Source organism: Echinococcus granulosus, assembly GCF_000524195.1.
Source record: "Echinococcus granulosus chromosome Unknown EG_S00005, whole genome shotgun sequence".
Lineage (NCBI taxonomy): Eukaryota > Metazoa > Platyhelminthes > Cestoda > Cyclophyllidea > Taeniidae > Echinococcus > Echinococcus granulosus.
In genome coordinates, this window is record NW_020170385.1 from 1,798,204 (window position 1) to 1,941,982 (window position 143,779).

General features: G+C 41.2%; 15 protein-coding genes across 15 annotated transcripts; 10 read left to right on the forward strand and 5 right to left on the reverse strand. All coding sequences in view use genetic code 11, as the record gives it.

Annotated features, from left to right (window-relative positions):
• Positions 1-998: 998 nt before the first annotated feature.
• On the forward strand, positions 999-20,194 carry EGR_01453 (Vinculin; the record flags this gene model as incomplete). Its single annotated transcript, XM_024490702.1, has 16 exons — positions 999-1,055; positions 1,090-1,197; positions 1,229-1,546; positions 1,578-1,746; positions 1,811-2,004; positions 2,356-2,511; positions 8,158-8,506; positions 9,393-9,604; positions 10,183-10,477; positions 10,970-11,167; positions 11,308-11,565; positions 15,738-15,847; positions 16,373-16,488; positions 17,772-17,895; positions 17,979-18,069; positions 20,007-20,194. 16 exons carry the CDS (start codon positions 999-1,001, stop codon positions 20,192-20,194), a joined length of 2,943 nt encoding a protein of 980 aa, XP_024355026.1.
• Positions 20,195-23,795: 3,601 nt separating this feature from the next.
• Positions 23,796-26,053, reverse strand: EGR_01454 (Eukaryotic translation initiation factor 5B; the record flags this gene model as incomplete). The annotated part of the gene is made up of 6 exons (XM_024490703.1): positions 23,796-23,799; positions 24,011-24,105; positions 24,179-24,385; positions 24,702-24,894; positions 24,928-25,214; positions 25,247-26,053. The coding sequence occupies 6 exons, from the start codon at positions 26,051-26,053 to the stop codon at positions 23,796-23,798; spliced, it is 1,593 nt and encodes a 530-aa protein (XP_024355027.1).
• A 484-nt stretch (positions 26,054-26,537) lies between these two features.
• Positions 26,538-28,705, forward strand: EGR_01455 (Post-GPI attachment to proteins factor 2; the record flags this gene model as incomplete). Its single annotated transcript, XM_024490704.1, is given in 8 exon segments — positions 26,538-26,599; positions 26,685-26,800; positions 27,498-27,646; positions 27,721-27,796; positions 27,895-27,970; positions 28,250-28,370; positions 28,384-28,489; positions 28,560-28,705. 8 exon segments carry the CDS (start codon positions 26,538-26,540, stop codon positions 28,703-28,705), a joined length of 852 nt encoding a protein of 283 aa, XP_024355028.1.
• A 710-nt stretch (positions 28,706-29,415) lies between these two features.
• EGR_01456 (Ral GTPase-activating protein subunit alpha-1) lies at positions 29,416-52,271 on the forward strand (the record flags this gene model as incomplete). The annotated part of the gene is given in 38 exon segments (XM_024490705.1): positions 29,416-29,524; positions 29,868-30,050; positions 30,082-30,206; positions 30,476-30,633; positions 30,706-30,897; positions 31,046-31,218; positions 31,524-31,786; positions 32,719-32,862; positions 33,743-33,793; positions 34,931-35,125; positions 35,993-36,186; positions 36,660-36,780; positions 37,684-37,810; positions 38,326-38,427; positions 39,653-39,727; positions 40,084-40,361; positions 40,495-40,752; positions 42,088-42,127; positions 42,218-42,265; positions 42,608-42,927; positions 43,009-43,164; positions 43,562-43,696; positions 44,366-44,491; positions 44,742-45,048; positions 45,689-45,759; positions 45,779-45,943; positions 46,102-46,152; positions 46,344-46,523; positions 46,770-47,019; positions 47,143-47,348; positions 47,599-47,795; positions 48,040-48,243; positions 48,642-48,918; positions 49,116-49,274; positions 49,480-49,607; positions 49,726-49,832; positions 50,239-50,337; positions 51,919-52,271. 38 exon segments carry the CDS (start codon positions 29,416-29,418, stop codon positions 52,269-52,271), a joined length of 6,327 nt encoding a protein of 2,108 aa, XP_024355029.1.
• Positions 52,272-54,983: 2,712 nt separating this feature from the next.
• EGR_01457 (GATA zinc finger domain-containing protein) lies at positions 54,984-56,108 on the forward strand (the record flags this gene model as incomplete). Its single annotated transcript, XM_024490706.1, has 5 exons — positions 54,984-55,029; positions 55,464-55,630; positions 55,668-55,727; positions 55,762-55,942; positions 55,972-56,108. 5 exons carry the CDS (start codon positions 54,984-54,986, stop codon positions 56,106-56,108), a joined length of 591 nt encoding a protein of 196 aa, XP_024355030.1.
• A 729-nt stretch (positions 56,109-56,837) lies between these two features.
• On the reverse strand, positions 56,838-57,162 carry EGR_01458 (hypothetical protein; the record flags this gene model as incomplete). Its single annotated transcript, XM_024490707.1, has 3 exons — positions 56,838-56,968; positions 57,002-57,049; positions 57,084-57,162. The coding sequence occupies 3 exons, from the start codon at positions 57,160-57,162 to the stop codon at positions 56,838-56,840; spliced, it is 258 nt and encodes an 85-aa protein (XP_024355031.1).
• A 1,247-nt stretch (positions 57,163-58,409) lies between these two features.
• Positions 58,410-59,239, forward strand: EGR_01459 (hypothetical protein; the record flags this gene model as incomplete). The annotated part of the gene is given in 3 exon segments (XM_024490708.1): positions 58,410-58,446; positions 58,461-58,528; positions 59,225-59,239. The coding sequence occupies 3 exon segments, from the start codon at positions 58,410-58,412 to the stop codon at positions 59,237-59,239; spliced, it is 120 nt and encodes a 39-aa protein (XP_024355032.1).
• A 4,122-nt stretch (positions 59,240-63,361) lies between these two features.
• On the reverse strand, positions 63,362-65,167 carry EGR_01460 (7SK snRNA methylphosphate capping enzyme; the record flags this gene model as incomplete). The annotated part of the gene is made up of 5 exons (XM_024490709.1): positions 63,362-63,895; positions 63,936-64,389; positions 64,436-64,476; positions 64,560-64,978; positions 65,122-65,167. The coding sequence occupies 5 exons, from the start codon at positions 65,165-65,167 to the stop codon at positions 63,362-63,364; spliced, it is 1,494 nt and encodes a 497-aa protein (XP_024355033.1).
• Positions 65,168-66,615: 1,448 nt separating this feature from the next.
• On the forward strand, positions 66,616-67,840 carry EGR_01461 (Methylmalonic aciduria and homocystinuria type D; the record flags this gene model as incomplete). The annotated part of the gene is made up of 5 exons (XM_024490710.1): positions 66,616-66,730; positions 66,766-66,971; positions 67,238-67,447; positions 67,482-67,568; positions 67,640-67,840. The coding sequence occupies 5 exons, from the start codon at positions 66,616-66,618 to the stop codon at positions 67,838-67,840; spliced, it is 819 nt and encodes a 272-aa protein (XP_024355034.1).
• A 4,021-nt stretch (positions 67,841-71,861) lies between these two features.
• EGR_01462 (hypothetical protein) lies at positions 71,862-78,252 on the reverse strand (the record flags this gene model as incomplete). Its single annotated transcript, XM_024490711.1, has 10 exons — positions 71,862-72,208; positions 73,528-73,810; positions 74,548-74,859; positions 74,931-75,060; positions 75,429-75,850; positions 76,209-76,467; positions 77,130-77,238; positions 77,309-77,532; positions 77,662-77,710; positions 77,901-78,252. 10 exons carry the CDS (start codon positions 78,250-78,252, stop codon positions 71,862-71,864), a joined length of 2,487 nt encoding a protein of 828 aa, XP_024355035.1.
• A 2,816-nt stretch (positions 78,253-81,068) lies between these two features.
• EGR_01463 (hypothetical protein) lies at positions 81,069-103,624 on the forward strand (the record flags this gene model as incomplete). Its single annotated transcript, XM_024490712.1, has 11 exons — positions 81,069-81,098; positions 84,819-85,230; positions 86,683-87,228; positions 91,225-91,605; positions 92,002-92,499; positions 93,310-94,037; positions 95,783-96,286; positions 97,286-97,585; positions 99,110-99,821; positions 100,788-101,451; positions 103,387-103,624. The coding sequence occupies 11 exons, from the start codon at positions 81,069-81,071 to the stop codon at positions 103,622-103,624; spliced, it is 5,013 nt and encodes a 1,670-aa protein (XP_024355036.1).
• Positions 103,625-106,123: 2,499 nt separating this feature from the next.
• On the forward strand, positions 106,124-110,560 carry EGR_01464 (RNA-binding protein Nova-1; the record flags this gene model as incomplete). The annotated part of the gene is made up of 7 exons (XM_024490713.1): positions 106,124-106,217; positions 106,286-106,423; positions 106,454-106,602; positions 106,771-106,924; positions 107,961-108,806; positions 109,607-109,700; positions 110,437-110,560. 7 exons carry the CDS (start codon positions 106,124-106,126, stop codon positions 110,558-110,560), a joined length of 1,599 nt encoding a protein of 532 aa, XP_024355037.1.
• Positions 110,561-113,634: 3,074 nt separating this feature from the next.
• Positions 113,635-124,607, forward strand: EGR_01465 (Magnesium transporter NIPA2; the record flags this gene model as incomplete). The annotated part of the gene is made up of 6 exons (XM_024490714.1): positions 113,635-113,764; positions 115,015-115,323; positions 118,601-118,764; positions 119,753-119,787; positions 121,098-121,455; positions 124,215-124,607. 6 exons carry the CDS (start codon positions 113,635-113,637, stop codon positions 124,605-124,607), a joined length of 1,389 nt encoding a protein of 462 aa, XP_024355038.1.
• Positions 124,608-133,358: 8,751 nt separating this feature from the next.
• On the forward strand, positions 133,359-133,976 carry EGR_01466 (hypothetical protein; the record flags this gene model as incomplete). The annotated part of the gene is made up of 2 exons (XM_024490715.1): positions 133,359-133,467; positions 133,951-133,976. The coding sequence occupies 2 exons, from the start codon at positions 133,359-133,361 to the stop codon at positions 133,974-133,976; spliced, it is 135 nt and encodes a 44-aa protein (XP_024355039.1).
• Positions 133,977-140,000: 6,024 nt separating this feature from the next.
• EGR_01467 (hypothetical protein) lies at positions 140,001-142,984 on the reverse strand (the record flags this gene model as incomplete). Its single annotated transcript, XM_024490716.1, has 4 exons — positions 140,001-140,081; positions 140,926-141,011; positions 141,778-141,894; positions 142,888-142,984. The coding sequence occupies 4 exons, from the start codon at positions 142,982-142,984 to the stop codon at positions 140,001-140,003; spliced, it is 381 nt and encodes a 126-aa protein (XP_024355040.1).
• Positions 142,985-143,779: the final 795 nt, after the last annotated feature.

A 143,779-nucleotide genomic window follows, 5' to 3' on the forward strand; every position in this document is an offset into this window, starting at 1 on the left:
GCCGTGACATGAATTTCTTACGCTATCCGATACGTAACCAACGTAGTTATTTGGCAAGATTGTTTTGAATTTAAATGAGGTTTGGTGACAATTATGTTGAGGTACTGTAATAAGATAGTGGTTTAGCCCCCGCCATTGTTGAGGCGCCAATTTTGTACTTGGAATTAGTCCCCTTGTACCTCGCTGGGTGGGCTGGCCTTATGGTCCATGCCAATAGCCCAGATACCTTCTCTGAGCTAAATATATATATTCTGCCCGAGTATTTTGTCTTCTTTCGTCTTCAGGGAGTCCCGGGATGCCACAGTACGGCTTGTCGAGATTAGTAAACATGCTCCCAAAACTTGCAATAATGCACGTTTGTTATTTCTATGAAAGCAGTATGTTTCGGCGTAATTTACCATACCTGCTAGCACTATGTTTGTTTGACCACACCTAATAGGTAGCGAGCCTCCGATTTCTAAGACCCTTGGTGATGCAGGCATTAACGTCAAAACTCCGAGAGAACGCGGATAAAATGTATTTATAATATTTTTAGCACATGTACAGTACTTACTGGATCAATATATTACGCTTCCCTTGAGTTAATTTTCCCTGTCAAAGGATGTGAAACCGGAGATAAAGGAAAGAAAGAGCATAGTTTCTGCAGCAGAGACATAGGTGTAGAGGAATTGTTCCATGAGACTTAAGGTAGATTGACAATCAGCACCTTATAGAAGTACACCTGTACTTTCACAATACAGAACAACTTAAAGCTAATAAAAAAGCTGGATGTGTGTACATAAAAAGGATTGGATTAGATTGATTTCTGTGAAATCAGCCACACTTAGAATCGTGGTTTATCAACAAAGTTTTAGGGGCTTAATGCATTTTTGAAAGAATTTGCTTGTTGCTGATGCAGGTAATATTTATTAAACTTAAAGGGATGTCAAAGGTCAACTAATTGTATGTTTAAATGGGTATAATAACACCGCTAATTATAACGCCCTTCGGCGACTGAGATGTCTTCATCTCATACCAAAACGATCAGTCGGATCTTGGACCCTGTAGCTCAACAAGTGCGTTTTTTAAGCAAAAATATTACATACAAAGGTTTTGAAACTAATTTTGTTGTTTGAAGATGGAGGTACGGCAGGTGATACACCTGATCTTGCCAATCGTGTTTCTGTCGTAAAAATGGCTGTCGACAATCTCGTTAAAGTAATTTAACATATTCGAATGACACGCTTAGGTGGGTTACGAAACAATTTGTCAGAGTTTGGATCAACTTTTTAAACACGATATGCCACCTGCACTTGTTCGTGTGGAGGAGGCGTCCGTTTTTCTACAGGATGCTGTCAAACTGCTTTCGCGCGATCCATCTTCTACAATTGGCCGAAAGAAACTTATCGATGGTTCTAGGGGGATCCTCCAGGGGACGTGGTCCGTATTAGTTGCGTTTGATATGTCGGAAGTCAGGAAAATCGTCGATTGTTGTAATTCTGTACTCACCATGCTCAATACCGTTCCGAATATCAAGAGCTTTCCAGAGCTTGCTGATTTTGTAAAGGTAAAAACGTGTTTTTTGCAGTGTTTTGCAGAATCTTACTCCTGGAATGTCTCAGATGATTAGGGAAGTCGATGAAAGGCAGGACGAACTTGTTATTAGGTCGCACGCGGAAATCCTCCAACGAGGAATTGCTCAAGTAAAACGTATAACGCCTATTCTCATATCCTCAATCAAACTTTACCTCAACACAACCCAGCAACGTGTGTTATTACATTTTGTTCTTGTATTTGCCCTAGTCAAAATTTTTAACCGGTATTTTTTTAGGTCTGCCTGCAGCTTGTGAAGCACAGTCGAACAGAGATTACTTTTTACGTCAAATGTCCGACGAAATATGCGAAATCATACGTGGTCTTCAGCTTACAAGTTCCGATGACACTGATTATTTGGGTGACTACAATGGCCTTCGGCTACTAGTTCGAAATAGCAAATTTGCAGATGAGTGGTTGTTGAATCCCGCTGTAAGAATACGAAATTTAGCACGTGTTTAGACCATTCACAGTTAGCTGTTTTTTCATTAAATAAAATATGCTCTATTTAGATATGTCCATCATTCGTTTTAACTGTTTCCTAGATGTAATTTTTTAAAAAACATCACTACTGAAAAGTTTTGGTCATTGGCTTGTTTCGGATGGTTGTAATGAGAGCTTAAAATTCCACCTCCAAAATTTACTGTGACTTTTAATACACATGTTTCCATTTTTAATCTGTTTATTACTTAGTTTTGAAGCAACTTTGGCTCAATCAATATAACTTACCTTTTTGATACTTTTTTGTATGAACCGAAATCTCCCCCTTACTTTTCCCCGTAGGTCAACGTAAATGGTGCAGAATTTATTCAGGGTATTCTTGATACAGCACGGCATTTTGAAGCATTCTGTATGTCAGACTCCGAGAGAATGGGTCTCCATGGCCTTATCAGTGGTATTGATTCTTGTTTGCATCAGCTTCTCGATGCGCAGCAGAGGGTATGTTAAAGTTATTCCTCGCTCACCTCTGCTTTATGTCGTTTTATTTGCATTGCCCATTTCCGTATCAAATCAACTTAATTTTAATGGCGTTTCTGATCCAATGGGCCGTATCAACTCAAAATTTTGGCATTAGCAACCATTGTTGATGTTTTGTATTGTAGTTGTTTTGATTTCAATAGTACAATCTATGGACAATTAACATGTTGTTTGATACTTTATCTTAATAGCGATAAAGTTTTGTCTAGATGGATGTTCTGTCCATGATGACTCATTTTAACCGTATAGCAAATCAAGTTCGATGTAGTGATGAACCCGGTTTCTCAACTGACACTTTCACAATTGGCACGGAAGTATCACTCTACCTCTGTCACCTTATAGTCCTATAATTTCTGTTATATTAGTGATTTGGTTGTATATGCAACGTCAATGACATTTTAAACAATTAGTGTAGTATATTTGGTCATCTAATGTATTTCTCTGCCTATTAATCCATTTCTACTCTCAACGTTTAATATGTGGCAGTTTGCTATTATAAGAATTCATATTTTACAAGTTGGCCGCGTAGATAAGTCAATCTCATACTTCGTACTGAAGCTTGGCTTGTGGTTCTTGAAATTGTGTAATTTGGTCTAAATTGCTGTTCTAGATGGTAAAAATTTCAAAGTATTCACTGTATTTACTTGTGCCCTTTCATACCGAATTCCGGAAACGCTGCATGATACTGCAACTTGTGGGTTAACTTTAAAAGAATATTCCGGCCAATACAATTTGAGAACGTAATTTTTTTATCAATAAGCAAATTTTTAGCTTAGTTTCTTCTAGATGAGTCGTGAGGGGACATGAGTAAGTTAAAGTACTCATCGTCGAAAGTTACATTGGTGTACAGTGCCTCCTTATAACACCTAATAAATGGGAGTTACACTTTACTCAAGATGGGAAAAATCTGCTCAGTAGGCAAAGAAAGGAGAATATTGCTGAAGTTTAATTTACGAAACCAAATGGAGAGATTGTTTAATGCTAACTATTCAAATCTGACCAGGCCAAAATCTCACTATCAGATGATATTAATGCATACGAATTGGCTTACGTTGTGTGCTTGAGAGGAAATGAACGTTTAGTAGCGGCTATAAAGCAGAATAGGTTTGCTAAAGTACGTGCGGTCATGTCTGGGTCATGTTCTATCGGATTCTGGCCTCAGCTTAACTTCAACAAACCGCTTAAACGACTTGACTTCTGAGAATTCCGGAGAGTATGAGTTTGGTCGGCTCTGCCAAATTGTTTCTCAAAAATGGATTGGAGTGTAACCTAAAATTTCGGCAAAGGCAAGGAGTCTAGTAATCTTGACGAATAAGAACTACATTACTCAAATTCTTGGAAAAATTACGTATTTAAAAATTAACCCATATATTTAGTGAAACAAAATTTGGAATTGGTAAACAAGTTCTATTCAAGATATTATAGATGGATGAGTGTATTTGAAATCCCCAGTTTTAGTTGATCGTTATGCGGAAAATCCACATTTGTGAAATCGCTTACGTAGGTTTGTTGGCAGGGTGATCTCTGTACTCGTCCCTATTAATTTGATGATTTTGTGCACTTGCAACTTCAAAACCCTACTGTAAATCATTTTATTCCACAAACAGTCTTCGAACTCTTTTCCAGTGTGTGCTGCTCTTTTTTATGTGCGTACTAGACTTTGGCTTTTGATCAATGATCTCCCCGTGTCCACCCGCTATTTATTGTCCGCGTTGTCACCTCCTCCGACCGTGGAATCGTTTTGTGCGCATTTGAGTTTCACTTCCCCCTCCCCCACAAAACCCCACAAAAAAAACACTTCGAGCGGTACCTCTGGAGTGAACTCAGGACTTTTTTTATGCATTCCTAGCGGATAACATTAGCGAATCTTCAGTTATTATAAAAGTGAAACGCTTACATCCAAAATATGTACTTTGTTATCATAAGGTGAGTGATGAAATTATCGTCTTCTTGTTGGTGCACAAAATAAGTTGCCTTGAAGTCCTTTCCAGGTTTCAATGCGGAATCACATCTGTATGCTGCTTAAGTAAGAATTTGTTCCGAACTTACCATCTGTTGGAGAGACTTACTATAATCTGAAAGCACTCTTCAGACCCATCTTTTTCATCAGAAAGGTTGCTTGTCAGTTATCTGTAGTTCTTACTAAATCCACTTAGATGTGATTTTCATAACAAAATAACAGCGGTTTTCTGGGTTAACCTACATATAGTTTGTCCGTATATCTTGTTCTCTTTTCTGAGGTTTCTAGGTTTCCTACTTGATTACGTAGTGTTGAATAAAGTGAATCCAATTCATTTACTGGAGGATCTCATTTACGCCAATCATTTTTAGAAAAAAAATAAAAGCTTCTATTCTAATCTTTGAACTTGGACCATACGGGTGTACTGAGCGCATGTTCCAAAAAAATTTCGGTTACACTGTTCAAGATTTGATACTACAATTTCGCAACTTTGATATGTCAGACGTTTAAGCATATGCTTGTCTTTGTGGTACATGTCATCCAATGCTGATTACTACAGATGTTTACTTGCCTTCTATCGCACAGCTATTTGGCAAGCTCGTCACAGGTGCGAAAAGTCCTACACTTAAGTCATTTAGCCCAGGCAGGTGTTTAGTGTGAGCGCCCAGATTACTGCAAGTTACTTTCGTTTGTGTATGAGCCTTCGGTTCTCTTTGATTCTTTACCCAATTGGTTTGAGCTCCGGTCAGTACTGACTCATGCAGTGCGAACGTCCTAGAATTTGCAGTCTCCATAAATCATCATAAAATTAATTTTTTATTCTTCATGCTGTTACTTGTAAAGGAACGTGGTACAGCGGCAGCAGCTCAGTCTCACTAGGCTGGGCGCACGACGAGGGCAGAACGCGGAACTGGGTGGCAAGCCATTCCAGTAGGGAACCGCGTTTATCCGACTTATCGCGGTTATGCAAGTGAACAGCAATCTGGCAGGGAGACAATAGCAGCAGCCGTTCAGTTACCCAAAGACAGGCTTTGGTGACTCTATGAGTCGCGCATAATAACAAAAACATTGATTTAAACAACAGTAGTGAGGGCTAAAATGGTAAAGGGATGCGAAACAGCACAAAAGTGGACAAGAACTAATGTTAAGGATTTACACATTTACAAAACCAAATCACCGCTAGAAGACTGCGTTTTTTAAGTGCTATTAAGTTAGACATTTAAGGACTTCAGTTGGATCATACTGCATTCAAAACTATGCAATTTTATGATGGCGGTCCTTCACTTATGCTAGATTATTTGCATCGGGTGGGCCTGACGAGGAGTTTGTCAACTCACTACACCAAACATCTCATAAATCTTTTCCCTGAGTGCAGTATGTAGTCCCTCCTTTTGTGTTGATTCTGTATTATGAAGACGTTTACTCGAGCTCAGGAATGGCCGCGAAGTGTGCGTAAGATGCGTCTCCTCAGACTGAACTTTGCGTTGGTGGATTGCATCAACGCCTCATGTGCCTTTTCTTGAAATTCAGTCTGTTGTACTCTTTCAGTAGATACCTTTGGAGCTCTATCTGGCGTCCTGATTAGTTGAGGCTATCGTGTTTCAGCCACTAGTTTCTCGGAATTTCCATTATTGCTTTTTGTTTGCAAAACTGAAGTTAAGGGAAAAACTGTTCTCCCGTGATTCGTCGATATTAGTATAAACAGCTTTCAAATCACCTATTGTTTATTTGCTGGGGTTCTTTGCATTTTTCGGACAGCAGTGATTTTTAAGTTGTCTTAGGAATAAACTATTTACACGTTTTCTTTAATGTGACATCAATTGATCACTAAAAGAAATAGGTTTTGACAGCTCATGGAAGGACACTATGCCTCCACAGAGCTAGCAACGAAAAAGCTATGATTTTACTAAGTTCGGTGTTTTGTTTAATAAGTACCTCCAGCATAAGTTCATGCTCTTTTATGAGCTTACTAGTTTTCTTTCCCTTGATTGTGGCGCCGTTGACATGGCCTTCATATCGTAGACGTAAATCTCCTCAGGGCAACACACTTTTAAACCTCACTTTTCTCTTTTATCGCATCATTGCCAACAGGAGGTGCACACTTGACAATGAACTTTCTACTAGGAATCCATTCTATTTTCATGGGGGAAATATCACCCAAGTATTTTACGTAGCAGCAAGTTACAGTTTAAGTTGAAGTCTGCATCCCGGTATAGTGGAAGACGTAGTGTTGTGCGTAGCAAAAAAATATCACCTGATCTTACGCCTCCATTTCCGTGTTCTTTTTAGGTGTTAGAATTTCATACCTCGTTGGGAAGTCTTTTTTTGTAAACGGCAATCAGATCCTATTAAGGTGTGACCGGTCTTCTTCTATGCAATTCCTCAGTTTTGTTAATCAAATTACGTATAGTAAAAGGTCCGGTAGTGTCTAAGATCGCCATAACTCATAGTCGTCATTCTGATTCCGCGTGCGTCTTAACACAGCCCTGGTTTTCTTCCAGCTCTGCTTGCTTCTGTAGGCTTTTCACATTCGTGATGGCAAATACCTCAGCTGATATTGTTCCACCACGAAGTCAAGCCCGCAGAAAAGTAACTTCCCCAGTACGTGACCTCGAATCTTTTATTTCGTACACAGAGGCGTGACCTCAATATAATTGATTGGTTTCCGTATGCCTGTGATTGCATAGTGGCAAGAGTGAAGCATCAAAATAGGGCTCTGCTTCTGCAAACCCTTTTCTTCTCAACAATTGGTTTTTAAAATGTGATTTGATATTGTTAAAGTGATTCTACTTTCGTCATGTGTGGTATTTTGCTTTATAAAAAATGGCTTTCGTGTGTCTTTGAATTACTACACTCCCGATTTTTCTTCTAATTAATAGCTTTAAACATTTTTCATAAGTTTAGAACACTACTTGGTAGATTCCATGGGCCCATCTTAATGACCTACAAATGGTATCATTTCAGTACTTTGTGCCATGACCTGAACGGGGTTACGCATTGCATGCCCTTTACTAACAAGATCTTGCACCTTGATCATTGCCTGGATTGCCACCATTAACGCGCTCAATTAGTTCCATTTGGATACCCATTCAGGGTCTGTAGTTCTCGCATTCTGAAGTCATTTGTTTCTTCGCTTTGTCCAGTCGACGAAAGGCACCCGAAACGTTTTAAGGCAAGCTCGTATGAAACCTCTGAGATAATATGGAATACCTCAGTGAATTCGTAACTTAAATAGAGTGTAACTTTATGGGTGAAATAGTTTTGGGGTAGGTCTAGTGTCATTTAGCCCTATACCGCAGCGACGCTCGAAATATTCTGCGATTTACCGTTCTTTTGTCATGCAAACTGTTTGCTAATGTTGGAAGCCAAGTTAATACAAAACTATGTACGCTTATGCTCATGAACATGCCTTGTCGCTGAGTTTACTAGCCTAAAATACTGGAAGTCGCTCTTCTTTGGACTACTGATAGAAATACAATTCAATGTTAGATCGTCTCAGTACCCACATTAAGCCAAGAGTAAATAAATGCAAAAATCCGGTTGTCTCATTTGATTTCTTTTGTCCCCTTAAGGGTTTATGCAATGTTAGGGTGTGGTTAGGGTGTGCGATGGACATGCATGTATGTACATGTGGGTTTTTGTAACAGGGCGATGCAGCGACAACACAGAGCGCGGCGGCGTGCCGTGGAGACCTGGCACGTCTGTTAGAACTGTGCCGGGCGCTGTGTGAGCGAATGGAACACCAGAACGCCATCTACCGACTGGCACGCACATTGGAGGGCAAGGCGACGCAAGCGAGGCGCTGGCTTCTCGAGCCCCGCGGGCCCCAGCGACAAGTCGGCTATGAGGCCACCAGGGCTCTCCTCGCTCAGGCCCTCCAAATCATCCAAACAGAGGCCGAAGAGGAAGGCTTCCAGGATCCCGACTTTCAGGAGTCCTGCAACCGTCTTCGCTCCAAAACTGACGAGCTCTATGCTCTGCTCGAGAAGCCACTTGGTTCGTGCCCTGCTACCAAATGAACATTTTTGCAGTTTGAGCATTATCATTTAAGGCTTGACTGTCGATTACTGACCTTTCCATAAGATGCCGCAATTTGCATCTTGCTGTTGCCAAGTAGTTGGTATAGATAACTATAATGTGAGTTTAGCTTTTTATGATATTCGAAACTACCATATTTTCATTTAGCTACATCTCCTTCCTAGCTGCTTCTATTAAAGTTGTGTACGGGAATGCAAAGCGCATGTTTGTTTTAAAAAAATTTGGTCTGATTTATTGAGATCGCGTGGCACACAACTTATTGGAAAAGTAGTGAGCCCTTTAGTTTCGCTTTTATACAATTTATTGGATTGTACACTGGTCAAATGCTATCTTAAACTTTGTGCAACTTCCCAGCACCATTCGGTTAAGACTAAAAATGGCCAACTGAGAACATTGCTCGAATAGGATGCTGTCATCAGTAAACAAAACCGGGTGACAAGTAACGATAAATTGGCCTTTCTTCTTGAACTTCAGGGATCCTTCATGACTATGGCCTTAGTATTAATTTATTTAAAGTCCTCTTTTGAGCTTTTACAGTTGATGGGCATTTGAAGTGTTGATTGTGAAGTAAATGAACTTGATGTCAACGCGTAGAATTTATCACCACCAGTGAAAACATAAAAATATTTCGTCTTATGCAAATCAAGATCCTATAATTTCTGCTATCTGATATTTTATCAACTACCTAATGCCAATCTTTTCTGCGGTCGTTTGATCAGGAATAATTGAAATTGGTTTTTGTTGATAACAATAAATTGGTAAATTGGCGTCTTGCCGGTTCCAGACCTGGCTTCACAAAATCAATCCGTAAATTTTCATAATATAGACCTTGTTCTTTAATCAGTTTCTGAAGTCCAGAGGGTGCGGGAGCAAAAGTTGGCAACGGAAGCCGTTCAAACTTTGGACTTTGTGTGGCACAATATGCAGCACGGGTTGGTTCGACAAGTCGCCAACTTCTTCACAGATCTTATTGGTCCTATCAGGAATCTGCAGGAGGCAACTTCTGCCGTCCCTGCCAATGCAACCGCTTACCAGCAGGCAGCCGATAACTTCCTTGTGAGCTTTTTTGTTTCGTTTAAACCCAAAGAAGGCGAGTGGTTTCCAGTAATTCAATGCGGAAATTTTAAGATCTTGCAAAACTGTGGAATATAATCTTTTGGTTGAACCTCTCTTAAAGCAAGGCAAATAGACAAGTTGGTCAACTGCGCCTATTTTTCCGTATGGATTCGAATCCACTTTCACACACTCCAAATGTTGTCTAGAACCCACTTAGAATTGTTTCCGCATTATTAGAAATTCTATGCAGACGAAAGCCAGTCTTTGACCCTGTTACGTGGTAATATTTTGACCAGGACTGGAGTTTGGAGAATTTTCCCACGAAATCTGCGTGTTCAATTACAAATTCGAAGCCTCCACTGGCCATCTCATGCAATCACTTAGTGCACCAAGAGCTATGGGTGCATAAATTTCCTGGTAATGGTGTGTGTCTAACATTATCTTAAATCTGGTATTTCAGTACTGCCGAAAGGAATGGGCCCATTAACATGATATGACGAGACTTGATGCTGTTGGTGATTCCCATCAGAGTTTTTGTTGATTTTGACGCTAATTTTGTTTGGTATGTATGCGCACAGGAGCACTCGCGAAGGGTGAAGCGGACAGCCAGCCTGGCGGCGAGCAATCTGGTGGATCCTTGGCGGGGCAGCGCGCTTCAGGCCCTTGCCTCCAACCTCGAGAGTGTCGGCAGCCAGGTCAGCATGGCCGGCTGGGCAGTAATGTCGGCGCGCCAGAACGGGGCCAGCGCCCAACTTCAAAACGCCGCCTCGGACCACTTTAACCTCATCAAGAGGCACTGGACCGAGTGTGCCGAGCGCACCAGAAATCTGGTCGACGAGGCCATTGACGCCAAAGCCTTCATTAAGGCCCAAGGTACTTTTAACATCTCCTGTGCCCTTCACCGCTTCCATTGGCACGAAATTCGTTACACCTCGCTTAGCCTAAAGGACTAAGAGCGATCAAGTGACCCTCAGAGAGTAAAAAGTAATCTTATGGAGATAATTACAATTGTATTACATTACATTTCATATTCTCTTGCCCATAGTATTGATTATTTTTATTGACTTCTAGTTGAATTATCAATTGCCTATGACTTAGTCTATTCATTTGTATTTTTGAGTTACTTTTAGGCCTTCCCCCCTTTTGCAATATTCTATCATTAGCTCTTGGTCTTCAAATTAACCTTCGCCATTTTTTAAAACGTTTGACGCATTTAGAGACTTTGCGTGACATAGTTTGCAGCTTATAAAATCTTTGGCACCAATATTTTGGACTGAAGCTGTTGGCCTTGTAAATTAATCGCCATGACTATGTAACGGCTGTGAGCAAGGGAGCCTCATCTTCTTCACTGTTAAATTCTTTTAGAAACCGGAATATTGAGGGACATTGATCAAATCGAGGACAGCGCTGATCAGCACTGCCCCACCTCCGTTGTGAATGGAACCACGAGCATTGCTCTGAGGGCGAATCGCGTGTTGCAAGTAGCTATGCGAGAGACCGAGAACAGCGAGGATGGCGTTTATGTTGATCGTGTTAATGAGGCTGTCCACAAACTACGGGCTAGTGAGTTGCTTAGATTCTCTTCATAATTGGTGTTTTCGTCCAGAAGGTAGCCGAATGGAAAGGATTTTTGTGTTTCCTTACGCGAACAACCACGGCCAGCTACCACATTTCCCTGCGTAAACACTTCCTTTTCCTCTTAGCAATCACAACGATGGTAGCAGATGCGAAGAACATGGTCCTGGCGATGGACGACCTGAGTGTCCGCGAGCGCTGGCGGGCCTCCAGCCGAAATTTGGTCGATGCTGTCTCTGGCGTAGGCCAGGTAGTTGAGCCGACTTACCTCCATCTCGCGGGGGGCAATATAGGTCCGGCCTTCCAAAGAAACAACCTAAGGAATAAGGAAGCTTCGGTTACTGATGTAATCCCCGTTGCTGAGATGCGGCAGCTTTACATCCAAGGTACCATAGCTTTCATTCTTCTTCTCTTAAACTGTTCTCCGGGTACACACATTTTGCACATCTAGACCAAAAATAAAATGAAACTGATCTATGTAACAAAATTGTCATTCACTCTTGTTATTTCAGCATCATGTTTTCAGACAAGAGGACTTCAGCAAAGTCGCTTCCTCAAATTAACTACTTTTCACTAATACGACTTTTTTTGACCGCAACTAAATTATTTAACAAGTATTTTTAATAACCTGTCTAGTTTTCAACATTGGTTTTTGGTTTGACTTTGGGCTTGTGATTTCGGCCAGCTTTTCGTCGTTGCTCTTTTCTTATAGGCAGATCTCCAGGTGTTGAAATGGCCCCCCTTCGGTTGTTGGTGCTCTTTCGCACTACACAACTATCCTACTTTAGCTATAAATTTGCGTAGTAAACTGTTGTGTTTACTTTGACTTGCCATGGACTTCCCATTTACAATTGCTGGAGTTGTGAGTTATTTCCAATTCCAATGTAATTCATTGGAGAACTTTTTTCCGGCATCCCTAGAATGTAGGTTTCCTGTCCTCGGATAGCAAAAATATTTACCATGCTCTCGTAGTACCTGCCTCGCCATTTCTCTGAGCTGTCTCCCAGCCAAATTCCGGGTGAAATGTTTATTTATGTCATACTTTCTCATGAGTTTGGTGAATAAAATAATGTTCCTATCGTAAATTATTGCTAAATTGGTATTTTTCCCTTAAGCAAAAAATAACACTTTCCGTTAATGGTCTTTTGTGGATGTTTTCACTTGGTTGGTAAAATTGACTTGCGCTTATTATTTACGAAAGGGTATTCTTTTGCACTTTTTTATTCTGCTCTAAAACCAGTATTCTCTCGGTCGAATAGTTGTTTGCACGATTCAAAAGAATTTGCCACTTTAAAGTCGAATAAGTCGCCCAAGCTTTACGCGAGTGGATCGAAAAATGCGATTGTTTCACGGAGACCTGTGTGGTCGGTGTAGTTTAGCTATGTGCACCACCAATTCTTCATCTTTACTGTACTAGTGTCGACGAGATCACAACAGAGCAACTTGGTAATGGTTATTAACTAAATGTTTCTGGTTAATGTCAATAGTGATGCAGCTTAGCTGCCTCGGTATCGAATAGGCTATTGATGTTTTTTCGATGGTGTCCCGTGTACACGAAATGCCATTCCTTTCCTTGCCATGCTCATTGTCTCGCAAATTACCATGCGTAGTGTTTTCCTCACTCTTGTGTCCAGAAAGCAGTGTGAATTACTTAGCCGTCGTTATAACCGCTGAGACAATCAAACCCGCGGTCTTTATGCCAACGCCTGCCCCCTCAGTGGTGCGAAAAATTCTTTTCACACAGCCACTTTTTGTTCCGGCATTATACATGCTCTGCTTTCATTTAATTCTTTGCTTTCTGAAGACTGCTTTCAGTGCGGTAGCTCGTGCCGAGTGTTCCCAGCTTTGAACAAGCGTTTTGCTTCTCACTTGGGTGAAATTATGAGCTTCCCAGGATGATCTTTCCACGATGTTACTGCCTGCTTATCAGTTACTTTAAAAACTAGGGATTTCTTTCTCATTTTCGAGTCAATGCGTGAACATTCATGAATGTTACTTTTTTTTCCCTGGATTAGTGCAGTTCTTACTATAACATTTGCGCGCACACGTTATTCCGCGCAGACCTGGTTATATGACAATGTTTTCTTATCCGTTGTGCAGACACTTTATTACCTTCGTGAAATAAACGGAATTTGATCACAAATAATGCCTCAAACCAATCTTGATCAGTTTGCACAATTCGGATGGCAATGGGACTCGCAAATGTTTCATGGATAAAGTATGCACCAAGGCTTAACAATTACTGTCTGTATCAAAGTCTGCTCTTTCAATTCATCACCTCAGCGGTCGCAAGCGGTCTAGCAACAGTTGCTAGCCATGATTCTAACCTACAGAAACAGATTCGCGTGATTTTAGCATGTTATCGTGAGAAGCACTGTTCGCCTCGTAATGTAAATCTACCGGCATCGGAGGTGGGCTCCTCAAGACGCTCGTTTTTTTGTCCAACATTCACAGAGAGAGGCATAAACGCCTTTTTCATCGCTTGTGTATCTAGGGTGTGATTGACTTGACTTTTAAATGTGGCCGATCGCGCTCCCTTTTGCAATTTTATTGAACACCAGTTAGTTAAACGGAACGCCTCGATGACTCACAGAATTCGGTCCGAGTGCGAGAAATTATGCTGAGTGACTAAAACTTTCGAACAAAGTACTGCCCATCGGAGTTTCCATAAATTTAAATTAATAGCTTATTTGCAAGTCAATGGGGTCGAGATTGCGGGATTTAGCGGCTCCTAAATTTGGCAATTATTTCATTCAGTTTATTTTATTCCGACTATTATCTCTTCAATTTGTGTTTATTTTCTCAACATCTGATGCTCAGTAAACGTCTAGCGCTACTGCCTATTGCTCCTCCCTCAAACCTCTTTTCTGACTACTCCTTTCGAAAGTTGTTTAAATTGTGCATTTTTTGGCACATCAATGTTCTGAGTTGTGGAGTCACTAGCTTTCCTGGCCGTAAGGGATAAATCTCACTAAATTGAATTCTCCATATCTCTTAACCTATCTTTTTTATCGTTCCAACTAACTAAATCCAAGTGCCGTTACGGTGCCCTGTTAACAGCCGATCAATTGGTTTTTTATCTTTGTCATCGGCAGTAGACTTTTATGTGATAGTGCATGGAGTTGAGGGTGAACGAACGTCATATCCACCATAGGATATATTTTAGTTCGCAAGATTTTCAGATAAACCACTTGGATTTTTGTGCCCCTTTTTGGAGAGCGTTGATGCACAAACCCGCGTGTTTGTTGTCATTTCGCTTGCACATACGTCGAGTCGTCATCCTCGGAGGGTGGGAGGACGAGATGAAGCGAAATTGTCCTGTTCATTGTGGCGCGGTGACTGTGGCATTGATGAAGTTAGTGCGTCCACGCGGCCGCGTCCGCGATGACTCATGCCCTTGCGCGGCGCTGGCGCCGCACACCAGCGTGCGCGTGTGACCCGTCATCACATCGACATGACTGCTGTCATGCCCAAGATGTTCATGCTGTTCATTGGTTTTTTAAGCTTATTGTTCATTTTGCCTGGAGGTTTACACGGAGTACTTATTATTTGGTGCCCTCTAACAAACTGAGTGAAGCTGAATTCCTACATGCTTTTCGAGGTCAAGGTAATTTGCATTCGGTAGAATCCTCTTTTCACCTTCGATTTCGTAATTGTTAAAATGTGAACTTTCTTCATCCTGTGGGTGATACTATAATTAATAATTTAATAGTTATCCGCCTTGCTTATGGTCCACTCACCAGGTGTCTTCTCTTCCGACTTCACTAATGGTGGTGGAGGTTGCGGTGGTGGCTCGTCAACGACCTCCAGTTCCATCCCTGCAGGCTTCAAAATTTCCGTTCGAAATAAGCACTTTCCTTCATACCCATTGGAGCGTTTCCAAGGTATTGCATGAGAAGTATAATGAGCTTGGAGACGTCAGCAATGGTCATTATCTTCTTCCCTGGGCGTCTTCTGGGAAAGCATGGTCTCTAGCTAACCGTTTCCCCTTTATTCGCACGACATTTCATAGATATGGCTTGAGGAAAGATTCTCTTTTACGTTCGTGTGTTATTTCTGGCAATATAATCCTGTGCATGAACTTTCACCTTCAAGATTGACGACAATCTTTATCAAGCCGTAACTCATCCCCAACTTAGGCAGTTCTGCATCTTGATATACCTGGATGTAGTCATTACATTCCTTTCATTTGAACTCAGCACGCATTATTTCATTTTGAAATAATCCAATCTGCCAGACTTTATGCTTGAACTCTCCATATTTATTGTCCATTCATGTAAACGTAGTTTACTTGGTGCTATAAACCATTTATGCAACCGAAATAGGCGCGCTTTTTAATTGACTATGATTGACTCTACAGCTAGATCACTGCTCTTCCATGTGTCCGCTTCATCACCCCTTCAAGGAATTGGTGTTTCTGTTACTCCAACCCATCCAGTGACTGCTCACTTTATATTCATTCCGGCAAGCAATATGCCATGCACGTATCTTCCTCCTGATGTCGCTGCATAGTTTAGTTTCGATATTTGTGACTATCATTAGCCTTACTGCCCTGCAGGTGGTGCCTCTTCCAGTCTAAGTGATGACAATTCGCGTCCTCTCTCCCCAGAAACCGACCTGGAGGATGAATTTAACTATCCCCTCCCTGAGAAAAATCAGCCAATCATGGTGAGCCGATTTACATAGATTCTCGCCTGCGCTTTCTGATTGTAGTTTACCTCTAAAGGTCAATTTGTTTATTTAATTGCTTGGCGCTTTAAGAGGCGGGTGCTTTGAATGCATGAACTAAACAACAAAAGTGATAACCATTTGCTCACAGACAAATGGAAAGTTGAAATCACTACTATGAGCAAGTCATTTTTGAATAGGGTAGCCAAGTTTCTACCTATCATTACTACTCTGCTTGACTATTCGTAATTGCATGCTTGCATACAAATGCCGCTAAATAGCTTCACACAACTTCCTAGTCTGGCTTGATCCGATTTAACCTTTCCAACTATACTAAGCACCAATTCACTGCCTTGGCGTGGTTGCAAAACAGTTTAGGAACGTCACCATTTGTATATTTAATTATTATTTGAATGTTTCATTATAAATTGATTGCAAGCAAGAAAATTTGCAACTCCGTTTGGGGTATATCCTTTACCGCCTGTTTGACGCGAACATCATTAACTATTATTTTGTGTCCTTTAGGCTGCCGCTCACGCTCTACATCAGGAGGCGCGGCTCTGGTCGAGTCGCGACAACGAACTCATCGCCGCCACCAAGCGTATCGCCGCGCTTATGGCTAAACTCAGCCAGATTGTCCGGTGCGTTTCTCTCATTTCGCTGCAAGTTAGTTACCTTGATCCCTTGCATCGCAGCGACAACATTGCCGTTCGACCAATTCTCTGTCAAAAGTTGCATCATGGAGTGCAGTTGTCCTGGTCAACCATCATCAAGCGATTGACCTGCAAGCAGTTGTAAAGTAGCATTTGTCTGGACTTCCGCTGTATGCGAACGTGTCATCTATAGCAATGATTATATGCCTTCTCTTTGTGATTCCGCTATTGCGTCATTCTGGGAATCTTATAGCTAAAGCACATGTTTCCCATTCGCAAGCGCACCTACGGCTCATAGACACCTTTGTACGCTCTCATTAAACTCGATTACGGTTTCTCATTAAACAGTTTACCTCTTAGGTAAGTGAAGACCATGTCCACCCTAATTTCCAGTCGTCCTTAAGGCTACCCATTCAAACCTGGAGACTGTTTACTTAGTATTCACAAGAATCTAATCCTCAGCACACTTTATCACTATATATAGCTTCTAAATTCTTGACGACACAAACCCATTAGAGTGACATTGTTCTGCCTTATTCACACCATTCGTTTTCAATTTGGCAGCTCTTTCAGTTTTCTGGCGAAAAGTTAAACAAGTTTTCCTGCTTCCACGTCCACTCCAAATTGCTTATGCAACTTGCGTTTGAGGAATGCAATTATCTGAAAGGCAAAAATCCCGCTAAGTAGAAACTTGATCACCAAGTAATCTTGGATCGCAAGAGATTCAGGATTTCATCTTATATTCATCTTTTCCGGTCAGCTTCTTTGGGAATGAATGAATTAGTAAGATTGCAGGTATATAAAAAGGTTGGCAGACATTTTAAAGTTAATTTCAAATCTTATGTCATCCCCTTTAAAGATCATTCATTCTCGTTGTGATGTGATTTTGTCCAAGTGTTTCTCCAGCCTCAAACGTAGCTCTAGTAAGTATCCTTTAGAATATGTATCAATTTTCTTTAATAACTCTGTGGGTCGAAAATGTTTAAATTAGGTGACATTCTCTGCACATATGGAATGTAGCACGTTCCCACTATTTATTAAGGCTTGTACGGCTTTAATCCAAGCTGCATTTGCAAATTTCTTCGTCTGACGCAACATTGATTTCCATTTGAGTCTATTTCTAACGAAAACTGGTCTCTATTTCGCTCTCCTCCCTCCCTGAAAGCTCTCCATCACTCTCCACTTGCGTGTGGCTTCGAGGTTGAGTTCTCGACATTTTGGGAAATATCTTTATAAATATGTCTCTGTTTGTTTCGCTTTTTCGCTCGTAGTGGTGAGCATGGTAACAAGAAGGACCTTATCAGCGTTTCAATGGCGATTGCAGAGGCCTCCGTGGACGTGACGCGTTGTGCTCGAGCTCTCGGAAGGGATTGTACCGACAGACGAATGAAAACCGTAAGTTTGACTACCCTTACCCCAGGCTAAATATAGACCACGGTATTAGCAAATTGGAGTATTTGGTATTATTTAAATTTCAGAGTCTCCTGCAGTTGAGCGAACGCATTCAAATGATTGGCAATCAGCTGAAGATCCTTTCAACAGTGAAGGCTACTATGCTCGGATCAGATGGTATGTATCTTTGTTCATAATCTCACATTCTTTGCATCACTGGTTTTAATGTTTTTTGAATGTCTTGCACTCAAGCAAAAAGCAATCATCCCGTAACATTTCAAAAACTTACTCTCGATCTCATCAAGGACTCGACCTTATTGTCTTATGCTTCCCGTCTTATAGACACAGATGGTCCTTTAAAAGCTAAGTTTTGTATCTCAATTCTCCGCATAGGTCATCCAATAAACCTAGAATTCACTGCCGCAGGTAATGCATCTCACCAATGCTATTAACATTGATGGAAAGCGTTTAATAAGACTCTCTCCAGGCCCGGCCTTTTAATACGCCCACACCCTCCATTCATTTTGCTCTCATAAAAGAAGGTGCACTTTTCACTCCTCGTTCTTCAAAGATTTGCTTTTTTACTACACTTCAACTGGAATTTACATCTCACAGCTTCACTTACACTTCCAATGTTTCTTCCAAGAATGATTTTAACAGAGTAGTTTATAATCGTATTTAATAATTGGCAACTGTTCCTGTTTTCGCTCCGGTAACTAAGCAGATATTTGAAAGTTTAATGAATTTTAAGATATATTTCCGTTCTTTCTTGTTAATCGTTTACATATCGTTTGTGGGACTAAAATCCTGGATTTCCTACTGTTTTACAAGACGACGTTATTAATGTCAAGGTTTCAGTGAATATCCGGTGATCTCAGAACTCGAATGCGGTAAATAAACAGATTGAAAAGATGTGCACGTGCCTGACCCCTGCATGTCTACTACCTTCTGCATTTTGTGCCAATTCAGGTCATGACTTGAGCACGGCTTGCCTGGATCCCAGTAAGCCTTGTTGTTGTATCCCCTCGTCGGTATTTCAATTCAGTCCTCTCGTTGTATCACACGAAGATACCTCATCTTCAGTAGTCACCTCTTGCCTGCTAAATTTCTTCAGAATTTTGTAGATAATTAATGTGTTTGGAAATTTCAAATCGGTATCGCTAATAAATGCATGAATTTAGGGCAAGAGGCCCAGTTATGTCCATTTTAAGGAGTTTGCTGGCTAATGGTGGTGATTCTGCACAGCAAACGTCAAGTAGATAGAGACTTTTCGCACACAAATCAGGCCATATAAGGATTTCGTGAAAAAAAGATGGGTAATAACTGTTCAAACCACTTTCTCTAGTGTCCTTATGCCTAATTTCACATTCAGTCAAATCTGTTATACAACATGAGACCATTGAATTGGAATCTAATTTTGAGTCGAAATTTGTAGCGAGCACATATAAACGTGCTGCTGTTCCACACTTAGGCAAATTCGCCATCGTTGCCTTTTCTATGGAGAATAGGCCCGGGATATCAATTATCAGTAGATGCTGAGAATATAGCATAGATTGGTGATATCGCATCACATTTTGGTCTTGTACACTTCTTCACATTTTTACTCTTCTCACTGGATCAGACTTCAAAAATAATTCAGCTTCACAGACTCAACTTTCTTCATGACATTCACACAAACCCATCCTACATTGCTTTTATGCGTTGAATTGAGCCAAGCAGAAGAATCGCATGGTTTTGTTGGGATTACGACCCTTAAATTTGTTGTACCTCTATCTACCCTATGCGGTCTAAACTTCCGTGGACAAGTTACCCGTATTGCAGGTCAACGGAATGCCACCAAAAGCAGACTGGAAATTTGCAATTACAACCCACTTATTCTGTTTAGAACCAGACTGTCGTCATAACAACCCTTCTGCCTTTGCACATTGTTTTCAAACTGTAATGTTTAGGCCTAGAACGCAATTGTACGCCCCACTTAGTTGCAAAATACATATCCGGCTTGCACTTTTTGACATTCATGCGTCAACAACCAATGCACAAGGGAGCTGCCGTTTAGTAATCCGAACCAATGTCTATTTGATAGGAAATGAGCTTATCTTCGTTACCTAATGTAGACTCCCCGGAGGACCGGGAGAACACGGAAGTCTTGGTGGGCAATGCACAGAACTTGATGCAGGCCGTAATTGAGACTGTGCGGGTAGCGGAGGGAGCTAGTATTAAGATGCGCGTGGACAGCGGCTACAGGATTCGCTGGATGCCACGGCTCACCTCCACAGTCAGTCCCAGTTACATGACCCACTGAAACGCTTGTTGTTGGTGTTGTCGCCGTCACCACTGCCGAGGATTTCACACCCGACAATCAGCCGACTTTGCAAAGCCTCACCATCAGTCCTTCCTTCTCCTACTTCCGTCTTTCCTTGCCCCCCAGCCCTTGATAACTTCCCCTTGCAGTGAATTTGCATGATTATAAGCATTGCTTAACCATTCTCTTCATGAAGTCTTAATCAAATTTTTATTACTGCCTGTCTATGTGAGCTTGACTGACGGAAATGCACTTAGGTGGTTGTTTGGCTAAGAACATCCGCCTTGTAGTCATGCAGTTAATTACGATCCGATCAAGTTCAAATCCACAATCTCAGAACTATGCGATAACCAGGTAACGATTCGTTGTTGTTGTTGTTCTCAAAGACGTGATAAGACACGCAAATCTAAATTACTTTCATTTATGGAAGGGTTGCGATACTATACAGACGAATTAAACAGGGTACTGCAGCACTGAAGTGATAGCAGAATCGCAGGTTTGGGAGGTTGAGGTCGAATGCATGGTTGGGGTAGCTGTCGTGACTTAGAGTCCCAGGGAGTCCGACAAGGTTGCCGCGCTCTGAAATGCCATATGCTAGTTGGGAAAGTTCTCTTTGTGATGGCTCATGCGTGTCCACCAGGTCCCGCCAAATTGATAAGCGTCAAGATAGAAACTGACCTCTGCTGCACGTCAAATTGAGTACACTGCCACACAATATCCCGAAACCGGCATCTTGACCAAAAAATCACCCCACCCCAACTTGAACATTCAACTAGGCGCCATGCTCACCTACGCCAGACAGTTAATTAGTTTGCGATTGGACAGTTCCCTTCAACCTATTTTGCACATACCCGGGCAATTCAGTTGTGCTAAGCGCTTCACACAACCCCGATTTGAGAAATCCTTAAGCACACGAGCGTAGAGATTTGGCAAGGTGCAGGTTCGGCTTCTCAGCAAAATTAAACAACTTGTAATGCGATAATAGAATACATTCTAAAACTTACACCAAACAATCCAGGAAAGCACCACTTACCCGAACAGCATTTTTGTGTTGTAGAAAATTAAAATAGCCAAAAGAAGGACTCAATTTACCCAAGCGAAAGACGTCAAGACTACGTCTTAACAAAATAACGATTAGTAACAATAGCAGGAGTCGAGAGAAGTGAGGACAAAACATCAAAATCGTCGCGATGTGACTCCACGTCGGCCCCACTATCATCACCCCCTCACCTCATATGATGGAGAGCATCTTCTTCAATTCTACCATCAGTTTCCAGTCTTCCTTGTTTAAGTCGTTTCGGTAAAACTCCTTCACAATGTCGATACTGTCGCGAGATATCTACAAAGAACAAGTAATGGTAGTAACGAGGACGTTTAATCAAGGTAACACATTCATTTACACAACAGCATTTAAACGCATTTTAACAAAAGCACAAAACTCCAAAAGGGCACTACTGCCATGGCAATCGCAATTCAATTACAGCTTGTAAAAAGTTCCAGAGATCAGATTCCAGAATATTGTTCCGTGTTACAAATAGTGGATTCACTAGCTTTGCAGAGCATAGATGAAAAATTCTGCGCAGTGATGAGCGATTCAGACAAAAAACTGATAAATAACAAATTAAGAAATCCCCATGACACATATGGACAAAATTTCAATAAACTTTCGCCGCTAATTGCAGTTATTTCTCATCAAACGGGAAGATATAGTTATTTACAAGTAAAAAACGAGGTCAAATATGGTCACCGAATCTACAGCCGTTTACTAATGGCTGTGGATAAATGTAGCCTTTTACCTTTGATATGAGCAGATCTGTGTGGTCAAAGTGCCGGCCGTACAATTTGGGTGTCTCGCCCTCAATGGGGTCGATGCGAACGCACACTTCTTGGCCAGTCCGCGCCTCCTGAATGGCCTTGTGGTTGAACTCAATGGAGAAGACCTTGCCAAGAAACACGTTGTCGCGGGAGGGAACGCAAATCGGTGTGCCCTCCCGCAGCAACCCCGCTTCCACATGCACACCAACAACGATCGGCGCGCGTTTGTTGAACACCATGTCAGGAAGAATGCGCAACTTCACCGGGAACACAGCTTGATTCGCGTGCTTCCTTCGGTTTTCTCTCATCAGAGCCTCCCTGTCATTGAAGGAATATATGCTCGGCTAGCATAAATACAATCTACTTATATCTAAAAAGTCCAGCTTTTTATTCATAGTCCAATCAACCAAATCTAAAACGAATTGATTCCATGGGAAAAAATGATACTGGTATTATTCCCGATGAAAATACGTACACATATTCTTCCATGCGGGTTTGGAGGTGATAGATGATGTTCGCGGTGAATATCTGCACACCGACTTCATTGGCCATTTTTTGTGCGTCCCTGTCCACTTTCACATCAAAGGCGAGAATGACGGCCCACTTCCTGTCTCGTTCCACCATGATAGAAGCCTTCATAACATCCTTTTTATGTACTGTACCGATACTGATTCCCGAGTACTAAATCACCAGTAAGTAAACGAATCATTTAGAAAAGTACATTGTCCCAAAAACGTCTACTGCAATATTATAACTCGTTTCCTTTCCACAACCAATAGTTAAGTGGCAATAATTGCTAAGGTACATGAACGGGCTTTCAATTACAAACCCTTAATGTACTTAGCGAATGTGGCGCCAAACCTGGAGAGCATACAAATACACTACGTTGATGATCACATATTCGTTGGGCGAACCCTTACAAACCTAAAACAGGAAATGAACTTACCGGAATGTTAACAGACTTAAGGTAGGTGAGTAAGGACTCGAGAGATCCGAGAGTGCTTGCCACAACGTAGACACCCACAGGACTAACAGCGATTGCTTTCAGTGCCGCCTTTAAGCCACGGCTCACTTCATCCTGCAGGGAACATTAGTAACACCTTTCGTTCTAGGATAATCTATGCAAGGTTGGCGTGCACTATAAACTCCGAGAGTAGAATTTAGAAAATCGCAACAACTAATTTAATAGTTAGAAGTCTGTCATCAGAAATGGTTGTAGGGTGTTATACCAGCAACTAATGTCTAGTAAAATTTGCTTTCTATTCAAATCTACAAGATAGCAACGACAATCACCATCCAGAAACCACTTCAAACAATATTTTATTGGGAAAACAGCACAGCATAGACCTACAAATTTATAACAGGCCTAACGAAAGTGAGACGAAAGCTATCACTAAACTTGTGAATACACAAGGACGGTAGAAAGTTGGACTTTAAGACTGAGTATTGGTAAGATAATAAGATCCCCTCAAGAAGTGGAGCGTTCAACGCCATACCTTAAAGTAGAGTTCTTCGGCCAAATCCCTAGCGACATATAACGGAAGCCCAGCCAGTGCCTTTTCGAGGTCGCGAGCAATAAGTTTGACGCCTTGTGCACCCACCACCTCTTTTAAATGCTCATAGGTTCCTTTCACACGCAACTCGGACATGGGCGCGGGCATGAGAATGCTGCGCACCGTGGTCACTATGGCACCCTCCTGGCCTGCCAGCACGATGGTGTCGCCCTCACGAATGCGACCATTCACTACAATCACATCTAAACTCGTGCCTAACCCGACAGTCTCCTTCACCTATAAAAGCAAAAAAATAGCAAAAAGGAAGTAAATGTTTGCAAGACCAACTTAGGCACAGTTTATTACTCCTAATAGCCGGTCGATATGCTCGATAGAAAAAAGGACCAATTCTTCCAAATCCAGACTTTTAAGGTGATGCCTAGGCACTCAGACCTTGAATAAGATTGAATGCACTTATTAGATACTTTACTACGTGTTCCAGTCATACTTAAAAAGGTAGCTCAAGATGCCAGCAAGTTTGGGCAGTAAATTGTTTGATTGATTGGTTAAAAAATACTTAGGAGGAAAAGCATATTTAGGATACTATAATATATGATACTCTGCAAAAACTAAACTTTCAAGTATGGGGCCCACATAATGGAATACGTGAAGGTACCTCCATAACCGATGCTTTGAGTTCCTCGGAGAAAGTTAAGCGTTTATACAACCTACGTTGTATTTCTTTGCACATAAAGGCTAAAAGATCACCCATTCCATCACCAGAATGAGCAGATGTGGGTACCATGCTGATGAATTCACTAGGATTTGTATTCTCGTAAAACAGTTTAACATTTAATTCCATCAGCGCAAAATGTTGAACGACCTGAAATGAAAACAAGGTTATAAAGCACTATAGCACGTCAACTTGAATCACCGTAATTCCGACTTAGTGCAATTAAATTTCTCTGGCTTGTCAACATACTACCAGTAATTTTGCTTTTATAGCCTGAGTAACTTTTCGGAAAGGAAAAAAATAAACTGTTGCATTAGTATTAGTAGGCAGAAATACGGAGAGTCCGAAAAGCGTTTCCTGCATTGATAACATTTTAAGGGCAAAAGGGGACTTTAGAATGAATGCAGACCTCTTTGAAACGCAGGTTGAAGTCGTTAATTGTAACATCATCTTGCTTTGCCAATACCTCCTTGACAGGAAGATTCGGGTAACTCCTCCACTGATATAGCCGATCAATTTTGTTAAGTGCTACAACGAAAGGTGTTTTACGGCTCAAGAGAATCCGAATGGATTCTTTCGTTTGCTCTTCTATACCATGCATTATATCGACCACAAGAATTGCAAAATCGCACAATGACGAACCACGAACTCGTAAGTTCCTGAAAGTAGTAGCTCAGACCATAACTACTTACGTGAATGACTCGTGACCTGGAGTATCAATTATCAACAAACCGGGCATTTTTAAATCATCTCCTGTGAAATATTTACACATTTGAGTCGAACGAATAATGTTTTCTCTTGGCACATTTGTGGCACCTATTTGTTGCGTAATGCCCCCAGCTTCCCGATCTTGCACGTTTGTGTTGCGTAATTTATCAAGAATCTTTGTTTTGCCAGTATCGACGTGACCCAAGACACATATAACACCTGATCTGAGTGTTCTTTCAGAACCAGGCTCATCATTTTGTGCATATTGTTGCTAAACGCAATGAGCAAATCTCGGATGGTTACCTGAAGCCTTATCTTCACCTGTTCTATGAGACTACGTTTCTCTTCTTCAGTGAGCTGACTTTCAGATATTTGAAACGCTTCTGACTGGTCGGTTACTTGATTGAGCTCCAAAACGGGAGGGGAGGGAGAATTCCCAACCTCGCCAACTACATCATGAAGTTCATCTTCAGACAAAACGGATGCTTTTTCACATGCACCATTTTCCGAGGCGACAAGATCTGCAGCAAGGTCTTCCCAATCGAGAACACCATCACTGGGTTCTTCAAAAGGTTCGACTTTTACTTCCTCTTCAACATCAGGTCGGTGCGAAGCAGATTGCTCCATTTGAACTGGTGGACGCTTCTTTTTTCTGGAGTAGGTTCGGTTTTTTAAATCATTTTTAGTTGCAGCAAGATCCAAACCCCGAGCTTGAGCAAGTTCCATAACCTTTCTCCTGTTTTCCTTTTCCTTATCTGTCAAAAGCTTCCCCTCATCCTTAAGCCTTTGCTTTCGCTCCTTTTCCTTCTGTTTCCGACGCTCACGCCTCTCGGCCTCTAGACGTCGCTGTTCCTCGAGTTTAAGCTTCTCCTCCCGAAAACGACGCTCCTCTTCCTCGGCCTCCCTTCGGAGCCGCTCTTCCTCTTCTCGCTGTCGTGTTATTTGTTCTTTGATAGCATCTAACCTCTTCGAAACCCTTTCCTTTTTAATTTCTTCTTTTGTCGGCTTTGCCTCCTTCTTAATTGCCCTCTTCTTATTCCTTCTTGATAGAGCGGCTTTTGGCGGGGCTTCACCAGCACTCTTAGTATCACTTGATATGGAGTCAGCCATCATGTAACTTTAGGAAAATTATTGCTTTAAAAGAAAAAAGTAGCGCGCCACAAAGGCAACAGAAGCCAGTGAAATCACATCCACTCGGAATTGGCGCTTAAAAAAACGAGGGCACTAAGTGGCAGCCAAATATAAGGCTTCTTGAAGCAAAGGTTTCTTAAAAGTTTTTTTTCTTTAAATTAATAACAAAAAATTACCTATATAAATGTGCTTCAAAGTGATGAAAACACAGGCAAATAATACCGTATTGGAGCATGGAAGTTAAATTAAAACAATGTCAGGACTTAACAAAAAGAGATTTTGCTCGTTGTGACAGCAGGCAAGTTCAATATGCAATATAAATGCAAGGTCCACTAGAATTTTAACAGGATAAAATAAAGAATAGGCATTTTAATAAAAAGACCGTCATTTAACAACAATAAAAATATGAAAAATATATTTTTATTTTTGGTGAGGTATTTTAAAATAGTGTTCAAACACTTGCATGAAAAAGTGTCTCTTTGCAGCCAGCGGCCTGCTTATCATCCTTAGAAATCCGGATTGCAAGTCCTTCTGCTTTGACATTTTTCTTATAAAAAATTGTAACTATTTAGGCGGTTCTTCTCAAGTCCAACCCTACTTTTTATTTAAGTGCACCATCTGCGCTTTGTGGAGAAAGCCCGGGTAACTCTGTTGCCCAATTAAGGTGTGGTGTTTTTGTGGTGCAGGTTTTGTGGGGTCGACATCGGATTAGTCTCGTGCTTCCAAGTTGAAGTGAGTTTCACTGAGCCGTTTTGAATTTTTCCGTTAATAGATTGCAATAAAGATGAGTTGTATCTGGATCCGACCATGTTGTGTGTCCACTCTTTGTTATTGTTTGATTAATTTTTGTTTTTTTTCAATGGGTATAAATATCAGCGGATTTTACCCTTACCCTAATGTTTAAGATGGGGAATTTGAGTTCGGCTGTATGAAGTGTTTACATACGTGCTCATAAATGGGGCCTCATCCTTAACTTTTACCATGCGGAACTCAGTTGTTATAAATCCACAGTTGTGTTGGCACTCGCTTCCTAGTAGTATAATGTGCTGAACTTTTTAAATGAACGTTTGCTATTTTTCATAGTACGCCAAGCATCCATTACCATATATTGAATGGGGTGAAGTGGTTTCTCAAGTTTGAAGAAATGTGATAAATGTACTTACAATTGACCTCTTTCACATTGTTTGCAGTCGCAAAAGCATAGTTTTTGTTCAAATTTTCATATTTTAGGTGTATTTGAGACCGGTTTATAAAATTGTTTTGTACATCATTCTATGGCGCTATCCCATCTTTCGTTTTTAAATTACACTGTTTTTTGAGCATCATACCTGTCTGAATATGTTACCCCTTTTTATTCCGGTAAATCGCATTTAGGTAAGATTTTTAGTCCATCATTGCGCTTAGTTTGTATTTTTCTCAATAGATGCACGATTTCCGATCCTAATAATGCGGAAGATTATGGTGAGGCGTGTTCTCCCAGCACTGGCAGCACTACCAGTTATGTCACTCATCATATGTGTTACCTGGACTATAGTTGAAGATCCCTCTGGTCTGACACGTACACACTGTGCCGTAAGAAGTGATATCCGCCGAAACTACTATTTTTCTTCATTATAGAGTAGTTACTAATTTCTTTTATCTTGTAGATTCCAAACTATATTCCCTCTTTGAGTGCGTCAGTTGCCTCTGGCCTGAGGAAGCGCATTTGGATAGGCAGTATCGGTTTTTCATGTGCCGTTCGCATTTTCGTCAATTCTACTTACAATTTCACCTTATCACACCTAGTCTATGCACCTAACTGCATGGGTTTTCTCCTTCAGGTCCACTACTGGTTGCATTTAGTAGAGATTTTATGCCTCTTTTCACTGACTATCTTCACTTCAAGGGAAAACTTTCGTAAGTTGACCACCTATTTTGATACATTATCATACCGATTTCGATTAAGTTTTTTGTAAAGAAGTTTTGTCCTTTCCATTTTTAATAGTTCCATTCATTGAAAACACATTCCTGCGCCACTTCTCTTCATATTCTCCCATGCATAGTGAAAAAAAACTGATGTTTATTTCTGCTTTTGGTCTTTCTTCAATTACTCATGCTATCGTGGAGCGCTGTGCATTATATGTCTTACTCCAGAAATAAATGTTTTATGTTTATTTATGTTCTTACTGACAACAGAAATACATCGGAATGCCTTCAGCCTTTTCGTTATATCGTGTGCGCTCTTTGGATTTTTGGATCTACACGTCTTGAGGGGGCTTCGGAGCACGTGCCCTTCTTTGGTATGAAAACGAAATATGTAATTCTTTCAGATCCACTCAATTAAGTGGAAGCACCATTTTTATGCTATCATGACAGTGTCAATAGTGCTTTCTGCCGTCTGCTACCTTCTGCACAATCGTTACTGCATCTCTCACCGTGAGTTAAGTTTCACTTTTATTATAATGCACATGGCAATCGGTGTATCTCTTTCTCAATTTTTTTTCAGTTTACTCCGTGTTCGCGCTTTTTGAACACATCTTCATACTGGCCAACTTAGCCTTTCACTACCATGTCATTGATGTGATTGGAGACTTGCCATTAGTATTCTTTGACCCAGTTACTCACACTCTTTCTCTTGACGTCATATCGTGATATTTCTCTCCTGTTTATAAACATTTGAGTTTTACGCCTCATTGTTTCATGTGGTCTTAGTTGACTTCCATAACTGCCTATTTCCTCAAGCTGAGCAAGGTAAATTTGACTTTGGACGCTTCTATTTCCAGTGTGGAGGGGCACAAAGGGTTGTCACAGCAAATCTTGAGTAGATTAGTCGTTAAGGTGTGCAACCTTCCTTACTCACCGGGCTTAGTCGATCTGTCTCACTTGACAACTTTTGTTAGTTGCGCTCTCCATTTACTCTGATGTTTATTTTGCACCTGATCTGTAACCTAGTGAGTGTGATTGCCAGGCAATTTTAAGCTTGTAAGGAGTCTGATGGGGCAGGGGAGTGGGTACCCAGGTTCCGAGGCGCGCTTCTCCCTCCGCGCGACACCCTGTCACAGAGGATGTGGATAGGGTCCGCGTAACTGTACTAGATTTTTTAGAGGTGTGGGGAGTGTAGTGCTAGCCGAGAAAAGGGGTTACTGCAGGTAGTAGGTTCCGTCCAGGGTCTTAAACTATTGGCGCCGGGGTGGTTCGTGTATGAGATGATATCAACACAAGGCGATGTGCACCACAAAAATCAGCCAATATTAGTTTGAAGTGTTTTTATGTTGAAAAACTTTCGGCATTACTGCTTTTGCATTTAAGTAGTCGAAAATTTGTTTACATTAACTGTGTGGGCGATCAGTTTTTCGAAAGGGATGTTTCGCAGGAATAAAAAAAAGGAGTTCGTTGAAGAAAACTCAAAGAGGAAATTTTTGTACCATAAAGAACTGGCCAAGAAAGTCAAGCATTTAAAGCTCCTAATTGGTAACTTAATTCACCCTTGGAATATTCCTTGCTTAGAGAATTTACCCAACTCCGAAGTTCAGAAACTTTTTGAGGAGCATCATTCCGAAATTTTTCATAGTTTTTTTGATTATTTTGATATTGAGCTTAAACCCAGGCGTAATTTTCGTCTCTAACTCATAGTGTTTAGTTTCAACACTTTCGTTCAAGGATACCGATTGTTCCCTTCTTATTCTTGAGGTAATTTTCGCTATAGCAAGGTTATTTTCTATAGAAACTACTAATTTATCTACCAGAGCGTTTCAACTCGCAATGGCAAATGAAATGCATTTGTAATTTGGACAATTTATTCATTAAAGTTTAGTTGATCTTGTACAGGATTTGTTATCTTCATCGAATCCTGTATCTGTCCAAGTAAATGGGATGCGAATATTTCTACTTTGGTATCAAATACTTGGGGAAAATGCAATTGTGGAGTGCACGGACTTGTTTATCCGCCTTGTGCCAGATTTTGGTAGTGTCCATGATACGTACAAGTCACAAAAAAGTACGCACTACTCATGTACTTGAATCTCTAGATAAATCATCAAGCCCGACATTAGTTAGCTGCGATGGTGATTGTCAAAAAAGCAATCGTAATATGGCATTTTACCCAAGGATGGATTCAATGCCACCTGCTGCTTCTGCTCCGATAAGTGATGAGGTAATTATGTTTCGATTAATTTGGCTTTATAATAAAAGTGTGGTTGTGTGTCTTGTCACTGTTTTTCAAATAAGAAGTATGGAGTAGTTTTTCTGAATGCAGCACTTGGGATTACTCATTCTGAGGTGGATGTTGTTGCAGACGGACTGGTATATTCCCTTTGAAATCATCAACGTCTCCTTTCGTTTGTGTTCTACAATTATAAATCTGAGTGTTCTGAAAATTTTCAATCTGCATCCACCTTAACCATCCCATTTGTTTTTTATAAGCGGAAAAATTACATTCTTCTTCGATACCTTCTTCGATTTGCGGTTACCGAGGTGGATAAAATCCAGTGGAATTCAAGTGCTTTTGATCGGAGGCCAATGTGTTTTTGGTTCATCTTTGAGCAACTCAAACGCTACTATTTTCCTGCTATCTTTCCAAAGTAACTTCAAGAATATGATTATTTTGCAAATTCTCCGCACGCCTGCTGCTGTGATCTTACTATTTTCAATAGGATTTCTGTGAAACACAGTCTCTACTACGGAGGTGTATTACCAGCAATGATAAAAAATCCTCTGGATTACTCTCTTGCTCCTGAAGGGTACACCCTTTCCGCTACCCGTCTTGCTATTTACCAGGAAGAGGTCGTGCGATGGTTGTCTGAATTTTTATATACTGGTCCACGTGCCTTTTTACCGAGTTTGAGGTAAGCAGTTGTTTCTTTGTGTGGGTAATAATCAAGGTGCATTGCTCTGAGCTGGATTTTCTTTCTGTATTTAGAACTTGTAGTATTGGCTAGTTTAGTCTCAATAGACGTGCTGCTATATAACTAGAGCACCTTACCTACATTACAGGCCCAGCTCTAGCACAGGTGACTTGCGCAATCAAACAGCAAGTGATGGAGTTGGGTTGAGGAATCCGCATTCTAGCGAGGGAAGCACCTCAGGAATCGACTTAACCAGCCAATCAGACCAACAGCGCCCTAACATTAACGTGCAAGACCACCGAACTACTACTCCCCCCGCCGGTTGGTTTGTTTGCGTCGTATCATATTTCATTAAGGCTGATTTGTGTTACGCGTTTGCTGAATTTAAGGCTCATTTACCAGTATCTGCACATTCATAGTGCGTATAGCCAATTTATTTTAAATTTTTACTTTTCCGGTGTGTTCTTCACCTTCTTAATTTCAGGTCTTTGCTCCAATTATTGCAGTGCAGTTTGGACTTTTTAAAAATTTTCCTCGTTTTTAAATAGAATTTTCAAATTCACACAAACCTGTACCGTCATCGAGACTGGGGAAGAGCTATCAAATTATTTTGAATTTACGTATAGATGTGCCTTTATCCTGCTCGTGCAGCGAAACGTCGCCCCAGCAACAATCTTCCCAGATTTCGTCTTCACTTGTGCTGTCTGGCCAACGGCAGCAACGTCGCAGCTCTGCCGCTTTCAAAAATCTGCTGTCTATCATGGAGATTCGTCAAACGACTCCTGGCTACTTTGCTGAGCATTCGGTAATGGCGTCACAGCGAACGGTTTTTTTGGAACCCGTTTTACCTATACTTCCGGAATGGAGCTCTGAGTACTCTTCTAAAATGGTGAGTCTGCTGCCTACTTTCCTCTTAAACAGTCCCAGTGATTATTGATGGGCATTTTGGTCTTGCTTTTGTCTGTGGTGCTTTGTATAGTATAGGTTTTATTTATAATTGGATTGTGTCATCTAATGTTGCGTTGAGTGACATTATCAGTATCATCAAGTTATAACAAATGCAACTGATTACCGGCGCTCATTCTTCATTAAATTTCTCTTTTTCTGGTTTCAATTCGTTTGAACTTATTGCTTATCTTGTGTGACACTGGACTGCTACGATCGGCTGCTTGGATTACACTTTGCATTTGCGTATTTTGGTGCTTATGAGCGTATGGAAATGAAGTCTCGCTTAATTTCTCTTGGTACTTTAAATGGTTCCGGGCTCGCTTTGCGCATTTAATGTACTTGTTTTGCTCCACTAAGATAGAGCCATTAGAGAACAATAAGCCGTGGTGGCGTATTTGGTCTATAACGTGTTATCTAAGTATCAATTTTTCGAAGCAGGATGGACTTGCTTATTCTCTAACCGGTTTACGATGACAGCCTAGTCTGGACTCTTGAATCTTTTGCGTTTGTTATAATCACACATCTGACTAATACTTTGGATTGAGTTCAGGAAACAGTATTTTTTCTCTATCTGAAATGTCTTTTTGTATTTTCGACGTGTAGTGAGAATTAAATGTTTGCATAACAGATTTTACCCTCCCTTACCCGCCGCTGTTAAAGTGTAGGGAAGAATCGACCAGGAAATTTTTCAAGCGCTAAATAGCTTAATGAACCTTGCTGTTTGATTATACATATGCTCCTCAATATGTTGTTTGATAACCCAATTGATTTTACGTTCAAGGATATCTATCCTATTAATTGTTCTCCTTGAAACTGTTTGGTCTCACAAATTTCAAACACACGGAGCAGTACTTTTTGCTTTCCTGATTGTAGATCGAACGAGTGCGTGACATCCTCTTTTACTCGCGACAGAATATCAATCTCATCCATGCAGTGTTCTACCATGCTTCTTTACTTCCAATTGATCGATACAAGGCACTCTTTTGCCTCATTCTCGTCTACCGTTCGTGGTTGAAGGTGAGTGATTCTCCAAGCCTAGCTATTTAGCCCTCTTTTTCCAAATTAAGTCAGCTTGGAAAGGGCTTTGTCGAATTAAAAATGCCGACGAAAATTCCTCACATTCTCTTACGTTCACTCTCCTTCGTTTTTGTAGTTCTCTGTATAACTTGGAACTGTTCACCTACTAAGTAATGCCATCCCAAATTAAGATTAAGCTGGTTTCTAAAGGTAGCGTTTAAGGTGGATTTCCTCCTTAGGGTTGTACGGTTGGATGTTCTGAATATTCATATCCTAATTTATTTGGGATCGGCAACCTTCTGCCTCTACTCTGTTATATGAAACAAATGGATCATTCTTTTTTGCGCATACACAAGGGTCACTGTTCGTAATGGCACTTGCATTTCAATGGACTTCGTTTCCTGATTGAATCGGTGCGGAGATACCGAATGTATTCCACACGTGTTACCCAAATAACGTCTCATTTATGATAGTGGAACAATTGGTTTGCGCTCTTTTGTTTCTTCTACCTGCCGTAAATCCAACCTGTTGCGTTAGTACACAATAACTGGGCACTGAATGTGTTAAGGAATAAAACTATAATAAGTGCTTTACTTTCTTGTATTTATGAAATGTGCAATGTGTGGATATATCAAGGGAATAAATTTAAGTGTATTTTCTTGATTGATACATTCTTAACAGTCTAACCGATGTTTTTTATCCTTCCATTGTTGGCCTCATCAGCGAAAAGCTAGTTGTGCTCTCGTTACTACGGTAACGTGGTCTTAGCACATGTGGTGTAAGTAGAGTATATGATTTCCTTCTAGGCGCATGCTTTGAATTTCATTGATTCATTTGAATAAGTAATAGTCTCATGTCATCAAATCTATTTTATGTTTAGGACAAGATAGTGTTTGTGAAGGACGCAGACACCAAACACGTGCCAAGCAAAGTGAGTTTTTTATGTCAAATCGCAAGCTGATTACCTGGTTTTTACTATTATTGTATGCAACCGATGCGAAGATTTTTTAGTCTTACGTTTTCTCGTTACAATTTTGTGCTTAGTTTCGGTTTTGTTTTTTATAAGCCCCAAAAGTAACTTGGAATTGAACAATTGTTTGAGGTTAAACCATGATTATAGAACGACGCCTATTGGAAAACAATCACTGTTTATCGCTCAAGCTATCAGTTTTATAATTTTACCATTGGAACAAAAAAGTTCCGACATTCACTCGAGGACAAATATACTGAGTGGCAAGGCCGATAAGGTGTTATGGACATTCGTTTGCAAATCAATTACTGCAGTCGTTATCTTGTAACCTAGAAATGATCCGAATGCTAGTACCTTGTGACAATTCGCTTGGATGTATCTTCGCGAATAGCTAACTTGTAAAACGAAATTTTGTCATTATTTGCGTTTATTTGTACCTCAAGCCTCTAGATGGGTTTATTTTCTAGGTTTGATGATGTGCTTGTCACTTTCAGCATTCTACCTGATCATTACTTAGGATACTGGTGTGGCTATTCTAGATCGTCCAAATAATAACCGATCTTCACTCTACGTTTGTTTTTCATTACTAGTCCTCTAAGGAATAAAAGTTGTAGGTTGCAATCGAATGATCTACCTTGGAGAGTAATACATAAGTCTGTCGCACAGTGGAATCGTGTATGCCGATTCCTCCGTTCCACAAAAACGCTAAATTCCATTTCTCGCTGTTTTTGAGTGGGTTGTTTTCCGCCATCCACATAAAGCTTGTCACATTTCGATAATAAAGTGCTGTAAATAAATGCATTTATGCTGTGGTCCAACAGGTAAAGGAGAACCAAATGAGATATTGCAGTTGCTTATCTACTTTTCACTTTGGGCTTGTAATGATGTCACAAACTTGTAAATCTATATTTAATTGCGTATTCCTCATGAAAAAAAAAGGATTCTTAAAAGGCTTTCTGTTCTCATTTCATTAAATTTACTCAAATTCATATCCGTGTTGGTAACCTTCATATTTATTTTTTCTAAAAACCGTCTTGCTGCTCTGTTCTACTTCGGCTGGTGTTCCTCTATAAAGTTGCCTATTATTTGTAATGTTAGAGCGCTATACAACCAAATTGTGGACCGGGTTCAAATCTTAAAGACATGAGACGCCGCCGCGAAGTAATTCAGTCGACGGTTCTCTCCAATAGGAGCCTTTCTAAGTTACCTAACAATTCGCCTGCCCCTTCAACACAACATTCACTCCCATTTCCACACAATGATGTCGGTGGATGTTTGCAGACAACTTACCAGGTAGGTCGTTGACTAAATCCTTTGGTCTTGATCACGTGAGACATTTCATGCTTGCATTTCGAAACACGGCTTGAAAACTAGTTTCGACTTATTGATGACAGATTGAATATATTCTTTTTAGATTTTTGGTTCGGTTTGGTTATTACAGTTTGCTTTTGGGTTTTTTATGCAACATTTCATGAAGAATACCACTTTTATCTGGAGCATTCAGGCTACTATTTATTTTACCAATGTCAGCCATTAGCTGCTTTTTACCAATAAATGAGATGTCCCGTCACACGGATATTTGTTTTGTTAAACGCAGCTTTACGATCAAATTCCTATTGCGTCATATCCATCGTCCCATCTGTCCCGTATAATGTTTGTTTTAAACCTTTGGTGGTGCCTATTCAAAGTCGGGCATTACGATTTAGGGTGTGTAGTCACCTCCCCCGCCTGTAAGTGAAAACTGCAAACGCAATGCTTTCCACTGTTTTGAGGTTAAGCAGTTCCTGTGGCTAACATCAATCGCTTAAATATGAAGGCAATGGTTTACAATGAATTGATGAAGTGGTGTAGATGCACGAACTTTGTTTGAAAACGCTCGTATTTGCTTTCGATACGCGCGGTTAAGTAATGCGAACGCCATCTTCAGATTTGCTGCTGAGACGTTTCAACCCATTATTATTCATACAGTGTCTTGGCTACCTTATTGTTCACTCATTGTTCCAATTTCCTCCAATTCTTTTACCCAACTTCTTGGAATTTAGTAAAGTGGGATTGACAAAGAAAGCAAATGATCACTGAAAGGGTATTTCAAATAGCTCTCCGAAGGCATTTTAGTAAGTTTATGGAATATTTCCGAAGTCTGAATCATTTTCTCTTTAGGTGATGTTTACCAATCTGGCACACATTTTCCTCCGCGTCTGTCCCCCGGCCTGTGTGGTGACTCTGGAGCTGACGGATAGGGTGCAGGAGACGCCGGTGGATTTTGTCGTCCAGCAAATTGCATTGTGCACTCTCATTCTCGACACCATCGTCCAACCGCTGACTCAGTCCAACGCCCTCAGCACAGAAAGTTGGTAGGCACACTTCTCCCCTTGCTCCCACAACCGTCTCTTAGTATTATCTCTTATCAGTTTACTTATTGCTGAATATTTTGAATTTCCACGTTCTTTCACGCTTCCACTTGACTTTTGCTGGTACCGGCATGTATGCGGTAGCCACTGTTCTTCGATATTTTGCTAAGGTTTTTCGTTGATATTGCAAATTTTGCCTTTAAGTCACACTTTTTGTAGTATTTCATTGTATTATTGGAAACCTCAACACATAATATTACATCTTAGGCTTTACCATTTCACTCCATACTTTTGATGAAGCCTACTAATGATGGTTTCATTCACGCTTCTATGGATTGATTTCAAATGGCACGTTTAGATCTACTCCAATAAGAGCAATGGAAGTTTCGTTTCTGTTTTAGCTGGGTGGATGCTTTTATACCCCTTTTATAAGGCCTGCAGGATGTCAACAGATTTTCCCAACTATGTCCTTTTAGGGAGAAATTACTCTTCACTTTGATGCATATCATTTCGGAGGTGATGTCGAAAATCTATCAGACGGACCAATTTGATTCTCATTGGGTATCAAATGATAAACTTTTGGGCAAAATGTTTCAGGTAACTTTCTGTAATTTTGCACTTTTTTCAGTGCTCGTAAGCTTTTTCCTCCCTTGCATCACCTAACTAGATTACGCATTTGTTATCGTACTATTAAACCCTTTAATACTTTAGTTTTCTTGAAACATAAATATGGCTCGTGAGGGCATATTTGTTCAACTAGTCCCAGAAATACGTTTTCTTTTTACGGAGTACTTGAGTTTTCTTTGACTCGTAAACAAACTGACATGTTTCCTTTATTATCTCTCCCTTATTGTGCGAGTGTATCCCTTCTACCTAGCTGCACTTTTGGTTTTGAATGCCACACGTTCATAAGTATTTTAAATCATATCAGCTACTACTGAAGGTAATTTATTAAATGAATTGTTATTAGAAATCCAAGTATTTTATATTTTTCAAAATCTTTCCACATATTTAGACAAGGCAACTCCGATTAATCCACGCTCGAGTAAATTCTTCCCACGTGTTTAATTGGTGCCGAATAATCGTTTAGTAGAAGGGGCATGCAGGCATTTGGAAGTTTTTACCATCTTATTTTTGTTTTGTGTTTTAACTCTGGTAAGCATCTTGATCATCATTTGAAACGTGTTTGTATCGCACCTTTCGTACCAAGTTTACAGAATGCGCATTTTTCTCGGGCCTTTCTCCAGATAATCATTGCGCAATAGTAGAGTTAACTCATTTAAATTTTTCCCAATGGGAAAGCACTTCTGGAACCTAATACCTAGTTGCGGATTTCCTTTTTGGGAAAAAATCTGTATCCTCATTGGACGGTTGGCCGAGTGCGGTAAACTGCGGTTTAATGTTCGACATTACTTAATCTGGTGGCAACTCCGTAAATATATGGTGCGCAATATCATTCAGTTTCACTACAACACTTTCTCTATGTTTTAATTTATTTAGACTCTCAATACGGCCTGTATTTATGCAACTCTCGCCGCACCAATATCCTCATCTACCTGGGATACGTGCCTGAGCATTTATTCCAAGCTTCCAGATTGTCCGGCCCTCTTTCGAGAGTGGAAGGCAAGTAATCTGCCTTAAATGTTATCATGAGCTTGATTTCATCGGTGGATTTGTACAGCATAAACTTGTTTTTGTCATTATTTGTACGAATCTAAGTTGGCAACCGTGTATCTTGTTGCACACAACCCTATCGTTTAAACATCCTAGTTTTCGTTTAATGTGATCTTACTTTGAAGCTAAGGGCAGTGTTTATGCTTGGTTTGAATTCGTTTGCAGTATATACGTTTGTTTTTTGATTAGAAAAGTATTACTGCTTAGTCTAATTTTTTTATTCACGGTGCAAAAACACAGGGATTCGTTGCTTACAATCGCGTGGTCTGATACTGTCAAATTACACCTTGCTCTCAGGTAGTACCATTTGTGCGTACTATTTTTATAAGCCATGCCTTTAAAAAGTCATAAGAGAACTGAGTTCACTTAGTGTCTTCAGTTTGCAGCACATACTCAAGTTATACACTGGACTGCTACAAGTCTATAGAAAAATAAGACTTTGGACAATCTCACTTTCTTCACAGAAAGCTATGGATTTTCTGACGCGTCAACTGGGAAAAATAGTTTTTGATGTGGACCTCGCCAATCTTCCCGATGAAACGAAAACCAATCGAGGAAGGCGAGCTTTGGGTGAGATATCTACATATTATTGGTTTACTTTCTGGGATTTTTCCTTCCCATGATTCCCACCTCTCAGGAATTTTCAAATTTTTGCTAAACCATCTTGAGTTTCGTATCTTTAGAAGACTTCTTTATATAAACTTCAAGGCATCGAGTTTGTGTAATGTTTTTTTGCAGCATAATTTGACTGGCAAATAGCTTTACTGCTTTTCCTTGTTACTTAAATTTGTCGGTTTTTACACATTAGATGCTCTAGCTCAAAAGTGGAAGCTACCCTTCTATTGATACTGATAAGCGAGCCCTTTCGTATTGGACTAATCAGTGGTTTAGGGGGTTAACTGTTAGTGCACTTGGCTTAATTAAAGTACCCTCACTCATTATTCTATTTGCGTCAACCAAAATCGCCTATGTCGCATTTCTTGTGGTCACATGATCCCCTTGCGTACCGTAAGTGCTGGGATTTAGTGTTCCCTTTCAAACGTATGCAATTGATCTGTCGTGATTTTTCATTGTCGCTTGTGGCCGTAAACCTCTGATCAATTCCTTCAATTGTGACGACTGAAGTGCGCCCACTTGATTTATGCAGATTTCCTCAGCACAGCTCGTCTAGGGAAGGAACCTAAACCTTGTCATGCATTTGTCGAACTTCTACTCATATCGGAAATACATGGTTGTTCGGAGAATCTCGCAATCTAAAGTGGTTCATTTTCACGAAAATTCGTGCCACACCAATGTCTATTGGCAGTCTTAAGCCATCAAGAGGGCTGAATCTGTGCGCTTCTTGCCCCTTATGATCGCATATTGTTCCTCCATGGGCATATCTGATTAAATCTTGCTAACGCTTCAATCTGCTTATTTCGACAATTTCATCTGCTTGACGAAGAGTTCACCCACTTCAAAAGTTAGATAGAATGTTTGAAAGTATCTCTGTGATAGTATTTTCTAGAATGGGAAATTTCTTTACGGACGCGCCAAATTTTATGCGATTTACTTTCTTAGTAGTCGGTTTAAACTGGTATCATGAATTTACATGTTGTTCAGTTTGTTTAGCTAGACATTCCTTTGATACATATCCCTACTGGATTCTAGTGTCCTAGTTTTTTTAATGTGAAGTTTCGATTTCGATTCCCTTGATAGTTATTTCGTGCCAACGAGTTATTTAGAGGGGAATTTTTTGTATCGGAGCTAATAGTCTAGTAAAATTAACAATTAACCTTAACCATATACCTTGTAGGTAAATTAGGTGCCGCTTCACAATGTATGGGTCCATCTCGTATTGCTCCAAGGGAAAGGCGAAATTCTGCTGATGGTGGGTTCCTCTCATAGCATCATAGTGCTTAGGTTTTTCTTCAAGACAGTTTAACAAGGCTACTTTTACTTTAAACACGTCTCAAAAAGTAATGTGTTGTCGCTGCATGAACGATTGTGAAACTATAAATTTTGTCGCAAATCACCTTAAGAGATGTGGACTAAATAATTTGGTGGTATTTTGAAAATTGCATTTGTAGGCTCCGACCATTCAGAAACTATGCTATTCCACCTTAGCGTATCGAAATTGTGTCGGTTTTTTAAGTTATTAACCATATTCGTAAATGTATCATTCGGTAGAACTAACTGACGGTTGCATTTTTTAAATGTAACATATGGTTTACAATTGTCTTTTAGTTAATGCTGTTGGTAGTGTTATGTCAGGCCTGCCGGACATTAAGTTGCCTTCTAAGGCATTCGATTTGGAAGAATCCGCTTCCAATGAGGTTACCTCGGCTGTCGTGGGACAGGAGACACCGGCAGTGGAGTTCAGTCTGACCAGCAGTTCTGACGATGCCGAAGCGGTTAGCTCCGATAAAGCTGCTGAATGCTTGAGTCCTGCTGAGGGGATAGGCATCGCCTATCATGAATCATCCAACTTCTCGGATGGTGGCAGTAGTGACGTTGATTATTATGTAGGTCTTCATCTGTCTTCTGTATGATCATCCTTTTTGACATTCTCAATATTAACTCCCGGCATATTTTTTAGAAGATCGATGTGTTATTACCTTGAAAATGATATCTTTGGGGTTTTTTTTATTAATCTAGCCCCAAAAGCATCATATTTTTGTGCCCTGGACTGAAACTCAGATGAATGAGGCCGATGTGAAAGACAATGATGGTGTGGCACTGCCATCCTCTGGGACGTCGAACAATGGAAACGGCAAGTTGATGAATCAGACCCAGTTCTACTACATGGAAAATCGCACTCTCGATAACGCCTATGAGTCAGAAAATGTCATTCAAACGGCCTTGACGCGTAGCAATGATCTTCGCACCGTACGACCCCAAACTAAGACTAGAAATGTATGCGTCTCTTAGTTTCTGGCCATATCTTCACTCATCGTACCTTGATGATAACTCTGTTTTACTCAGATAGAAAATCGCATGGGCAGTATGAGAAGTGCCCAGAAAATGCGAAACAAAATTTTGATTTCTCTTCTTCCATATTCTTATACTTTTCTAACGTGGGTAAATCGTCAGCTCAACTGATTTTCTCCTGTTTCTTACTCAAATCGTAGAGCATAATACCTTTCAGTGTTCACAATGCTACTCTAAATGGAAAGATTTTAGTATGTGGTCTTCATGAGGTTTTTCGTTAGATTTTGACTCGTGTGTGGAACGGCATTGTATTTTTGCCGTTGAAGGTTAATAGGTATTCTTCCTCCACTTTTCTGTATTTTGCGATTTTCCTTTCGATATTTTGGTGTTCACTGGAATCAAATCCAAAGGAACACCACCCCTTTCAGCACATTTGTCATAAAAGCAACAGAAATGGTTTCAATTTAAATTGAGCACAGTAAAGTGACCAAGCTTATGGATGCGCCATCTCCTAGTTCTTTTGAGTCTAGATTGGTTGTAATTGAAGATATCGAGGTAACGTAACCTCTTAATTTCACCCTAGCCGATTTCAACTCCTCATGCTTACAGCAGCTTTTATTTATGGTGAAACCATGACATCGTTCGTTTTCTGGAAGCTCCAACTTTTAGAATCAAATTCTCTTCCATAATGCTGCTGAAAGCCTGACTTCTAGCACTCAATCGTGGAATTACCCCATTGTGGCTACACTCACTTCACCTTGTTCAAATGCATTTGAAAATTTCCGTGCATTCATCCTTCGTTTGACTTAGGTGTCATTCCATCTGCTGGTTGCCGCTTTTTTGTTATTAAAGAATTTTTCTAGGAATATATTAGCTGTTAAGGCCAATTTTTATTTATGCTATTCCTACTAATTGCCTTACTTTCCTGTTATGCTTTTCAGCATTCAGTAGATCTGTCAAGAAAATTAAGCAAGAGAAACAAATACAAACGCATGATCTTTTAGTTTTAAAAAATCTATTTATTTGTCTTACAACAGATGCACAAATTAATAATTCATGGTAGATTATTGAAAACATATTCTGCTCTTTTTTGCCACGGTGGGGTATGTTGCATATTTGGTAAACAGGTAAACGCCTATTATACTCACTGCGCTTGCCTCCTAACCTTGAAGTGAACCATCCCATTTCTGCCGCGATTTTCTCAGTGTTTGTATTTATAAGACTGACAAACCGCATTGATGGTGTTCCTAGCTTTGCTAACCGATTAAGTCTCAGTAATGATTGCATATTTGCACTCAACTTTAGGTCTTTTTTTTCTAGGCGCAGTTGGATGATGTATGGCAAGGCCAACACTTCTCAGGTGGGTTCCCTTTTGTCACGCGACTTCATTGACTGTCACCTAATCGCCAACCCACAAACTCGCGAATTTTTTTCTATTTTTTGTCTTTAGAGAACTTGCCATTCACTAAAACACTAACGCGGGTATCCAACTCAGAGAGTAAGTACTTTTAAAGCTTTTATTAACAAATAATGACTAGCGCATGATACTACACAACTCGACACTCAAACACTCTTAATTGGGCCTCTCGAAGGGAGCATGAAATTGTGCCTCAAAAAATAACCTTATTCGTTTGGTGCTTTTAAACATTTTCAAAAGTTTGCTTGTTTGCTCCACAGAGCTGACGTATTCTTTAACACACATTTACTAAGTGCTCTGATTTTCTAGGGACTTCTCTTCCGTTTTGCATTATCGCACTAATAAACTTAACGCCTTTGGTACCTAATTTCACCAGCTTTTAACTAATAATATTATGTTTTAATGGTGCTTTTCAATCTACAGTGTCTTCACGAGCGTCCACGTTGAAGAAACCAACTCCCCAGTGTTTAAAGGGTAATAGCGTTTTGGCCGGTGGGAAGGAGATGGGCTGGAACCCTGACTCCGCTGTGGTCTGTTGGCGCCGCTTTCTCGGTCTGTTGGGCGATTTCAGCCACTTCTCAAGCCCTACTGTAATGGTCGATGTCTTCGCGTACCTCGATTCACTAACTGACTCCCTCCTCGCCATTGATGCCTATCAACCGCTGGAACTTTTGTCAGACGGAACCGTGAAAGCGCCCACTAATCGTCCTCCCATCGACTACCTTGTGCCTGTCTATCTGAAGGTGCTATACATTTTGTTTGCAAGTTAGCATTAAGAAGTGGAAAATAGCGGCTGCTGATGATCTTTCTCTTTCGATTCACAGGTTTTGCAAATGTCCCCCGAATTCATCGAAGGAAAAAAATTGGCTATCGGTATTTTGAAGAAGATTCTAATCGCGCAGCATGATCTCGAACCGAGCGAAGAACTGTTGGCCCAGTTCTACCGTATTCTGCATCATTTACTCACCCAGAAAGAAAGTGTAAGTTTTTTTTTACAAGAAAGGTGTTGGAAACTAAAATACGAAATCGAGTTTTTGGATCCCATTATCTCAGTTTAAGGTTCTCCAATTAAATTAGCATACTCGTGTAGATGAGAACACATTTATTAAAGATTTTCGGGGATTCTGAAACTATTTAACTAAACGATATCAGCTTTTAGCCATTTACCACGATACGTTGAGGTAGGCTTGAAAGGCGAACGCTTTTCAACAGTTTGATTACATATGCTTTATTTGGTTGTTTTTGTTCAATATTTTGTTCATTTTGTTTTTTGTATTCGATTCCTTTCGCGTACTTATTTACCTAAGTTTGTGGCTTCAAGAAGCCGCTCGCGGCATAGTAGGTATGGTTTTCACGACATTTATTTTGTATCTGTAGAACTTTGCTAGTGAAGTTATTCGATCAGACTGTGGAAAGATCTTCAGCTACTCTTTATCTGGTTGTGGTCTGCTGACATTGGACTTTATTCAGGCTGTTGACGAAATCCTCTGTCAGCCTTCTTCAGAGGACGAGGTTCGTCATTGTAAATTTTTTTTTGTATGCTAGTAATTTAATTCTATTTTATACAGTTATTATTTTTTAACCCATAGTTGTGTTGTGATAAGCGGATCTGTTCAAATGCAAAAGTTACATTTAGCAGCAAAAGTTTCCCTTCTTATCGATAATGATATCTCCCTACATCGACAGCCACTGTAACATCTTTGGGTCTTGTGTAATGTTTACCGCACTGTTTGCCGTTTTATTTCTCTTCTTCACTTTTGAACAATCCAAGGTTTATTTCTTTAGCTTCTTTGATGTAATTTTATGCTATATATGTGACCCATCTTGGCGCCTTCATTGTATTGTCCCAAAAATTCCCTGTTAATGTGCTTTTGACATTTCGCTGCTTATTTTTCTGCTATATTTTGACCTAAACCTAACCGTTTATTTTCAACACCTATCGGATTTATTTTCATTATTACCATGCAATGGTCATAAAATAATAATTTCCCACAATGCATGGAATTTTACCATATCAAAGAAGTGGAAAAAATGCAGCGTTTATTGCTCGATATACTACGACTTGACGTGTACATTTCCCTAGTTATACAACCACTTGCATTATTCATAATAGAGCATTTCCTAAAGCAAATAAACAGCTAAATGTGTAGCATTTCTTGCAAGTTTTGGTGCCTATCTCAGACCTTACGCACTCGGGCAATGTCCATTCTCGTCGCTCTGCTTCCGTTTCAACATCACTTTGGACCACTGAAAGTATTCGATCCCGCTCTACGTGAGCTTAAAGTGAAGGAGACTGACGATATCATCGTGAGTTAGCAGCCAAATTTCTTTATACTCACAACAAATCTTAATGCCAGATTAGGCGATCTTTAAACTTCCACTAACCATTTCGCATGCACTTTTTTCTCAGCACGTTATTTTAATATAATCAGTAAAAGCTTGATATAGTATTTGAATTTTGTACGTTGTTTTGAGTTAGATCCGCACTGAAGAGGGTTCAGCATACTTAATCTACTGATGGTTGTTTAATGTATGAGGCACTGTTGTTCCCCCTCAGCCTTTCCTGGCCGCTCAACTGTTTCGTGGAGTCGTGGCGGAGGCAAATGAGGGAGCGCGTCAGGTGGCGATCTGTGGTCTTCTAATGATGTGCTACTCCAATCTCACTAGACAATCGGTTTTGCGCTTCGCCTCGGCCGAGAAGGCTACCTCTCTACGCACTTGTCTCGTCACTCTGCTGCGCTGTACTCGCCTCACCAACCGCGCTGTCGCCCTCACTGCCATGAGTATGCTTCGCACGCTCACCGAGTGCTCGGAGACCATCTTTGACATCAACCCCACCTATCCCATCCTCATCATTCAGGCAAGTGGTCTTCGCTCTTTCCTTTATTGCTTGCAGAGTTTTGTCGCCTCCCTCGCAATGCATCAGAGAATGAAATAAATGTTGACATTTATCTCTCGTATTCGCTTCAAAATCTCGATTATTCACCTATCTTATGTAAATAATGCTCAGTTTTAAATGTACATCTTAGTCTAGACTACTGTATTTCACATTGAGCATCTTTAATAAATCCTTCAATTTTCATTTCAGGCACTCGCATGGAACTTAGCTTTTCTGTGGAGTCAAGCTTATACGGAGGATAAAATATCACCAACATTTAAAATGGTATTAGTTCTAGCATATTTTCCCATTTATTGTTAAATCATATGGTAATGATTCGTTTAACTTCAAATTTATGTTCTCATCCGAATTGAGTAATAATGGTAGCTATAAACCAACACGCATTGCGTCCACCCAATGTTTATCGTTTTATCGCGTCAGGTGTGTTTATTTTTTAAGCTTATTTTGGGCCGATTTGCCTACTTGAATATTGACAGGGATATTAATTGCTTTTACTTCCCCTATTTATCAATGAAGTTATTTGCACAAAATACTGCTTCTGAAAATCTGGGTAGTTTACTTTGTAGAGATCAACAAAAGTACAATCGCTTTATTGCTTGCTTTAGCTCTTGACCACAAACATATCAACCTTGATGGAATGGACAGTGAAAATACCAATGCCGCTTTTGACTTCACCGTTCGTTGACTTAAACAAGGCGGAAGGAGGTGGTCAAGAATGGTCAAAGGAAGTTACCTGCCTCTGGGTGGTCTTCTCGGTTCTCGAATTCATCTGTTCTTCTTCCGCTACGTCCGTTCAGTTGGAACCAGCGGGTCCTGGTTGGGTGCCCGGCTGCCCGATCTCCGATCCTCTTGCCGATGAAGTCGAAAACAAGGCTAGTCTTGCTCTCTTTTCATTTTCAATTTTACTGATGGACGGTTATTAAGCCGCCTATTCATAAATAAGGTTAAAGTTATCATTTGTAAAACCGACGCAGCAACTTTTAGCAGCGCAAAGTCATTTTTAATATTACTGCACCAGGTTACTCCATGGTTTCCCTACCAACTGCTGTCTGTTGAGCAGAAGAAGAAAGTGAGTAAAATTTTCATTTTATACATTGGTGGTGCCTAAACGCGTGTACTTACTGCTTGGTATCTTCAGTTTGGAACGACACATGTCTCCGTCTTCGCACACTCATTTGTCACCGTTTGTTTCAATTCTTGTGTGCTTATTCGCCTCTGAAACTCAGCGATGGTATAATGTCCTCGTACCGATGTTTTCAGTTCACCGATGAGCTACGACCAACCGTGGGTGGTGGTGAACGTCACTCCCACCTCGTAGAGGGGGTTTTTTCCGACCAAAGCTACTTCCTGACACCAGCTCCCCTCACTCCGGAGAGCATTCGGATGGCGGCCCGGTTCGCTCGCTGTCAACTCTTCTGCCAACTCGGTCGATACCCCTTGGTGAGTGCCAATTCTCTCCTAAACTGTCAGCACTGACGCGCGTTTGCAACCGCAGTATTTGAAGGCGCATTCACTGCCGACGAGCACTTTTTACCCTTCATTCACAATCCTCCACAACTTTTATGCCTTCAATATAGCCTAATTCGATGTCCTTTCATTCAAAATGTCAGTAATTATTTCGCACTGGGTGGATGGTTTGATAAATGAGATTTGTCGAATTTTTGCCATAATTTCCTTCTCTTTTAGTCAAGTACCAATGATATACTCGATTCCCGTGTTCAGGAGCATCATGATAGGAAAACGACTGTAAGCAATGCAGATGAGGAGCTGACTTTTGAATCGTTTGATCAGCCTGACGTACAAATATTTGTCGTCAATCGATCCTTCTTGGTGTCAATTTTCACTGTGACTTCATCTCCTGATAAATCCAACAACTGGGCCTCGGGAACCGGACATGCGGTCAATACCGAAGCCTTCAGAGAAGACGTTGCAACAGGTGCAAATTATTTTGAAACCCCTATGATCGTTATTCCATGAGTTCCCTACGTTTTAGATATTGGAGGACTATTGTTTAGTCCAAGGCAATGACCTGAAACTGTTGTTTTTTGCTACAACGTAGACCTTTGTAATGTGCGCGTGATTGTGAGGGACGTCGTGGGCAAGTACGCGTGGGATGCTACCCACATCTATGGCCTAATGCCGAAGACTCAGAAACGGGCACCATCGCCCCCACCCCGTCAGCGAGCCCTTTCAATCAACCTGGAAGCTATCGAACCTAATGGCGATGAGCAGAACACCAAGGCTAAGGTGGACTTCCTCACCAAGGTACATGCGGCTAAGTGATTAATGTTTTATCGAGTACTATTTGCTATGTGGAAGTAACTGAGACTACCTTCCTATGCTACTACTTCTACTTCACGCAGTACACCCATTGACTATATTTACACTGTTCTGTATTGGAAGTTAAATTCCCCCATGGATGGGATCGGATATGAGTATCTTGCGGAGCAGGATTGACGAGTTTTATCATCTTTTCTTTAGCTAATTTGGTATTGCAGTGTATTTTACTCTTTAGCTTCTTGAAGGCTTGATCTTGCAGCACCCTGAGCTTAGATCCCAAATCCCACTTGAAAACACCATTGCGGTTGGTGCAGCTAATACCAGCAGCTGCGTGGCGAACCCAGCGTTCGAAAAATGGGCTTTTCAACGGATTTCCGCTGCGATTAAGAACGAAAAACGGATCCTTGGACGCAACACTGAGAATCTGTCTTTGTGAGTTTTTCTAAATGACCTCCATATTTTACTCATTTTACACCAGGTATTTTTCATACCGGCCTAGTCGCTCATAAATCACTTTTTATCAGGTGATATCAGATGCTCCACTAGTATATTTCTGCCACGGGTATATGGTTCACAACCGTTTTCATCAATTGAATAATTGAACAACTTTTTCCCTACCTCCCATAGTTGAATATTTTCGACCACAACATCCTCTTCTGTTCTATTTATTTTTCAGGCCTTTCTATGGCAATGGTGCTGAGGAAACGATGGAAACGACTGAAATGGAACAGTGGTCTAAGCTTAACCAGAAATACAATGTCATTAAACAACTTCTGTGTCAACTCGGTTTTTTATCGCAAAGTCGTCGACCTTCTATCGAATTGCTGAAGAAGTCTTGGGGATTAGTCCGTGAAATTAAGAACCTTGACAAGCGGCGATCGTGAGTTTCGTATTTTATCACTCTTGACCAGTTAATCATCCGTTTATCATGCCTCCTCTAGATACGTAATAAGTGGATATTTAAAATGGGCAGAAGTCATCTACTCGTTTTTCGACAATTCCCAACTCCCATACTTAATATGGTTTGTTTTACTGCATGGTGTGAATGCTGATGTGACTTACTTGCGATCACTCTTGATGATTGGCACTGATGCTGTATAGGAGCAGTTGTGAAATGCAACAGCTACTGATAAATTTGATGGAATCTCCTTTTCAATGAAGTGATAAAATTGGATAAAGCGTTATCCTTTTTGCATTGTTGAAATGTGGAAATGTATGTCTGGCAATAAATGCATATGGTAAACTTAAACGTTTTGGTGCCCGATCATGTCCCTTTAGGCGTCAGACTCACAAGATAGCACTGGTGTACATTGGACCGGGACAGGAGGAAAAACAAGATATATTGTCGAATCTGCGGGGCTCCATCGAGTTTCAGCGGTTTGTCTCCAACCTCGGTTGGCCCATAAACTTGGCCAATCACCAGGGCTTTACGGGAGGTTTGCAGTACCCCGAGGATGGCGACATCGCCACTTACTTCGCCAGTCCCGCAGTTGAAGTCATCTTTCACGTCTCCACTCATATGCCTTCTGCTACTGATGAGGATCGACATCGAATGGTGAGCCCTGGGACCGCTCCTTCCTCATCACTACTCGTTATTTTTAACCACATCATGTTTCTGCAGTACTATGGCCTACGGTTGTACACCAAAGATAAGTGTAAACTTAAGTTATTGTGCTTTTCTTTTACGAATGACTTAGTGTGGGGTTATTAAGTTTTATTTATATCGGAGTTATTTTTTCACCACCACTTTAGTTTAAACACCTTGGCAATGATGAAGTGATGATCATATGGACTGAGCACTGGCGTTCTTTCCGAAGAAGTAGCCTTCGCACAGAGTTTGGTGATGTACTCATTATTATCTCACCGCTTTCCAGTGGTCTGTTTCGAATTGAAATACGCAAGGAGTCGGAGGTAATTTAATTCCTAACATATCTTTTGTTGGCACTTTCATTCAAGTTAGTCAATTTCTTGAAGAAGAGGCATCTCATTTTTTTCTGATTTCCATGAATAAGAGTCTAGCTGATCTTTTTGCGGACATGTTATTTGCATTTTTTCTTCAATGACTGTCTTCGTTTTAAATTAATATCTAATTGATCTTTCTTTTATTGTGACTAAGATACCATTCTTTGGTCCCCTTATCGATGGTATGCTGGTTTCGGAAGAACATCTGCCGTTCCTAGTTCGTTCAACAGCAATTCAAGCTAGCAACGCCATAAATACCAGAAAACCTAATTTTAAGGAACAGTATCCTTTTGTACATCGCATCAAGCACGACGGCTTCGATTTATCTTGTTACCGATTCCCATGTTCTATGAGTCCCCTTGTATGAGTTCCCTTTACAGACTTAACCTTCTTGTCCTAGCTTTGAGGAGCGATACTTCTATCTCCAATCGATCATCAGTAGTCATATGCAAAACACTACCTTTGAAGATTTCGTTATGCAGGTGGCCTCACCAAGACCTCTTCTTGGTGAGTTTGTTTTCGTTTGTGGCGGCTGCAGCTGTGCTTCTCTTTAATTTACTATCTTCAACTCGTTTCGTATACCGAAAGCATTCGCGTTGCTTTTTATCATTCTAATTGTATACACGTGACCACCCTAGCATACGTTGAGAGGAAATATTGCGATATGCTGGTCATCATCATCACGAGGCTTATTTGTAACCATTTATGATGCTAGAATAAGTCTTCATTGGCTCCAGTTCCTCTCCTACCGTAGCACTACTCTGCTGCAAATTAATTGTGGTGTAGTAATTGCTCCTCGTTCATTAGTGCCAAGACAGTCTGTAAAGTATTGCGAGTTTCACTACCATTCGGGCATCGTTAACTCGGAGCTGATTGACTGTTGCATTCACAGTTATCAAATTTCCCTTCGTAGGTCAGGAGAACTCCGATCGTGGACCTGCAGCTGTAGCACCATGGTTTCCAGTTCATCTTGATGTGGATTCAGTGAGACTCCCGAGTATCCCACAGAAAGGTAGTTTCTCAGATTTATAGTAAAATCCCACCTCTTTGCTTAATTGCTTTTATCGTTACTTTCATTTTCGTTCCCTCTTTTACTTTTTGACTTTCCCAATGATCCTAGTTTTTAAGGTGAGAAATGACTTTATCCTTGATAAGTGGCAGGCAGTAAGCAAAGGAATGTTAGCTGTCGCAAGTGAATTACCTTGTAGCGGGTTTGTTTACTCAGATCATACCTAATTTTTTCCCTCTCATCGGCATTATCTTTGTTATTTTTCCGTTATTATGTGTAGTGTCCTTGGTATTAATTAGTTGTACACACTGTGAACCATTTTACGAGTGGGTTCTAGAAAAAAAAAACAATATTATTTTGCATGAAACCCCTTACCTGACCCCACCAAGCGAGGCTTAAGGTTTGGTTGACTTTTAATTAAGGACCGTTCAGTCTACCAATGACGACATTGATCCCAATATCTTAGTCCTTATTTACTCATTAATTATTGAAGTTAAATTTACCATAGCATATATTCTCCAAGCAGGGGCAGCGATCCTGTCGGAAGGTATCCCATATTCTCTCTGCACCTTACATAGCTCATCTTTAATGCCAACTTATTTGTTAAGACTTAATTTTATGATTTTGCTCCCGTATTCCGATTCGTATATGCGTTAATGCAGCTCCTCCGACTCTACGAAGAAGTAAAAGTCGACTAAAGAAACGGATTTTAAGTTTGCAAGAGGGTTTGTAGTCGTTTGTAGTGATGATTTTTACGGCTTTTTACACATGAGATATCGTTTCATTGCATACATTTTTCATATCTCTTCAATTGTTGTTTTTGCTTCTAACTACTCTCCACACACCATCTTTACAGCACTTCCTCAGCACCTCTGAGCTGCGGTATGCATCCTAATGGAACACTTTGTGTTTGTGTGCAAGTTTCATGTGCTAGTGCCATACCATTATCGCTTTGTCTGTGTTTTGATATCAGCCTCCTTGCTGCGCTTGCCTTCATTCGTTTTAGCGTCTACTTTACGTGAACTGCATGCGAGTTGCTATTATTTTCCATCATTGATTGTCTCAAAATATTGGTTTTAATTGTGCAAAGGCTACTTGGGCATGAAACATTTACTACAGCCTACTAGGACACATCATTGCGGTCAGAACCATATTTTAGAAATGCGTGTCAGCTTACACCGAAAACTTCAAAGAATGGCTTATAGTTTTGGAGTGGAGTCAGTCAGCAATAAAAGCTTTGTTGTTTCATGTAATTTGTTTCATAAAATTATTCTAGCATAGGAGTGATCTGATCGATAGGAAGTTTCATGATAAATCACTTTATTTGTTGTATTGCCGATAATACAGGCCTCGAAAATGCGTGCGTGTTTGATTAAAACATTTAGGGCTTTAAATAAGTTTTAAGCATATAGGCATGTAGGACCGTGATGTTCCACTATTTGGCTTATGCATCTGTTTTGCCAACTCGGGACCCTCCGAGAATTTGCAAAAAAATACCTTTAAATGTGGAATCGCATGCAAATAGTGCTTGAGTTGGTTGAAGACGTAGCTCATTTCTCCTTTTTGAACCTATGCTCTATTTAGATGTTTCACCACTCGTCCGAATGAGGCGGCGTGTGCTCAATTGCAGCGAAAGTGTCTCAGGTGTAGAGGACTTTATTGCTCCGGCTTCAGCCAGCGAAGATTCTTCCAGAATAAATTCTCTCAATTCGCCCAATGAGGGTGAACTGTCCCTAACGGAAGCAGCTCCGTGCACCCTTTCCAATACATCAACTGCACTTACTCCCTCTGACGCACCACAGCAGGTCACCTCCATGAAAGAACAGCCCCGAACAAGCTTCTTTAACCGCATCTCATTGCGACATAAACGGCGCAACGCCGGCGCGCAGGGGCGTAGAGCATCCGCGAGCAGACTTTTTAATACCAACAACCACTAAAGCATGCATACCATACATATCACCCATTGTCTCTGTTCCTGTATTCAAGTGCACCATTCCGTCCAAGCAGATTGTGATGAACTCTACCTTTCACCCACCGCGAATACCACCACCCCCCTCATCCTCGTTGTGGCGTCCTGCCTTCTTGTTTTTACGCAATATGGTGGATTTATTTTGAGCTGAATATGCGTAGAACCACCCAGCGGAAAAATCTTATTCTCTCCCATTTATTTTGAGGTCAGGATCATGACGGTGAACCGCTACGTGGTCACTCGTTCCCATTTATGTTTGCTCACGTCACAGATGCTGTATTTTTAGTACTGTTTGTGACAGTTCCCAGTGCCGAAGCTAAGCATAATCTAGGTGCTCTATGGACTTCATCGAATTTCTCGAGGCTCCTTGCGACTTGGTTACGTTGACCTTTCGGCTGGGATCTTAGACTGGAAATGTCTACTCGGGTTACCGGGACTTTCAGCCTCTGTGATTGCGTCCTAGAGTGTGAAAAAAAAACAGTAACCGGGTTGCCTCTCGAAGTAGTTCAGGTGCCTTTTTTTGAAATCGGACGAATTAAACGCGTATGATTGGAGAGGTTGAGGACGGCTGGGCGGATTCTCGCTAAGCACTTTTGCCAACCCTTAATCAGATTTTACATCATCATACCTTATCGACAGAGCTCAGAAACAAAGCCATTGCATGTTCTTCAAGTAGTTCCTTTTATTTGTTTAAAAATACAAATATGGTGGAAAATAATTACAAAACGGATCACCTGGGAGCGCGCAATAGATTGACGTTCCGTGTTTTGGGGACGTATCTAATTGTGACGGAGATTCTTTTTTGGCGCTGCAATAAGTGGGATGAATCCTCTAAATTAGGGATTTGGAGGAGGTTAAATAACCTTTTCTCGATTTGGTCATCAGATCCCACATACTTCAGTGAATTAGAGCTGCCTTTGATCTGTGGTAAGTAGTCGATTTCTCTTTCCTCAATTCCATGCATAAAGTAGGTGTAGAGACTCTCCGTCACCATATTTAAACTGCGAGGCATCAACAGTGCCGATCCAACATAACGCGCAATTAAAGATGCATTCTTAATAACAAAACCAAAAAGTATTTAAAGGTAATGACATGGACACGTTCAGATCTAAGTCCCGCTGATTAATGATAGCGAATATAAGAAACTGCAACTTAGGGATGTTAAGTAGTGGTAAAGTCCACAATAAAGTGTGCTGTAAGCAAGAGCTTCCTAAGGAACCGTCAACATAATCAAACAGTAGCTGAGCATGATACTACTCGCGCTACTCAGTAAGCAGGATACTCACCAGTGTTTCCGTCGTAATGGGCTTGTAAAAGTCTAAAACACTATGCCCGCCCAAATTCACAGTTGCAACGACTGGATAGTAAAGAGAACCATCGTGATGGGGCTGGATAATTCGTGCAAATAATTAATGTATGGTAACACACCATTATTCCTTGTCCCGGTTTGTATTCATTAATTAGTACATGATTGGCCCGATTAGGGCCAAAAACACCCAAGTCCGAAATACGATCCATTAGTCCGTGAAGCCACTAAGAAAAATACAAAAGTATGTGAGTAGCCCACTTCTGGAATTTTCTCCGCAATCATGCCATTTGGGTGAGGGGTTCCGCCCCAAATCTGAAGACGTCGATGAGAAAGACACTTCCATCTCCCAGCAGCATAGATACTTTTCATTAGTTCCCCTTCAGCGTCAGGATCAAGGAAGTCCGGCATGTAGAAAAACGTCTTTGGTGCACTCGGGACGATGAAGTCTACAACTTCCCTGGACCACACAGTAAGGGGCCCTATAGTTATCCGAGAAGTAAAAAACGAAAGACGAAGGCTAATCTCATGCAGATTATTTAAATTTGGTGACCTTAGATACTGTCTTTCACGCATAAACAGTAGTTTACAGAGCAATAAATAACTTGCACCACAAGTTCATGGACAATGGAGAGCCAAATTTACAAATACTTATAATAGCAAAAAAAGTTTAAGATAAATATTAGCGAACTCGTTAGTCAAAATCCCAGAAGTGCTCTGAAACTTAACAGCATGAAATAACGTCTCAAAAGAGCTATCAGTTGCAGTAAACATATATCCTTTTGGTACAGCATGTTAGTAGCCAACTTGGTTCAAAATTATGAATAAGTACATAACCCGGAAATTTTCTGCATATAGGTACCCAAGTCTTATTGTACATTCATATTTAGTGCAGGAGCCGGAAATACACTAAGAATAAAAGGAAATCAGCCCGTAGTCTCAAAGCTTAAAAACATTAGTTAAAAGGCCACCGAAAATACATAAACAGCACTGAGATGCATCGGTCCAATCAGCGTCACCTAAAGTGAAATGTTTGAGGGACAAACTTATAATACGCAAAATTATTGGAACAAAGGGAATACTAGCCTGAAAGGTTGTAGGTAAGACACTCATCACTTCCGTCAGCCATCAGAACCCGAACGCACACGGACTCGAGAGGCAACCGATAGCAAGATGTCAAGGTCTTTACTAAATGCTTTGAAATCCTTAATGTATTAGGAACATCATGCCTTGTTTACAAACTACAGTGTGTTTAGCCTAATATTTTGTGCAACATATCAAAATATACAACTATCTGCCAATAATTTATTAGTTAAGGTGAGGTGCGCTTCAGTATTTGAAGGCGGTTAATTCAGGATCGTGTTTTGAAATGAAATGAGTTCAGATAGAGCTGTTGCTGCATTCGATGGTCAAGCAAGTGGTAATTTTTGTAGCATGTGTGTGGTTATTTCACGTTAGACGCGTTGCTATTACCGTAATTCAAAAAAACGGCCTCCTTTCACTGCAATTCATCTTGTCCAGTGCCAGTTGTGTCTTTTAATCCAAAGTGATTTCATTTGAAGTCGTGTGCATTTCTTGCTTGTGTCCGTGTTTCGCCACTCTAATAATATAGGATGAATTCGTTGGTTTAATTCTATCGAGCACATCCTTATGTTGATTGAATTAGTTCCGAAACCTCTGTGCCGCAGGTTTTTTGAGAGGTTCAAATTTACCTGACTACCGTTTTACTCGTAGAACCCTAATTACCAGTCAGATTCACCGCCATTTTCACTTTTGTTCTGTTTTATCAAGGTCCTTTTTCCGCTTTGGCGTACCTGGCGTTGATGTCTAGGTAGTTTTATTCTTTCATTATAGAACGTGCCTGTAGGCGTAAACGAACTGTCAAGACAGATTCGGATTTCGACTTCACCGGTCCCATGAAAAAGGCGCTCCGATCTAGAGGTGTAGCTAACAAAGCAAAATCTTCAAATGGCTCATCCAGCTCTAAGTTCAGATCGAGGCGGTCCATTTTTAAAACAAGTGTAGTCTGTTCTTTCCCACTAACTTGATCCCTTTTAGCCCACTAAACTTGCTCCTCCACGAGCCTTTGTTCGCCTCGAATCACGTATTTTACACAAGGTTCGCTCGGTTTACTTTGATCGTGGCCTCTTAGGGTAAATGGCTTCAAATTGGCGATATAGTTTCGGTTATGGATGTCGACGGTGGAGAGTATTACGCTCAAGTGCGGAGTATCATAGTTGATAGCTTCGAAGATGCCTCAGTTGTGCTAACCTGGCTTGTACCAACCTCTGAGGCAACAAGGGGAGAATTTGATCCAACGAAATATGTAATAGGTTTGTTTTTTTTTGAAAACCATTTTCAGGAATGGAAGAAGAACTTCCTCGCAGCATAAACTGTGTGAGTTTCCTATGCCACTGTCCCTCGGATTATTTCAGACCAACAGACTCCCCTTACACATTACAATCGTGGAACCCTCATATTCCCTCTTCCACAAAGTGACTATTCATTGTTGTTTTTGTAAATGCATTAGCCTAGCCTCATTGTATTATTGTCAAGTTGTGGGACGGGTAATTTCACTGAGATTTGTCGCCGACCCACCTTCATTCGTGCCTAGAGAGACGCAGTTTATCATTAACCTTAACATGTACGTAAATTTCTGCCGCTCTGATCTGACCGTGGTGCCGCGCTGAGTCGTCACCATGTTCACTAACATAGGCAAAACCTTCTAAACGTGCCAGGGTTCCAACAGACATCGTTGGCATTTGGATACCCGAAGTCGGCAACCTCATAGGCTACCGGAAGCAACCAGGTTGAAGTGGGTGAAGAGGCGTTCAAACAATGCTCAAAACACCAGTCATAGCGGTCTGGCAAATTCGGTCATTTGAATTATAGAATGCCTTTGGCTTCGTTTGTGGCCATAAAAGAAGCAAATGAGCGCTTGGGGTGCGTTAATTTTGTGTACTCTTAGGGCCTGGATGGATAAAAGTATAGCCAGGGTCCTAGTTTGCAGTACGCGGAGGTGCGGCCCATATCTTTAGTGCGGTTGTTCGATCGTAGTGAAGCAGGTTTGGCGACTAGGCCCAAAGGAAGGTCCCGAGTTTGTGGTCGAATACATTGGTGTGCAACGCAGCAAACGGGATCACGATGCAGTAGATTTATTTACAGAGCACTAGCTTTGAAAAAAAACTAACTAAGGATACTGGTGACTGGTGGGGGTTAAGTGTTCCATCAACCGGATTTCTTCTGGACTTTGATGATGTGGGATTGCAAGGGCAGTGGTTGCTTGAATTCACTATTGCAGTTTGAAACTCCCATACCAAGTCCGAATCCGACGCCGAATATCAGAGGCCAGAGTCGACCTAACACTTAAAATGGAGGTAAGCGTCGCTTACGTCGAGCAAATAAAACAGAGACGATTATACCAACGGAAACACCAGCACCTACTAGAGTTGTTAGCGAAGGAGAACGTATTACCTGTTTTAATTAGCACATCTGAAATGCAGCGATCAACTTTCCTCCCAATAATATCTTCGCTATTTTCATGTGAATTCATCTCAGATTGAACAACGTCGGAGAACTCAAATACTGCGGAGGTCAGGTTTTCGACTGTGGCGGTTGTGTACGGTTAACAATTTTAATAAACATTGTTCAATCTAAATTGAACAAATGGGAAAAACGCACACTCACCTCACTCAGACATTATTATCTGTCTTATCTTGAGTGTTAGCTATTGACAAAACTTAATATTTTATCTGTTGTTGTTTAATGTTGCTTTATTACCACAGATACATTTCATAATGCGACAAAATGTGCACTTCATTCTAGTTTAAGGTTCGGCTCAAGTCCCTTTCATTTTAGGAATATTTAATTCGGTTTTGAGGTTTGAATCACTTAGACCCCAAAGTCATCTTTTATTCGCAGTAAATCTCTGATCCATGATCCAATGAGGCCGATGCGTATCTCTACGGCAAGTGTGCAAACTTGCTGTAATAAACAGACAAATCATGTATGGCATACTTATGTCTTACAGCTGGTGGGAAGACCTCTCACACATTAAGTAGTTCGCAGTACGTTGCCTTTTTGCATCGGTCACCACAGCAGTAGTTAGGTAAATGAAATTCTGAGCAACACAACATTAATCGTGCAGTGATATAACATCACCATGAGGAGTGACGTGAATCTGACGGTGGCAGCGTGTCTTGTCGATCTCGACTTCACTCACTTGCCCCATGCTCTACTAACAGCCTGCTTTGAAACTATTGTGACGGTAAGTGGTGTTCGAGGCTAGATGATGCTTTACAGGCGGGCCCACTTTTAATGACACTAGCTTTTATTGTGACCGTTTGCCTAAAAGCAAAAACCATGCAGGAAAACCAGATCATCTACACTAAATCTTAAGATATTCTCTACTGGTTGCATTCATTTTCTATAATACGTTAGGATTTTAATCCTTCCTAACTATTTTTACTCTTTATTTTGAGCTTTTTGCAACTCCAAATAGTGTGATAATGTATATTTTACGACTTAACGGTGGCTATACAGGCTCATCACAATACCGTAAACATAAGGGAAATTAGAGTATTCCTAGATTTATAATGCATTTATATTTTTCCTTTAGTCATGAGTGGCTTTTCTCTACCACTTTCTGTGTAGTAACAAACTGAGGAATTTTAATGCAAGCCTCCTATGGAATACCAGTAAAGTGGTCACTTTTATTATAAATGACAAAGTGGTAGGCATATTTGGCGGTATCGTCGCCACTGTAATTTGTGAGTAAACCTTGAAGATGCTTCATTAAGAATGTTCGGACAGTTGTGGAACCGGAAGCATGATTTGTGTTATAAGAGTCAGGTACGACCAATGCGGTGGTCGAATCCTATGAGACAGTGAAGAATTGCGCGCCAGAAGCTACAACTAAGGTAAGCAACATCACTCTGTGAAGTACTTTGAATAGACAAGAATAGTATTTGTGTTTTGAAACAAAATCTTGCCTTAATGCTGGTATTAGCTGTCTTCTACTGTTTGTGCCATACTAGTAAAACGTCTGATTCCACAAAAGAAAACTTATTCCACATGGCTGATTTTTTATCAAGACTTTTGACAGATTGAATAATTGGTCTATTAATCATTACATCTTTACTTTAACGAAATACTTGTCCCTCACCTCACATCGTTCTTTCTTGTTTTTCCAAAAATTTGTTATTTCTAAAAAAGGCATTCTAGCTCTTATCAGTACCTGAAAAACGGAAGGAAAATCGCTTGTTTCTAAAACATGGTATCTCACCTTTGCAGATATCCATTTTCGACTCTGACTAATTTTGAAGCGTGGAGTTTTCTTAATTCTGTGTGTTATCTATCTATCCACTAAACCTTAATTCTTTTTATTATAACATTAATTTGACGACCAAAATGGGTAAAATAATAGGTGGATATTGTTTTCGTTGCGATTTTATGTAATTTTTTTCTAAGGGTTGACATTTGCTGACGAAAGACAGCATTTGGGCAAATTTAGTTGCGCCGACCGAGCACGTGCGGACACTTTCATAGCCGTATCTACTTAAACTGATACAGCGCTAACTATTAAAGACCACTATTTTATTTTATTTCAGATTTAGGAACTTGAATGTTAAATGGTAATATGCCATAAAGAAACCTCGCCTAAATCTCTTTGTCACCCAGAAAAGAATTGCTCGTAAGCACTTTACATAATGATCTTGTGCACAAGACAATGCTGTCGAAAGCGTTAACTATATTGTAATACGATAGTGGTTTATCCCTCGGTTCTGGTGAGGCGCCACTTTTGTACTTCGAATTAGCCCCCTTGTACCTCGCTGGGTGGGCTGGCCTTTTGGGCCATGCCAATAGCCCAGACACCTTCTCCGTGCTGAATATATATATTCTGCCCGAGTATTTTGTCTTCTTTTGTCTTCAGGGAGTCTCGGGACGCTACAATATAGTATTATTTCGCAGGTTTGGTTTAGTGTATATCTTGCCCGAAATATGTCTCTACAACTAAATGCTTCGGCCTTTACAGAGCCACCATTATTTTCAAAGATTGATGGGAATTTCAGAAATACATCTGCATGCAAGGAAATATTTAACTATTTTGGCCGATTTTCTCTCATATTGCCTTCAGCATTTTCGTCGGAAAAGTGCACTTCTGTAGATCTAATCGATCAGAGCGCATCCAAAAGAACTTAATGGCATTTTTCTGTTTCATTCATTTAATAAAAAACATTGCCACAATAGTGCGGGAAGCGCCTACATCGAGTTGAGATCTTGCAGGCCATCCGGCCTCCACCTCAAATAAATATCGAATACTAAACAATTTAGTTATTGCTATTGAGGGATTGGCTTTTTAAAATTGACTTTTTTCATTAGTCCTTAATGCTGAATGCACTGTCCTGTCAAGTAATTTTCATTACCTTTTGTATCTTTGATCTGTCAGTTCTTGCGACATTCCTAGGATATTTACTGTTCTGGACGCAACTTTCTACTTTGGCCCTGCGGTTAATTAATGATATCAGTAATTCTATTATGAGTAACTAAAACAAATATTACTAGTGTCATCTCTGCCAAAGATTCAGTCTTCATAAAAAGCGTGCACCTTTTGAATGACCTTCAAAATGTCAAACTTCGTCGTCAATATTGAACAGTGGGTTCTGACAACAGATCACCTCCTATAAATGCCATTGGCTTGGATGACAAACTTTAGGCTAGCATGTTTGACTGTATAGTTGACTCCAGGTGTTATATTGCCAAACGTTTATACTTGAAGTATGATGGCACCGCAAATTATTGCATGCATAAGTGAGATATTCCACTCTAAATAACGGTATGGTGGTGCTTGCGTCAGCCCCAGGAAGCTCTATTTTTAAAGTGAAATAAAGGTGCCACTCATACGTGCATTAGAATAGCTCAGCTAGCATTGTCCTTCAGTAATTCGTCTCCAACTTTTGCCTTCACGGCTACAACTTACAGGGTCCAAACATGTGGCATGACATTTCGGGTTATCATACTGACGCGACATCGCAAAAGCGCGGTAGCGGTACCAGGGTGCAGTGGTGCTAGAGGGGCAAAGGAAATATAAGCTTTCTATGGAAATTTTATTAAACTATTCTGGGAAACAAGGCGAGCTCCCAAATCTTAGTTCATTTAAATGATAGGGGGATTCTTCCTATCAAGCGAATGGGTGTGTTTTCACAAGCGTTTTCGTTTGTTTTCATAGTTGTACATAAACGCCTTCCTAATGTTACTGACTTGTTCATGCTTGTTTTAATCCCAGAATATTTAAAGTGGGCATCCTTACAGCATGTTGATTCGAAAACAAGGTAGTGCCTGAGACGTTGCACTATTTTCACTAGGCACGCAAAACTATCACTTGTAAATGCCGTACGCCACCGTACGCCGTGGCGTAATGCCCAAATGACTCCGGTTGACAGCATGAATAATGGACTTTCAAGACGGGTAGAGGAGTGGATAACTCCGTGACGCCACGTGATGGAGACAGGCGCTCAGGCACAAACTTTATCAGACTCTAGCGCGATTATCTCTAGGCTCAAGGCAAAACCCAGCAAAGGAAAAGTGCTGGAGCATAGATATGATGGTTTATGGTCTTGATGCTTACCCACACCAAGATGGTGCTAATCATTTTGGCACTCATTCGAGCGGTGCGCTCATGCGCAGTGGTTAAATTTCCTCTGATTCCTTGTGAATTAGTCATTTTTACCATATTTTCATACAATCCTCCCGAATGTCATTCAATCACGATGTTGCCTAGCAGGCACCCTAGCTATTGTAGGTTAACCTGCTGTCTGACATGCACAAATGAGATGAGGTGACTAGTGTCGGTTGCAACATCAAATAGTCCTATCGGATGCTTTTTTTGGTTTCTTTTTTTTTGGCAGCTTTTATTAAAATAGAAAACATGGACGTCTCTTCCTTGACATGGGACCATACAATTGTTGAGTCGATTACCAAAACCCTCCTAAAACAGGGCAAATCGTAAAAAATTGGCGCTCTGAATTATGATGCATGCTTTTTCAGCAGTGCGTAGTATGTCAAAAGGAATAAATTCACCAGTGCCATCTCTTCAATTACCTGCCATTACCACCGCATCTTCCCTCCAAATTATACATCAATTTTAAGTTTGGTACTGTTCGGAAGTGAAATTTTACTGTTATGTCTTACGAGTTGATCTTTGCTCTCAACGAAACCCACAAAAACCGCATAATTTCCACTCCTGCGTCGACTAAGTGCGACTAAAATTAGACATGAAGACAACACCTGGACGTCCGAAGGCAGCTGCATTGCAAATCCTCTCGCACATTATGCGCTTTTGAGCAACCGACATCCGTACATGACGACATCATCGCTGTTTAGAATAACTAAACTCAGAGGCAACGTCAACGTTTCGACCACACCGTTTTCTCATTCAAGATTTGTCATTTATGCCAAATAAGACTTGTTATTAAATTACACCGACTATTTCCCATTGATTCTACTACCTTTTTAATTTATTGCACCTATTTTCCTCATGCCTCTCCTCTCCCTCTTAGTACACTTCATTTAAGCAATTGTGGGAGTCTTGGATGTAATCTTGATCTTAAATATCATAACACGAATAGATGATACACTCCCAGAAACTGCTAAGTTCGGTGTGGAGAAAAGGGCAATGACTGCGATAAAACGAATTCCGTGCTCTTGTCTCACTTACAGCCCTGACGTTTAACGATGCGGTTGGTATAGCAATAGCATTACCTCCAGCCTACCAACTAACAGGAAATCTTTCCTTTTTGAGAAAGACCGCGCACTCTGCTATAAAAAAATTAATAAAAAAAGGAGCACACTGATAAAGTAGTACCGTAGTCCCTTACTTTATAGTATGTGCACTTCAATTGAATGTCACCGCATACCTTTTGGAGTTTCTCACGGTTCGGTCCTTACGACAACGGCACAGAAGTCTATTCATGTCTCATTCCTGTGGTCGGCTTTAATTCATATGAGTACTGTTGTGATGTCCGAAACAGAAGATCGCATATAGTGGCGAGAACGACGGTCAAACACAATGGGTGCTTCATGGAATCGACAATTTCCTGAAGAGTAGGTGAGGCCAAATAAAAGTCAGTACTGATAACGGGTACGGTAGGCAACTTTCGAGGATCTACACATCACTTTCAGATATTGAAAGATACTTAGTTGCAATCATAGGTCCCCGAGTCTTCTCCGAAGTTATGACAAGCCAAAGGACTGTGGAAGAACATGTACTACTACCGGCAAAGGAAACAATTCTGTGGCAAAATGAAACCAAAACTGACATCAAGAAGGGTTATTACTGCTGGGAAGCCTGTCTTAACAAGGTTTTCCTTAACGTAAACATTAAGTGTGTGCACATCTACGGGTACTTCACCTTTTTAGCCTTAACGTTCCTCTGGTGAGGTTTGAAAACTGGAATACCTTGCATAAAAACAGCGTGGACAACCGAAAAGTCGTGCAATCGAGACCCCACCTTGGGTAAAGTGATGAGCCAAGACCTTGCGAACGCTGCACGCACACACCCTGCCACATTCAAAGCCCAACACGCCTCCAGCCCCAGTGTTGTGGAAGTTGAGCAACTCACAATTACATGCGTCTTACGTAAATGCCAGCTGCCCACTGTCTAATCAAACAGCTCTAGATAGCCGCATTATTATATACATTGTGTGCCGCCTGGACAGAGGTATGTACAAGAGATGGTGACAAAGTCCAGCCAATCAGTTTTGAGAAGTGGAGTCAGGAGCTGAAATGTTGGAGTAGTTTGCAACCCCTACTTCGCTATCCAGTGGGTGGGGAGGTGTAGCTTCACCCGGAGTTAAATCAGAATTTGTGAAGGGCACAGTGCTAGATATAATCGCAGACTGAAGAACGTCGCCGAGATGGATGGTATTTGGGGTAGTACCAGAGGACTCGAAAGTGGGATATGCATCTAGTACTGCAGGGGAAACTATTGAGGAATAATTTGGGGTCTGAGGGCAGTAGCGTACAGGCGGCGGACCTGCAGGTGCCCCGAATGTGTCAGACAATATTGGAGAACCTCTCCAAAGGTGGGCCGCTTCACGACAGTCGTTACGAATGGAAGAGGGAGTTGCGCCGTAGGACTTTGAGCATAACATAATACACCGCTGAAAGGATTCATTAGGCCGCGGAACCTTGATTTTGTCAAAGTACGAAAAACCAATATCAAGAAGAATAGGCTCCAGGTTGGACGGGTCAATCGTCATTGCCTTGTAGTTCTCTTGTTGTTTAATCTAGAAAGCACATTAATGAGGGAAAAAATTTCACACGTACTGTAAACCTGCTGTTCTTATAGGAAGCCTTCGGTTGAGGCTCCAGCAAAAGATGACCGCCTGGTTTCAGCAGATTGAACACACGACGAAAGAACCGCATTAAACCAGCATCACCGTAGTTTAGGTGTATCCACTTAGTAACACTGAAGGCGAGAATGATGTTGTAAGTAGGATCGTCATCCGTGGATATACAATCACTCCAATCAGCAACTTGAAAGTTAATTTTTTCAAAGTTGGCACTAGTTTGGGCTGCCCAACGAATCTTCTCCCTTTGTAAGCTTTTTGCATTTTCAATCAACTCGGCATCACAATCGAAGGCATCGATTCTGTTTACGTCCGGAAAATGTTCGAGTATTTTGAAAGTGACTGTACCATTGTGACAACCGTAATCTGCAACATCACTGTTTGAGAACCACTCTGGCATGAGAACCTTAATTCGATCATCCGGGTCCCGTCTAGAGTAATAATCGGGATAGTTCCCGGTAAGAGGCATCCGTCTACCTTGCCACCTCGTCCGCCGCGAAGTTCTTAAACACAAACCACTACAACGAAAAGACAAAGAGCTCCTTTTCCCGTTGAGGTTAAGTGAGGGTTGCGAAAGAATTGAGTTCGGGGGGTCACTAACGTTGGGACTAGTTCCATCAGGTTCACCATTGATACTCAGAGCGGGGGTATTAAGACGGGAATCACCGTGCGGGGGCGACAGCCCTTCAATTCTACGACGATCCGTCTCCTTCATTAGATCTTGAAGATTCAGAGGGTCGCTAGGATTGAGGGCAGGTTTCCATGTTTTATGGGAACGACGCCTATTTTTTGCGTAGTATTTACAGGAACGAAATGCAGATGAACGCGATTGGGAGGAAATAGGCCGTCTAACTGGCCGACCAGGGGCCTGATGAGGAACCGGATCGAAGGCATAATTATAAGATCTTGGTGGACCACGCAAAATCCAACCATTTTGAAACAATGGACGGGATAATGCGGGTGTGTGAAAGCGCCAACGATAGGGAGACGGGAATCGGGGCTCTGCCAGCGCGGACACATCTAAAGGCAAACATTTGCGAATCAGATACAGGTTGCTACTTAAACTTCTCATAAGTAGCTCGACCACAAAAAAACAAAAAGTGCAACCGTAATGACTTCCGACGCGTTCACCAGTCAACTACCCTAGCTATACATTTGCTTACGATTGTATCCAGGCCAGAACTGAGGTCTCATTCGGTTTCTTTGCATAGTAGCGCAGGCAAAGTTAGGCGTCTACACGACAGCATAGTAGATCCCAAATACCCTAGAAGAGCTAGCGAACAAGCTTATATAAACACCCGCAAAATAAAAAGTAGGATCAACAGGATCAATTGCAAGAAATTTAAAGGTTTTACACAAGATCCTCGTAAAAAAAATAAAATGAAATGTAAAGGGATATGACTAGGAGAAGATGTAACTTTTTAAGTATTTTGTTAATTTTTGATTTTACAAATGGTCAATAGACCGCACAAAAACATAAAGAAGTTACAAAAGAGAAGCAACACCTTAGGCGCCTTTATCCCTTAGTATTTGTACGACAGGCTATTATGAATGTTTGTTATGTCGTAAAAAACAGCTCAACAACAAGATTTGTAAGCAAACATGTACTACTTTTATTAGTAAATGTTTCTATTCCTACAATTTAGGGAATACTAAATGTAGATGCTAATTATGAACAAAACATTTTAGAGATTGAACCCTACAGCTCTGGTGTATAATTAAGAATGGTGCCAAACTGAAGTTCTGCGATTTTGCCTTCGCCCAAATAAAAACCTGAACCATGACGAAGCAAATTGTACGAATTCACTCAAGTCAATCACGCTAAAGCACACCCTTCTTCCATTATTTATCCTTAAAAACCAATGCTAATCTGCCGCATTTTTAAGCTCTAAAATTTTTGACCCCCTCTAGTTTTACTGTATTTTCAAATTATTTTGAACCCTTGGTAAACCGCTAGCCCGTACAGAAACGCCTTCTTACCAATAAAAAAAACTTAGTGAGCTACGCTGACTGCACCCAGAATGAAACTGCTTATACTAAAAAGCAAACCTATTTTCATGTTCTATTTACTATATCAACTTAGCTGAAGGTCAATATCCTATATAAATATTTAAAATTTTTAACAGCTTGCCGAAAGCGATGAAATCAATATAACATTCTGGCAAAGTTGTTTTCTAAATTTCTGCACAACAAACGCAGATAAACAGCACGACAAATAGAAGTATATTTTTAAACCAACTAAAGAGTTTCCGCACGTGAAGTCAAAATTTGTAGGGAGATGTAGTGAATGCAAACGGTTAATGTACCGATTATCCTCTTAAGCCTCAAGGAAAATCATTTTTATCAAATCTAAGTGTTTTAGAAATTTAATCACACCTCTTAGTTTAAAGGCTGTCACGAGTGCTGCGAGAAACAAAGAAAGTACCAAAAGTAGTAAGAATTTCTCTTTGTAATATTTATCTTAAATCTAATGTAAAGTTCAGATATATTCAATGAATTTGCACCGATTTTACTATAAAAACGTCAAACGCTACAATTTGTTGGCTTTTCCTAGTCAACTTGCGTCTTTTTGGATAATCTTTGAGTTGAAAGGACCTCTTTTTCAGGGCGGGTTATTTACTCCACTGGATGTCGCATTTGCTGGCGTCTCTACGTAAATGAGGTGTGCATTACGTACAGGAGTATCATTCTGCTTAAAAAATTTTGGAAGGAGGTTTAAGACGTCCAATTCGTTGCCTTCTATGACATTTCGTGAATCCTTTCAGCCCTACAGTAGGCATTTATGTTGAATATGTACACTAAAACAGTTATCCTTTGGAGGAAACGTTTGCCCCCCAGGAGGTGGCCTGAAACTCAACTTGGACCTATTGAGGCCGTAAATCCCAGGTGTCCATTACCGGGTCATGTAGGATTGTTGGAAATATCGAAAGAGACCGAGATATCGCTCATTCCCGCAACTCTTATTTTACCCCCTACTTCGACGAATCACTATGTATCGATCATGGTTCAAGCTGTATGCTATCTACAAGTTGGTTGTGCTACAAATATCTTGCTTTTTTGGCGTATTTTTAGGCCTCATTCGTCCTTGTGTTCAGTGGTTTTTGCAGAATTGCTCATTATTCTTTATTTATTTTTTTTTCTTTTACGCGGACGTGACTTGATGCATATTGAAATGCTACTTAATTTGACTCTGTGCTCAGGTTATTCATACCTTAAACTTTGATGTCCTGTCCTATAATGTTGCTGACTTACTTGCAATCCCGCCTTAACTTACTTCAGGACTTCGATGCCAAAACCCAGTCCCTTGTTCCTGATATCGACACCAGCCTTATTGAATATGTTGTGTGTGCATGCCCGCAACTCATTAAACCGGATCTTAGGACTCTTTTCCCTAGTAAGAATTTCTTAGGGGCTCGGATGACGACCATTATATTTCGTTACAAAATGGAGATACAAACAATTGAAAACATCGAACAGGTTTTTGAGATTGTAAGTTGCTTTAAGTTTCTAATATGTGACTTAGTTTATACAATCCGCAATTGACATATGTGCATTACTGCGAAATTTTGGTTATTGGGCTGATTTCATCCATCCAGCATCGGGTATACCGGTGAGTTTACTATTATTTTATCAGGTGTGTTCTGTACAACTTTGATATCACTCTAGTTCTTACGTTATTAGTACCTCGAGTTTCATGCCGAACCGAATATCAGCCGTTTGAACAGACGGTTGACGCCTTTTTTCTTCGTTGTGGGCGACGATGGTTGCTGCAAGATTCTTCGAAGCCGACACTTTGATGGACGCTTGTTTATCGGCGTAATTTTCACAGATGCCCCGAAGAACCACCCCATTCTGACTCAATTTTCCACCATTGAGAGATAATACGCTGACACTCATAGTAACATCACAAACAGTTGTTCTACCAATTGTTTCATGTAATTTTTTTGTACGCAAAGGGCTATTCTACCTCCTGCATTGAAATTAGCATTTATTAACCCAAACATTAGGTACGTAGATGTTTTGCTGGAACGTATTGTTCCGGTGTACCACTTTATAATTCTTAGTGGTGCGTCACATCTCAGCACTTGAGTGTTTATTTCACCCGACGTTCATGAACTTTTTTACCCGTTTCGCGTATTTAAAAATGATGACCGTATTTGTCTGTTCATTGACTTATGCGTGTAATCGGGTTCATTTAACCGGCGGAAATTTGGATAACAAGGGAAATTGATATGCGCCACTTGCATGCATAGGCTTCATTATAGCGCAGCGAAATCGAGACGTGTCGATCAGGTGGGACTCGCGTCATCCATGTTCAGAGGAGGTATGTTTAAATGTTTGCTTAGTTACACAAATCCAAATTGTCTTGTGGCCTGGCTTGCCGCCATGTTTCCGATGTGTCAATCCTTCTAAGCGCCAGCCAGCAGCGAACTGGCTTTTCCCGTTGTCCCTTACTGCTTCTTCAGGACAGATCGTGAGGTGGAAGCTACCGTAGCGGTAGCAGTAAACAGACCAAGCCCGAGTGAACGAGTGTTCAAAGCTGACGTTGGGTCATGTATCTAGGTGTGTTAGAAGTGGTCCCCAGCATGGTAGAATTAGACCTCGGAGACCTACTTTGTGGGATTTATCGTGGCCGAACCCCTTGGATTATCATCTCCTTATTGTGTAGTCCAGGGTGTGGTGACGGAGTTGAAAAGTCTGGAGGTAGCCACCGCAGATACGCAACGTATGTGAGGAGACGTCTCTACTGCGATTGCAGTAACTGAATAAAAACGAGGTTGGCGATTGGGCGGCGTTGAAATGGGAGGAGAAGTGGGAGGTGAGTTTCTGAATTCGGCTACGGCCCTACTAGGTGGTTGTGGCTTGAGTCAATTAATCTTGTAGCGGCATACCCTCTGAGGGCCGCATCTAACCTTGGGAAATACAAGGTCAACGAAACCGTGCTTTTAGCAAAGTCGGCGAAGTACGCAATTGATATTGAGATCAAACGCCACCTCGGATAGCGACATGTACGGACTTTATTCATGGTTTGTGGGTGGGCTACAAAGCCCTGAATGCGCTGATGGCAAAAATACAAAGGATACTGAGTGGGTCTTCGGGCCTACTTTCCAAGGAGTAGATACCAAGTGTTAAAGCAAATCAAGGTTATGGTTTGCACCTCTATGTAGCGTCCCAAGTCTTTAAATCGAAATAAGCCAATGGAAAAAAGTGCATACTAAGAGCACATAGACAAGCTATGTGGCTAATAGAACAGACTGGGAATCACACCGCAAGCTGATAGCACAAACTGTGGAGTCTGAATAGTCAGGGTCATCACCCGTACCGTCGGATGAAATATAAAATCACTGCATTTGCTTTACAAATGTTTATTATATAAGCGCTGCTAGTAAAAAGTATTGGAATATACTTTATAAAAACTGAGGCAAAAGATGCTTTAATTTTGATGGGGTTGAAAAGAGCTTAAGAAGAGTTATTCAGCTTGAATGAACTAGTGTACCAACATCAACTGATTGCATATTAAACACAAGACATAGTTCTGCCCTGTCCACGAAGGTAAAAACTGGCAATTTCTAACACGTAACTTACACCACTACCTCTTGTTTCCTTAAGTTTGCTGGTCCTAGCAATTTGTTTTGTTCGTTTTTTTGTTTTAAGCGACTGTTTGTGCGAAGGCAAAATGTAGTATCTGCTTTCACGGCGCATACATGTGCTAGGTGTCATATTTGTTTACTGCGAGCCTCCCATAGTTTTCAATTAATTCGAAATACTTAATTAGACACAATCCATTTGTTTACTGTTCGCGAACTGTTAGTCCACTGCCCCTAATAAAGAGCTAACTTTCTGGAAAAAAATTACCATATTGCTCTCACTAACCTTTTTGCTCTTCTCTGCAATATATATAAGGCCCTAAATCTAGTCTTTGTTGACCTTAAAGAACCGCTTATTTTATTTAATTTCCGTAGTTTGGTTAGCCTCTTCCATCGAGTTTTTTCGATCATGAACTGGCTCCTAAATTTTGCATACTGCATTGCCAGTGTTCTACTCTTTTATGGTGTTGACAATATCGGCTTGGTCTAATAATCGGAGGAAGTTTTTGTACCAAGGATTACATTTTTTAGAATGGGCTACCTTTTCTATGTATCTAGATGCGGATTCAAGCCCCTGGGACTCTGTCTTCTTCTCCTTTCATTGCCTGCTATGTTATGTACAAGTGCAACCTTTTTACCTTATGTGGACCTTTTCCTTTTTCAATACCCCTCTACGGCCTCAACAGTAACCGTAATGATGTGGCAGGTTGTAGTGACTGAGCTGTGAAATTTCGCTATTATCGCTGGCTCTAGATTTTATATCATTAGGTATCTCTAATACCATATTGGCCACCATTTTAGTTTTAAGCTAATTTATATATTCCAGTTACTTTGCCATGGTCACGTACTATTTAGACCGGTTTCCGTAAGCACAAGCAAAAGTATATTAAACACTTATATTTGTTGCATGACAGTTATGCGCTGGGATATTGTTTGTACGTAAGGTTTTCCGTCTTTCTGTATACACAATGTTTGTTGTCAAAGGTTTTCTTTATTATTAACTCACGTGTATGTCAGTTTATTACTGATACCATCGAAGTAGACTCCTTCTCATTAATGCCACTACCTTAGGAATTGTTAAATTCATTATTTTTCATTTAGGGGTTGCTCATACTTGGGGTAGAAGTGCACATATTTGAAAGGCGAATTGTTGAAGCGTCGACATACGAGACAGAGATTGGCTTTACTCTTTAGAGTTGTATGTGTTTTCAACTTAGAAAGGTAAAAACCTGATCTTGCGCCCTTTAGGGAATCCCTAAGGTGCAAATTACGCTCTTCATTTCAGTTGTCACAGGGATCAAGGGCTCGACCTCAAATGCTTCTCGAAACTGTTCCTCCTAAACGTCTAATTGACTGGGAATCCGATATTTGCAAAAGTGCTTCCGACTTTTTAGCTCCTGAAATAAGGTTATTTTCCCAGTTTTTCTGTGAGTTTCATTTTAAGGAATTGAGTGATTAATTACTTTAATTGATTTATTGGTTACCGGTAAGTGTTGGTAATGCCCTTTCTGTAAAATTGAGGAATCTGCAAGTTAAAGGGGTGCTTAATTGTAACATACTGGTCGCCTAACTCTCGGTTTCGGTAAGGGGGCTGCTTACTGTTTTCACCATTGCACCTTCGCCGGGTAGACTGGCCCTTGGCCCATGCCAGTAACCCCGAGTATCATGCCTCTTTCCGCCTTCAGGGAAGTCTCCGGGCGCTACATAATACATAGGGCTTGGCAAGAGCTTCAAACATCTTCCTGCATTGGCTCAGCTCATTCACTTTGATGACACAAATCACGAGTAGTGTACTGAGCCCTGCCTGGATCTTGAAGTTCAAAGAGTGTGGAGACTAGCGATTTTAAACTGCTTGAAATCCCAGAAACTTATCAGGCTCATACAGAAACGCCGTGATAGTGGACGCGCACCCGGTTCACAACAACTCTGGCTCCGATATACGTGCGCTATAAGTGCCATCTATGTGGCCCAGCACCAGTCACTAAAAACCTCGATTTTATATAGCAATTTCGGTCGAATTTAAACTGGCAACAATAAGTGCTAATTCAGAATGCAAACTACGCTGTCGTGTCATAACGCTGAAAGTACTAATGTTTCTAAAGTCAATGCCAAAATTGGATAAAGCCCGAGATCAATTAACATCCGCAGAACATTGGAGCATTGGGATTTGAGTCGTCGATGAAACGCTGAGAATAACTGCAGTTTTATGCACCCAGTGCAAAAGCACGACACCTGCAAATGGACTTTTTTATCATTTATTTGAGGTATGTGATGGGTGAACTTGACTGATGTTAAAAAGGTGGTCCTGGAGAAAATCAGTCTGGAACTAGGAAATGTTGAAGAATTTCATTGTTCAGACCCTCGATGGCAGTGGTAGCGTGGAGCGCGTCCACTCCCGCCAGATTGGCGAGGCACTTGATGAAGGTGGCTACAGCGTCGTGTTCGGCGGTATCCACTTCATTGCACTGCCGCCACCCCGCCTCCGCCAGTGGATGGCACCGACGTAGCAGCTGCGCGGCTGCGGGCAGCAGATGGCGTGCAATTAGCGGTGACTCCACGTCAAGGTCTGCCGTGATGTCGCACAGTTCGTGAACTAGGCTCGCAGTGCCTGAGGTGCTCAAGTGTATAGCTTGTAGTAGCGGTTTTACCAATGCCCCGGCACCTGCACCACAAGCAATTAATATTAGTGAGGCTGATGGTAATCGCATTGGAGCCATCACTAAGAAGAAGATAAGTCCATATCAACAAATTTTACAACTCCTTTAACTCCGATTTACGACAATTAATTAAAATTTCCTATCTATAAAGCGGCTATCAAGTTAGGCACCAGATTACAATTTTTGATCAAAAGAATTTTCGAAAAAAATTCCCTCCGAAGATGAAATGTGTTGTTCACTAATGTTTTATTAACTACGCAGCTTAGAAGCCATATGAAGCACCTTTCACCATCGCGTCATTCATATAAATGAATTTTAAATAATTTTTTTGGGTAGACTCAAGTCGAGACCATTCATGAAATGTGAAGTTTTAAATAATATGCAATTACACTAGGTTGATTGGGAGCAAAATCGAGTCAGTCATAATTGGTTCGTGATTTTCCAACAAAGTCAGAAATCTCCGAGACAGGATTCCTCTAGTCTCGCAGATCAGTTAAGTCTCCTTGCTATCATACCCGATCACTTATTCATAGCCCGAAAGAGAGTAAAAATTACAATCCCTCTACCATGCGGCACTACACATGTGTGGGCAGCTGTATCTTCAAGAATACACAATGGCATAGTGGGATAACAGTAAGTACTAAAATAAATTGTTCCGACTGAAGTGCTGGGGAATTCTAAGTGATCAAGATTGTTCATAATGAAACATCTCTAACATTAATGCTTGTAATAATTTCCAGAATTCAGTCCGAAAACGATACATCAGACGTTATTACCGGACATTACTCATGGGCAAGTCATATTTACACCGCATCACTGATCCAGCCACAGAGTTAAGTTGAAATTTACGCAAACGATCGACCTTTGGTAATAAATTAATGAAACAGAACAGTTGATCAATCATTCCCCACTCACTCACCCTTAATGATTATTCTCGGGTGAAAAAATTTATTATAAACAACTTGGATGTTAGCTGAAAAGTAATTTTCTTTAATTCACATAAGCATAGATGAATTTTCATTGGCATCATTCTTCAAAAAAATAAATTGTATGTGGACTATGAATCACTCTAAACAGGCCATTTCAATCCCCTTATAGAAGATACCTACTTAAGAAGCCACTAACAATCTAGTTTGGAACAGCTGAAGTGTACATACATTTTAAATCAAACGTCTTTTATGGTATGAATAACTATACATGGTTTAAGAATCCGAGTTCTTGATTCGAATGAAGACTCTAATGAGTTGACGGCTCTAGAGGTTTGACCTTTATAATTTAGCCGTAGTTTTGAAGAGGGTATTGCACGCTACAGGGGCGAAATTACCCAGTATGCGCCGAGTCTCGTCAAGGCATTTGCGTGATAAATTCGACACAGCAATCAATTTGCTATGGAGTTGTCGGTAGATGAGTGCTAAAACACTCGTAAAGCCCTCCGTATCCTCCCTTTCGCAGAGAAGAGAGAGCAGACCCGGACAAAATTTCTCCTCGTAGTGTTTGCAACAGCTGTTTCTCAAATCCAACCGCCTCGCATCCAGACACAGCTTTAATGCTGTGACGACAACTTCTTCGTTTTCATCCCTTAGCATTGGTGATACTAGATCCAATATCTATAAAATCAGGCAAGCAGTGATTAGGAAACCAAAAAACGGGACTATTCAACTTGGTTTTTAGAAGCATTCAAGGTCAATCAAGTCAAACAGTAAAATTGGTCAAATTAAATCCGTTAATTTAAAATAGTCACTGATACCTGAAATATAGCTCATTCCCACTCAGGATTCACGTAAAGATAGGTAATGTAGGCATGTATGTTTATCACCTGAAGCAATCTAGTATACACATCACAATGGATGCTTGTGCCTGAAAATTTCATCTTTCCAATGAAGAGAACATTTAAGGTCAATAAAATAATACTACTAGGTATTTTACATAAATCTAAACCCAATTAAGTATCTACCAATGCCACCTTCGTAAAATCATATGCATTTTGGTACAGTCATTCACTGGTCTGAACGAGACATCACTGCCAGGGGAAATCGAAATATATGTGTGTGTACCTTTAAACCGAGTTACTCCAGCCGATGCACAAAATAACAACATACTAAAGCAATCTTGAAAAAGAATGCAAGATAATAGCGTAATTTCTGAGTCGCACTATTTGAGAAGGCAGCTAAAAATGTGAAGTTGTCCCCTACACAATGAAACAAGTAATTCAGCAGGAGCCACAATTCATAATTTAAGTCAAACAACTGGTTTGAATCTTTTACTAGCCGGAGCCATAACGTATCTTACTAAGTGTAGACTTTTAAACCTGGCGATAATGTGCTAGAGTAAGTAGCATTTTGACCTCTGGGGTTGAAAGCTCGATAGGGACATCAGATTCATTGATCTGTGCTCCGAGTTTGAGAAGGCTAAGGAGGCGCTCCCGCTCTCCCAACCGCAGCATCGTGACTTTGCTGCCGTCAATGTAGTAGTCGCACTGCACGACCTCGTTTGGAAGCGGGGATCGGGGTGTAAGCGGGAGTGGTGCGGGGGGCGGAGACGTCGTGGTGCGTCTGTCAAACAGTCGACTACCTGAGCGTCCGTGCGTAACGCAACGGAAGGTGGGTCTGCGTGGCATTCGCGGAGTCGAGAATGAGCTGTTTATACAGGAGTTACTCTTAATGAAAGATAACGTTTATGTGCGCCAAAAAAGTGTGTTTACTTTTGAGTTTTTACGACGTCCAATACCTTGCGTTTTGATATCTTATCCATTGCTTCTATGAATGTGCTGCGGTCGTGGTCGCTTACTAATGATTTGAGGTGTGTTTCAAAGTCACGATTTGTCATTAACACTTGAAGAATTTTTTCTCCATTGTTCCTGAAAGATTTGAATGTGGATTGGCTTGATTAAAAAGATATAAAGGAAATTTTAGTATATATATAACCAACATCAATTCAGCAGGTCTTATTAAATGGATCAAAAATATCTGGCTTTATAGGCTGAAGTAATAAAAAACTGAAATTAGGCGCTACGAGAGCTTTATGATGCCAACGACCCTGGTTTAGATATTGAGGATATTAATAATATTGAACTCTAATTGTGTGAAGTTGGTCAACCTTTCAACAGAATTTGTGTTAAACTTCCAGCATCCAATATTATAATGGATACTCAAATGTGTGTTTTTGGAAATTCCAAGTCACACAAACTAAATTAGAAGAGTGAAGATTTTGGAAGACGTGAAGAACCTTGTTTCAAAGTCGCCATTGCGGAGGAAAGAGGCGAGGTGAGGAAGCATCCGGTTGAAAGTGTCCTGGTGTTTGCGCGTCGGGAGAGAGTGTTGGTTGCCCTTGGATAGGCATGCACTGGGTGTTAGGAGGCGAGGCAGAACGGCAGCGTAGCAGCGCACGAGACAGCGCCGACCAAGGAGGCTGCGGGATGGGGTGTTGTGGCAGGCGTCGTTGAGACAGACAAGGAGGGCAAGCGCTGGCGCCCGCTCCGCCAGCAGATTGATTGCCTCGCACGCTTCATTGCGCAGGAAGGCTGTGCTCGCGTCGCCACCCACCCGACCCACTAGGCCAAAGAAGAGCGACCGCGTCACCGGTTCCAGCTGCTCCGACGTCAACAACTTCACCGTCGACTTTATACCTTCTATGGCCATTCTTGACACCTTCACACACCGCATATAATAGAACAGGTATTTACTGATTTTTTTTACAACGTGTCCATCATGGATTGCCGACTGAAAAAAAGCTAATTTAGCAGCTGTCTTGAAATAAGCGAACTATAAAAAGTAGCTCAGCTCTAAGAGGATTAGCTCGTCGACAACATGATTTATATCATGAATAAATACACTTTGCCTTTTTTTCTCATGTAGGAAGTGATACAAGTGTTGGATCGAAAAGTGCGATAATACTTCGGAGCTTTTGAAATTCCGCATTTGTAAATTAAATTTTCACATGAATAGCGCAAATATCCATGTTTACGGTAGATGATGGCAGAAATGACATTTGTAATTGTGTGTTAACCTGCGAGCGCAGGCTGGATGCGGCGAAGACAAGACCGCTGCAGAGCTGTTGGATTTGTTCTAGCGACCAGCTGCGAAGTTCGTGGCACTCTGTGTGCAAGTTGGCTCCGAAGAAATAGCTCAAGATTTGCAAGGCATCGTGCTGTTTCTCCCACTCTTCTGAGGTCAAAGTGTCCACAGCACCTCTGACGTCAACACTGGGTCCACACAAAGGCCGACTTGCCCAATGCACTGTCCGAGACCGCTTGAATCGCGCATGTCTGCAGCAGTGGCACGTGTATGAAGTCTTTGTGATAAGTAGTTTCAACTCATCGAAATGTCGAAGACTAAGTAAAAATCTCATTTAATCTAGTTCATTTGAAATTGAGGCCTCTTATTTGACGACATCATATTGTTCCAAATGTCTTAGGAACAGAACGGCACATATCATAGACTAAATCCCAGAATTTAGTTCGAGAACGCATTAAAAATTGCAGTATTTCCTTTTATTATTGGCTTGACGATTTCGTGTTTCGAATTCGTTGCCATGGGCTACGATGTCCCGTTACTTTTATGTTCGTGGAAAACGAGCTCATGCGCACAGCTGTAACCATGTACGTGTGCATGTGCGTATGACACGAAACAATACCAGGTCATTTCTTCCCCGTTGTACGTCCATACAAATTGTGCACAAAAGTCTATAGGAAAAAATTGCAGCGTCATCTGCTGTCTGGCAAGCAAAACAATCACTACAATTTCGTTAACAAGTTGGTTCATTTTAATCTATGGCCAAATGTGTCGATGAAGATGATTTCTTGTAGGGCTGTGACAGGGGTATGGAATAAAAAAATTGAACCAAATCTACATACGCTCTAGGTTACTTCAGTTGGATTCTAATTACTGGAAGTTATTTAGCGCTTAGAAGGCAACCGAATTAACATACAGTGGTTTGCGCAACCGTGGTCGAATTTGCTTCTGTAATGCAGAGACCAGCATTAAAGATGTGGACCTTTGAGGAAACGACTCTCCCCCATTTTCATCCTGATATCTTTCTGGTTAAAAAATGCATTATGCATTGATGCGTAATTGTATCTTCAAATACATCCAGGTCTACAAACATACTCAATACAACTTCAACGTGAGGCTTTGTGCCGGCAACTTGATTAACATCTTCCGAGGCGTAGCCACTGCTCATTCGAGTTAGAGCCTCCCGGTTTTCCTTTGATATAACTGTGGTAACATTGTTAGTAGAAGTTCTAAAAAGATTTTTTTGCGAGAATGGCCCCTGAGTTTCTCGTGTCCACGATCTCGTTTTCTCAGGAGAGTCCATTACTTTCAGTGCTCGCCTGCAGGAGTGATACGATGTAACTATAGAGTTACCTTGCATTGGGTGAGCATTCACAGTTTCTCGACTGTGAAATTCTGCTTCTTAAAGAGTCCAATCGCTTGGAAGCTGAAAACTTAATGCTCATTACCGAATCCGCAATCTGACAGACTTCTTCTTGTCATCAACAATAATGTTACCTGCGAGAAGCTAGTACACCTTTCGCCATCTCTTTCTTCAAGTGATAGGGCTGAATAACAGCGTCTCAGTCCATTTAACTAAATGTGATGAATTTATGTTTATTTAGGAATAATCAGGTAAAAATGTTTTACTAACCAAAATGCAAATGCATCATCAAACACAATATTTTCTAAATGGGTTCAAACATACTTCTGATCTTTTCAAGTACCTTTTTTTCTGAAATCGACCTCAATGCCGAGCTTTCAGGAAACAGCGACCGCTCTCTCGACAGAATCTCGTTATTTTTTAATCGCCTTCTCTCCGCTATGTGTGCGTAGCCGTTCGACTGAGCATCTCTAGCAGGATCGCTGATGCGCGAAAGGTCTTCAAGTGCCAAATTTGACGGACAAATTTTCCTCTTGGTCGAGTTTGTCGCTGCAGCCCTGGAGATGAGATGAGACTGTGTAGCTTTTCCGAATTTCTGGAGAGCTAAAAATGCAACTGAGTCAATATGACTTTCTATTCGTTTTATGAAATCTACCAGTGCCATAGAGTTATGCATCTAAACTTACAAGGTGTACTGAAATAAGGCTTAGGTGTAACTAGCTTCAAATATGTTGCAGTTGTACATTGGAGGAGTTAGTGGTATTAGAAAAAAAGGGCGTATTGACCTATGGTAATACTCCTGTGGCGCAATGACTTTAGTGTTCTGTATTTCGCAAAATCTTTCAAAACGAAAACCAACTGATGCTGAAAAAAAGGTGATTTAATGTGTCTCACTAAGAGTGGGGGGAATTTCTCACCGGAAAAGTGATCAACATAGCCAAAACTTGCTTGACGAGAGTGCTGGACAGCAATTCGCCGAAGAGATGCTCGCTGGGGTGATTTCATTATCTCCTAAAAAAAACTGCAACACTGAGTCACCTAATCACATACAATGCATTCTACTTCAAATCCAACGTTTCCTTCTGGCTATTTTTTCAAATTATTTCATAGAAATATCTGCACTTAAACTAGGAATCTATAAATTGCTACTTAGCATTAACTCTTTTTTAATATTTTTGTCCAAACAAAGTTTGCGCATCTTTTCTTGCTTTTAGGGAGAATTTCATAATTTTTTACAAAGCGTTATGAAGATAGTACTGTCTTTCCTTGATTTAACAGTTCGAAGTTGTTGACACCGTGATTTATAAAACTAGGTCACCAGAAAAGTCCTAACTTTATCACAACGCCTTTAATTGTGCAGCAATATCATAGAGACCTGAGTAAATACGCATCTTCAGCAACATCCCATTCTTCTACATAGTTCTTATTCTTTGATTTTCAGAAGGCAACAGTGAACATAAAAGTATCTGTAAATTGGGCACAGCCAAATGCCCTGACTAAATAACCAATTTGTTACACTATAGGGTACTAAAAGCAGATACTGCATCAGAAAATATTTCATGAATTGAAAATATAGTGTCATCAAAGCCTGCCAGCTTACTTTGCATCTAGAGTGAGCCCCGTCGTTGCATTTATCTCGACCAACAGAGCAGATTGCATTCAAATTACCTAAAAGACAAGTGAATTATGAAGAACGTATCTGTTTCCGTTTTTAGTCAAGTTTAATGTTTTTTATGAAATACAAGTATATAACAACTCGTCAGTTTTGTAAAGAGCCAGAGCTTAACGTCATAATTTAAGTGATTTGGTGCAAAAAGGTGTATCTATGTTTGGGGATATTTACGGTCAACAACTCATTTGTAAAAATACCCAAATGTAGAAAATCGGAAACTCCTGGTTCGTAAACAGGTAAACCATCAGATCCCAACTTCGGTGGATGCGGCATTTTCACACGCATTTCTACACAGTGTAAAATTGCCCCCTTCGTGACCTCATCAAGTGAGAGAGGCATACTAGTAGAGAGACACTTGATGAACTGATTCTCCGACATGTAGTTTAAAGAGAATATTGCCGCGAAACATTCCAATGCAGCTCTTATTACCTAAAATATTTTCATATTGCGTGAAACTTGCATTAAAGAAAGTAATGCAAAAATTGCGCACCTTTGGCTCATCGTCAAACAAAGTTTGGACTAGTTTCCCGCATATTATTTTGATTTCTAATGGCGAAATCGTGTTCGTTAAAATAAGCGTTGTAAGTACATCAATAGAGTTTCTTCTTATATTGGAATTGTGGCAGCGCAATTGAAGTAAGATAAACTCAAATATGAATTGCGTTGGTAAGCGTTTGCAAAGCATCAAAGAGGCTGTGTGAACAAATTTTCTAATATTTTCGGCCTCTTTATCCAGACGATGAAAAATTGCAGCCAGCAAAAAGTCTTTGATGCTGGCAAGTATATGTGTAGGAAGGTCCTCAGTAAGAAGCTTAAAAAAGAAAGGGATTTTCTGATTGTTAAAAAATTACACAATTAAGTTATGCTTAAATAAGAAGTCACTGTATAATAGCCCTAATATACACACGCAATCGACGGATCACGGACCTTTTACCCGACTCTTAAATTGCCGTTTCTCCTAGTTTCAACATGTTATCAACCAGCATCATAGGCAAAATACAGTCACATACTAAAATAACCTACCATTAATAGAGAATAACATTCATCTGCTAGCTGCCCATCCTCAATGTCGAGCAGTTTTTGTAATAATGTGAGGAATGATGACATATGTGCTGTAATTTCCAACGAAACACCATCTCTTGGAGTGAAAGAGCAATCCACACCACTAGGTATACACTTTAAAAACGACCTTAGCAATGCATTTATTCGCGAGAGTGCTGCTTTCTTTTCATTCATTTTATCGTTTCTAACAATAACCAAATATAGTTCGATTGGAATAAATCCAAAAAGCAAAGGAGATACATGTGAAGTCTTGCGCATGTTGCCGCTCATATTGGGTGAAACAGCGTTGTAGGCTGTGCAAAAGGGAGTTTCCTCGTAAACTAGATAGGAGTTTTAGAATAGACAGAACTCCTATTTAAAAGCGATTATCATGCGCATCACACGATTCTATTAGGAAACTGCAGTTACTACAGGAAACTGTAAGAAAATTCCATAATGCACCGGGCTATAAAGTATTGCACAAGTCAGTAACACATATGATTCAAAAATGTTTATTTATCCGTTTGGGATATCAAGGTCAAAGTTTGGTTCAGTAAATAAATGCAAAGTGTTCCATCACTTTAGCTTTAACTAAAAACTTTGACCAAACACACGAAATTTGTATGCCACTGCAATAAAGCACTAAGGCCTCCTACTAGAACGACCATCAACCTAATAATGCCGTGGTACAGCTATAATTTATTGATTTTGATAGTTCTGGTTTAGCGCCTTATTATTTTTTTAATGATTACTATAGGACTTCCCTTGTCTCATGGGAAATGAGACAATTCCGGTTGTTAGGCTTCGCGGTGCGTTTAAAACTTCGTGAAATTTTCTGAAATGTTTGCGGTTTGTTGGTTCTTAGGATAATAATAGGGTATAAATCAAGCCATATAGATACATGTAAAAGTCGACTTGATTAAGGTTAGTATTGAATTTTAAATTTACGGAATTCGGAATTGAAACATCTGTGATACCTTATTTAATCGTTCGTTTTGTTACCCAGCAGCTTGAGTCTCTGCCTCTGCTCTTTAGCGCAAATTCATGGCCTCCTGGTCATGCCATTACCCTTCATCGCTTCTTAACTTTGCCAATTCGTTGTCTGTCATTGTAGTGTAGCTTATGTAATACTTATGTTGTTTTAATGTGCCTTTCAGGGAGGAGGCAATCAGGAAATTCGAACCTTGCAACCGGATTGTCCTCTCCCTTACCCTGTGACTGCGGCTCCCCTCCTTCTTGAATATTGTATTTTCCCTATCCATCTTGTCACCTTCAATAAAGATGTCCAAAGCAGATCAACCGGGCTTGTCTAGGAACGCTAGGAATTGGGAAGCGGAGACCAAGGAGCCTCGCTCCACACTTATTTCGACTTCGAAAAGGCTCTGGGCGGTACAAATGCGTCAGTGAATATTTGAGCCAGAGCCACTTTTAAGCGTTTTTGTTAAATTTTACATTTAGACAAGCTCTGGGAGCGTTTTAGTTGCGCTCTTAGTATCAACTAAGAGACGATGTGGAAGTAAACGGTTAAATCACGCATCGTAGTGAAAAAGACGTCAAAGATTACTGAAGAGGACTCAAGCCTTGATTGTCTGTAAAAATTTGACTATTTGCAAGACCTCATATTATTACAAAATGTCTTCTCTCAACCGGTGTTTCAGATTTGTTGGTATGAAGGCCTGGGTCGAAGGACAAAGCAGTGAATAAGTTGCTATACATTACGGATGCAATTGTCAACAACACTAGTGGCAAAAAAATTTAGTCTATGCAAAAAAAAACCCTTCGTTTACTGGTTTACAAATCTTAAGTTTGCTGAAGGAAGGCATCTGTTGTAGGTGGCAGGGTTTTGTGGTGACTCGATTCAGAAGACGCCTGTTTTCAGTGGTTGCATAGTTTTGAGTTACCAACAGTAACTTCTGACAGAGCAAGATCAGATGTCATTAAATTTCAATTTCTCTTAAAAGAGCTTTACTACAATGTTCTGAACGACACCATTCGTACCTTCGTCACAAAGTGATGTGTTGGATACCTTGCTCAATCATGACTGCAGAAGGCTCATAGCATTCATATCTTGCCCATCGCAAATAATGTTAGGGTTTTAGAGGCACTTTTTTAAATATTTGGTCCTTTATACAGTTTGTTCCATAGATAATTTGATATACGATAACACCGACTGAACCTAATCTCGTATCATCGGTAATGGGTACCACCCGACCTTTCTTTTTGTATAATACCCTACGGTTTATAAGACTTTGCAAAATGCCTTTTACAGTCAAAGTAGAAAAGTAAAATTGATTATTCGGGTTCAAAAGAAGTTTGTTAAGTAGTATACTGGTACATATTTTGAGCTAAATTTTGGCCATGTAGACCTTTTTTTCCTAGGAGCAGGACCCTTAAGGTGTGTCTTCTCCTCCTTAGCCCTTCTAAACGCCAATGACAAAAACCATTTTAAACTGGTTCTCTTTATTCTTCCTGCAGAGTCGACTTGAGATGCTGAATAGTAAAAGCAAAAGGGATTTAGAATTGTGGCATTTGCGTGGGATAGATTTGCCTACCATGATCCGACACCTGTGTGTGTGGATGATATTATAAATTCAATAACTTTATGAGAAGCAATATCATTGACTGGTTGACGACTTCCACTTGAAGTTCGTAACGGCAAAGATTGGGATATGTGAAACCATAGATTTTCCCATCTTCAGCTTTCTGAGGCAAATACGCTTTTGGACTTATTATAATGCACAAAGGCTTGTGATTATTACAATGCGCATTTGTTTGTTCGCACCAGTATTCAAAAATAGACCATTAATATCCTTCTGGTGCTATTACCGGGCATCTGTTGGTGTAACGCTTATTTCTGCTCGTGAGTGCTAAATCTGTTCCCCGACCACTGGCGTGCCTTAAAAATGTATTGTTTTTCGCATCCTCATCTTTCTTAGAAATGACAACTTCTCAGGGCATCACAACGTACATGTGTTTGTTCACTTTTGCTGTCCGTTTTCTCTTCTCTGGCTTTCATGTCTATGATTGCATTGTAATTTTATTATTTTCCAGGTTTCTGTTGGGTCGGATGGTATATTTACCTGCAGCACGTCCAAAGCTTTTGTCCGACAAACATTTGTGAAAAAATGATCCAAGCGCTCCAATTGGATGACCCGATTGTCAGTGTTGAGGACATCAAGAAGTTCAAGTTGGCATTTCTAATGCAGTTTTTTGTCCAGCACAAGCAACGGTTTCGATTCCCTCGTTTGCGACTACAGGCAAGTTTTCCTTATTGATTCGTACATTATTATCTCAAAGCGGTACTTTGATGTGGCCACTTTATTCTTGGCAGACTTCAGTTAGCGTGTTAATTGGTTTTAATAACAACTGCTTTAGGAATGTCTTTTATTTGTCGCTAAGGACCTTTTCATGTGCCATCACTTGTGCAAACTCACTGACCCCATTCGTTTGATATAGGGTTTTAGTTCTTTAACCATCCATTTCCTCTTCATGAGCTCTTTCTTGCATTCGATTTTAGTTTAGCCTTTGTAGTCCATAGTGTGGTTGTGCGAGAACTTTGTCGCTACCACCGCCGTCGGTTTTGGTGAATTCCTGATTCTTGTTGTCACTACCCTTCAAGCCTCATCACCATGGTCACCATTGTTTATCAGCGTTCTTAAACTCTGCTTCCAATTATCGTATTTTATGAAACAAGTCACCAGTTAGGAATTTTGGTGTCTTAGTTCTAGATGTCAGTTAGTTACGGATTTTCGTGTTGGGGACCAACAATAATCTATCTTAGCGTTGTTTGCCGAGACTAGTTGATTGGAGGCCAAGGTTTTGCTCTAACGCCGAAAGCCGGAGAGTGCAGTAGTCGAGCGTGTGCCTCCGCTTTGCGATTTGTCGCGCTCACTCGTGGTTCTGGCCGCCTCGTCGAAAGTAATAGTTGACGATTTTTGTTGCGTTTGTATGCGTAAAGGTACTGGCAGAGGTGGTTACTCCCGATAACTCCTATTATTCGATTTTATCTTGTAAGTTTTTGTTGTTTTCGGTGTTAATTTTATGGGTTTGACGTGCATGTCGATGAGGCGAACGCCTAATCTTCGTCACGTTTGAAATACAACTCTCTTGAGCTCTTTGTGAATGACCGCTTATCAAATATCTGGTGTCCTTTCAACCATGGAAGGCAGTCTAGTCTCTAATATTCTAATCGACAGTCAATGTAAGTAAGGAAATCATTCCCCCTAGAGATTTCGTGTCTGCTCGTTTAGTTTTGCTTTAAAAATTGTTCATGAGTTACCAAATCTTTATTGCAAACAAATTAGTCCTATCAGTTATGGCCAAAATTTTTCCACTTTTGCCTTTTTACCTTCTGATCTTGGTTATTTCAGTGTATGGCTCAAAGTGTAGTGAACGCTTGTGCTCTCTATAATGGTAGTTTCTGACATCCTAGTGACTAGGTCAAGATTTTTTAAAACTAACATCGTTTTCACCCTCGAGATGCTTAGTTTAGTGTTCGCTATCACTATGTGCGTTTGTACTTTACGTAGGATTTGTATCAACACATACTGAAAGGATCGGAGACCGTGCCTCTATGTGACTGTGTGGCTCGGATTCTGCGCTTTCTGCGTCATCGCGACCCGACGGTGTGCATTGCTGGTGTTGACGGGGCCCTGGATGCCTTTGTGGGCGAGAAGCGCACCACTCACCGCCAAGCTTTGCAGGCCGCTCGCGCCGGTCGTTCGGTCTCTGAGCTCGATGCACCCGCTCGTGCTCTCCTCCTCGAGCACTTAATTGAGTGTGTTTATGACGAGCGGCCCGACCTCAGCTTCAACGCTGTTCTAAATGCGCCCAAGGCCAACGCTGAGAGGGACGTCGGCGTTCTTGCTTCTCCTGACGACGAGAGCCTTCTCATCAAAGTTGGTCAAGATGCTTCTGGATCAAGCTACTACTACATGGATGGTAAGCTCCTTTTTTTTGCTTGTCAGTTTCTGCTCTCCTGGCAACAGTTATGGGGGCGTGGTTTGTGTATTCTATTTGTTGCATTAGCACCTATTTGCGCGTGCACTTAGATACTCGATTAGGCTGCAATCCATCTGGCATTCTGTAGAAAGTTAAATATTGCTCTCTGACTTCATAGCACTGCATGTTTGAACACCTATACAGGCCTCTGCTGTCTAGACTGCAGCAGGAGGTTCTTGTTTCTCCAGGGCCTCAAGTTTTGTAAGGCGTTTATTGTTTTTAGTTAAGGGGTTATCTTTTCTCGTGTAAAAATCGATGACTTGACCCTGTCCTTCAGGAATTTCATGTTCCGTCCTATCTCTCACTGGGCAAGTCCCTTACGGACTTTCGTGTACACTCCCAAAGTCGGCCGTCTCTTAAAGCGCTTTAATTGCCATTCAGTATACCCTATCATCGCATGATATGTCGTTCTCCAGGTAAAGCATAGTTTGGGTTACTCGCACTTGTTTTCATTTCGTACTTGGAAGGTCAATCAGAGCACAATTTGTGCTTAATGTCTAGTTATAGTAAACAACCATTTCCCTGTGAATCGTTGTCATCCAATTGAAGCCATTGTTTACGTTTTAACCGCATACACTTCTGCTTTTTATAAGACTTAGTTGCATCGTCGTGAGTGCGTACTAGCCTAGCCATTAAAGCTGTTGTGAATGCCTTCATCACGTTTACGCCTCCTTCATTATGTCGGTGTATCTGTAGTGTTCTTTTAAGAAGGGAAATACGAGCACCTGTTTTTACTTGTTATCTTTACTTTAGGCCACTTGGGTGGTGTCCTCATATAATTTAGATTAAACTTTTTGGTTTTGCTGGTCTCTTGTTTTAATTTTATTAAATGTTTGAATATGGGAAACAGTGTCCTATTTATTGGCCTTTACACTTCAAAATGAAGACTCACTGCCGTACTTTTGTGCTCCTTCCGCTCACGGCTTAGGTGTACTTTAGGCCACAGTCCGCCTCTCAGACCTCGGAGTGTGCGGATCCATTGCAGCAAAATCACAGTTGCTCAGCAATTGAACTTTTCTTTATCAGAAGCGTTACAAAGTGTTCCATCATTATTGCTTGTGGTGGTACGCTCGCAAAACTCCACTTTTTGTGATTTTCTGTGGTGTATTACACTAATCCCGAGTGTTAATAGGCTTCTAATCACTTTGTTGATACCTTGTTTTTGGTTGCACTCGTCTACAAATTACAGCATGAATTCTGGCTTGTCTTACCGTCTTCGTCCCGTCAAAGATTCTTGAATTTGTTTTTGGTGCCATTGACGACCATTGTACGTCAAATCCTTCTTGGTTTTTAACGCTGTTCACTAATTCCCTATCAGACCTTTATGATACCGTGGAATTTCTTCAAGCGGCAAGTGCCTACGTTGTTGAATACTTTCTTATGTTTCACAAGACCTCCGTCTCTATCGCGAAACCCCTCAAGGTGGCTTCTCATCGCACTGGTCCGTGGCTGTTGGTCCAACAATTCAGCAATGGACCTCCTTCATCGCCTCGCTGGGTCGTGCTGGAGAGGAGGCGGAGTTGTGTCACTTTTTGAAAAAGGATCTCTTTTCATACGTACAGGAATGTATTGAAAACCCATATATGAGTGACTTCGCTGATGAGCTCAATTCGGCTCGACTTCTGGACAAGGAGGCGGTTGAATTAGCAGAAATTCGGCAGCAAAGAGGATTGCCTGTGGTTTCTACGTCTCTCCCTTCGGTCAAATCCTCGACTTCCCCATCCTCTCAGGTCGCTGCGCCCCTGGCGACAGAAGGCGTCACTGGCAGTAGTGCGGCAAGTAGCAGTGGCAACTCTACTTCCACTTGTCCTCTCACTCCGCCCAACGAAACACCCTCCGTGCTCCCTGGTGTATCTCAGGCCTCTCAACCCACTGCATCCACGCCGGAGTCATCTGCCGCGCCTATGAAGGCCAGTCTCACTGCTCCCAACACGCCATGTAATCATGTTTTTCGCTCTTGTCTGTTGTTCTGTCCTGTAATTATTCTTCTAACTTTCCACTGTAAACGTATAAAATTTGATTCTACCTGGTGTGAAGTTGTGTTGTGTGTTTGGTGAGTTATTTGACGACATTTTAGTCACTGTTAGTTGCTATACCTCAATTGCATTCGTGTAGTGCAGTTTAAACCAAACCCTTAAAGTTTCCGCCCCTGCAATTCTTGCATCGCATCTTCCATTGGCTTGTTAGCTTATTATTGGCAAATTCCAAGCTTTCTCTCAGCATGTTTGCTGTTTATAATATGTTTTCGACAGGAACGAAGCTTTTAATTAGCAGATGAGTGACTTTTAACCGAGAGTCAATGTGGTACCCAACCCAAGCGTTCTGCTGCAAGAATGCATCCTTAGTTTGCGTGATGGCGCGAAGCGCTTGGTGTGAATGTTGTGTGTGTGACGTTGCATCTTGCTGCCCAGATTTTTCTAAATTAATCTTCCTTCTTTTGATTGGCTTTACCTTTTGTCAGATTTTTTTCTCATTTTATGTATTTTATCTACAAAGTTTCCTTCTATTGCAAGTGTTAAGGTCAGGTCTAGCGTGACAATATCCTAGCCCCCGAGTCTGCCTGCGGTGCACTGTGTTAGTCTTTGGTGTTAAGATTTGGCCTTTGTCTCGATGGTTAGGCCCCAAATAAGCGGCCCAGGCATAGGAGAGGAGCGTATGACGCATGGCTTGGCTGTTCCTGCCTCTATTATCCCACATCAGTGGTCCTCTCACTGGGCCAGGGTAGATGAGGTCCCTTATGGTCCACTGACTTGAATCGGCCGGGCCTTGGGCTCTTTTCCGTGTGTACAGTTTACTTCCTTATAGTCATTAGTGTGGTGTTGTTACATATCGACTCTCGGTGTTTCCCCCATTAACAAGATCTCCATGATTTTTGCAGCAGTTTCAGTCCATTTTACACCTGGCTTACATCTTATGACTTGGGGTGATGATTCATCCGTGCAGTCCCCTTAATTGGTGTGGTGACACGTCAAATTTGTCCCTTTAGTATTGGGTGAACTGCAGTCGACGCTGGGCCCATTTAGCATTAATTCTCACGGTCATTAGGTGAAAACCTCATGCGAATCCCAGGACGACTGTATACGTTGTTTCCTCTTTCCTCACCATTGTTCGGGATGTAATAGTGGACGCGAATTCGCTTGCACTCAGCAGAATGGTGCATCCCTTTCGCACTACGTCAGATTTCTTCACTTCTTGGGCCGACCTGTGGTGGAGAGTAGTAACTTACCCTGCTTGCTACTCTTTCAGATTCACAAACGCGAAATGTGGTGATCGTTACGTTATCTCCTGTAGGCTTTTTGCTCAAGTAAAAATGAGCAGTTGTTGATATGCGGTTTCCCATTTTTTCATGTTATTTTAGATTTAATTAAATAGCAAATTATTTGCAGTGTTCATTCAGGTTTTGGAAGATGGATTTGATAGGTTTTTCGACCGCTTACACTATCATTCTAACACGTCTTCGTGCAGTCGGTTTGTTCTACCATGCTTATTTTTGATTGTCCACTGCTTTCACTTTCGTTGGCTTTGATTACGCAAAACGTGAGCAGAACAGACTCTCTTGACTTTATTTAATGCCTGCCACCGACTATTTGTTAAAAACAAACCTTGTCACTGTGGTTCCTACGAACACGCTTGTGCGTTACAGATTATTCGTGTGGGACTTAATGTAGCATCTCATTTCTTCCTGCATATCCCAGATACACAGACTGAAATGGCAGTTCCGTGCCTTCCTTGTTCGTATGTTTATGATTAGAAAGGTTAAAAATTGGGACTGAAATAAATTCTGGTCCATTTGAGTATGGGAATCAGTATTTGGTGGCCACAATTTTGCAAGCGTAATCTGATTGGAGGGTGCTTTTTCTCGAAGGCGGGTTGTTTATTTCATGTGCGTTGTTCTGCAGCCTCGACTGGTGTTTTTTTGTGGCAGCGTGCATGCGTGCCCGTTGTTCTGTCATGCAGGCACGAGGCTCGTCAAAACAGGGCACAATTCCTCTGTTTGACACGGTTTGGCGACAGTGGCCGTGTTTGCGTGGTGCGCGAGTGCGCGTACACATATGCGTGCACCTCCGCATCATGCGTCTGCGCCAGGCTGGAACGGGCGAGAGAGAAGGGCTGCCACGCATTGATTCGCAAACGCACGCAAGATGCCCGTGGCAGATTGGCCACCTCACAACACTAAAACAGCCTGCTTGGAAATTGCAGTGCGGAAACGTATTCTGGCACCCCACTGCACGCTGGAGAGAGAAAGCGTATCAAGGGAAATGAAACGAGACATGGCGAAGAGATATAAGCATGAAAATTTGACGTTTTTGTGCGTGTTGTGTGCTGGCACCGCATGGACAAATCAATTCGTGCACCATGTGTATGCTTGCGCTCGCATTGGAAGCATTAACTGGCCTAGGCAAAGCTAACATTTAAGTTAATTCGACCACTACAACGTGTACTGTACGAGATGCCTTAGCTGGTGCTTCAGTATAATCGTGTGTACATCGCCCGCCATGTGCGACGGCACGCGCACTTGCAGGTGGGGACCCACGCGAAATCGTTGGATCATGCGACCACATACCTACCGAATCCTCAGCCCAGTACTCCGTCCTGCCGTGCGCTGTTTCCTCTCTCAATTCCTGATTCTTTATGTGTTTGCGTACCACGGATATTCACGTGGGTGCTTCTGGATATTGTTCTTGCTCTTTTAATGATCAACTTTTGGTGACACGCTGTGAGGAGCGAAGATATGAAAATATGTGGTGAGAGGAAGAATATTACACAACTGTGGCGCAAAGCTGTGTCCTTTTCACTTTTTTAATTCCTTTTCAAAGCCTTTAAGATTTTAATACACTTAGCGCCTAAAGAGGTTTACGTTTGCAAAATGTTTTACTCGAGTGTTTACTTCTTTCACTCGTACTTTGATTTATCTCCTTGACTTTTGAGAAACTAGTAGTCCTTTCCGATTGAAGGTGCTCATTTAATTTGTCTTGATTCCCAGGGGTTTCCTTAAACACGAGTACATGATATATTTCAGAGTTCCAATGTAAGTACCTCATTTCTCACAATCTAATGTGCGCTTTTGCCTATGTGGGTTTCACTCAGCATACTCGGTGAGAACAAGGCTCCATTTTCGTTTGCTGTGATAACCTCAGTGCACGAAATTGGCGTGCTGTAGGTAGTCGCAAATGTCTTCTGCACAAATACTGGCGCTTACAATTACATCGATATCATCTGTCTCTTTCAAGTACCCAAACTATGTTAGAATAGAACTGTAATGCTGGATTTCAAAGGTTGCGAAGCGGCATTGTCTGTCCGTTCTCCTCCCGTGCGTCCAGGTACAGCAAAGACAGGGCTCAAAAATGAAGCAATTCCATGAGTGTGAATTAGCCCGAATTGGTGGGTGCTATGTGGGCAAAAAATTATCCCTTTTTTTCTACGGCTGTCTTCCTCGCCTCCACTAACCCATTTTCGTGTTAGTGGTAATTGTGATGATGATAGTGGCCGCAGTCAGTTGCAGAAATTCGCCTTACATCGTGTATGCTCGTGCACACGTTTGCTCGCCTCTTAGCACATGCGATGTACACGTTTACTTTTCTGTGCAGGCATAAAATTACAAATTAGCTTCAACTTTAAATCGTTTACACGTCGCAGTTTGTGCATTGAGGGTACTTAAGTTCAAATCGTAAATTCTTATTTTCACACCGACCCGGTAAGCGTAGGTGATCTTTTATTTTTTTATACCTCAATCTTGAACTTGTTCCTCCCCACGTCTTGACAATCTTAGAAACTTGCTACCGATAGGATTATTGTTTGTACTGAATTTCCGTACATAGTGAATATGTGAAAATGTCATGGCAAATGAATAGCTCATCATTATTTAGTACTTTTTGGTTTTGTAATAATGGCGCAATTAACCGTTGGTCCGATTCCGTTTTTCCACTCTTACAGCCACTGGAGTCTGGATACCGGATAGCAGTCATCCGTCCTCATCAACTGTAGTAGGAGGTTCGACGAGGGCAACCCATTTTCAGCACCCAAACAGCGTGGAACCTCCGCACTCAGTTTACTCGCTCTGTTCCTCCTCACCGTCTCAGCAGCATATCAAATTGACTAATGAGCCGGTGTCAGGGCAGCAGCATTTACTTGATTCGCCCATTCGGCGACCGGCCAGTGGACCCATGCCTGCAGAGGTCGCTCATCAAGCGGACGGTGGCCAACCACACTCGGCTCCGCCCTTCTCCGCTCCTTCGTCTGTTGGTGATGGTCGCAGGAGAACTTCCATAGTCTCTAATCAAACCTTTCCCATGAGCGGACAAAAGCTTGATGCCGGTAGGTTTTGTAAAACAATTGACATTTTTCTCGTCTCCAGTGAATACCTCCGTATTTGCACTACGCTATATGTCGAAGATCTATCACTAACATTTCCTGAAAATGCTATCCTCTCACCCTCGCCTACTTTTCGTACGGCGTTAAACCTCTTGTAATCAATACCTCAGAAAACTTGTTCAGTACATTTGTATTCCCTATTTTCGAGTGGGCTTTGCCTCGAATTGCTACAAATCCATGTCTTGCAACACACTCATGTAATAGTTTACAATGTCAAATTTGCATTTCACTTCACTTTTGTAGTCTCTAAAGTATGCTACGTGTACTAGCATGTACCTTTAGTTCCTGAAGGAGTGGTGGATGCAGTCCCAACGTCGAACATTGGAGTGTCTTCCTCAGCTCCCTCCCTGAGTGGTAGCGCGCCTCAACCTACGGCTGCAGTCTCCGGCCCCCTCCCCCCCGGCCCTCTCATGTTACCCCCGCACGCCCTCGTATTCACTACGGAGATGGCTAACGAGGCTGCAGCCAAGTGCCAACGTACCCAAATGCGCATCACGACTTTCCACTCAATGCATCCACTGGTACAGCAATTCATGCTGCAAAGCGGTCTAATTCCCGGCGGTAACTCTTCCGCCATTGGTGGCAGCTCTGCCAATTGTGCTGTCACACAGGAGCAGCTGGAGAACCGGAAGAGTAAAATGGCTCAACTAGAGAAAATACACTCGAAACTTACTAAGAGCAAAATGGCTTCTACTCCTGGCGCCGCAACGGTTGCCGCCATGCAGCAGCAACAAATGTACGCGGCTGTCGCTGGTAATGGTGGTCAATTATCTCAACCATTGGCACCTCCTCTTCCGCCACCTGGTGCCGCCATTCCTCCAATTCAACACGACCCGCGTACGTTGATTTTCTGGTGGATCTCATCCAAGAATGTTCCCATGTTTGTACTGTTGATTAAAATAGCCTATGGTAGGCCTTACTCGTAGTTATACTGCCTCTCTTCGCGCGTGTTCTCCCATGATCACCTTGTGTTTGTGCTAATAGCAGTTAACAATTTCGCCTAAATTTCATCACCACATCTTCGAGCATATGGTGAAAGAAGTTTTTGTCACATATTTGTAGCATCCAGATTCGGCCAATCCTTGTTGGTGAAATTAAGGAGTTGCTTCACCACACCTACTCATTCTTATGCGGAACATCGTAGCTAGTGTAACCCAGGCATTAGCACCTGACTACGCTGTCATAGGTATCAGCAACAGCACATGGTGGCAGTGAGGTTTTCTAGAATACGAGGCGGTAGTATTAGCAGTACCTGACGATGACGGGACAACAAGCGGAAGCACCTCAGTGGCAGCACGTTATTTGCGCCTCCTGACTCATCGTCCCGCTGCTGCTGCCGCGTGCTTAAGGAGTCATCGTAGTTATCGTCGTGTTATCTGTTGTCTAGCCCGGATTGACTTTATCCTTGTGCACACAGGAGAGTGAAAACACGTTATTAGGCGATTCTCTAAAAACGAGTTAACCACTTGTTATCCCCTTTCAAAGTAGTAGCCCAAATGTTAGCTGTGTGCTTATTGGTCTCTAGTCCCTAAATTGGTTTGACAGCATTTTTGACCGATTTAAGAGATATTATATAAATGACCTTTTAATGATCATACATTGTGAAAGGTTTCAGTAAAGTAGTCGATCATTTTTCCCACCTAATAGTTCATCTTCCACCCCATCCTACCGAGGGCATATCTGCCGGCCTTAATCAGCAGCCACGTGGACTGATGGTTGTTCGACCTGACGAACGTGACTTTGATCGGACGTCGTGGCTGCAGCAGCAGCGGAAGCACCCTGGCTCGATGGGGGACCCTAATGGTGCCCACTTCCAGTATAGTGGTTCGATGGACCATATGGTTGTTCCCCCTCCTCCTCCAGGCGGTGGAGGTCCTCCTGTCCTTGTGGTCCCTCCAAACAATGCTTGTGGATACCCGCCTCCACCCAATAAGTTCTGTGTTCCTGCACCTCCACCACCACCATACAAGCGTCCCTACCCACCCGATATGACACCTCCTGAACAGCAGTTCTGGGATCAACAGCAAGCTATGTTTGAGCAGCATCAGCAGCAACAAGCCATGCTGATGCAACAACAACAGACCGTTGCCACCACTCCGGTGAACTGTGGTCGGCCAACTTCAGGCAGGGGTGGTCTAAGCAAGAAACGCAAGTCGGTTTCTGGAACAGTTGGTCGATCGGCGTCGGCTCGCCCTCCACAGCTGCCATCTATGTCTCCCTTCAGCAGTCCACAGCGGTTGCCACAACCTCAACCACCTGCCAGTATGATAAAGTCTGGAGGTTTTGGAAGTGTCCCCATTGGGCCTCTACGCAGCTCCGCTCCAGGCGGTTCATACCAAGCCATACCCAGTGATCCGTTGAACGGCGCATATGTGGTATGTTTAGTGGTTTTTATCTCTGCATCTGCGGTCGTTGTTATTGTTAGCCCAAATTTGTTTTTACTACTCTACTAGTGGCAAACTGCTGAGGATATTAAAATGGACCGAAGAATACACATAGTGATCCAGATAGCCCATTAATTCGTGTTTTTGAAAGAATCACCCCTTATTAGATTTGCATGGGTTTAAGGATAATTGCTCATTCCGTGATGGCACATTTCTTTGGTTCGTGAGTCATCATCGATGCTAACCCGGTGTTTTCTACGATGTTTTACTTTTACCAGTACCATTCGCGTCTTTGTTTTCACATGCAATAAACATGTGTATTAAAGGGGGTCACGAGAACTGGCTTTTGGAATAATCGTTGAGTCGGTTCTAGGGTATGCACTTTTTACGTTATTGGACTGTTCAACAGTGTTTGGGCGAAGTCTTAATTATTTCCAGACCTCATAGTTTAAAAAGGCTTCGTTAATCAACCCAGCTTTTTGAATCTGTAGTTGTGTGCATTTTTGGGGTTCATCAGTGTAAATGCGCCATTGCTAGTGTTATAATGGATTTTTTATCCTCGCTATAGGTTTCATGTATTTCTATCCGTTTTGTCGGTTAATTTGACTTTTGGAAATTCCTTAATTTAGGCTAGTGAAACCATTTAATATACGTATCAGTGATCCATCGGGTTAGCGCAATTTGTTTGCGTAAGAATAAGTGTGACCCTATCTCATTACAAGGAAACAAGATGGGTCCAGAATATGTACATCAAGACTCCGTTTCTGTTTTTCATGTTGGCTCTGTCCTAAAGTGGGATAAGGAAGATGAAATGAAAAATACCTACGCAAGTGTCCACATACACACACTCATGCATGCAGGAGGCACAAGCAATCAGGCCTCCATCCACAGGCGCGTGCCCGTTCGCTCGCCTTGGCATTTCAATTTGAGGTGCGTGCGCCTGCGCGTTGCCGTCTACAATTAAGCTTAGCCAATCAGCGCAGTCCTTTCCGTGGGGTGGTATCAAGGTGAGGGTGTTTTGCTAAAAATAGTCAGCACCCGCCACTATCTTGCCCAGTTTGCAAGGTGGAGGGGATGGAGCAGAGCAGCGAGGTGAACGGGGCAGAGGGAGTGCGAAGGGAAGGTGAACGCTGACTCGCCTTCATTACTGTTTCGACAGTTCCCTCCTGTACGCGTTAGTGCATGCATTCAGCTATCCGCTTGGAAGAGCATAGAGTCTGTTGTACAAATTATGCGTTTCAAATACTAGGCCTCTCAGGTCTCGAGAATACTAGGTTTTTAATATACCTCCATCGGAGTTGTTTGACAGAAATAAACACTGTTTTAGCTTAATTCGTAGTAGGAACTCTGTTGGCTGTGGAAAGTTGTAAGGTTGTATCCGCGGTATTCGAAGCTGACAGCTTAAGTTTTGTTCTGACTGGGTCATTGCATCGGTATATTGCCGATTATTTGCCTGGAATTTCATTTAAGTAGTTGTTTGCTCTTCATATTAAGTAATTATTTATTTCAAAAATTATATTTTAAGTCAAACTAAGTTTCACATATCAGTTGTTCCATTCTATTCGACTTAAACACTTTGGAATTCCATGCTCCATTGACACGTGTTGCCTCCTAGTTCAAATTGTAAACAGTCCTGTCAGATAATCTTTAAAAGTTCGTTAGGTAATGCGTATGCGTAAGCTTTTAACAATTAGAGAGGTTTGATTCGTTACTGATAGGTTAATTGCTTATTTTAGAATCCTAGCTACCGAGGCTCCGCCATTGCCTCTGGCAATCCATCAACAGTGATAGAACAGCCTCAATATCCACCAGTTCCTCCTGGTTCTACAAGCACTCCCCTCCCACCCACAACCCAACAGCAGCTTTCCACTAGCGGTTACAGTCACCTGGTGGACAGTGTCCCTGTCTCCTCCCCTACACAGCATCTCACTTCTGCGAGCCTCGCGAGTCTTGCGCGCCTCTCCCAACTCTCGGGTTCCGAAGGCCCCTTTTGTTCCCCTCCTCCCGCTGTCTCGACTAACTCCGCCCCCTCCTGTCCTCCTCCACCCTCGGGGTACTCAAGGATGGCCTCTGCACCCGATATTCTTGCCTTCTCCGGTGGCGGCGGTCCTGCCATGATTGCCAATCCCGATAGTGATCCAAGCTCTCTCTTCTCAATAGGCTCTGCTCCCACAAACTCTAGTACTGGAGGTGGTGGTCCCTCTTATCAGGCCGTGGCGATACCCCCAGGAAGTCAGCAGGTGAGAATTCTTCTCAAGTTTTCATAGGATCTGCCTTGGCGAAGGTACTTTACCATGGTCGTCTACCACTTTTTTAAAGCGTATGCTTTGCTTAAAATATATGGATTGTTTCTCAATTTACTTTCTTACATAATTTTGCCTTTGTGGTCACTTTATCCTGTTATTGTGCTGTTTCTGCCTTAAAAAATGTCTTATCACACTACCGCAAGTAACGGCTTATTGGTCTGATATTGTTACCGCTCATTTCTTGACTTTTAGTGTAAAAACTCATTTATGTCTGATTCCTTTTTATTTCGTCCATGCTTGACGACTTATGAGAATCAGCCGTACGCTGTCTTACATGGAATTAGTTTGAATCTTCATTGTTCGAATTGACGGCTTTTTATTTAACCGAATGCCTGGTGCTTTGATCTTTTCTTTAGAACTAATTGGTGAGTAAGCGTGCTTAGGCGCCTCATGCCTCTTCCCTTTTTCAAAACGTTGTTCATACTATTGAATATGCTGATATCAGGTGTAGAGTGCACTTTTATTTGTCCTGAACAATCACCGGGCCCAATTGCTTTGTAAGCGTACATCTGTGTGGTGATATATAAATCACCTGTTAAAAATAACGAAGAAAAGAGGCGCCTTTTTATTTTATTGTAAGTAATATGATTTGGCTGGGAGACAGACATTTATTAGAGGAAATTGAATGGAGTCCCAAATCTCTCCCTACCCAACTCTACTTGATGTCACGCATGCGCGATAGCCCAAAACTTATTCTGCACTGTGTATTGTTGCCAGTGTTTTAGTCTCGTGCATTTCCACTATTCCACTTAAACTTCTCTGTGGGATGAAGGTACAGCTCGGAATTTTTAAATTTCGTTAAGTTATTCCCCTTCACTAGATGGTCGAAAAACAGACTATTTCCATGAATATTAATCAGGTATTTATGCGTTTCTTATGCCGTTCGATTTTTCTACGCCTCAGCAGTGGGATTTCAATACTTCACATCCACAGATTTCGCCGCAGCAGCACTTTTCCACAGGTCCTAGCCAACCTGTGGGCGCTGTTCGACCTTTGGATCAGGTGCAGCCGCCAGGCCCCGGCGGTTCTTACACACCCTCGGATCAACCACGATCAGCTGTGGATCCCTCCCCCTCTGCGTCTCGATGCCTTACACCGACTTCAGCTCCACCCATCTGTCCCACTTCCGTCTCTCCCACAACCTCTGCAACTGTAAACTCTATGCCTCCCGCTTCTGCTGCGGCGTCTCAGTCTGCATCACAGCAACCACTTCCCCCTCCTCAGTCAATACAGGTAATATAGGCCGCATCTAGTGGATAGGACATCCACTATTTCGCTGTTGAATTATTATTATTGAAACACTAGCCGTGGAGCCTGAGACATCTTTAGCCTACCCGCTTTCGTAAACAGCAGTGTTGAAACCATGACATTTTCAACTAAAATAGGCGAAATGGTTGCTTAGCCTCCTTGGGACCATATGTCTATCAGCTGACATAAATAGTGTTTGTTTGAAATGTGGTAGCTCATTTCACCTGTAAAAACGATTAGATGAACTCACTATGTCATGTAATCAATGGGGGCTTGCTTGGGAGCAATATTTGGCCTCATGTGACTTGCGCGCAATGTGGAAATTCGCGCGTTCGCATTCATTTGGGACGAGTGTGCAGTCTGTTTTGTGGAGTATGGACATGAGATTTCGCAACCATTTCCACTAATTACGATTCTTCTCTCTAATTTAGCCCCCTATGCCTTGAAAGCAAATATCAGCATGCGAATTTAGTGTGGTACATGCTTTGGTTCACGATGCCTCAGCTAGGCAATGTTAATTTATCCTATCTCTTCTTATGGTAGAAGTGGTGACTATAATTTAGTCTCCCAGACTGAGTGCATTTGGTGCAGTCCACTACGTCTTAATGCAGTTATTCAATAACTGACGCAGCTTTTTATGCGTCCCACCGCTCCTCAGCGCCGTGGTCCGCATGGGTTAATTAGCTACCTACTGCCTCGTGTGCATCAGACCGGCTCGAGAGCTGGCGAATCAGTGATGGTGGCGTGAACGTGCAGTCATCAGATGGTGGTACAGGTTTACCTGCTCCGGTTTGCCCCCTCGCCGGTGTGGTAGGATGCTTGTGCGTACGTCACCTGAATCGAGAAACTACTCCGTTGAATCTGCGTGCATGGGTACACGCACGTGCGTACGTGTGTATGTGCGTGCGCGTTCATGCCTCTAATCGATGGGTGCGAGAGGGATACTTCTTTCCGCGTGTGCGCGCAGAGCTCTCGTGTATTCAGTTGCTTGTGCGCTCCCCCTTTGTCACTCCTTCCTTTAGCAGCATCTCGTTGCGCGCCTGGTGCGCACTTCTACCACCGCACTCAATTATCATTAGAAAGTTTTGAGTCGGCGTTTTTGTGAAGACAGAGAGGCTGATAAGTAGCTCGCGCAGGCGAGCGTTTCGGACATACGTGTCTTTCCATTTACAAGGACGGTAGCATTATATTGTGCATGCGATACCGTCATGCACACAACGGCTCGCAACTTTTCATGAGTACTAAAAAAACCTTAAGCGTTTTTTCATCCCTAAGATAAATTTGCGTTTCAGCTCAAACGTTTCACTAAATAAGATGGGCTAGAGTAGTCTTATTCCTTGAAGATGGCTATATGCAAGTGGTCATTCTTGCGACTAGGTTATATGAGTACAGAAGGATGTATTTTACAGCAGAGCAATTTAATTTATGCGCATTTAGAACTTCTAAAATTCTTCATTTGTGTGGTACATACCTCCGTAGTTACGCTGGAGAAGTTATTCTCTGTTTAAGGTCAATAATACCTTCTTCAACGCACAGTTGAATGTTCAACAAATGAATTATCAACACATCAACGGGGGCTGCTGCAGCGCTCAGATGCAGATTCAGTTTATGCAACAACATCCCTACTACGGCAGCAACGGTTGCCCAGTGCCACAGCCTCCACCGAACCAGAGGATTGAGTCGCGTACTCCACAACCCCCAAGTAATGTGCAAATAATGCCAAAGACTCCCCATACCATTCAATACCTTCCCACCTCCTCTGCTCCCGTCATCCCCACGTCATCTGCTACATCTGGCGCTTCTACCCCTCCGATGACATCAACAAACACGATTAGTGTGGTCGGAGGACAGTATCCACCACAGCCGGTTTCTCTCGGTGTTAACGGGAAGCCGCGAATTTCGCAATCAGCGGCCTCTACCGTTCCGCCACCCGTGTCGAGAATTCAATCACCCACTCACTCTCAGGTGGCCCCTAATGCAGTGGCCACCAGCTCCACAGCTCCATCAGCCAACCCCTCAACAGTTGGCGTCGGTGTCGCTACTTCTACTTCAGTTACACCCGAGCATCGGGCGACGACAATTTCACCCAGGCAGCAACAACAACAACAACAAAGGGAGCAAAAAACAGATCACTCACAAACACATCCAGCGCAGCTTCCTATGACAAATATGGCACAGGGCTCAATGGCAATAAGCAGTAGTGGTGGTGCGATTCATTCCGGTTCGTTTACTTATTGGCTCATCGGTTGTAATTAGGGTCATTCATAAAGTTTTTTGGAAGTGTGTTCGTGTTTTTTTTTGACTGAAATTCTATTCATGAGGTGTTTTATGAATGCGTTGGTGGTCCGCCTTCTCCTAAGGGTGGATTTTTAGTCAATTCACCATCTTTTTCCTTGATTTGAAGTTAAATTGTGAAATGCTGTAGGTCTACATCCACTAGAGTATAAACGAACTTTGCTGTGGATGTAGATGTACTTGGAGTCTTGGTATTGGTTCACCTTTATATGCATTAAAATCAAATTTTAATTAATTTTTTGGCAGTAAGTTTTAATTGCTGCGTATCATTTGTTCCTTCGAATAGCGGTACTTCAAGCTAGAAAGTCCCACTTTGATAGGTAGGTGCTGACATGGGAATCGTACTGGTTATGTGTGAGAGAGAGCTTTGAAGATGTGGCTAACCCTGTGATGACGTATTTCGGTACTATCGTAATCGCCATTGTTGTTTTTGTCTTGCGTCTCGCTTCCTGCGCGTGCGAGTGGTGACGCGCACATTCAGTCGTATTATGCGACCTACCACTTTCTCGACAAAGTTATGATTTGGCTTACTCTACGACCGTGAGTGTTCGTGCCCTTAGCCAATCGTGTCTTGATTGCCAGACCACACGAGCGATTAAGATGCGCCATCATTTTGCCCCAACGCATGGCTATTTCAATCAATCTGCCACTATATTTGGGTAGGAAAATGACTAGAAAACCAGCACTTTCTAGCCTCCCTTTAAGAAATTGTGTACAAATTATTATTCATATTCTGTTTCCCGTTCTTCAAACGGCAGGAATTCTATATTTTGTGTCGTATTTCAATGGCCTGTTTCCTGCCCACATCGGCTTTGTAAACTAAATAATAATTTGCACATCAACTTTTAACATGGAACAATTCCGTTCTATTAGCGTCATATTTTTCCATTAGGGGAGATGACGGCATTGCCTTATGGGATGTACGTGGGCAGTGGGGTCGCCACTACTCAGAAGTATCCGCAGGGCTTCCCGGTGTCCTTAGTGGATGTTCCTCAGGCGCAGCAGTTGGACAGTATAAATCCCTTCGATTTTCCCCAAGGTGCCACTACGTACTCCGTCTCCGCCTCCAACGCGAACGCCCAGCCTCGCGGGCCCTATCGCGAGCAACTACACATTCAATACGCCTCACCAGCATGCTCGAGCACTTCTGTGACTTACAGAGTGGATGCCGAGCTTCCGTCCTCTGCCCCAGCCCCCACCGCCCCCACCTCTTCCTCCGCCGTCACCTGCACAACCACTGCCACCAAAAAGTTCCTCCCCTCGTCCTCTCAAATGTACATGGGCGATATGACCTACCAGCAGCAGCGTTGGCAGCAACAACAACAGGTTCAAGTGATGGCTGGAGGCGATTTCTACGTTCAACAATCTCAAAATAGCACCGGTGGTAGTAACAGCGATGTCATGATGATGCCTCCTACGGCAACAATGCAAGCATCTCAAGCACAGCAGCAGTACTATATGCCACCGCCAGTGGGGGTCCCGAGTCACTTGCACCAGCAGTTGCAACCTCAGCCTCCTTCGCATGCCAGCCATTCACGGGCTTATCCTGCTCTCCTGTAAATACCCATATGTGTGCGAGCGTTCAGTGATATGCACACAAGGTGAAGACAATTTAACCATGAGTGAGAAAAAGGCATTTTCTACGTCCTCGCACGTGTTTTTCTGACATAGGATGACTGAGATCTCAATTACATAGCTATTATTGATTACTGTACAAAGGTCTCAGTTTCTCTGTAAATTTTGCTTTCGAGACTCGATGTGCCATCGACTTTTTACTCGCATTTTCACATTTCCTCCTCCATCTCCCAACTCACCTTTACTGTAACTACTAGATATGTATTTGCACTTTTGTGAACCTATTTTGGCCTTACCAGGCGACTTCGATGTCTTAAATCCTAAAGTGTCTCCTTCATTAATCTGAAATCAAGCCCTTGTTTGTCATTATTCCAAATTGCGATCGTGTTCCTTCGATATGTAAGGCAATATGCGTAGTGTAAATTCTCACGGTTTCTTGGGTGAAATGCGTCATTGTAAATAATCTTATACTCTACTTGCGTTTTATCCTTTGTGGCCGAAGCAGTGAGTGCTGGAGTGCTGATGCATTAAGTCTGTAATCATGCCACTCTCAGCAAGGCGCTGATAAAGCTCAAATCTTCGTCACTTATGCGTAAATTAACTACTTTGATTACAAATAATCCGTTTGAAATATCTTTACCTGAGGTTTTTTCAGAGATATCAAGGGGTGGGAGTGTGTGAACTTGTTTGTCCGCCCTTTTGACAAACATCTATCAAATGCAGCTTAAGCATCTCCATGCCCAATGAACTGCCGAAGTGGGTGCAGCTATCCATCGTCCTCTGTGCTGCATTAGCACCTCACGGTAAAAATGTCAGAATAATGACCATATGGAATGAGGATAGTTGGTTTTTGGGAGAATGAGGGAGCAATTTCCTAGTTCGCTCCCGTCACCGTTTTGCTATCGATTCATCTGAAGGTGGCTACTCACGTGGTCGGTGGGTTGGGTTGTAAACTGGCAGGCGACCTGATGTAATTTTGTCTCGTTCTCTCAGTAAATGTCAGGGAAAGCATCGGTTTCTCGGTTATACTTAGAACACTGGCAAACTCGCGGTGGGCTCAACGCACCTCCACCTCGAAGCCAGGTACCTGTGAAATTCCCACCAATTAGTGGTCATTGGTTTGCGGTTGTGGTAGCTGTAATCGGATTTCTTTTGAACATTTCACTTATCATGCGTCTGCTCCTCAAGAAGTACTCTCCGTTTGCTTGGTTCGCTATCGGGATGGGATGCTGTGACTCGTTGGCCTGCTTCTTCTATGCATTGGGCGAGATATATCGGGTAGTGCACAATTCTTTGCGCCAGAGGTGGATGGGTTGTGCAGTATTGATTTCAAAACCCGCATTCTGGGTCTGCTTCACCATCCGTATGGCCCTCACGATCATGGAGGCTTGGTACCTCTTTACTCGCCTCATCTTCCCGTCTGTCTACCGCCGCCATGGTCAGTGGGTAATACTAGTTTGTATATTCATCTTTTACGTCGTGCAAGCGGTTGTGGCAGATTTCGTGCACTCACTAACCACTGAAACGGGAAGGCACATGCTCTGTTTCGAGACCATAGACATGTTCCGCCTTTATGGTGATGCGACTGGCAGTCAAAAACTTGTTGTCGCCCACCACGTAGCCGTGACTTTCATCTTGCCGCTTCTTTTCACCCGCTATCTCTACATAAACATGCTGAATGCCCTCGCCGAGTCCCCGAATGCCACTCATCTCCTCACATATAATTCCATTCAACAGATGTACCTTATGAACAACCTTCTCCCTGCGCTTCTATGGAGTCCCTTTTTCATTCTCTTCTTTGTTTTTCACTTCGGCACTTACCTCCATTTTACCCAGGCAACTACGCTTCACAGAGTTACATTCAGTGCTGGTCTTACATACCACGCTCTCTATCCTCTGTTATGCATTATTTTCAGACGTGACGTTGGCGGCCATCTGATGGGTGGCTTGGATGTGAGTCACGGCCACTGGGCTAAAAACGAAAAGGATGACGGGGATGAGTTTTATGGCGCCGTCACTGAACGTGTAGCCCCACCTTGGTCCAGCAGCATCATCAGACCCCCACATTTTGTGACGAAAGTTGAGGCCTTTAAAAATAATGGAAATGATTACGTAACAACGGTGAATACGACCGCTACCAAAGGTTTCAAATAAAGGGTTTTCAAACGGAGGCTTAAAGGATGGCATACCGAAAACACCTGAGACAGCAGTTGGCACACCATTCACCAATGATAAAACCTAGTGGTAGACTAAGTACTGGGCCTATATCACCAGCTTTAGACTTGTGCAATGCTTTGAATTCGATAAAACCAGTTACATATACCTTAAATTGTGTATTATGCAAATCTGAGGCCGTAAATTCAGAAGTTTCAAAAAAAACATGTTACTCGGGAAAAGTAGCCAATTGTGCGCCTTAGGATAGTAATGTTTGGACTTGGGTACTGTTTCACCCACTTAGGCAGTCAACATTAGAATGCCGATAACTTTTACAAGATAGCTAAAATGGGTAGGTTTGCAGTGTTTTTATAATACTTTACTTCAACTGAAGGTGGTAAACACGAAGGTGGTATATCACCATTGTCAAAACAGTCATTTGATAAGTCCTGCCCATTTCAGTCACACACACACACAACCCGAATGGTGACTAATTAGCCGAAGTTTGAGTAGAGTAAACTGGGTGTTAGTCATCAGCTACGATATCGAGGGCGGCTTAAAACCCCAAGACGAACTACAGCGACCGAAAGTTCTTCCATTCGGTGCGTAGTCTCCGAATTTTTCCCATAATAACAACTGGTGCTACGATGCTCTCAACTAGGTAGTCGGTAAGGCTAAATGGCTTTGTGATTGAAAAAGACGACAATCGAAGAAAAATGCTAGATTTGCTAATCTTCCGTTACTTTGTGATCGTAGCAGTACGAATTTCGCTGCCCGACCAGAAAATGAATTATAAAAATAAACTTAATTGATCTTGTAGCGTTGAGGGTTTAAATGAGCATTGACGTTCGGGTCTATTGCTGCTAATGCAAAGAAATACCCAGATATTGGCGGAAATTGTGATCAGCGTTCGAGATCTAATTTGTGGAACTTTGGGCAAAGTTATTGACTAATCAACAAGAATATTAATGGCAGGGTTGCAGAGCAAGGTAAATATGTCATGATTTTCAGCATTGTTTTCATTAGCCATAACGAATAGCATGCATCTTGGTCAGTGCCGATCATGCGCTTGGATATCCGGATATTTCACCAGCTCAAATCCCCGCTTATTGTAAGTGTAGTGAATGATTATCAAATTAATTCATTTTTCAGGCACATAGGTGTTCGATGATGAAAATAAGTAAAAGGAATCGAAGGCGGAAGTATGCGCATCCGGAATCTAAGATGATGTTACTTGGAATACAAGTCAACTTCATGCAACCATCAAATTCGCGTTTTATCGCCACCAATTTCTAAAATGTATTGATGTATCCCCACGGTTCCATGGCTTTTCCAATCACCTACCTGCTAAATATTTTTTTATCGAGATGAGGTTAAAACCTCCCCCCCCCCCCCACCTTCGTCCTTTTATCACTATGATATAATATGGAGTTATGGCCATTGCACTTTTCAGACTTAGTTCTTAGGATTTTTTTTCGTTTTGCTTTGACTCGATCTTCAACCCTACGACTATCTTTTGGCCCAAATTACCATAATTTCTGCTTGCCTTCCTCTGAGTAATAGCAGTCGGCAAGAGAGTTGATCATCAGACAGGGCACTACAGAAAAGATTTTGAATAGTTTTTTCTCCTTATTTACTATCAGTTAGCAAATTGAAAAATAGCACACCTTTAATATTCACCCATACCATTGAAGCAGTCCAAGTGACTGACAATAATGAAGTATTAAGGTGAATAATAATGCGAATAGGGACTACAAGGACATATAAATTTACAATGATTGCATTCATGCCTTCTGAGTGCTTCCATCTTGTTATTGATGACCCCAGCGCACACCCACAACCAGGACTAAGATCCTGATTAAAAACGGTATACCTCTCGCGACAAGGCGCTTGCCATGCTGTGTGTGTAGGAAAAATTAGCAATAATTTTAAAATTAACGACAATTTGCATATTTACTGGGGCGCGAAATTCGATCAAATAGCTGGGGGAGGGAGTTCCTGAAGAAATAGGAATCGACAAACGGTGGTGTAATACGATGGTGGTTTATCCCTCGGTATTGGTTGGGCCCCACTTTTGAACTTTTGAATTTACCTTCTTGTACCTCGCTGAGTGGGCTGGCCTTTGGGCCATGCTAGTAACTCAAACACCTTCGCTGTACTGAATATACATATTCTGCCCGAGTATTGTGTCTTCTTTCGGCTTCAGGGTTGTCTCAAAACGCTAAAACAAGTTTGTCTTTTTTGTGCCTAACCTGACCCGGATTCAAATTATGAGCTAATTAGTGGTATTCCTAAATATGTGTCATGGATTCAAACTAAAAAACTAATCTTTAACACAATATTCGTTTTAGGATAATTTAAAATGAAAGAGCTTAAATTGCTTTGCACTTTGTTGAACAAAATTAATATTGGTAATAATTTTCCGCCACCCTCAAAGTCATTCCGTGTTATAAAATACATGAGCTGGAGGCGCGCTTTATGTCTGGGAATGATTTTAAGATGACTTCGGTAGGCGAGGCTGAGCTGCCTACTGCCTCGGACAGCGATGTGAGGGATGAGTCTGCCGAAGATGTCGAAGTCGATGTCCCTCAGAGTAAGGACTTCAGTTTGGTCAAACAATGCAAAAGTAAATGGCAAATATCTCTTTTTTATATTTAGTAGACAATGCACATCTTAAAATCCTCGTGCCTTCGGTGGCTGCAGGAGCGATTATTGGTAAAAATGGAGAAGCTATCACTAATATACAAAATTGCACTGGTGCTAAAGTCAAGATGTCCAAAGCTAACGATTTTTATCCAGGTTTTACTTTATGATGTGTAATTTTCTCAGGAACAAATGAACGAGTTTGCTTAATTATTGGAACCACGGCCGCTATTACTGAAGTCTATGATTACATTTCTGAAAAAATATATGAGAAACCTGAAACGGCTTCTCGTATGGTCGCAGATGGCCGAGTTCCCTATGAACGTCACAAGCAAGTAAGGGATTTTACTTTTTGTTCAGTATATTTCCATGGTCATTGTTTCCAGCTGAATGTGTTCTATTTATCATATGGGTGCTATCATTCACTCCTACATTTCGTTTAATTGAGGTGATATGGCTGTATAAAGCATTTGAAATGATGTTGTTTTTTCTTCTGCTGCTAGGTAAAAATATTAGTGCCCAATAGCACTGCTGGAATGATCATTGGTAAAGGTGGAAGTTTTATAAAAGAAATCAAGAGCAAGACTGGTGCTTTCATTCAAGTTTCTCAGAAATCAAGAGAAATGAGCCTTGCTGAACGGTGCATTACTGTTGGAGGTGAGTCATTTTGAAATCAAGATAAGTTGTCTCAATCTTTGGTTACGAACTTTGAGGCAACTTTAAAATTGATTGTAGGTGGTTTTTAATTTCAGTACCTATAATTTGGAGGCGTATTTTCTGGAATTATATTGTGCATTGAATTTTGTAGAAGTCTCAAGTATTTATTCTGCAATATACTCTTCCCATTTCTGGTGTACTTATTAACTGGTAATAGTTAAATTTTTGGCACACTTGTGATATTTTTTTGCATTGGAAAACGAATTGGAGTCGTATTCACAGAATACTGCGGTCATGTCGCCCGGCTGTCATATTGCACGTTCTATTTTCGTTATCATTATTTTTGTGTCTAAATTATGGAACTATTATCAAAAAATTTACAATTTGTAGCCTAATTTGTGTACCATGTGAATCGTTAAGGATTCCATCATTTGTCAAGTTACCTGTCAAATAAATGGGTAATTCAGGTATTTTTAAAGGAATGTTTTCAGGCCAAGTAATCGAACTCATTGACATTCGGTGTGTCTCTTTTAAGTGTGAATTGGCGTATTATCCCTAGTGTAACCCCTCGTACTGCTGTATTTGCTGCAAATCCTTGTATTGATAAAGGCTGTGCTATCTTAATCGTTCAACTCTAGGCTCTGTGGTTCCAAAAATACATGGCCTCACGTCAATGGCGCCTTTCTGAGGTGAATTTCAGAGGGGTGATGAAGTCGAAGTAGCATTTATGGACTACTTATATATGGGGACAAAACTGCCATAAGTAACGGATTATTTATTTAAAAATGATTACTCGTAACTGCTTTTTAGACGAAGTAACTCAATCAGTTTAACATTTTCTCGATTTTTTTAAAGCGGGAAACCTGAAACCTAGTCATAAACACGTAGTCTTCACACAGTACCACAGTCTTTATTTGGGACACGTGTTTTCGCTGTAGTATGGATATTACTGATATGTAATTGGTCTACTGAAGTGCAAAAATGTGGTCTAAGCAAATACTTTCTGTTTATCATTGTTCCGTTGATAATTTCTTAGGTGAGTTGAATCAAACTCGCGAAACGATGCGGCTTCTACTCACGAAGATTGCTGAAGACCCTTTGTCATCGAGTTGTCCCAATATTTCCTACATAGACGTCACTGGTCCTGTGGCCAGCGCCTACCCCACAGGTTCCCCTTACGCCCTCTTTAGCGCGCCTCCCACTGGTCCACCTCACCACCACCCTTCCACCACTTCGGGTCTGTCCTCTTGCTCTCCCCCAGGCAGGTGTTTTATGCATCCACTCCAGCAGCAGCATCATCATCACAGTGGAGGCGGCGCTGCTAGTTGTGGTGGTCCCTTATCCTCCCCCACGGCAGTTAATGGGAGAGTGGAGGCAAGTGCTGCTGTCAGCCGTCGTGTGCTAAATGGGCGTGGAACAGCACCCCAGAGCCTTCTCGGTGCAGCCTCGCTGCCTCATGGCGGAGGCGCGGGTGGAGCCAGTCTTTGGTCGTCACCTACGTCTCCGCCCTTCCCCATCAGCCTAGACGCTGTGCGAGGCCTTCTTCATTCGACTGGCTTCACCGAGGAAGCGATGGAGGAAATCACTCGCGCCATGCGTGTGCTAAATGCTTATGGGCTTCTCTCGCTAACAAGCTTGGCATCTTGGGTTAGGTTCGGGGGTGGTGGCTGTGGGGGAAATGGATCGAGGCCTGGAGTGTCACCACAGCTAACAACAGTCTCACCTCCAACGCAGCCATTTCAAGAAGCAACCGCCTCTTCATCCCCATTTGGATCTCCCGCCTTTCAATCCGCGCCTCCACCAGCCTCACAGCAACAGCCAAAGCAGCAACAGCAGCCTTCTTCGCCGGTCGATACCTACTACCGGCCTCAGGATAATGGAAGTGGGCCAAGTGCTACAACCAATACAGATAATAGCTCCCGATAGAGCAGAAAGTCTACAATCGAAGTCCCCCATTTCCCACCCCCCCTTCAAATACCCTTAGTCTTTCTGTTAAGACGATTAAGCTGCACTCCATTCATTTCTGTCATCACTATTGTCATGCGTAGCAGCCGACCTGTGATATCACACCCGACGCCTTATCGCGCTTTTCTCTCGCCGAACATCCCACCGATCCTGGCGTTATTTTGGCTAAATTATTGTGACCGTGATTTTACCGTGCCATTTGAATCCTCTCTTCCCGTCAATTTATTTTATCATTGTTTCTTTCACCATTAGAGAGGATCGTTCAGAGTAAAATAGACGAACTTTCTCCTTTGCACATTTATTCTCGTCCCTATCATAGTTTCCTTTTGCTCTATTTTAATCTCACTTCATTATTCGCTCTCCATGTTATTATTTGAGAATAAAAACACACTGCTTGAATTGTCAGTCTCATAGTGGATGTTGCCGTGTAGACGCTTGTATCAATGGGATTTGCTCTGGTTGTGTGAATGTGATAGCCAATCCTAGCCGCACACGGATTGTGTTCTGACGTTTCCTGCCTTTTCTTAAAATCGTAATATTTAAGGCCAGTTCCCCAAGTCATCTGTTATTTGTTACCACATAGACGCATCGGTTGTCAGTATTGCATCCTCACTTGATTGATTACCATAGTCTAGCAAAAATATGCATGACACCTCCAGTGGTTTTTGGAGTTACTGAGTGGCTAATAGTTTTAAATCTTGGAATGGTCGGCCGCAGATTATATCGAGTCACTACCTGAGCAAATGGATTTGTCCGGCGAGCCACTCCAAATGGTCAACCGAGCTCAGAGGAGCGCAAAAAACCATCGACTGTAGGGAATCTACTGTACCCTATACAAATTGGGTCAATTCAACCAAGAATAGGTAAATAACACACACCAATTTAAATGTTGTGAAAGCTCCATAAAAGTGAACGTTTTTCTGCTGATGCTTGAGACTATCTTATCCCAAACCACCTAGATACGCTTTCAAGTAATCAGCTTCACTTCTTTTTGAACTTGTCAGACCGAGGTGGCACTATATACACACAGGATATTATTTTTTTGTTTTTGCATCCTCCTCATCTTGTTTATGGTCATTTTTGTTAGCATCAAGATATCGACGAATGGTCTTATTGCCACTGAGAATAGCATCAAAACAGACTATGAATCATCAGGTTAGAGAGTTCACACAAAGTTTGGTCTGTGTACCCTGTTACACAAATGTTTCACCTTTAAATGTGAATTGTGTCTTGAAGAAGCTATGGGGCGTTTCTAAATTGCGATTCAGGCTACATTAGAAGGATTTAGATAATTCGTTTCTGGCATATATTCCCACTGATGAAAATACGTTCCTTTAGAAAGGTTTGTCATATGGCGATGTCAATCACTGACATAAATCTTGTTCACTCTGGACCTCCAACTGTTTAAAAAGGAAAGATGTTTAAGATGAGTTCCCGAATGTTGGCAGACATGTCATTGACTTGATGGTCTACTTTTATGGTGTTGCTCACTTAACCATGAAGTTAACGCTAACACTCAGAACACCTCAATATGGTTGTATCTTTAGCCACAGACGAGTTCACAACGCGAACGACCAGCACATCATACCTTGCCGCGTTTTCGCCACCAATCGATGTGCTGGCATTGCTGCTGGTGCTGCCATACCCAAAGTACGGTGCACGCCCGTGTGATTGCACGCAAGTGCTTGCATCTTGACCAATGGTCTCCCGGTCTCGTCAAGCGGCCAATAAGGTCCCACGGTCGAATGGACGCGCGGTCTGCATCTTCGTGCGTGTGTGCGCGCTGTGGCATTAGGAGTGCTTGCGCCAGAGGTGAGCGCGGGAGAGTACTTGGACCAACTAGTTTCTCGTTATTAACAAGCCAAATTTGACCTATTTTGACTGTCTATCCAACAGGATAGCCTGTATCGACCAGATGCAAGTTTGGACCCAAATAAGGTGGAGAAGTCTTCAACATATAAAAAGCCTTCTCGACCAACTGAAATGTGGAGGCAAGTATAAACTGAAAATTGTATATGATGGGATTTCATAATTAAATAATCAGAACATCTACAATCGCTAGGTTATTACCCCAAAACTTATGATGAGAAACACGATTGTAGAAAGGTCTCGAACGATCATTCTATTCTTTTAGTTGTTGATGTGCTGTGAGACTGCTACGGAACGCAGGTAAGACGTGTGTTAGACTTCCCACATCTCGATCACACTAATTCACTGATTCTCTGAGTTGTTTTGGCATTTTCCTCGAAAGGGTTGCCATTTATTATTCCATTCTACCCAAGTTTCTGTTGATATTTTTTGATAAAGGGTAGAACATACTGCATGGATGAGCGACGATTTCCTTCAACAAAATCTAGATTTCATGATTTAGACCCAATGTGCAACCCAAAACATGTCGATTGTAAAGCTCCACCGGGGAGTGCGAGTTTTAATAACATATGCTTATTTTAATCCAACGGGTATGGAAGGCCTTACTGGTTTGGCGCACTCCCAAAGGGGACTAGTTTTACCAGCACAGAGTCGGAGAGCTTCCCTGTCCCCAAATATTCGGAGGCGATCTCTGTTAGCCCGGAGGTCAGTCTTTGAGTTGGTTGCATGATGATGTAACTGGTTCCGTTAGATAAGGCGCCAAGTGGGCATTTGGGGATTTCAAAGCAGAAAGACGTAGTGAAATCCCTTCAGAGTTCCGTATTTAATAGTTGGCCTAGAATCATGAAGTTAAGTACTTTAAAGAGAAGAGATTTGGTATTTTAATTAGGCTATTTGGAAAATAAATGAATTATTAACGCCGCACTATGCCACAGTTTATGGTAGAATCACTTTGAAAATCGACATTTTGGAATAGTTTATTCCAAAACCCATTTGAAAACGCATATTTATGCGCTTGAAAAATACTGGAATTGTCCTACAGGAGAGTGCGAAACCACGATCCCCGTTTGGACCTGTTTGTAAGTCACTATTTTAAATGGAAATGATAACTCAGAAAATACGAATGTGAATATGAAACGGCACCTTAATAATGGTGGACATACGCCACTTCCACTAAATAAATCTACTCCTCGTTCATGTAGGCTTTTGCTTATGCTCATAAGGAGATGAGGATAGCAGCACTAATCATGAATTGTTAGGATAAATAGTGCAACTCAAAATTTGGAGGCAGAGAATCACGCAAACGTGAAAGTAAATTAATACATTGTAGGCTATTCGTCATGGAAAAATCCGAAAGTGCAAGGATGGTTTTCAGTTCATTTGTTGAAGAAAAGTGCAACAGGATGCCTTATACGGTAAAAGCTGATTTACTTAATATTATTCATCTGAACCGTCTTTATTGTTTTTACGGCCACACTTTGTAATGAAAATGCGCTACAGTTTTTAACATTGCGAGTGGGCACCCAAACCATCGACGTATCAAAGTTGATAAAAGCACATACCATGGCCTATTGTTTAGCCATGTGTACCCATGCAGGAGAGTTACCGTCTGAACGTATTCCTTTGGTGTTACGTCAGAAGTGGTTACGATGCTCCAATATGTTTATTTAAAGGTCTTGGAGTCAAAAATTTGAAAATACTATGCAAAACGTAGTGTCGAAAGTTACAAGGGCTGGACTAATTAATGTAGTTTTGATGCGAAAGCTTGGGATTAAATATACTGAAATAGGCAGAAAAGTGTTTTATTGCGTAAGTACAGATTATGGGATAGTTCAGGGAACTAAGCGTTAGTCTGGTTAAAAGATCGCTATACGTTAATTATTTGTTTAACCGTTGGCTTTTGCAACGAACGCCTTAGGGGCTCCGCCATGGCTCCTCCGTAGGGTGGCCTGGCCTCCAGGTCAAGTCGGTATTCCTGATCATTTCTGTGTGTTGAAAATGCATATTCTGCCCGAGAAAAATGTCCTTTTTGTTTTCACGGAAGTCTCCGATGGTTACACTACAACGATATCCTGGATCTGGAATGCATTTTTGAAGAAAAAATCCTAAAATCACATGAGTCGACATTGAAAACAGCGGTTGTGTTGATGCTATACAGTCGCCAAGTTGAGATACAAGTGAATAACATGTCTAGCCTAGAATATCAAAGCGTTAGAGTAGTTTATTAAATTAGCATATGTCGACTATTAGGGACGAATTCAACAACTGTTTCCCTGCAGTAAAACTAAGGGAAAAAAGAGGTTTGCACTCCTGATATTGCAGAGCCAACGTGACCCTCGTCAGGTAGATACTCTGACTCCGGTGCCTTTTCTGGGATTCAAAAAGACTGGAAAGTATTGCTCATCATGTTTATATACCTAGTAGCAGATAAAAATGCATTTCAATCAAGCCCTAAATGTGCAGAAGACCAATCGCAAAGTTGATGACAAGTACGCGGTAAATTACATGATCAGGTTATTTCCTACCGTTAAGTAAAGACACACTCTAAGATAGTAAGACCAGAAAAGCTCTAGTCATGTGACAAAAATACATGAACATATCTCAAAGTCACTTGATTAGCATAATACTCTTATGCATAGGTGCCATTCTTGCAATTTACAGGTAACACATGCCCGATCCATTTAGACTTTGTAATTTTGGCATTAAAATACATTCAGGTGTAGATGATTTTAAATATCTGCAATAACCTAGGGGTTTGTTTGAAATTGCCTGAGGCAATTGCCACCATTCATCTTTGAGGTCGCTCTTCTCACCATTGGCCGGCTGTCTTGATTAATTTAGGAACGTGCTGTCGTTTAAAATATTTAGTCAGAAAAATGTTTCAGTCGGATGTTCACTTTTACATTGGACTGTCTTTGGCTCTGGCATCAACTATATTCATAGGCTGCAGTTTTATCGTTAAAAAGATTGCCTTGCGAAGGTTGGCTGCGACAGGTACGCGAGCAGGTAAGTATACACTTTTACTCATATATTGCTGTAGTGTTCCTTCCACATAGAATTCGACTTACCCTCTGTGATTTGTACAGACAGCGTGCTTAATTTTCAACCATTTATTAGTTCATTTTTGGGGTTACGCGTTGTTCTTAGATTAGGACTACAGTTTGCTTCTATAATTAGCAAATAGCTTCACAGAGCTTTGTAATTCGTAGTTAATTAGTGTGAATTAGTTGTTGAAATCACTCTCTATCCCTTAATATAGTTAAATCAAACTGAATCATAGTGCCAGTCGCAGTAATGTGTCTTCATTGATCTGAACTAAGTCACCGCTCACTAAAAATCAAATTCTGGCTTACTTGTGTGAGGATTTCAATGCCGAAAATCCCATTTTATATTCACTATTTCATTTGATGGCGCGATTTATATCCTTCAGTAACTTAGACTAATAACGTGCTGCATATTCTCAATCATCCTAATTGTGCTCTACCTAAACGTCATTTTTGTTCACGATACTCTTGATTCTTGTATCTAACTATTTTTGCATTGATGGACATCCGTTACATCAAGTTAGGATTGCTGGTATTTTATAGAAAAGATTTGGGCCATGGAATCTGAGATGATAGTTTCTCTTGAGAGGGACAGTACTGTATTGCCTACAAAACCCTTCGCCAAAATTAATAGGTCGATTTTCTATTGTGCATCTTTTATGTAACTGAGATAAGATTTTATTTTGTGCGCAATAAAATTCTAGGGTCGGATTCCGATTTCATGTAGGGTAACAGTAAAGGCCCTATTCCATCTATTAGGCGTTTCTTTACATGCACGTAAACGGTGGGGACAAATAATAACAAAATTTGCCGCAGGAAACTGGAGATATTGTGTAATGATATTAGGGTACAACGTTTTTTTAGAAATATCAGCTGTCATTATCAATATTACTGTATAACAACCATTATAATACTCATTGTTATGTTTATATATGTACATTAGTCTCAGGCCTGATAAGAATTCAAATGCGTTACTCAAATGCGACGAAATCATTCTCAATGGAAAGACAAGTTTTGAGTAATTGCTGTTGCTTTTCTCCCTTGACTTGATGGGATTTTTACCACGGAAAAGCCGAGATAGTGTCTATTTTAATTGAATTGGAGGTCATTATAATTATAGTAATTATAACAAGTATATTTTAGATGATTGGGGTAAATCATGGAGTCATTTTAACGCTATTTTATTCATCACGCTTTAATCGGTTATCATAGGCGATGGTGGTTACCAGTACCTCTGTGACTGGGTTTGGTGGCTGGGGCTTATCCTCATGGGGTTGGGAGAGGCAGCCAATTTCGCGGGATACACTTTCGCACCCGCTTCTCTCGTAACCCCCATGGGAGGTCTCTCCGTCCTTGTCTCAGCAGTCTTTAGCTCTCACTTCCTTGGTGAGCGTCTCAATTTCATCGGCAAAATTGGCTGCGTTGTTTGCATCTGCGGCTCGACTATGGTTGTCCTTCACGCTCCCAAGGAACAGGAAGTTCAATCACTCCATGAACTCAGTATTAAGGTCATGGATCCAGGTGGGCTTCAGTATCTTTTGCTCTCTTGTCTCCTCGTTTTCTTCTCAAGGTTTGTGCCTTCAGATTTTTATGTCGCCTTTTATGAATCCCGGATTTCGGAAACTCACTGATACATTGTCGTGCTCCGTCTTGAAATTTTGATTATTTTTCATTTTACAGTACCGTGGAAAGACACTAATGTGAATACGCATGTAGGATCCTGTTTCTACTATCACACTGTGAGGTTAAAGAATCGGGATAAGTTTACCTGTTTGATCTTTTGACCGTTGACATTTAAGACCCCTTTCACTCTCATTTTCTTTCTCTGTTTAATTTGGCGATTTGTGTGCAAGACCATAAGTGACAGGAATTGCAGTGTCCTTTCTAGTGCTTCTGACCAATTTTAAGAGATATTAGATGAAAATGGGTGTGCACGCATGGTTCACACATACCTTTCATTGACTCCAGAAATCACTTACACCAATCCTTGAGGTATAATTTGTCAAAGTGATTCTCGAACTAGTAACTTTACAATTTGGATAACCTTTGCACTAAGACAACTTAAAGTTACAAGAAATACTTTTAGATAGTTTTGCTTTAAATACTGAGAACTTTCTTTAAAAATGATTTGGCTAGGCACAAGTTATTAGAATACTTAAAATATAGCTAGAGGTGTGTTATCGTCGATACCATTTCAAAGACGGTTGACTCGAATTTCGCGTAATCTGTTCTTTGGACCAGTGCGGAAGAGCACTTCCATGTGTCCGTGATTAATGTTTTTGGCTTAAGGTTTTACACTCGCATTCTCATCATTCTTTTGGACCTTGTTTTCAGGATATTTTGACCTTAAATTTCAAAGCATGAATAATCATTTCGTTGGTAAACTTCTTTGATTTTTTAGAATAATTCACCATTCCGGGAGTTATTACCTTCCTGTGCATCTCTGTTGCCATTGACGTTGATTATGGAGAAAAAAGACGAAATTCACGCAAGTCTGTGGGGGTTGTCAATAATTGTGTGCGTAGTTTAATGGCACTTCCGCTACGAATACGCTAAATTTTAAGCCTCTATGCTCTTTCCCGCCAAGTATTTACCAAAGGGTTTTAGGTCAATCGTACCAGCTTTACAGAGCATAAATATTGAATATTCGTGCATTTTTGAGTCGAGTTTCAAACGGCAAAGGACTACGCAAATTGTGATTTTGTTATTGAAAAATAATCACTTTAGGAGTGGCATGGGGTGATTTATGACCGTAGTTGTAAACTTGATGGAGGTCGAAGCAACGGCACACCATTTTTGCTAGAAAGTGTTGCTGCCATCATGTGAGAAGCAGATTCCGCCGGTGCCGATTGTAATGGCTCCTCGATCGCATCGCTTGAAAGGAATCAATGAAATTTTTCTTTACGAGCGTGCTTGCACAGGCCAACCCACTTGAGGCATTGGTCATATAAAGCAAGCCTAGCATATTTCGTTCCTTGTGCCCTCTCAATGTCACAATACACCACGATATCTATCGTTTTTCATTAATTTCACCTTTTGCCTTTTTGTCGCCCCTTTGCAAGATAACTCTCTATTTATGACACCTCTCATTTAAGGCGGTAAAAAATAACTTGGTTTTTCCTATATTTCATCTAGGTGTCAATGATAGTTGTCCCACGAAGCAAAATGAAAAAACAGCATTGGGCCTTAATCCTAAATAATTTAGCCATCCCTTAATCAAATGTCGTGATTTTTTAATTTCATGTTTTTCGTCTCCTGTTTGCCTTCTCATCATTGTCCTTAATATTAGAAGTCTGATCGCTTGGAAGTTAATTTTTGAGTCGTCTATCATTACGAATCTACATGGAAGTAAAGTATTTGTAAGTGCATACATGAGAAAATTATCAATAACAGTGGTCGAGTACTATCTCTACTATCCCCCTAGAATTCAACTACACTTTGCATGACCTAGTAAAGTCCGTGATGAAAAACGCCACTTGCCATTGAAGTGAATTCTCTTAATGTTCCGTCTCTTGAACTTTGAATGGTTTTTTATGCATTTCTTCAATTCTTTTTATACATCTCGCGCACAGAAAGCACCCAAAGAGCAATAAGTTAGAAGGCAATTAGTTAATCATGTGGGAATTTCACCTATAGTATCTGATTGCCGGTGCTTAGTCCGATCGGGTTGCACCTATTTTCCACCATAACTCACTTACATCTTGACACTATATTGAGTGGCCCTTGGTCCAAGAACCATTCCGAGTACAGGATATGGCGTAGCACTCGTTGCGGAACCCCAGGACTACTAATCGTCTCTTGTGTCGGATGGATACTAAGGGCTATTGTGTATGACCACTTTCGTTGTCTCCACTCTGCAGCTGTGCTCATGGCTGTGCTATCACTACTGTGGTTGCATAATAAAGGCAATGGTTGGTTTATTTTAAAGACCTCAGATATAGGGCCTTTTGCATAAGCATCATCGCACTGTGATCCGCATAGTGTGTCTTCTGAACGGAAGACTCTCCTCTTCTTTTCACTGGGTAGTTATTTCTCCTTTTTGTAATACCTTAGGTATTGTAGACATTGCAAATTCGAGCAATTTGTAAGTAGGTAGACTTTTTTATGCGTGTGCTTAGGTGTAACCATCTCCACTGGCAAAATCTTATTCTCGTTTCTACAATAAATGTCGATGTCTTCACAAAAGATGTAAACTGACCTTCTTTCTTAAGCGTAGTTAAAAATTGTACTCTGTGTCGATGATTTTGCTACTTTTTTGGAAGTTTTTCACGTAAACAGCAGAAAATTAATCCTTCCGAACGCAATTAGATGCACTCACTTCTTATGTGAGAGCAAGTGACAATTGTATGCATTATGCGCGAGTGCTGAGTATGCAATACCTCTTAATTGTTGGACTTTCCATCAAAGCAAAATCTAGAGCACGATAAAACACCCACTCGCTTCCCATAGCTCTTCTAGCATATGACTCCTGCAAAGTCGAAATGTGTGGGTTGTTCTTGCCTACCTTTTTTAACGTAACCATTTTCCATACCATTCTGTTCACAAATTTATATATATTCACACATTCAATATATCTGATAAAAAGTTTTAAACACAATGAACTTCAAAAGTTTAGAGCATTGCGTCTGAAGCCCCTCCCCCCCCCCCCTCCTTCTTTATTTCCTAATCAGTGAGCAAATATGCGCACAGGGTTTTCAAAACTCACTTTCCGAGGTCGTACCTTGGTCGCTTCTACGCTGTTCTACCAGAAGTTGAACTACTCAACCACATACTATCACTATCACTTTCTTTTACGTAGGATTCCTCACTTATGCAATAGCAGTTGCAGTCGCAGGTATCGTGTCAATTTTCGTGATCGCCCCAAAGTTTGGGACTCGCAATCCTCTTGTCTTTGTCTTCATTAGTGGCAGTATTGGATCGCTCTCAGTTATGGCGTGCAAAGGAATCGGCTTGGGGTTTAAGGTGAGTTTATACTCCCTCTTATCTGCTTAAAAAATCCACATTTACGCATTTGCAAGTCGCTAACGCTTAGATGTGTGTGCTTACATGCGCAATCCATGCATATTTAACGAGTATCATATACTGGTGCCTTCCCGCGGGCATGAGAGCGAATGGCTGTGCCGTCACTTGAATGCTACTGAGAGAACTCTTAGTGACGCGCCCTCATCGCACAAACACGCGCCCACACGCGGATGATCACCGCGCTTGTGTGCAACCGAGCGCGGCGAAGGGCATGAACTCGAGTGTTAGGATCGTGCACTATCTACACGACAACATTCCATCTTGCTCTCGCGCTACACGGACGTCTTAGTGATAAAGTTAATTCACCTCCTACCTTCATCCCATTTTTCATACCGATGATTCGTACACGGCCGGGTAATTAGTTCTCTATCTGACTTCCAGGTAACTTTACTTTCGTTCATTAATTTGAACTCGTCTTTGATGAAACAACTTGTTCTTTAAACTTTTTTTGCCAATTTCAAATTTCATCTTGTTAATTGGCAAAATTTAGTGCTCGTAAGCAATCACGTGCGATCTCTTTTCGCGTATTAATTTGACTTTATGGAAGACTTTTTCTCTGCATTTTTAAAACTCAATATGATGTTTTCGTCTGCTTACGTGTTCTGTTAACCTTGAGTCTTAAAATTTGCCAATGTTTTGATTCCTCATATATTGCGTCGTCAGTTTTGGTCCCCTTTCTGGCAATGAGTTGGAGTTATTTGAAGGTTTGGTACTTTGAGCTCATGGTTTAATGTTACTATGCTGATGCGTACTCCTATCGCCCGATTTTTTTTTCATTTTTGCCATTGTGCAACCTTTGCCACTAAAAAACGTATAATTCTCTGCATCGTCACCCTTCTTTTCAGGCAACACATTGCATCCCCTTCATCCCTTGCTAAATTAACTGCACTTTTTCCTACCGCAAGGCTTTCTTAAACTTTCCTCTTAGCTGCCATCCGTCTTTGGTGGAGAAAAACGAACCAGGTTAATATTTCCTTATTATCTATACTTACTACACGGTGCAACTTTCCTCAGTACCTCGCTTATATTAAATTTTCCGTGAGATTTATGTGGGAATCATTTGTCGGATCGTCACTTTTGAAAGAAAACGCATCGTACCAAAACTCACTTGTGATCTGGCAGCAAACATTCGATTGTATCTTAAATGAGTGTTGTTATTTTCCGGTTAAACAGAGAAGTAGGATGTAGGATGTGTTTTGTGGTTAGAAAATACCTCTAATATTTGCTTTACTTGTTAAGTAATTTGCACCAGAGGACGTCCAGTAGCGTTGGTTTAAAACTCAAACGGTTTCTGGTGATTCTACTTGGCATACCACAATGTACCTTCTTTTATTGGCACATTTCACTGTTCGTCTTCTCGGGCCTAGCAAACATAAGGTCGATGACGATTTTGCAGCAAGAGTAGTGATGAAAGTGTCGAGATTCTGAGCTTTGTATTCGACTGAGTTGACATCACAGCACCTGACTCTTGGTGTGCCCTCATTGAGATCCTCAATTCTATGATTCGGTCGTCAATGTCTGCTCATTTCTGTAATAGCATTCTTACGCTCAGGTACGTACACGACGCTCACGCACACTCGTGAGATTGCAAAGTGGCTCTTACTAGGCCAAATAACGGACCTGTGCTATCCGTTGGGACGCAATACTATCATAATCATTCCCCCAAATCACAGCATTTCTTAGAAATTGCACACGCACGAACTAGGTCACTGCAGCTGTCTTTTAGAAACACTTATCAAACTGATCACTGCTGACCAAAAGGGTACAAAGGGGAGTCTTAACATCACTATCTAGCCGTGTTCATAAATGTTATTTTGGATTTGCTATAACAACTTGTCTGTGAGTGTCCTAGTGCCATCAGTCTTACTAGATTGTAGACTGAGTATCGCGATTAGGGAACTTGGGCGCATCGCGACTTGGAGGTTGTTATGTCCTATGAGGAAATTGCTTCTGAATATCCCGAATTTTGATCAACTATCGATGTCCATTTGAATTGGGTTGTTAATCGAACCCGAGTTTGAAAATATCCGTCAATGTGTATTTTTATATTCCCCGAATTAGCCATTGACTCTAAGATGAAGCTAAAATTATGTTTTTTTGACTTCTTCCTCTGTTGCTTGATTCTCTTCTATGGCATGATTATGAGGGCTATTAGTAAGCAGTTCTCAAATTCCAAAAAAGTATTTTAGAATTGTTATCTGCACAGTTTGAAACTTCTCTGAACCTTCTTTACTTAACAGTATGCATTTGATTAAGCAACTTAATATTTTAAGATACATTTTAGTTCCTAAGCCTAGCGGTGAAGTAACTGGGGTATCTTATGCGCTTGTTCTTCAGGAGGCTATCGAGTATGGCATTCTTGCCATCCTCCGGCAATGGATTTTCTGGTTCTTCCTGATCGGTCTGGTTTTTTGTCTAACTGTGCAGCTGAACTACCTCAATCGGGCCCTCGACATTTTTAATACCAGCATTGTCACTCCTCTACTTTATGTCTTCTTCACGGCCTTCGTGCTGATCGCATCGACCATCCTCTTTAAGGAGGGCTCCTCGCTCTCCCCCACCGACTACATTGGCAACGCCGTCGGCCTGATTTGCATCGTCAGCGGAATCGTCCTTCTGACGCTCTTCAGAGTGAGTTGGTAGTCGCTAATTGATGCTAATTCCGGCGTCTGCTTGTTCATAAACCATCCTGTTGCCACTGTTTGGGTATTAATTTGGTTCCTGTGTCTTAGAAGAAAAGACGGTGGTTTTTACCTGCCGATAGTTTTTTTATACACATTAACTAGTCCAAGGCATCTCATCATTAATTATAGTGCTTCTTATAATTAGCCAGTTTTTCCCTGGATTTTGGAAGCTAATTTGTCTATGCTATATTAGAGATGAAGCATTTAGCTTTTGAACCCTCACATGAACTGCTTATTGGAAGTGGCACACGCAAAAACATTTTTCCTTTCCAAAGTGTTGCTTCGCGTGCAACTTACTTCAATATGGATGCATTTCATTGAAGGCCGTTTGATGGCGAAGGTACCAAAATACTAACATTACATATATGCATGCATACATATATATACATCTACGTCCATTGATGTGGCTTGATTTTACTCATTTTTGGGCGCTAACATTGGCACATCGACGCAGTCAAACGGCTGCAAATAGTTAACAATGTAAATTAGGAGTGCTCACTTCATTTCCTTGTATTCATTCACTTGACACTTTTAGCTGAGGTCAGAGGCAATACTCGCATTTTTACTGTTGTCATGCCTTTGCTTGGGCTAAGGTGTTGCCGCACTGTTTTGCCAGGTATTATCACAAGCGTTCTCCATACTGATCTTCAAATTACTTGGTCGCAAAGTGGCGATAGTCGTACCGCTTGGTTTTGCGATTTCACGATTATCATAAAGCATAATCACTTCCACTTTAATTGTTTTTTAGGCATTTGCTTCCTTCTTAGTAGGATTACATTCTTTATGGCTTATTTGGTAACAATTACATCTACTGGCAAGCCTTTCCCCTCTCGTGCTTGACGTTTTATCTATGATCTTTGGTTTAAGTGGTTGAAGTATCTGAATCTCTATCGAGACCGCTGCACCACACTGTGTTTAGGCACTTCAGGTGTACTGTCATCATCTCCGCCGGTAATAGGAAGAGGCGTCTTGCAACTGCGATGTGGCAAACAAAGGAGTCGTGATTGGCAAAATCGAAGTGCCTTTATTCACGCACATTCATCTCGTCTATAGTGTATTCAGCAGATATACTGCAGATGGGATGAGGTGTTAGTCAAGTCTAAGTGACCAAGACATTGCGTAAGCCTTGGGCTATCTGAATGCTTCAATGTGCCAATATGTGGGCCAGAAAATGTACGAGGCTAGTGAATTCGCGCATTTCCGTGTTCGTATGCATCAGTGCTCTGTGAACCGCATTACCTGCTGGTAATTAGCATTTTCAGATTTGTTCAAGTTTACTAATTGCAACACATTTTTCAAGCAGACGATTGGCAGCGATCGCTTATAGGCTGTTTAAGTGTTTCGAAAGAGATGAAATCGTCTGTGGACTTTATTTGGTGTTGCATTTAACGCAATGCCATAAATGCTTATGCTGAAGATGCTTATGAATTTGTGAGGATCTCTAATTTCTCAATTGCACTCACTGAGCTATGTCCATGTAAATGTAAAAGCGTAACAATTTTAGTCATGATTCCATTTGATTTTCATTGGTATGATTTTGCATCTAAAAACCCCCATGCTTTGTGAGGTAAATGCGCTTCTACGTCTCTAATGTGATTCTATAATTAGTTGAAGCCGAGATGACGCGTTGTTTTAAAAACACGTTGGGTAATTTTTTTCTTGCCCGGGTGAGATTACACATAGCTTTGGATTATCTCGCCTAACCTAATGTTCTCATTCCTGTTTAAGCACCGTGCTCGAGATTTTTGGAAAAGCGCCACTTACAAAATCTTCGCATTGCTTAAAGGGTTGTTGGTGTGAGCTGCCATCTCTCCACCTGGTGTTTAATACAGACTCTCCTCACTCTCGCATTTACGTCATTCGCTTGCATAATTTTATGAGCGCTCTGTGAGTGCGTGGGCTGAAGGCCTCATTTTCACAAACGCGCATGCGCTAAATTAGACGTTACTGCTGTATGTTGCCTCTTGAAAGGACCCTAAGGAACTCCACTTCTCTGCCGAGAATCTGCCATCTGGCTCTGCGACGACGAACACCACTACTTCCTCCTTGTGTTATTTTAGCCGACCACCATTCGGTCTCATCTTGGCTCCTTGAGGGATTTCGTTTTGCTTCCGGCGCCTAGGAATTACCGGTCGGATTTATAGCAGCTTGCGATTCATGTGTCTCGCGTTTCTGTGGTCCACCAATTCATGTGCTTTCCTGATACTTCGCCCTACTGAACAACATGACACTGCTATTCCTTATCGATACACAATTATGCTGTTCAATCTGACGAATTAAGGCAAACATGCAATTATACTTCTGCCTTGTAATTCCTGTGTTTCGATGAGAATGGGGGTTATTGTCACTGAACTCCTCAAACAGCACATTGTTGAGAGTGATGTTTTGGGGCTCATGGCTTGAGTAAAGCTGATTATAGTGAGCGAAAAAACCTCCTTTGAACCTCCCTAAACTTAGTATTGAGTCACGAATCACGTCATTCACCATGCATTATCTGGAGTTTCCCAAATAGTATTATTCACTGAAGAGCTCTCAACACTGAAAATTGTATGATATACCTAAGGGGCATGTGATAATACTTTTGAAGACACTGCCGTCGAGAGAAATGGTCAATATACAATGGTGGGCGCTTGACTTCTCGTAGGAATAAAGTTAACCCTACTAATAGGGTCTAGGTAATATTTGTATATTTACGTACCTTTGTAGGATATGAATGTGTCACTGGGCGATCTGGTGAAAGATTTTATGGGTCCGGTGCCCACACGCGTAGTGCACCTCAGCAGTGATCTATCCTTCAAGCATCGCTTTTCTCCAACATGGTGCAAGCGAAAGGGTCGCGGTCTCTCGGATGAGACGTACACACTGCTGTCGACGTCGAATGAGTGTAGCGGCAGCAACGAGAGCAGCCATAACTCCTCGCCCAACCACGACATGATAGAGTATCCAAAGCTGGAACACCACCACCAGGGCGTGCACCAGCGCACTGGCTCTGGCGCCTCCGCCTTTAACTTCGCCTCCGTTGCTGCCACCACCGAAAACTACTCCACTGTCAGCGAGGCGGCCAACATCAATCACTCCACCATCTGGACCTCCATGTGAATGGCACACCTGTACTGCACTGTGCAACACAGTAAAGTTACACTCTCGTCCAAATGCAAGAATTATGTCTTTCCTTTCCCCTCCTCCCTTCTCACTCTTCTCGCTGCCATATTTATATCGCTGTGCCGCCCTACTCACTTCTGCAAATATGCTCTTGTTATTTTTTGTATTATTTCCTTTTTGCGAAATGCCTTTCCCCAGTCATTGCACTGGTGAAAACTACATTTTACAAATTTCTTGGGTTTTGGTGCGTCCTCTGGATGTATCGGTTATTTCGCAGAATTGGTCAACTGATGGTTTCCCAGTTAACTTCTCGATTTTTGTGAAAACATATACTTCTGTTTCAACACGCGCTACTACTATTACGTTCCACTCCTTTTGGATATTATAGTGCGTAAATTAACTACTTCCTTAAACTGGAAAAAAGTGGGCCTTAGTCACAATCCTTAGAATGCCAATACAGCCCATACATGGTTGACGTTTAATCTCTCAAACTACTCAGTACTAAACCTATAGACGTGGTTACGGCTTGCTCCCGAAGCCCCTTGTGGTGAATTCAAGCAGTTATGTCCTTTTCATCCTTTTGTCTTTACCTTTTCGATTGAAGGTGTACTGTTTCATGTACCCACCGAGTTCCATCAGCACATTGTTCCTATCCCGAATCAATCCTTGAGGGACTAGTCAAGATATGTGTTACTGGTATTGATTGGCTCATTAGCAATTTCCCAGATTGTTCCCGATGACAATTTTGGCTTGACCGGATTATTCTTCCTCCATCAACAACTAGATTGACAAAGAATATAGTCTGGCTGGTCTCAAGCCTAAGGACAGCTTGAAGTTCTACCATACTTGAAGTAACTTCAATCTATGTCTGCTAGTTTTTTATCGGTCACATTTTTCTTTCCCCCGTCAGCAACTGAGCCATTGCCTCCCTACTGAAGGCTGCTATAAGGAATGTCAGATAAGTAGTTTATCATGCAGACCAATTGTGATGACAGCATCAACATGAATACACATTCACACGCATTTTCAAGCAAGACAACCAATCTGACTTGTTCCATACCAATGGCTGGCCACATTTGGTAGTACTGGATAAAGAGTAGTAACGCTGAGACGCAGTAGATCCCATATCTGACCATCCATATCTACACATAGACTAGTGTTTTACCAAGCCATGGGTCCAAGAAATTGAATGCCAATTTCTTTGGTAGCTTTGCTATTCTCTTTTATAATGCAACTTCACCGAGGATGCAGCACTTGTGGTGTAGATATTCAGCATGCCAATCTCAAGGGAGTAAGTGCGCGCGATACTTCAGTGGCAGCAACAGACACAAGGTCCCTCTGCAAAAGTCACCGTCTCGGACGACACTGCAGTGATTCGTTCGTGGACACGCTGATCAAGAATGTCTCAAAATTCACATTTGATTTGATTCCTGTTTGAAATTTTTTTCTTTAAATGCAATAATATTTTCTCAGTTGACTTTGCCGACAAAGATGACTTGTGCAAAGTGTAACAGACCACGAACGATGCGTCAATTCGATTCTGCTTCTTTAGCATAAGGTACCACTACCCAAATCTTGGAAATACAGCACAGATGATGGGTCATGTACACAGATGAGGTTTTGAAGAAATATGACCTATTCAAGCTCTGAGGAATGCCTGGATGCCATTTTAAGTGTTTTGTTTTATGTGTGGCAAGAATAACAACTTAATAGCTAGAATTCTGAGCAAGATTGAACTGGGGTTAGAGGCCATCCTAGGAGCCATACCAGAAGAATTCCAGCCCTTGATTGATTTGAAGTATGACATATGATACACGTTGTGTATAAAACTTCTGAAAAAACTCCACAGGAACTATTTTCATATCACCAAACCAAGCAGAAACTACCCTTGGCATGCCGGATTGGCACTCCTCAATTTTCGCCATTTCAGAAGACATCGTTGTGTCATGTGTTTCCAATTTGGCCACAAAGAAGAACACTGCCGCTGATAAAAGCAGCTAAGTACAGCTAACCGACACGTACCGGATCTCTAGACCTGGAAGAGTTTAAAGTCAAGTGCTGTCACGGTGGAGCAATAACAGTTTTCAAGGTAGAAGTGGAACGGCCTTAGGAAACTGTAATCGAGTTAGTTAACTATTCTGCGTGGATTACACTACCCGTCTTCGTCAAAAGGCGCATGGATCAATGCGTCTGTACGCTAACGTTACCGTAGAAACGCAAAAGTAACCTCTTCTGGTGTTGGGAGATCTTTTGCGAGGCTTAGCAGGGGTGTATGTGTCATCAAATATGACCTGCCGCCGTTTACTTACAGGTGACCTCACCGAAGGTGTCAAACATCTGTATGCAAGCCAATGGTATGGCAAACTTTTGAATTTGAGGAGCAGAGTGCCATTTTTTCTGTCACAGTCAAGCCTTATCGAGAATGCAACACTAGCGACGATATAGAACCCATGTACAAGGTATATAAATTGATGTACCCTTCAGCACTAATCCCTTTCATTTATATCATAATTTATGCACTTCTAAATTTTAGCACAAACCTTTGATTACCTTCGTAGCTTATAATAAATTGGTTTTTTTAAGGCAATGGAAAGTTTTTCAACTTTATTTGGCATGTTCAGGAAGTCTCTGTAGCAATTCTGACACCACTTGTGATTGTTGTAGTTGGGAGGCGAAGGAGAGGGAGAAGGAGGAGGGAAGCGCTCCTAGTCGGCGTTAGCTCGTACCGCACACGACAAGCACGCACTCTGAATACGAGCGTTCATGCAGGCAAGTGCATGATTTTGTGCAAATCTGCGCACAAACAGGGAAGAGGGAAAGAGGGAGAAATGACGGTGGCTCATGCGCGGTGGAAAGAACAGCACCCTCGAAGTGGATGTGTTAAAAAGTCTGACAATGTCAAAGATTGTGCTGCTCGGTTAGCAGATATTTGCACTGTCAGGAAAGAGTGGTCGGCCTTTTGGTGCAGGCTACACAAATCCCATTTAATGCAGCTCCGACTATTGCTACTGACTGCTACAGCAGCAACTGAAGGGGAGGAAATGGCAAGGGGAATGCAGTCAGGATGAAGGAGAATTGCACACTTTCCAATACGGTTGTATCACATGAGCTTGTGTGTGTACTTGTTAGGAGTATTTGCAGATAGCAAATTCATGCAGAAAAACCAGTTCAGATTACGTAACCACGGAAAAAGCGTGACAGACCAGTAAACAGGAATGATGATGGCAGCGATGGTGGTAGTGCAAATACGTCAGCAAACCTTTAACAGCGCCAGTTCACTTCCTAATGAGATTGGGTTTTTTTATCTATACAGTCTGCTTTACTGCTTCAACCAGCATGGCCATCAGAGTAGCCATCGCGACCGAAGAGATGAGCGCGTCGCCCACTGAGGGCGAATCAGTCCCAGGCAGTGGCCATTGCGATTAGACCTGCCACTGTGGAACAATGCTCCATTGTAAAGTATGCATAACTTAGTTTCACTTATTAATTGCACTTAATATATTATCACATTGTAGAACAGCAAAAACACTAGAAAGAAAGTGACAGCATTATATTTAGTATATTAATGAGCACAAACCTAAATCACTACTTTGTTCATAATGCAATCTTACACCACCGTTGCTTCAATGGAATGCAAAAGCACTTTCACTTTACAAAATTGCTAACTGACATTAAAATACGTACAAAAGTGGTTTTGCGCAGTCTGCTGAGAGTTGGTATGAGGAACAGACGACTAATTTTATGCATTGATTGTACTTAAACGCCAACTTGACTGTGACCAGTATTGAGAAAGATTGCAATACAAGATCACTTACAGTAGTGCGGAATTGTATTATTTCCTGACAATGTTAGTCGGGTCTCAAAATCATTTGCATGTGGTTTGCCAGCCCACATGAATTTATACCAGGTGAAAGGTGGAGATTATGCTACGGAATTTTGTAAAAACTAAGCCTAAGAATATTTCACTGTCTAATTAGACTGGTGAGAATCTTAGGGATACAGAGACACTTTGGTTAATTTAACTCAGAATAAACTAAAGCAAAATTGCATTTCTTTAAAGGAATATGTGGCCTTTCGGAAGCGGCAGTTATCCAAAATAAATTACTTTCCCTAGAAATTGTGGCATTTTAAATCCTAAAGGTCACCTTATTAAGAAAAGAACCCAGCCTCCATCATCGCTTACACCACTTTGGTGCACCAAAAACCACCTAACAAATAAGCGAATCCGTCATGATTTAATCCAGACGGGTAGGGCATCCCGCTACTTCCATAGAAGTTTACTTCTTTTGCAGGAGACTAAGCTTGTAGTTGAAAAGGTAAGGCGGAGGTGAGAACAGTCTCGAAAATGTGTGCAGAATAATGGGAAAGCCGGTTTTTCATCTGATTGGTCGTTAACTGCCGATCTTCGGCGTGAATTGGCTTTGTTCACTCAAACCGGTTTAATATTGAAATTAGCGTATAAACGAAACCTATTAATGCTTCTTTTAAGTAAAGACGGTCGAAATGTAGAGGAATTAACTGTGCTGGTATACCCTAAGTTATAACTACCACTTGCACCTACTTTGATATCTGAAATAGAACCAGTCAGTGCAACTACTTCGTAGGTAGATCGAAATTCCAACTTATAACATATTTAAAAGTTCAGTAAGGGAAGCTGGGGCATTAAAGAAGTTTTCTTGCATTTGGGTTTATCATTCCTGATTGTAATTGGAATTGGTCCCTTGGAAGATTATAATTCCTAAAGCACAATGCAAATAATGGAACCATTGGCAAAAGTAAGCGTATTTTCTTCATTGATTGCAAGTTGCTTTACCCATCACACTTTCATGACACTGGGGGCCCTCTATCGTATATGTGGTGGCACTCCGTTTTTACCACTGTCGTCTGTTTTCTACGTGAAGGTGCTTCCCTAGCATAACGATTTGGCGCCTAATCAATTAATGGCAATCTACTCGGGAGTTATATTGGAAACACCGAAATAAGAGGTGAAATGCAAGGAAGTCTCCTTAAATTCTTGCGATTGAAGATTCGTGACACGTATTTATGTATGTGTTTTTGAAAAGAGCTAACTTATCAATCACTGTTGTACATGTGGATTACAAATAATATAATTAATTCATACCAACTTCTACCTTGATATACTCCTTCGGAATTTTCCGGCATGCAAAGAAAGGATATTTGAAAATCCACTGTTTCTAAAGGAGCCTACAGTGTTTTGCGCAAGGATTTGTCTTTCTCTGATTATCCTTAACGTTTGAAGAACTAGATGTGTACAAGGGGATATCAGGTATTTCCCAAGTAAACCCTTTTCAACTAGAGCATTCACGATTGCATGGTTAAGACACAAGTGAATCAACGCCCCTCCTTACGCAAGTGATAACTGTGCTGAAATGCCGCCTATTCTTTAATCCCACTAATAAATGTAGTTATCTACCAGGCACCTAATTCCTGCACCAGAATCGCCAGAAAGGACTATGCCTCATTAAAACGACCTAGATCTTGAAATCTTAAATATTTTGTTTTAGAAAATACCGTCATTTTTGTTTCCTACTTGAACCCCATCCACCACGGTAATATTTATCAATAAAATTCAACATCTCACTAAGGTACTTTCTGAGAGAAATAACAAAATGTAGATGAAAACACATCAATAATTACATGCAATATTTGAATTGAAACCACTTTAACTAAAGAAGTGTACAATATTATGCAGTTGTTCACTTTCGCTATTGTAATTTTAAGAGGGTCCTATGAGTTAAGAGCCTAAGCAGAATCTCAATAAACTTCAAAAACCTGCATTTTCTAGTTTTCAGAACAGTATAGGTTTACTTTTATGTGTTTTACGACTCATGTGGGTTGGATAGAATAATTTAACTTACATTTATGCTGCTTTGTTCATAATATCAATTTCTACTGGCGAAAACATGGAACCGCACCCTTTGATAACCAATCATTTTATCATGAGATGTCCAAATGCAATAATTATAAAATAAAATAACCTTTGGAAATCTTTTTAAAAGAGCCTGGGTATTCCACTCTAACAAGGCGTTTTTTCTCTGGAAGTGAAAAAAACTCGCTCAAGTAGCTCCCGTTCTTATCTCACTTTTATGTTTTAGTTGCCCATTCTATTTCGCATGTGACTGCTTAATGCTAAGGTTCTCACCCACCTCGCCCAAAGTGCAAATCCTCTCAGAAGTAAATCCAGCTGTGTACAGTACACCGTCTTGCGATGTCTGGACTTTCTTCCTACTGACTGACTAATCCCGACTGTCTTTAAAGTAGAGTTTCTTCCAGCTCACTCTCAAGATAGCAACCGTATTCGTCTGGTCTTTAGCAAGAAGTTCATAGTGAACAACTCCTTCTGCAGTATACCATGAACACACACTCGCACAAAGTGTTTTCCTCTAAGGATGAGGTGGCCCGCACCTAAGAGGTGTGAGGTGGTTGGTGAAAGGATCTATTAGGATAGATTGATGATGTGACCGTCAGCCTAACGTTGTAATGCAAGGCTACTTCTCATCACAAATGAGTTGCAAAGAAACCTTTCCGGACAGCACGTTCTTAAAAAGGTAAAGGAATTTAAGGATGAATCAGTAGTTTTGATACTCCGTGTCATCTTTTAATGAATGTGGGACTCATTTGCGTATTTTATACCACCACTTTCCCAGTTGGCATGGGTGCAAGTTCTTGACACATTCACTTTAAATTATTTTAACTAACAACTGAGTGTGTTTCTTCATGATCAGAAATAGGAAGCGATTAATCACTAGACACACTCAAATCGTTTAAGCTTTTTCTGAACGGTAGTGTTCTGCCACCGCACCTTTCTTAAAAGACAGACAAAATTTACTGAGAAGCTTTTGTAACTTTGGGAGCAAGGTTAAGTTCTTAAAGTAAATAACTTCAAATTGCACCATGTTCAGTCGACGGTAAATAAGAGTTTAAAATAACCGGAAAGTTGTGGGTAAAACAGAGAAGCGTACCAATAGACTGATGAATGTTTTTACTTTACAATGCATTTTCGTTATAGTGCTTCACAAGTCCCTAGAAGTACCAACAGGTCACTGCAGCAGGGTGCACCCAAAACGGAGCGAACTTTCTTGGTCAGCCGATGCTGGTTATGGCGAAAGAATACATTTACACAAATGTATATATTATTGATGAAATATAAGTAGACAATAGAATTGGATACTAATAATGCAAAATTATTGCGAAACATTGTTTTCCGCAAAACAATGGCATAATTTACTGTTTTTTGCATAGCTTTTAGCTTAGCCATCTTGTTAATTGCCTCTCAGATATCTGTATGTTGTATTCAGAGTTTTTTTTATTGAAACATTAAAAAAATAATTACATGCGCGAACTGCTTGCTTGAAAGTGCTGCTTGGGCCTTGAGTAGCAAATTTGGCGTGAGATGCGATATCTATTCGCAATTTTCACACAAAACACAAAGTGCATAATGCCAAGAGGATGGGGTCTCGACCATCGTTTGACTGAACGTATGCAGGCATTCCCGTCGTTTTGGCAAAAAGGTTACGAGTAGGTGCGGATGTAAGCCATGCACAATCATGTGACTGTGTTCCACTAAACTGCGGACTCTAATCCTCCCTTGTCTATTCCTCTAGTAAGATCTCCACTAAGAAAAACCATAATAAAGTTGAGAACAAAATGTGCTACTTAATGCAGGGAATGCAAGGATGTGTGAATTCTAGCAGGCGCACAATCGTTTCTGTGTAGAGCAGGGAAAAAATTAAGATACGGAAGTGATAACGCATTTTGTGTACATCAGTTTTGTCATAATGCAGAACACATGAAAGTCTGCTAATGGCTACAGTGTAGGGTCCCCCAGCAGAAATCTACACGGTCGTTTGTAATTGCCGCGAGGTGTACATAGTCTTTTATTTGGTGAAAGTATTTTATTATTGTGGGTATACGCTAAAAAATTGGTTGGTTGTAAAGCGCAATTTATTACAAACAAATGCCTGCAGTCAAAACTGCACGGTAATATTTAAAATACATTTCGAGAATAGGGGTAGCTAACAGGATCTGCGGTAATGGAGCAGAATTGTAATTCGCTTAAGTAATTATGTCCTTAAGCTAAGGAGGCGCTGAATAAGAAAGGCAAAAATTTTGTAATGCTAGGACTGTTATTCAAAGTCGCATGTTTAGTTTTTGTGTTTGAATAAAGTAATAGACACAGGAGGGGGCCGCAAGGTCATGGATATCCTCGGCGAACGACTACTTTGACTTCTATATTAACGTCTAATAGTTGCAGTTGTTTTTGAAAATTAACAAGGATTTAGAGGTAAAAATGGGTGTAAAATTCACTCTTTCATTTTTTTCAATTAACAACTGTTCAGGATCTAAAATGACAACACAGTTGAATGTGCCAATAGTCCTCCTTCATTTACCCAAATACTTTGCTACTAAATGCAGCACTCCCTACTAATCCAAAAGAAAAAATATGGATTTTAAGGTCCGGTTTGAAAGCAAGCCAATGGTTAGTTTGCATTGGAAAACCAGTTTTTGCATTAGATACAAAGACTAGTGTTCGGATTATTGGAAAATAAAAGACCTTGACGGCGTTAGATACCCACATTTCAAAATGATTTTGCATTCCGAATGAACCAATGGTTGTGTAAAATTGCTAGTTACTTCAACACAGGGCGTCCTCGAGAGAGTGGACAGAGAAACTCACATTGGTAAATGCATTCTCCCAGCATTGAGATAAATTATGCGCACTCCACCATGCATTCGCGCACACAAATCAAGCTTGGCAGTGACAGCGATCTGGTGCGGTTGGGCGTTAGGGAGGATGACGCTGTTTCCTACCTCTTCTTCCCTCAACTTTCTACACGTAGGCCTCGTGCTCTCGTGTGATTTATCTTGGCGCAAAATCCTCCCACGAGCCGATGAGCCTGCCCCTTCCTGATGAATGCTCGACCAGGTTACCCCCCGGCAAGGCGACTCATACTGTGTAGCAAATAATTCCCACTGTAAGAAACAAAAATACCAATAGTTGGAGGCGCTAATAATGAAACTAGGCTCTCGATTACAATTTTTCTTTTAAGCACAACAAAAGTGAATGAAATATCCACTCATGGACACTGAAATGAGTTCAACCAGTGAAAAAGTTGATCAAGTTAGAATCATTCTAAGCACAATCGCCTTATCATACGCTGGTCGAGTATAGTCAATAACAAGGTATTAATAACTGGCAGCACGCGAACCGCCTAAAGGCTTATCAATCAACAAAGGAGGGTCGAGTCGAGGGCTGTAAATAATTCTAATCATGCTACGAAATATTGTCCTCACTCTGCCCTTTCACCTTTATTTTCAGGCTCTTTGGTGGAAGGGATTGGTTAGAGAAAGGTATATTTTACTGTCACAATGTAGAATTTCTCAAATGGCAAAAGTACGTGGGAGAATCAGCATTTTAGCCCTCCTTGAGGTTCGATGAGCCGTCTCAGGCACGAGGTCAGTTCAGCCTGCTCACCTTTGACCCACAAGAAGCTTTCAAACAAATACGCTTTAAAAGAACAACTAAAATTTGGTTTGTTTAACTCAAAACTGTAATCTTTTTAAGGATTTCAAATTAGGAGTAAGTTATTCACCCGACTGAGCCCAACGGTATTACAAGTTGCCACCAGAAGGGATATTAATCTTACCAGTCTGCCTAATAATTTAAATTCTTTATTTTTAAAATCGTAGCTATCTTTGGAGGTGACTCTCAATTCTAGGTACTTTATGTAATGCTTTGATAGTTTGCCTAACTCTGTGTTTGATTACACGAGTACTTTATTCTTCACAGACTGTACTTCCGCTCTTCAGCATGGCCTTCGGGTGATGCCAGTAACCTCTCAGTCCTTCTTCACGTCAGAAATACATTCTCTGCCATACTATTACGACTTCCTAGGACCTCCGGAAAGACTCGTGATGCCACATTTACATGGAAGTGTATGTATTTGTCGTCACGGGTATCTTTCATTTCCTACCTCAATAATGATGACCGTGTGTTTCCTATTTCTTCGTTCAGAAAACATTACAATCGCTAAGACCTAGTTTGCAATGATAACAGTAACGATGCACATTTTAAATTTATAGCTATAAACCGCTTGGCTAAAAATTTCGATAATTTACCTACTTTTCTAATCACTGTGATACTAATCAGCCCAAAATCGAATAATCTCATAGGTTTGTATTGTTCTAACAGCCGGAATTTAAAAATGGGAACGTGACAGTTAGCAGGGCAATTAATGAAGTTAAACTTTACGATTGTGCACTTACGCATGAATACTGGAGTTCAAGTTAATGCGCTCCTGGTTGAACTTTTTAGTAAACAAAGTGAAAATCTATTTTGACTGTAGTGGTGAATGCTATGTGTAGCACAAATGAAGGCGAACGGCAGATACAACTTTTCAGATGCAATTTAAGGTAAGCTGGCCTGTATTGTCAGAGCCACTTTAACCAGTCGAGCAAATGACATACAGATGCCTGCTATCTTATAAAAGGCTTAAACTTGGAAAACTGCAAAATAAAAATCATATTTTCAAACATTCTGCTTAACCGTTGCATGGTAGAGCAGATAGCTGAATTATCGTTGATCAAAATAAAAATTTAGGGAACTATTTTGAACAGAAGTAGTGGAAGAAGTCAAAATGAATTTCCTTGAAATGTAAAAAGGCTATGGTAATAAATTCCTCGCTGTAATTTAACGCCCTGGAGCCGTCTGGAGACAGTTTATTATTTATAGATGAGTTGTTGCCTCAAAATATTCCCAACTTCAGCTTTCCTTTTTGCATTTGTTATGGTGTCTTCAACTAATCACTAGCCAGACTCACAAATGCATGTCAGACTTAAAGGAACGCTTTAAGAGCATTGCATGTATGTGTTGTGACTTTCAAACACACTGATTAAAAACGGCAGGAAATTGGTTGTGCGAACAAACGGGAAGACATAGACAAGAAGAGGAACATTGTTGAAAAATACATGTTTGATGGGCTAAGCATAGTTGATTTACAGATCATCAGTGGCTTCGCTTTGAGACCAGCTCTGCAAAGGATCATTAGCAAAAAAACTGGCATTCATAAGCATTCATTTTCCATGTGAACTGTTTTGAATCAAGAAACAAATCTTGTTTTAAATAACGCAGTATGGGCTTTCGTAGGAACCGACACTTTTGAAAAAGTGGATAACGTTCTGCAGCAACAAAGTAGGTCTCATTTGTGGATTAACAAACCCCTACTAGATTTTTGATGTGTCGTGCCAGCCCGAAGATTAAGCAGCATTTATCCTATTAATCCGTGGAAGTTTTTTTTAAGTGTACGACGTGGAACTGATATTATGGGAGGAAAAAATTAAAAAACCAGCCCTTTTTACAAATGCAATAATTCCGCTTAATACCCCTTCGGTTTTTCGAATTTCTGCGATTTATACTTAGGCTATCTGCACTGAGATCATGGCAATTAGTCCTGCAGTCTCGACTAAAGGTTGATGAATACTGCAAGCACTTTCAAACTGCAATGGCAGTTGTGCAAAATATGATACCTATCAAATGTCTAAGTAGTCTTAGTGAAAATATGCCCACCTACAACTTCGTTAGGTCTACCTATTCTAACCCATTAACCATCTCAGTAAGAAGGCATTTTGATCACCCCTATTGCTGCAAACTGCTGTAGGCAATGTGAGGTTGTAGGATAATGTTAATCCTATGTTCGGTATTTTCGAAAGGGCTTATCAAAGCACTCCCAGCCCCCCTCTCGCAATCCGTCACATTATCAATAAAACACGTTTTGAGACAAAACGCTACGGTCTATGTGCATAACATGATTTCTTTTAAAGCCGTTTTATTTAAGTACAACTGTCAGGAGGACCGAGTCTCATCGTTCACATTCCCATCTTTAAATGCATCACCTAACAAATTGCATTTGTAGCTCACCTAGCACATCCTAAATTTTCTAAAAGCTCAAATTGTCGGTTTTATTTGGATATTTATTTAAATGCCATAGTCCAACCCCCCGCAAATTGTCATGAGTCAGCTTCAAAACAGAACGGTATCTATTTATTGCGTCTATTCCAATGTAGACCTTTCGGAACTTTGTTCATTAAAATTATAAATTCCATAACCAGCATCTTTTATATTGTGCCCACAAATTTCGAACAATGCTTTCACTTGTCTTCTCAACTTTTCTGGAGTTGTGGCCATCTTGTGTGGGTGGTGACCTCGATGCGATAGTACATTCGCAGATTAATGGAAAAGTTTCAGGTACTTAAAATGTATGTCATGTGTGAATTGAGTCACTCAAACGTCGCAAGCCTTTAGCAACCACCTAATTTTGAAACTATATAACTTGAGTAATTGATATCAAATCGAGTTTCATCCTACGCCATTGACTATGTGTGCTCTTCTTTCTCTGAGGAAGGTACCATAGTCGCTTTAGGCATGTTTAAACTCTCAATATTTATTTGATTAACCCACGAAAAATAAATAGGGTCTTTCTTTAATGTTTTCTTTCCTCAGATAAATAGAAATGTTTCCCTAATATATGATTAGATTGCAGAGGTCTTATTTTTCCGTGATGTAGTTGTCTCAAAAGATTGCATGTTAGCTCCCACTTTGCCTGCCCACTTGAAAGTGTCCGGAACTAATCACTAGAATAGCCTTAAAAATTAATAAAGTGCCAAAATTACGTTTTAGGGTCTTTTTTATATCACCATCCTTAGCTATCAACTAGGTCTTACTAAAATGATGTACTGGTGATGTCGAGATTGGTGTTGATTTTTCAGCCAAAATTCAGCACTCAAATGCTGAGCAGCATCACACTGCGGAAGGTCGGAACATGGCAAAGCGCTTCCAGTCACAGTGCCGCAATGAGATTTTGCAAATTTTTATCCATAAGACTTACTATATTTTAGTGGTTAAAGATTACACAAACTGTCGTCCCAAAATATTGTACTATCCAACTTTCTGTTGTATCCAGGTCATGAAGATTAGGATTTATCCAAAGATGGTTGTAAAAGTGGACTAAAATTTTGAAGTCAGAAATTGAAGTTGTTATCTCTAGATGTTATTCCCGGATCAGAATTAATGATAATGTGTAGGGCGTGGTACCGAACTTTTTGCTACAGTTGAGAAGCATTTACATTGCTTTGCACATATTGAAAGGCATACCGATATCCCAGAACTGGCAATTTGCACCAATCAGAAGTGTGAATGCCAGAAGAGATTGTCTTATTCAATTTATTGAAAAACGATGGATTTTCTTTGTTATGAGATCAAGTTTGGTTATGAAGGAAAATTTTCTAACCCATTGGTGTTGTTTCGCCACCCGGTGATTTCTATTTACCATTTGGTGAAGGTTTTATTAAACCATAATGAGTATAAGTGGTAAGACTTATGCCTACTAATGATTCCTTTCTTTAAACATTTTTATGTTATCTTCAGCACTACGATTGTTGCTGATGTGCCATTTGTTTTAAATGACATGGCGAGTTGGGATCGTGATAGGCAATCACCTACAAAAAATTATGGACGTGCCGTCTCTGTAGTTTTCAACAGTAATATACCCATTTCCAAGATCATAGAGGTAACCCTGTGTTAAATTATATTTGCCTGCAGAGGCTCGTCAAGTTGTTCCACTCGATTAACCCTTAGTAAAGAAATCACTTGCCTCCACTACCTTAACGCTCAATGACAAATTTTATTATTGTTATAACACTCATTTACTTAGTTATCCAGAAAGTCCCATCCCAGTTACTTCTGCATTACACCCACTTTTGTATCGTCAGCGAGGTGAACGAAAGGATGCCTCAATTCTTGAACTTTGTCAGTTTAGGGTACATTTCATGCATTGATTTCATTTTCAAAGCCTAATACTTTTGAAAGACCATGAAGCCCTTCTTGCAGAAGGAAAGTGTTTGGCATTTTTAAAAATGGTTAGTTGAGAACGTTTTGCGTAAGCATAATGCATTTACCACCATGGGTAACAAAGACGAAGTCAGCCGTGAATCGTGATGTATTGGGACTTTGTTGAGATAAGGATTGAGGAATGTAGGTGTATTTCAGGGAACAAGTAATGCAATAGGATCTGTATTGGGCATAGTTTGGGCTACACGATACAGTGAATGCAATGCAATTTGTGAGGTGACCCGTATACCATGACGTCTGTGGCAACAAGGTGGCGTCACTGTTGAGCTAAAAGGTAATATAACTAGTCCAAATCGAGAGGCCGATTTATTCCCTTCACTGCCAATCCTGCCTCCGCATGCGGTAGCATTTGCACAGCCAGATCAAAAAATGAGTATAAAATATCGAGTCAAAACATCCTGATTTTAAGTTGACCTCCTCTAAACATTAAAAATACGTTTTACAGATCTCATCTGGGAATCTAAGCACGCTACTGTTGTAGTTTCTAACCTCAGCATTAATTAAAAACGATTATACATAAAATACAAATTTATAAAAAAATTTTCCATTTACTCGGCAAGTAATTTTGCCAAATTCATGTTTGTTCATCATTCACCTTGGAACACCAGGAAGTGGTGGAAACTATGCTTAATATGTCAGTGGGATGGAACTAGGTATTCATCACCACGCTTGCAATTAAGGGTGGAATTTGGTGGGTAACCTCATACCCCAAATATCATTTTTAAGGTGATGTTTTGCCAAACGCTAATGGTGTGCTACCGAATATTAAACGCGATGAAATTAATAGTGCTTAATCATGATATTTCCTTCTGCTAATAACAAGCGTTAATACCAATATGAAGATTACATTTAAAAAATTTTTTGTAATGATCAATGAAATAGTTTTGAAGGTGACGGGGAAATTACTGAAATCTGGACACCTTAAGGCCCTCATGAAGTCCTCGAGCAATCAAAGAAACCCTAAAGTTTTTACTACTGCCTAACAGCAGGGAGAGTTGACAATTGCTCATTTGTAAAGAACGATAAATTTATTTAAACAATTACCCAGGTCCCATATTACAGAACACCCCACATCCTCATGTAAGCCTTAGAATTTATTCTCCTAAATTTTACCGTGCAAGCTAAAAATATATACAGGTGGACAAAGGATTATGAATCTCATTTTAATTAAATTGTGTAGAAATACAAAGATTAGCAAATGCCCTGCATTCACTCGCACGCTCACACTGGTATAGGACCTACGGTCCTTTGAGTTGAGCGCATGCGACGTGTTGAACCCCATGGGCAAATTCGAGACCTTAATGTCGATCCCTCACGCGTCGACTAATTGATTGACTGATCATTCTATTTTTCCCCTTATTTGCTCTTCATCAGCTTGTCGAGTAGACTACCATTTAATAGGGTGCTAGATAATCAACAAATACTACTACACGATACCCCAATAAGGCACTATTACACATTCCTCAACTTTTTAAATAATGCTTTTTTTTCAATCCAATATTCGATACAGTATCTGCTTCAACGTCGATATCTGATTCTTCTAACTACTACAATCTAACAGATGACGTAAACGATGAAATTTAGCACCATATTTCCCGAGATGCTTGATTTGACTCAACCACGACGTGGAAATGCCTTGCATCGAGCCTATTTAGATACAAAATTACCCCTCCATTTGATTAGGCGATTTTCTGTGATCGGAACGACTTTTACGCCATAATACAATTGAAATTAATTGCATTTCCCTCTATTTACCAGCATTCATCCCCTCCTTTGCAAGAAGCAAAGGATGGATTCGAGAAATGGTGCTTATGCGATGTGAGTAAATGAGTAAACAAACGGGTGACGATGGTGATGATGATGAGCCCAATGTGTCACAAGTAATGTGCATTTTGAAACTCCTTTCGCCTCCGCACACAGTCCCACTTTGTGGCGCACCCGCGTGTGCATGTCATAGAGCAGCGCGCTCAGCCATTGGTAAATACGATTTGCCAATTGCGTCCCTGCTACTGATGTTGCTGGGTTTGCGCTTGCTCTCCTGTGCGTGCGTGCGTGCTCTTTTCGGGCGTAGTGTTTTTCAGCCCGTAAAGGCAGAGTCAGGAATCAACTGAAGCACTTGCTTGTTGGGCCAAATCTGCTGCCCCAGAATACGAGAACTCACACCTATCTGCCCACTCAAGCACTTCAAGCCCACGCCCCTCACCACTTGTGAAGATACCAGTGTGAATATCAGGGAGAGTGGAATACTACCCCTACCCTCGATGCTCGGATGATCTGACTTGAGGTGACCGGACTCAAACCCTTGCTAGCATTTGTCGAGACAACAGTCACAGCAGCTTCAAACTGTGTGTAAGTCCATGACGCAACTTTCGTGTTGTGATGTCATACATTTTGGTGCACATGTGAAGATATTAAGACCCGAAGTCGAGTCAAACTAAGAAATGAATATAATGCTAAATAACTACTGATAAACTCTGAAAAAGCAATTGTTTTGATGCCGAAAATGCTCCACAGACGTCAGCAGCAAGCTCTTTTGACTCCATTGCGAGAAAATTGTTTGCGTTTTTCACAGTTAAGTGGGCCTATGAAGTGCGAACACTCGTTGATAATTGTGTCAAATGCTAGATCTCAAATATAGGGCTTCTGAAATCACGATCGTTTGGAGCATATAATTGAATCTATCAATCCCCTCACACGAGGCGACTGTAGTCCCCATCCCCCAGAGTGGTACATAGGTACATACCCTATTGTGCTTGGTTCTTACGGTTGAAGTGTTTACTTTGAACCTCATCAAAAAATAAAATTCGCTTAATTACCTCTTACCATATATTGTCGTTGTTAGTTAAACCTACACCAACTAATAAAAAGTAAAGCAGCAAGCACTTCGTTTATATATACCATGTAAATAATCCATTAGACTGCGTTCTGCTTACTCTGGAATAAAGTTTCTTATTATTTCACGATCACACCTTACTTGAAATTCAGTACGTAAAAAATGGAAAAAAATAGTTGCATTTATGTAGTTTTATCAAATAAATGTCACTGGATATGTGGATGGTATTTTTAGGTAACTCGTCCTTCGTTACATGCCCAATGTCTTGATGAAGAGACAGGCCCTGTCATACTTTTTTTCACTACCGAATACTTCCGCAGCCGTTAATTAAAGCTTCCCCAAGGTAGTGTCTCCATCAGTCTATTATAAATCCAATCAAATGATTATTCTACGGTTATCTCATTAACCATCCATGAAACATGAAATTAGCCAAGCATTCAATTTCCCATTCATGTAAACAATTCGTGGCGTACGTTTGACAGATACAAAAGCTGCCAAAATATTAATTTGGTTGATTGCCGACCCTATGTATAGTGAAGTTTTGCATTGATTTACTTAAGTCAAACGCATAAATTTGCGTAAATTTGTCAGAAACCACATAGTTCTAGCATGACCAAATTGGAAATCAGGATGATTGCTTTTCCAAAGATAGCAGATTTTCTGAAGGACGAGCCTATCAAAATCGCAACAACTTAAGGAGCTCCTTAAGGACGCTTTTTGCCTGTTTTTAATGAAGTTAGGTGCGTGTGAGTATTTGTGCGCTGAGTTCGATGGTACGAATAGATATCTAGTCGTTTCATTTTGGATTGTCAATGCTGCACTTTAGTGTGGCATCTTTTCGCTTCAAAAATCTCAAGACCACGCCAGGCTTGATGCTGTTACGTCGATAATGCGTATGTTCTATACATATAATGTATGTGAGAATAACATGCATAAATCTGCCAAAAAAGCTGCCACTTAAAAAGAGATTGGTAAACGGACACTTGATCGAATTAATGCTATAAAATGCTATTCAAACTCCCATGAAAATGCAATTTGTTTCGTAAGCTCGGTCATCCGCACTACAATCACATTTTAACTAGCAGACCCATTCCGGTGTTCATCGAAGTCGGTGCGTGCTAAGGTACTTAACGAATTTGGCATGAAGCAGTCGCTAACTCTTCGTATCATAGTGTGCACGGTACTGTTAGGGCAGTGCCTCGAGGCCGGATGCTCGACTTGGATTCAGCTACGGAATGTGTTGGCGACGCAAAATCAAGTCAGCAAAACATTTTACTGTTCAAATCCAGTGAGAGTTGGTGATGTTTCGGCTTTTTGCTAGATTGCTGACATTTTATAGTATACACTTTAGCTGTTAGCATTTTTTGCATGGAGGGGGAAATTTCTACAGATTTTTTAATTGGAAATACTATGAGAACCGCATTCGCATTCAAAATCTTGAGCAAAATTTCGAAAGCATTACAGCTTCAACTCGAACTGACTTTATTTTCAACCAGCACTTTTTCTTCATTGCATACGGTCACATGCTGATGGCCTTTTATTTATGCAACACGAATATTGTAAAAGGTAAATTATTTGATTAATTTTTTGCACAGTTACAAATTCAAGGACCATTCATTAAAATAGTGTAAATATCCAGCGATTCTGCAATTTTCAAATCTTGTTGCCTAGAGCAACTGTTAATACAGCCATAAATTGCATTTTGGAAGGACTACAAAATTTTAAGCATTTTGAATAAAGGTCTTACCGAAATGCCATGTCATCGGAATAAGGATCGTTTGCATTTCTTTTCTTTAATTTACACCAATCGCCAAAGCTATTAATCAGCATTAATAAGCATTGGCGTTTCATTAAATCCATATAATCGTGCCCTACATGACAATCAGACATAATTTCACACGCTAAAGGTACTATGAACCTGGCCTGTCAAATAGCCCCATTTTCGGTAATGGGGACAGCATTTAATTACTACTTCTGCTCCTACTTCTCCAAGTAATCTCACTTGCTAGGATTTAGTTCCTTTTGCATAAATGCCCTGGACGCGTAGTGCCAGCTTTATCGCAAGTCCCTTCCAGCGTAATCGTCGTTGGTGGACGAAATACTGCTTAGCCAATCCATAAATCTCACTTGAGCAACCAAACAAGATGCATTCTTGGTAGTGCACTCGAAATTGAGCCTATATTTCATCCATATCATGCCTGTTAAACAGCAAACAATAAGAACTACACGAACAAGAGTGAGCGTCCCCCATTTCTGTAACGACTATTGAAAATGATATGCGCAAAACTCGCCACTCATTCCAAGGTTGAGCCCTTAAAATGTGTGTTTAAAAGGAATTCATTATAAACTACTTTCTTTGCTTAGACCATAAAGGGAGAACAATTTTTTTCTGCGAAGACTTCAATTGTA